Source organism: Oryzias latipes, chromosome 3, assembly GCF_053564925.1.
Source record: "Oryzias latipes strain Hd-rR chromosome 3, Olatipes_Hd-rR_3.1".
Classification (NCBI taxonomy): Eukaryota; Metazoa; Chordata; class Actinopteri; order Beloniformes; family Adrianichthyidae; genus Oryzias; species Oryzias latipes.
The window spans coordinates 42,027,490-42,164,730 of NC_136239.1; the positions used below are offsets into that span (position 1 = coordinate 42,027,490).

The following is a 137,241-nucleotide window of genomic DNA, read 5'->3' on the forward strand; positions in this document are numbered from 1 at the left end:
AACCTGTTTCTAACTATTTCTGTCCAAACTTCAGAGTCCCTGCTGGTCCGGTTTCATAGCAGGACTCCAGAACCAAGAACCCACTCATGCAGATATGTGGCGTGTGATTCTGAGTGCAGCATTCCTGACCAAACACCAGCATATCAAACACTCGGCTCCTCTGGGACTTTTATATAAGCTGCAGTTTGGTTCCTCCCTCAGCTGGAAGATAAGACGTCTTAGCCTGGTGATAAATCTTCACACCGCCTCCTCCTCCTCCTCCTCCTCCTCCTCCTCCTCTTCAGTTTGGTCTCCATGAAAACATCAAGATACACAAACAGACTGACAGGCAAAAACTGTCAAAGCAGGGCGTCAAACTTTTCCTGCCGCCGTAATCCTCGAACCCTGAGGATGACCATGAAGATGAAGAAAACCTTCTTCCTTTGAGATTCCATGAATGAAGAAAAACAAACTAGAAACAGAAGCACACAAACATTTGAATCAAACCTTTTCATCAGTTCTAACAAAGTAGGACCAAGAGTCAACGGCCGCTGAAGCATCACGACTGTTGAGAACTAAACAACACGAACATCAGACATTTCATTTCCATTTTTTTTCTATTTTATTGATGCTCCCATGTGATCATGTTTTTGTGTCAAAATTCATCATGATCTGTAATTAATCAGGTTTTGATCAAACCTGATATTTGCTGTGAAAAACTATAAATTCATAACATTGTGGTGAAGCACAAGATCCAAATACTACCAAGACAGTGAAGTTTTCCTAATGTAACTGACTTCCAACCTTTACTTTTACACCAACGGGGGAACATTTTGGAGAAAAATACAAAATAGTCATCAGGTCCATAAAACCAGTAGAAACGCTTTTCAGAGGAATCCAAAATATAGAGCGAGGAGATCCGTTAGGTTCCTGGTCCAGGTCACCTTGGTCACATCCAGGATTTGGTCCCTGTGGGCTCTCATCATCAGGAGAAGGTGGACCTTCAGGTTTCTGAACGGTTCTGAGTTCTAAAGTCTCATTTCCAGAACCAGAACCTATGTAAAGAATGGACTAACAGACCAGTATAGACACTTGCAGCAGGTGCGTCCCTGTCCTCTGACTGCCAGGTTTTTACAAACAACAGCACCAACGGTCTTTAGGATCGCAGGAGGAACTGTCCTTCCTGCAAAGAACTTCACTAAAAAATCCAGACAGAAACGGAAAAAGACAATAAAAAGAAGAAGAGACAACGTTCAGTGGACAGATGGACAGTGATGGCGGAGGGACCACTGAGGGACCACTGAGGAACCACTGAGGGACCAATGAGGGACCAATGAGGGACCACTGATGGACCACTGAGGGACCAATATAGGACCACTGAGGGACCACTGACGGACCACTGATGGACCAATGAGGGACTAATGAGGGACCAATGAGGGACCAATGTGGGACCACTAAGGGACCAATATAGGACCACTGAGGGACCACTGAGGGACCAATGAGGGACCAATGTGGGACCACTAAGGGACCAATATAGGACCACTGAGGGACCACTGAGGGACCAATGAGGGACCACTGAGGGACCACTGAGGGACCACTGAGGGACCAATGAGGGACCAATGACGGACCACTGAAGGACCAATATAGGACCACTGAGGGACCAATGAGGGACCACTGAGGGCTGACCTCAAAAGCAGCTTCACAGCAGGAATCATCAGTAAGTCTAAAGCTTTCAGAAGCGGGTCAGCACGAACAGAACTCTTCCTCAGATTCTCTTTGAAGAAACCAGCAGCCTTCATCCTGTGGGGATCAGAAACAGAACTAGAACTTCACTGCGGTTCAGTTTCTGGACTAACTGGGCTCTGGAGTGGCTTCAGGTCTGTTTTCTTCCAAACACGTCACGAGGACTTCCTCTGAGTGACGGGCCCCTGATGGAGGCGCAGGGTCCGGTCCGTGTGAGGAGGAAGGAGCACAGTCATCCTCAGACCACGAGGCGTTTCCGGTCTTTCCTCTCCTGTGACTCTCAGTCACCGCCGGATGACTGAGGCTAAATTTAGCGGGACAGACTGATGACAGGCAGAAAGGCGGCGTGGGCGTGGCCCTCTGATGTCACCTGACCCCACTGATGCCGCCGTCGCTCAGACTTCACCTTCGTCTGTAATCATTCTGGATGTTTCAGGAACCCAAAGAGAAGGAGCTGAAAAACCAAACCGTGCTGAGAGTGACGCCCTGATGTGGACCTTCTACTGGGGAGGGGGGTACTGGATGGAGCTCAGAGTCCTGCTCCCCCCTCAGTATTTAGTCCTAGGGGGGCATCAGTCCAGGACTGAAGGACCTGCAGGATCATGGGAACTCCTTTGAGACTCCAGTCAACAATAACCCTCCAACCAGAACCCCCACACCTGAAACCAAACCTCCAGCTCCGGATCCTCAGAGGATCGTCTGCTCTGACGACCCTCTCTGTGGTTCAGGCTCCGCCTCCTTCTGTTCCTTTTCTGAGCCCTCTGCACCCCCACCCCCACCCCACCTACGCTGGGTGTTCCTGGACCAGTTCTGCGGTTTTGGCAGGCCGGTGTGTTTCTGTGGTTTCAGAGGAATGAAGCAAATGAACCTCCAACACTCGGAGTCGTCAATCAACCCCAACTGTCACCTAAATCAGGGACGCCTCGTCGTGGGTGAGGGGGAGGGGCCGATGTCATCACACGCAGACAAAAACAATCCTGTAGGGCGAGGACGCTGACGTTTCCTGATGTCTTCAAAGGTCGCGCAGGTCAAACGTCCTCAGGGTTTTTTCACGACTGAGGTCAGAACCGGTAAAGCAGCAGTCACACTGCAGCAGAACCGGTCCACCCGGGTTCTGTGGGCGGGAATGCGGCGCCACTTAAAGTCACCCAAAAAAAAACACTGGCCTTAAACCTCAACGCTGGTCATCCCGTGATCATGACATCACCTGATTCTAAAAAACAGGAAAGCTTACAGAAAATAAAAGTTCTGTAAATTTTTTGTCCAGAGTTTGATTAAACCCGTCAGAAACATTCCTGACATTCCTGAGTCCCCCGTCTCATTAGCGTGACCCAAACGTTCCTTGGACAGAACGTCTTGCCCTGCAGTTCACCGTCACTCCACCAGGGGCAGTGGAAGGACTTTTCCTGATCGTTTCAAAATGGCCACTTCCGTGAAATATCCAAACAGTTTGGGCGGGAAGTGTTTTGCTAATTTTCTAAACTTTAATTTGAGTAAATGAGGTCGTTCTTATCCTATTTTTGCATCTTTAACATTTCTGGAGCAAAAACGTAACAAACAGAACAGATCTGTGTCTCATTGAAAAAAGAATTTTCTGTCTGGATTTCTTCATCTCATTTCTTGGGTGGGGGGGGCTTTACAGGGTTAATAAGCTGCCTGTGTGTGTGCTGGGGTGGGGGTGGGGGGTGAACTGAGGACATTTTTATGTCCTCTGAACAAAAATAACCAAACATCTTAATCCAAGCGTTCCTGGCCGTTTCCCTGAGAGCGGTTCCAGCAGAACCAGCCGCCCTTTGGAGCTTTAAGTCCTGAAACGTCACAGAGGGCCCCCCCCCCACCGGCCCACAGAGGCCCCGCCTCGGTTGGCGCTCGGAACAGAGCGGTAAGAGTATTAAGATCTTTGGGAATTCCTCTGCAGAATAACCCCTCTGAAGTAGACTTGGCGTGTGTGTTACACAAACACGACCTTTTCCTGGAGCCTAAAGCAGAACCCAACGCTCACGTCAGCCCGCCGGGGCCCACCGGGGCCCACCGGAGCCCAGGCTCACGGCTCGCTGGCGTCCGGTTGGAGTAAGACACCACGAGGAGCTGGACGTTACACCAAAGGAACACCACAAATGCTGTTTCTGACAAACACGAAGAATCAGGGACTCCATTTTGCCGCCGTTGGGAAACCGTTTCAGTGTGCGGCGAACAGAGCGAATGAACGCGCTGCAACTTCCTGTTTGTGGAGCTGTGAGCCAATGGCTTCAGGCTCGGACGGTAAACGGCGAGCAGGTTTTGCAGAACTACCTGACCACAGGACGCCCGTGAAGAAGAACTGTCTTCGTGTTTGGCGGGTTTCAAAATCTCCTGATCTGAAGCAACAACGGCGCTTTCAACAGCAGATCACACTAGCAAGCAAACACGGGGGGGTCCGGCTCAGACTCTGGACCGACCCGAAGACCAGAGCCCAGACGTTCTGCGCTGGTCTGGGGAAAACCTCCTGAAGGACAAACTCCGGCCTGTCTGTCCCACAAAGACGGCAAACACAACAAAGACACAACCAGAGGGGTGATGGGAGCGGCGCTCTACTTTTCTACGCTCCAACCATTAGCGAGCAGATAGACGGGTCACGCTTGACTGGCGGACAAGAAGCAAAAACACAAAACCGCTAGAATCCTGACTTCACATGCAGACCAAAACAAACACACAAAACGTCTGACGCCAAAGCTGCAGGTCCAGAAAACAACGCCACGTGAGGTGCAGCAGCAAAAAGGCAGTTTTGACACAAACTAACGACAAAAAAACCACACAACCAGAGGAAACGCTGTGACTCTGAACGACGTTACCATGGAGACGTGTCAACATCACGTCAGTCAACCTTTCTGCAGCTTCAGAATCCTGCAGGGTAACTGTGTCCAAATCCTCCTGCAGGACGACCTGTTCAGACTGGATCTGATCCTGGATCTGAATCTCAGGAACAGGGGGGGGGGGGGGGGTCCTCCCAGATCTCGGGCCTCCAGCTCTGCCGGTTTTCTCTGAACTCAGTGATTTAACTCAGAGAGACTCGTCTTCCTCCCGTCACCTCAGAGCTTCTCCTCCGGACTGACGGACGTCTGATCCGACCGTCTAACTGCCCCCGCGGGTCTCCGGCTGGGGTCTTCAGCCCCCGGCCTCCAGCACAGAGGAGCTCCGGACCTGGAAGCAGACCCCCCCCCCCCCCCCCCCCCCCCCCCCCCGAGGAAGCTCCTTAATCTGCTGGCTGATTGAATCGATGATGATGCTCAGCCCCATAATTAGGCCGTCGCCCCGCAGAGCCAGGTTTGATGGATGGGGGGTGGGGGGTGTTTGGGGGCCGGGCTGGCAGCCAATCAAAAGGAAGACGAGAGCAGCATCCGCCTGCTCCGACCTGCCATTGGACGCGTGGGAGGAGTGATGTCAGCGCTCAGGTGTGCTCCGGCAGGGCTGGGTGGCGGGGCGTTTCCGTGGCAACAGATTAGCGGCACCATTATGGGCTCAGTCTGCTGTGCTGTCAGACGGCGAGACGGCTTGATTCAACAACATGTTTACCTGGAGGGCTTTGGTCGTTTGCTTTGGATCGCTCAGAGAGTTAACCGCTTTAAAGGTGATCCTGCATAAGACCTGAACCAACACCAAGACGGTTCTGCAGCTGATCCGACTGCAGCTCAGAACCCGGAAACCTGGCGGTTCAGGAAGGAGGAGTGGAAGTCTGAGATCCAATTAAAAACAAGAGAAAATGAGGAAGAAAACAAACAACTGAAAGTCACATTTCTGCTGAAACTGCTTAAAGACTCTGGTCAGAAACGGCGTTTTTGGTGTTTGTAACCTGTTTGGATAGATCCTGTAGATCTAGATCTAGATTCTATCCTGTTTTGGATTCATCTGTTCTCACGATGAAGGACAAAGAAAACCAGGACTGAGTTTCTGAGTATTTCTTTATTCATTCAAACCAGGATGGATCAGAACCAGACAAAGATGCGCCGTTTGAAAAATATCCCATTTTTATGAGAAAACACCATGAAGTCTGCATACAACAGGACCGTAACCTTTGAACTCCAGCTAAAGCTAGCATTAGCGGTGCAACAAAACCAGCAGCCACCTCAGGTCCATCCATCCGTCCAGGTCTGATCCAGACTCCAGCTCAGACCAGGAAAAGAAAGACGCTCATGCAGGTGGATGATCAGAATGGATCAGAGCAGAGAGACTTTGGCCCCGCCCATTTCAGTCACTACGTCACAAATGCAGACCTCTGAATGTTTGGAACCTGGCAGCGTGTTAGCTAACACAGAAACCGGCTGCATCACAGAAACTGGTTCATTTCCTGTTCCAACCAAATGAAGTCAATTCAGTCGCCATTCAGACGCCGCCATGTTGGAGCCAACCATTGTCAGTAAGCAGTGATTGGTCTGAGTCATCGTTTCCATAGCAACCCCTTTCACCAATCAGGACTGAGTTTGTGCCTAATCTGTCAAACATTTTAAACGTTGGACATGGGGGCCACCAGGCTCCGCCCACTTTAATTGATGCATCTGATTGGTCAGTTTACAACAGAAAAACTAGTCTTTTCTTTGTTTTGGGAATGACTGTATTATTTAGGTGTGAGCAGATGGCCTTCCTTCAGGATTAATAAAGTCTGTTAGGATTATGAAGAATGTGTTTTTAAAAAATGGATCTACTGACCAATAGAATGAGGAACAGCTGTTTGTTTCTCTCTTTTTGACTTCTTGGAGCCACTTCCTGTTTGGAACCCCGGGGGGGCACCAAGTCCAGTTTGTTAATACAGTCAATGGCTTTCAGCCTTCACTCATTCGTTGAGCAGCTCAGCTGCAGGTTTTGGAGAAGCGCTGCTCCTGCAGAAAACGGCGGTGAAGACGAGGATGAAGCTGCGTTTTCCGGACGGGTGTGAAGAATGACGCTCCCGCTGGATCCTGGACGTCTGTTTTCAGGGATGTTACAGATATCGCTGCGAGGTGATATGATGACATCGCCGAGGCGCTTTAGCCTCCCGCTCTGTTTTGTGTCTGCGGGGAATTAGAGCCTCAGATAAGGCGGGACAGGAATGAATGTTGTTTCACTTTGGCTCATCTGTTATGGTGACCTTTGACCTGTGGAGGCCTCCCTGCTGCGTGCTGCTGCTGACAGACTGTAGGTCGACGATAACACGAGCCGTCGATCCTGTCGATGCACCTGAAGCCGGTAAGACGTTCCACCTTTAAGTTCCAGCTTCTCTTTGCCTCATTTCAGTTTCACTTTGATTTTTCTAAATCTTTTGGGGGGGGGGGGGTACGACTCTCTGTCTCAGTTCTGCTTCTCTTTGGTCACATATGTGAACCTTTTAAAGCAAAATACAGAAGAAGCGTGTCTGAAGATGATGAGGTACCTTTTTAAGGCCGTTCTGCTCCTCTGATCAATAAAAATCCAGACAGACTGATTTAAAAAACTACGACTTTATTCCTCCCAAGACAAAGAGAGTGGGTTAATTACACACACACACACACATGCACACACGCACACAAGCGGGGTCATCGCTTCACTAAATATGTAAAGAAATGTTGGTTTTTGGGCGTTTTCCGTCTTTTCAGAAGCTGGAGCGTCACATGACGGCGGCGGACACGGCCTCGCCTTCTGCAGACGGTAACCGGTGTGGCGTGTTGCTGTCCTGCGGCGATGCAGCAGCGACCAGAGAAACGGAGCGAGCCGCCTCCCACTGTCATCGTCTGCGTGGACCAGCAGTCAAGGCGTCACGCAGACGCTCCTGCAGAGGCTGCAGCCGCAGAACTAAGATTCATGGATCTGTTTGTCTGCATCAGAAAGGGGCGGAGCTGGGGGTTTGTGGCCCCCCCAGCGTATTTTGTACGTATTACTTACAATCTTTTTCCAGCTGCCTTTTCTTTTCTCAGAGTGGGTCTTTAAGGCAGCAAATGTCTTTGGTGGAAGGTTCTAACGCTGTTCTCCACCCAGAACCACAATCACTCCTGAAGACTTCAGCACCAACAGAACCGACACCAGCAGAACACGGTCTGTTAAAGTCCAGACCAACAGCATGCTGGGTAAACAGAACACCACCACCGCCCCGGTCATCCGTCTGTGACGTACACGTCAATTCAAATACAACGATCACTTAAACCCATAGAAACCCTTTTCTGGAGTCATGCAGCAGAAATGAAGACAGTTTCTCTGCTGTGACTCTGGAAAAGGAACTATTTGATGATGAAATGTGACTTAAAAACACTTAAAGAACAGCAGAGGAACAGATGTGAGGAACGAAGAACCTAAGAAGAGGAGCACCAGGCTCAGAGGAAGAGGTGGAGGAGAGGACCAGGAACCGGGCCCAACAGAACTGCAGGGACGGGAACATTTCAAATCCTCCCCGTTTGCTCATGGGCTACAGGAAAGGCATCGATACGCGACCAACTGTTATTTGACATGAGGCGCTTTAAGGATCAAAGGCTCCTTTTCCAGTTTTCTGTCTTACAGACGGTTTTCTGGGTGTGACGTGATCAGGAAAATGCCACAGCAGAGAAACTGCAGAGCCCACTTCCCCATCTGTCACTCATCAGGCTGGGATTCATCTGCAGCAGATGGGAAGAATCCTCACGTCACACGACATCAGATGAATCCAGAAACAGCAGAGAGGAATTGCTCTGATGTCTGATCAGCCAATCACAGCCCTGCTGTGGTTTGGCGGGATGATCAGCCTGCTTGGTTGAACTATTCATCTGGTCATTTCAATCAGATGTGATGTCATCAAACTACTGAAAAAGTGGGCGGGGCATGTGTTTCTGTCAGCTGACAGGATTTCGTGAACTGCTCCCTTTTTGTTTGCAGGTGAGAAACTTTAGTGCCCCCTAGTGGCTAACTGCTGATCTGATCTGGCTCCAGTTTGGTTTTCCCAGCATCATTCAGGAGGAGGTGTTCACTTTGATTTGCTCTTCTTTGTTTTCAAATGTTTTGTCTCCATTGGTTCCTCCTCATCTTAGGACCGCCAGGCCCCGGACCATCAGATTCCAGACCGCCAGGCTCCAGACCGCCAGGTTCCAGACCATCAGGTTCCAGACCGCCAGGCCCCAGACCGCCAGGCCCCAGACCGCCAGGCTCCAGACCGCCAGGCTCCAGACCGCCAGGTTCCAGACCATCAGGTTCCAGACCGCCAGGCCCCAGACCGCCAGGCCCCAGACCGCCAGGCCCCAGACCGCCAGGCTCCAGACCATCAGGTTTCAGACCGCCAGGCCCCAGACCGCCAGGCCCCAGACCGCCAGGCCCCAGACCATCAGGTTCCAGACCGCCAGGCCTCAGACCACCAGACCCCAGACCGCCAGGCCCCAGACCGCCAGGCCCCAGACCGCCAGGCTCCAGACCAGCAGGTTCCAGACCGCCAGGCTCCAGACCGCCAGGCCCCAGACCGCCAGGCCCCAGACTGCCAGGCTCCAGACCATCAGGTTTCAGACCGCCAGGCCCCAGACCGCCAGGCCCCAGACTGCCAGGCTCCAGACCATCAGGTTTCAGACCGCCAGGCTCCAGACCATCAGGTTCCAGACCATCAGGTTCCAGACCGCCAGGCCCCAGACCGCCAGGCCCCAGACCGCCAGGCTCCAGACCGCCAGGCTCCAGACCGCCAGGCTCCAGACCGCCAGGCTCCAGACCGCCAGGTTCCAGACCATCAGGTTCCAGACCGCCAGGCCCCAGACCGCCAGGCCCCAGACCGCCAGGCCCCAGACTGCCAGGCTCCAGACCATCAGGTTTCAGACCGCCAGGCCCCAGACCGCCAGGCCCCAGACCGCCAGGCCCCAGACCATCAGGTTCCAGACCGCCAGGCCTCAGACCGCCAGACCCCAGACCGCCAGGCCCCAGACCGCCAGGCCCCAGACCGCCAGGCTCCAGACCAGCAGGTTCCAGACCGCCAGGCCCCAGACCGCCAGGCCCCAGACCGCCAGGCCCCAGACTGCCAGGCTCCAGACCATCAGGTTTCAGACCGCCAGGCCCCAGACCGCCAGGCCCCAGACCGCCAGGCCCCAGACCATCAGGTTCCAGACCGCCAGGCCTCAGACCGCCAGACCCCAGACCGCCAGGCCCCAGACCGCCAGGCCCCAGACCGCCAGGCTCCAGACCAGCAGGTTCCAGACCGCCAGGCTCCAGACCGCCAGGCCCCAGACCGCCAGGCCCCAGACTGCCAGGCTCCAGACCATCAGGTTTCAGACCGCCAGGCCCCAGACCGCCAGGCCCCAGACTGCCAGGCTCCAGACCATCAGGTTTCAGACCGCCAGGCTCCAGACCGCCAGGCTCCAGACCGCCAGGCCCCAGACCGCCAGGCCCCAGACCGCCAGGCTCCAGACCGCCAGGCTCCAGACCACCAGGTTCCGGACCACCAAGGTTCCGGACCACCAAGGTTCCGGACCACCAAGGTTCCGGACCACCAGGTTCCGGACCGCCAGGCCCCAGACCGCCAGGTCCCAGACCGCCAGGCCTCAGACCGCCAGGCCCCAGACCGCCAGGCCCCAGACCGCCAGGCCTCAGACCACCAGGCCCCAGACCACCAGGCCCCAGACCGCCAGGCCCCAGACCGCCAGGCCCCAGACCGCCAGGCCCCAGACCGCCAGGCTCCAGACCGCCAGGCTCCAGACCGCCAGGATCCGGACCAAGAACCAATTCCTGGACAAAAATGAGTCCAAACTTCCATGTTGAGCCCCGGGGACTCTGATGCTGCATCCACACATTTCCCATCATGCACTGCAGCGACTGCTCCTAATTAAAGTTTACTTTGTGAATTTGAAAGATGAAAAGCTCAGATCTGTTTCTTCAGAGGAAGACTGCAGGAAACGTCATCGCTGATCTTCATCACTCCTGAGTCCAGCATTCACTGAAGCTCTGGACTGACTGAGCTGCTTCATCGCCGTCCTCCAAGCTCCTCTTCTTCACCATGACACAAAAATCCACACAAACACCCAACTCCAGCAGCAGGAAGCATCTGTTCCTCTTTCATGTCTCAGAAGACAGACTCATGATGGACAGAAGGAGGACGGAGGAACAGAAAGTGAGAACAGAGGCTGCAGAGTCCGGACCCACAATCCTCTTAGGGAGCATGTGGCTGCTCGTCAGCGCTCACGGTTATGTAAGCCGAGCTGCATAAGCTGCCAGCTTCTCACAGCCAGCCGTAAAGAGCTTTACGAAGATCTGAGCAGCTCCACAAAGCCCCCCCAGCACCTGACCTCTGACCCCCCAGCGCCTGATGGAACCAAATCTTGGTTCAGTCCAGAAAGCCTGAGGCCGACAGACACCAAGAAGTGAAGAAGAACAGGACCAAAGGTTCCTAGACGACGGAGAGGGACGATCCTCTGCAGGAGGCTGAACCCTCTCGGTTCCTCTGGGACGTTCTGCAGCTGGAACATCCAGCTCCACCCGGCGGCTCCACCCGGCGGCTCCACCCGGCGGCTCCACCCGGCGGCTCCACCCGACCCTCAGGGCTGCTGTCAAGTCCATTTTATGGCTTTACTGAACCAAACAGCTGATGCTATGCAACTATTACTGAACAACAGAACTATGTAGAACCCTGCAGAACCGTTCCTCTCCCTCTGCCGATGTGGCTGAACTGTAAAAAAATCTCACCTGAGCGACAGGTAACTGCTGGAAGGAGAACAGAACATCATCGAAACAATACAAGCTAAACCCACAGAAAGATGAACGTTGAACAAGAAAGAGTTGAAAAAGAAATTAGGATTTTTATATCTAAAGATCCCAATTTAATTAAATCAGCAGAAGAATTCAACTTTATTTACACAGAAACAAACCTCATTACAACAGGAAGACATGAAAACACGTTTTCAAAGTATGAGTTTTGAAGTTGGAGTATGGATGAAGCCGCTACGCCTTCAGGCAGAAAACAGGAGAAGTTCTCCCGTCCAGACATTCAGAGCTGACTTTACAGATGAGCATTCTCCACATTTACAGATCAATGCTAGTTTACACATGAGAATATTAAAATTAACGTACCAGGAAGCCAGTAAACAAACAAACATCCTTCCTTTTCCCTCAAACGCAGTTAGAGCATCAAGTCCAGCAAAATCTGTAAAATCAGGAACCGACTGAAAAGCTAACAAGGCTAGCAAAGCTGCACAGCTAGCAGGCCCCCATCCAGCCTGTTAGCAACTTAGCTTAGGAAGTGTTTTATTTAAACCCAGAAAATACCCAGAATTCCTCATTTTTCCACTACAGCCCATCAAACCAAACCCACAAAAACACCAAGTCCAGCTCATTTAGCGGCAAACTCACCTGACTCCGCCCACACAGCATCCTTCCTCACTCCCACAGGAACGCATTACAGTCAGCAGCACTGTCGGCCATTTTGTTTCTCACCTGCTTTAGGCTCCTCCCTTTAAATTCCGGCTATCTCAGCAGACAACAAGAGGGTGGAGCTACCAGGAAGGGGCCTAAGGAGGACTGAAGAGGAGGTTCATGGATGTGGAGGAGTGATGGAGCTTCATGAAGCATTGAAGCCTTTCATCCAATCGGGTCACAGTGCAATGCTTCATGAAGCTCCGTCTGCTCCGGCAGGACGTCTGGTGACGGAAAACTCATCAGTAGAATTTGAAGAGCAGCATTTAGAAAAACAGCTTTGAATAAACATGTCAGTGAAATAAAGACGTTTATCAAACACGCCGTGAACTTTCTGTGTTTGTTTGTGTGTCGAGACGAATAAAGACAAACGTTCTGCTTCATAACCACAAAGGAAAATCAGGAAATAATGATTTACAGGGAGGTGAGAGTATGGAAGGTTACATGGTGGGGGCTGGGGGTGGGTCAGATTGATTCAAACGGTTCTGGACGGAACCGCTGCTTCAAAAGGGAAAATCCTGACGAAGAGGAGAGATTTGAGTTTGATTCTTCCTCACAGTCATGCAGCTCCGCATCGCCGTCGTCTCTCAAACTGGAGTAAACACGTATTTGTTTCAGCCATTCGGACTGAAGCTCCATGCACCCTCACCGCTCCACCCGTTCTTAGAAGACCCCGCCCACAATCGCTGGAAAAGTACATAATTGGCTAGAATTGAACAGCAAAAGTGAATAGAAAAGTGACTGACGTGTCTGAAAAAAGCACCAAAATCCTCATTGTTATTGGTGCTGGGTTTCAGTACCCATCCCCATGTGAGGGAAGCCGGGCTTTGGACAATCCTCCTGCTTTTATAATACTGAGATGCTGACATCGGGTCAGAACTTCTGTAGCCCCTGTTCTTTCCTTGGCACTTTAGTATTGGGTGTGGGGTCATCTAAACCAGTGTTTTTCAACCTTTTTTGAGCCACGGCACACTTTAACCTTGACAGAAATCCCGCGGCACACCAGCATCCAAAAGAAAAAAAGCAGAAACTCATGGTCTGTATTGATCTACTGCCCCCCCCCCCCCCCCCAGCAATCTCCCGTGCATTTTTGTGATAATTGTGGCCAAAAAAGCAGGAAGTTGTGGCTTTTTTTTCTAAGAGATGAAATAAAAGTTCAATTAGAAAATTTAGAAACTGTTTGTTTGTTGTGGTTTCAAGACGTTTCACAAGGACAACTCATTGTGCGCTGGGACACTGGCCCTTTAAGCCAATGCATCATGGGAGATGTAGTGTAAAAACTGCAGAAAAAGGACAGACAGACTCTGTTCTCTGAGCTTCATGGTTTTGTTCACTTGTTCCACGGTCTGACACCGGACTCTGTGGAAAGCTACACCGCTAAAGACGAGCTTTAGCCGGTATTTTTGTTGGAACTGAGAGACTTTTTGAGCTAAATTGGAACAAGGAAGTGAAGACTTTAAGCACTAGTGATTGGTCAGACTGATGACATGTGATTAAGCCTTCAAGAATGATTGGCGGAGACAGTTAAAGGGGCGGGACTTTTCCGCAAACAGTTCTAGCTGCAGGTAAATCGCTGTTCCGTCATTCTTATCAAAATGTCTTTAATAGAATTAAATAAACACAAAGAAAAAGTAATTTTAAGATCTTTTATATTCCTAACTCCTCAGTGTTTTATCAGGGCCTGTTTGGATGAACACAGAGCTGAAATCCTGGAGATGGGAAATGTTTTTAGATCAGTGAATGAGGGCAATTTCCCGCGGCACACTTGACCATCTCCCATCGGCACATTGGTTGAAAAACACTGATCTAAACCCACTAGACAGTGCTCTGTAACTTTTTTCTTCAATGATTTGTGACCGGACGGACCCTCCCCTGTCCGGACGGACCCTCACCTGTCAGGAGAACCCTCACCTGTCAGGAGGGACCCTCACCTGGCCGTTCAGTCCACCTTTGAGGTGACAGAAGAACATCGTCCAGGTTTGTTCATGTTCTGCACAAATGAATCACGTTCCTCCTCCTCCGGAGGAGGAGGAGCTGCTCCGGACCATCCAACCTCTACTTGTGAGGTAAAAAAATGCTGGGCGGAGCCACAAGCTCCCTGCTAAACAGAGAGCTCTCAGCAACAGCGAAGGGGGCGGGGTTCCTCAGTCCCGCCCACAATTTAAAGGTGATTTTCTAATGATTCCTGCAGAAACTATGTTCTAGAAAGCGATGCAGGTTTTTGGATGTGACCTCATCATCATCATCATGATGAAAAGAGCGGGAACAGATCAGAAGGTGACCAGAGTGGGACTTTAGCGGTTTTCCTCGTTTAGAAAGTCGTGACGGTCAAATCTAGACCTGGTGCTGTGATTGGTCGGACAGCAGAAGGTCTAAAAATACGTTTTCATCTCCTCCAGGCCTGAAAAGTGTTTGTTTGGGCTCCAGCGCCTTCAGTCGGACATCTCTGACCTTCTTTTTTTCTAGAGATTCTTTCTTGGACAGAATGTCCTGACCCGCCTCCTGGATTCCTCTGACGGAACCAGAATCATCAGTCATCTCTGCAGAGCAGAGGAACATCTTTAAACCTGGAGGGGGAGGGACAACGGCTGCTTTCTGCCGCCGTATTGTTTCATGCATCCCAGAATACTCCAGCTGGAGTATTCTGGGATGTTCAGCGGCTCCTGCTGCAGCCTCTGGTTCTGGCCCTCACACCGGACCGGGCTATGAGGGCCGCTGGACTCCAGAGGAACGTGTTCCTCTCAGAACCGTGACGTGAGACTCAGCTCCAGGCGGCGGGGGGCCGGCTGATTACCGCCTCATTCCTCGTCGGCTTTGGGCGCCGCGTTTTCCCGCTGGAAGCGTGTGCAGAAGAAAAGCTACGATTATCCCCAGCGGCCTAATCTGCGGAGAAGTGAGGGCCGCCAGCATGTGACCGCAGGGGCTGATGGGAACTCACAGAGCTCCGTTTGTTTGGGGTGACATTTCCACAGGTCCGGCCCGGCGTGTGACCGCGGCCGGCTCACGGAGGACCTTCACCTGGACCCCAGGTGACCTCAGAGGGCGGGGCCTCAGCTTTAATCAGGAAGGAGCCTGCTGGCTTCAGCGTGACCCCAAAGGGGAACCAAAGTGAGCCGGCGCAGTCAGACTGAACCAAAACCCCGACTGCGCAGACATTGGATCCTCACCGACCAGAACCTCTTGAGAACTCAGACTCCTCCTTTCCTCCTCTAACCCCCCTCCCTCCATCCATCTCACTCTGGTGGCCTCCTCTTCCTCCTCCTCTTCCTCCTCATCCCGGGCCCAGATCAGTTTGCTGGTTTTTATGCGGGATGTTCTGATGACGGAGAGCCGATGAAAGCTGCTCCCTCAGTAGAATCCAGCCCGGATCCAGATCTGCGGGGTCCAGGTTCTGGTTCTGGTCTGTGTCAGGCAGTTTGCTTTTCTAAGCAGCAGCAGAGGGAGGCGTGAGAACAGAGCGGAACAGCCTGCTCTCCTATCACGGCTTTTCCTCAGGTTCCTCCTCCACCTTTCTCTCCATCTTTCAGTACATATTTGGTTCCTTTAAAGGTTTTTCTTCATCTTTTCATGCGTTTGGAAAATCCTCCTTTCTTTCTATTGGTTTTACATTTCCTCCTCCCTTTTCATGTTTTCCTCCTTCCTTCCCTCTTTCTCCTCTGTTTTTTCCCTCCTTTCCTTCATTTTTGGTTGTTTATGTTTTCTCTGCTCCTCTTCCTCGCTCTCCTGCGGTGGATCTTGGCGTGGTTGCGGCGTGTTGCCTCATGCAGACCTGCAGGCGGATCAGAAGCGCCTCCTAATGCTTTAGTCATGAGCTGTTTAATGTTTGAGGAGTCCTGACGACATCCTCAGCCGAGGAGGTGAAACCCCGCCGAGGAAGACGAGGCCTCTTCGTCTTCAGCTGCTCATCACGCAGCAGACGTTCCGACTTCTGCAGAAACTTTCCTCAAACTTCTCCACTGCAGAAGTCAGAGTCACCAGAAACCGACTGCACTTGAACGCCTCTCCTGTGTGCATGGAGTCGAACCAGCAACCTGCCGTCGGGTTTGGAGGTTCAGAGGCAGCAGATTCCACCGATCTGAGAGTTTGGAACGTTTACCGCCCAAACTGAATGTTTTGGTTCATGGTCAACTGCTGCCACGCCCACATCGTCACCGCCGTCACGTTAAACGCACAAAGTTCTGGAACCTGCATTGGAAATGAGTGTGGCGGCCATGTGAGGAGACGCACCGGCATCACAGAGCCTGAGGGGAGGGGCTTGTATGGAGTCACGCCAAGACTTTAGAGAACAATCGCACATTTGTCCTCCTGGTTCTTCAGGTGTGAAAGCTAAAAAAGAGGAGGAGAACCAAAGAGAGGATGAGAACCAAAGAGGGGAGGAGAACCAAAGAGAGGATGAGAACCAAAGAGGGGAGGAGAACCAAAGAGGGGAGGAGAACCAAAGAGAGGAGGAGAACCAGACAGAGGAGGAGAACCAGACAGAGGAGGAGAACCAGAGATAAAGAGAACCAGAGAGAGGAGGAGAACCACACGGGGGGGGGGGGGGGAACCAGTGAGAGGAGGAGAACCAGAGAGAGGAGGAGAACCAGAAAGAGGAGGAGAACCAAAGAGGGGAGGAAACCAAAGAGAGGAGGAGAACCAGAGAGAGGAGGAGAACCAAAGAGAGGAGGAGAACCAGAGAGAGGAGGAGAACCAAAGAGAGGAGGAGAACCAGACAGAGGAGGAGAACCAGAGAGAACCAGAGAGAGGAGGAGAACCAGACAGAGGAGGAGAACCAGAGATAAAGAGAACCAGAGAGAGGAGGAGAACCACACGGGGGGGGGGGGGGACCAGTGAGAGGAGGAGAACCAGAGAGAGGAGGAGAACCAGAAAGAGGAGGAGAACCAAAGAGGGGAGGAGAACCAAAGAGAGGAGGAGAACCAGACAGAGGAGGAGAACCAGAGAGAGGAGGAGAACCAGAGAGAGGAGGAGAACCAGAGAGAGGAGGAGAACCAGAGAGAGGAGGAGAACCAGAGAGAGGAGGAGAACCAAAGAGAGGAGGAGAACCAAAGAGAGGATGAGAACCAAAGAGGGGAAGAGAACCAAAGAGAGGATGAGAACCAAAGAGGGGAGGAGAACCAAAGAGAGGAGGAGAACCAGACAGAGGAGGAGAACCAGAGAGAGGAGGAGAACCAAAGAGAGGAGGAGAACCAAAGAGAGGAGGAGAACCAGAGAGAGGAGGAGAACCAGAGAGAGGAGGAGAACCAAAGAGAGGAGGAGAACCAGAGAGAGGAGGAGAACCAGAGAGAGGAGGAGAACCAGAGAGAGGAGGAGAACCAAAGAGGGGAGGAGAACCAAAGAGAGGAGGAGAACCAGACAGGGGGGAGAACCAGAGAGAGGAGGAGAACCAGACAGAGGAGGAGAACCAGAGAGAACCAGAGAGAGGAGGAGAACCAGACAGAGGAGGAGAACCAGAGATAAAGAGAACCAGAGAGAGGAGGAGAACCACACGGGGGGGGGGGGGAACCAGTGAGAGGAGGAGAACCAGAGAGAGGAGGAGAACCAGAAAGAGGAGGAGAACCAAAGAGGGGAGGAGAACCAAAGAGAGGAGGAGAACCAGACAGAGGAGGAGAACCAGAGAGAGGAGGAGAACCAAAGAGAGGAGGAGAACCAAAGAGAGGAGGAGAACCAGAGAGAGGAGGAGAACCAAAGAGAGGAGGAGAACCAGAGAGAGGAGGAGAACCAGAGAGAGGAGGAGAACCAGAGAGAGGATGAGAACCAAAGAGGGGAGGAGAACCAAAGAGAGGATGAGAACCAAAGAGGGGAGGAGAACCAAAGAGAGGAGGAGAACCAGACAGAGGAGGAGAACCAGAGAGAGGAGGAGAACCAAAGAGAGGAGGAGAACCAAAGAGAGGAGGAGAACCAGAGAGAGGAGGAGAACCAGAGAGAGGAGGAGAACCAAAGAGAGGAGGAGAACCAGAGAGAGGAGGAGAACCAGAGGGAGGAGGAGAACCAGAGAGAGGAGGAGAACCAAAGAGGGGAGGAGAACCAGACAGGGGGGAGAACCAGAGAGAGGAGGAGAACCAGAAAGAGGAGGAGAACCAAAGAGGGGAGGAGAACCAAAGAGAGGAGGAGAACCAGACAGAGGAGGAGAACCAGAGAGAGGAGGAGAACCAAAGAGAGGAGGAGAACCAAAGAGAGGAGGAGAACCAGAGAGAGGAGGAGAACCAGAGAGAGGAGGAGAACCAAAGAGAGGAGGAGAACCAGAGAGAGGAGGAGAACCAGAGAGAGGAGGAGAACCAGAGAGAGGAGGAGAACCAAAGAGAGGAGGAGAACCAGAGAGAGGAGGAGAACCAGAGAGAGGAGGAGAACCAGAGAGAGGAGGAGAACCAGAGGGAGGAGGAGAACCAGAGAGAGGAGGAGAACCAAAGAGAGGAGGAGAACCAGACAGGGGGGAGAACCAGAGAGAGGAGGAGAACCAGAAAGAGGAGGAGAACCAAAGAGGGGAGGAGAACCAAAGAGAGGAGGAGAACCAGACAGAGGAGGAGAACCAGAGAGAGGAGGAGAACCAAAGAGAGGAGGAGAACCAAAGAGAGGAGGAGAACCAGAGAGAGGAGGAGAACCAGAGAGAGGAGGAGAACCAAAGAGAGGAGGAGAACCAGAGAGAGGAGGAGAACCAGAGAGAGGAGGAGAACCAGAGAGAGGAGGAGAACCAAAGAGAGGAGGAGAACCAGAGAGAGGAGGAGAACCAGAGAGAAAAGGAGAACCAAAGAAAGGAGTAGAACCAGAGAGAGGAGGAGAACCAGAGAGAGGAGGAGAACCAGAGAGAGGAGGAGAACCAAAGAGAGGAGGACAACCAAAGAGAGGAGGAGAACCAGAGAGAGGAGGAGAATCAAAGAGAGGAGAAGAACTAAAGAGAGGAGGAGAACCAGAGGGAGGAGGAGAACCAGACAGAGGAGGAGAACCAAAGAGAGGAGGAGAACCAAAGAGAGAAGGAAACCAGAGGGAGGAGGAGAACTAAAGAGAGGAAGAGAACCAAAGAGAGGAGGAGAACCAGAGAGAGGAGGAGAACCAGAGGGAGGAGGAGAACCAGAGAGAGGAGGAGAGCCAGACGGAGGAGGAGAACCAGACGGAGGAGGAGAACCAGAGAGAGGAGGAGAACCAGAGGGAGGAGGAGAACCAAAGAGAGGAGGAGAACCAGACAGAGGAGGAGAACCAGAGAGAGGAGGAGAACCAGAGATAAAGAGAACCAGAGAGAGGAGGAGAACCACACGGGGGGGGGGGAACCAGTGAGAGGAGGAGAACCAGAGAGAGGAGGAGAACCAAAGAGAGGAGGAGAACCAGACAGAGGAGGAGAACCAGAGAGAGGAGGAGAACCAAAGAGAGGAGGAGAACCAAAGAGAGGAGGAGAACCAGGGAGAGGAGGAGAACCAGACAGAGGAGGAGAACCAGAAAGAACCAGAGAGAGGAGGAGAACCAGACAGAGGAGGAGAACCAGAGATAAAGAGAACCAGAGAGAGGAGGAGAACCACACGGGGGGGGGGGGGAACCAGTGAGAGGAGGAGAACCAGAGAAAGGAAGAGAACCAGAAAGAGGAGGAGAACCAAAGAGGGGAGGAGAACCAAAGAGAGGAGGAGAACCAGACAGAGGAGGAGAACCAGAGAGAGGAGGAGAACCAAAGAGAGGAGGAGAACCAAAGAGAGGAGGAGAACCAGAGAGAGGAGGAGAACCAGAGAGAGGAGGAGAACCAAAGAGAGGAGGAGAACCAGAGAGAGGAGGAGAACCAGAGAGAGGAGGAGAACCAGAGAGAGGAGGAGAACCAAAGAGAGGAGGAGAACCAGAGAGAGGAGGAGAACCAGAGAGAGGAGGAGAACCAGAGAGAAAAGGAGAACCAAAGAAAGGAGTAGAACCAGAGAGAGGAGGAGAACCAGAGAGAGGAGGAGAACCAGAGAGAGGAGGAGAACCAAAGAGAGGAGGAGAACCAGAGAGAGGAGGAGAATCAGAGAGAGGAGAAGAACTAAAGAGAGGAGGAGAACCAGAGGGAGGAGGAGAACCAGACAGAGGAGGAGAACCAAAGAGAGGAGGAGAACCAAAGAGAGAAGGAAACCAGAGGGAGGAGGAGAACCAGAGAGAGGAGGAGAACTAAAGAGAGGAAGAGAACCAAAGAGAGGAGGAGAACCAGAGAGAGGAGGAGAACCAGAGGGAGGAGGAGAACCAAAGAGAGGAGGAGAACCAGAGAGAGGAGGAGAACCAGAGAGAGGAGGAGGACCAGAGAGAGAAACCAGAGAGAGGAGGAGAACCAAAGATAGGAAGAGAACCAAAGAGAGGAGGAGAACCAGAGAGAGGAGGAGAACCAGACAGAGGAGGAGAACCAGAGAGAGGAGGGGAACCAGAGAGAAAACCAGAGAGAGGAGGAGAACCAAACAGAGGAGGAGAACCAGAGAGAGGAGGAGAACCAGAGAGAGGAGGAGAACCAAAGAGAGGAGGAGAACCAGACAGAGGAGGAGAACCAAAGAGAGGAGGAGAACCAAAGAGAGGAGGAGAACCAAAGAGAGGAGGAGAACCAAAGAGAGGAGGAGAACCAGAGAGAGGAGGGGAACCAGAGAGAAAACCAGAGAGAGGAGGAGAACCAGACAGAGGAGGAGAACCAGAGAGAGGAGGAGAACCAAAGAGAGGAGGAGAACCAGACAGAGGAGGAGAACCAAAGAGAGGAGGAGAACCAAAGAGAGGAGGAGAACCAGAGAGAGGAGGGGAACCAGAGAGAAAACCAGAGAGATGAGGAGGACAACCAAAGAGAGGAGGAGAACCAGAGAGAGGAGGAGAACCAGAGAGAGGAGGAGAACCAGGGAGAGGAGGAGAACCAAAGAGAGGAGGAGAACCAAAGAGAGGAGGAGAACCAGAGAGAGGAGGAGAACCAAGGGGAGAAGGAGGAGAACCAGAGAGAGGAGGAGAACCAAAGAGAGGAGGAGAACCAAAGAGAGGAGGAGAACCAGAGGGAGGAAGACAACCAGAGGGAGGAGGAGAACAAGAGGGAGGAGGAGAACCAGAGAGAGGAGGAGAACCAGACAGAGGAGGAGAACCAGAGGGAGGAGGAGAACCAGAGAGAGGAGGAGGAGAACCATAGAGAGGAGGAGGAGAACCAAAGAGAGGAGGAGAACCAGAGGGAGGAGGAAAACCAGAGGGAGGAGGAGAACCAGAGGGAGGAGGAGATCCAGAGGGAAGAGGAGAACCAGAGGGAGGAGGAGAACCAAAAAGAGGAGGAGAACCAGAGAGAGGAGGAGAACCAAAGAGAGGAGGAGAACCAAAGAGAGGAGGAGAACCAGAGGGAGGAGGAGATCCAGAGGGAGGAGGAGAACCACACGGGGGGGGGACCAGTGAGAGGAGGAGAACCAAAGAGAGGAGGAGAACCAAAGAGAGGAGGAGAACCAGAGGGAGGAGGACAACCAGAGAGAGGAGGAGAACCAGAGAGAGGAGGAGAACCAGACGGGGGGGAGAACCAGACGGGGGGGGAGAACCAGACAGAGGAGGAGAACCAAAGAGAGGAGGAGAACCAGACAGAGGAGGACAACCAGAGGGAGGAGGACAACCAAAGGGAGGAGGACAACCAGAGGGAGGAGGACAACCAGAGAGAGGAGGAGAACCAGAGAGAGGAGGAGAACCAGACGAGGGGGAGAACCAGACAGAGGAGGAGAACCAAAGAGAGGAGGAGAACCAGAGAGAGGAGGAGAACCAGAGAGAGGAAGACAACCAGAGAGAGGAGGAGCACCAAAGAGAAGAGGAAAACCAAAGAGAGGAGGAGAACCAAAGAGAGGAGGAAAACCAAAGAGAGGAGGAGAACCAAAGAGAGGAGGAAAACCAAAGAGAGGAGGAGAACCAAAGAGAAGAGGAAAACCAAAGAGAGGAGGAGAACCAAAGAGAGGAGGAAAACCAAAGAGAGGAGGAGAACCAGAGAGAGGAGGAGAACCAGAGAGAGAAACCAGAGAGAGGAAGAGAACCAAAGAGAGGAGGAGAACCAGAGAGAGGAAGAGAACCAGAGAGAGGAGGAGAACCAGACAGAGGAGGAGAACCAGAGGGAGGAGGACAACCAAAGGGAGGAGGACAACAGGAGAGAGGAGGAGAACCAGAGAGATGAGGAGAACCAGACGGGGGGAGAACCAGACAGAGGAGGAGAACCAAAGAGAGGAGGAGAACCAAAGAGAGGAGGAGAACCAGACAGAGGAGGAGAACCAGACAGAGGAGGAGAACCAGAGGGCGGAGGACAACCAGAGGGAGGAGGACAACAGGAGAGAGGAGGAGAACCAGACAGAGGAGGAGAACCAGACAGAGGAGGAGAACCAGAGGGCGGAGGACAACCAGAGGGAGGAGGAGAACCAGACAGAGGACGAAAACCAGACAGAGGAGGAGAACCAGACAGAGGAGGAGAACCAGACAGAGGAGGAGAACCAGAGGGAGGAGGAGAACCAGAGAGAGGAGGAGAACCAGACGGGGAGAGAACCAGAGAGAACCAGAGAGAACCAGACAGAGGAGGAGAACCAGAGGGAGGAGGAAAACCAGAGGGAGGAGGACAACAGGAGAGAGGAGGAGAACCAGAGAGAGGAGGAGAACCAGAGAGAACCAGAGAGAACCAGAGAGAGGAGGAGAACCAGACAGAGGAGGAGAACCAGACAGAGGAGGAGAACCAGAGGGAGGAGGACAACAGGAGAGAGGAGGAGAACCAGAGAGAGGAGGAGAACCAGACGGGGGGAGAACCAGACAGAGGAGGAGAACCAGAGAGAGGAGGAGAACCAGAGAGAGGAAGAGAACCAAAGAGAGGAGGAGAACCAGAGAGAACCAGAGAGAGGAGGAGAACCAGACAGAGGAGGAGAACCAGACAGAGGAGGAAAACCAGAGGGAGGAGGACAACAGGAGAGAGGAGGAGAACCAGAGAGAGGAGGAGAACCAGACGGGGGGACAACCAGAGAGAGGAGGAGAACCAGACGAGGGGGAGAACCAGACGGGGGGGAGAACCATACAGAGGAGGAGAACCAAAGGGAGGAGGAGAACCAAAGAGAGGAGAACCAGAGAGAGGAGGAGAACCAAAGAGAGGAGGAAAACCAAAGAGAGGAGGAGAACCAAAGAGAGGAGGAGAACCAAAGAGAGGAGGAAAACCAAAGAGAGGAGGAGAACCAAAGAGAGGAGGAGAACCAAAGAGAGGAGGAGAACCAAAGAGAGGAGGAGAACCAGAGAGAGGAAGAGAACCAAAGAGAGGAGGAGAACCAGAGAGAGGAGGAGAACCAGAGAGAGGAGGAGAACCAGACGGGGGGAGAACCAGACAGAGGAGGAGAACCAGAGAGAGGAGGAGAACCAGAGAGAGGAGGAGAACCAGAGAGAACCAGAGAGAGGAGGAGAACCAGACAGAGGATGAGAACCAGACAGAGGAGGAGAACCAGAGGGAGGAGGACAACCAGAGGGAGGAGGACAACCAGAGAGAGGAGGAGAACCAGAGAGAGGAGGAGAACCAGACGAGGGGGAGAACCAGACGGGGGAGGAAAACCAAAGAGAGGAGGAGAACCAAAGAGAGGAGGAGAACCAAAGAGAGGAGGAGAACCAGAGAGAGAAACCAGAGAGAGGAGGAGAACCAGAGAGAGGAGGAGAACCAGAGAGAGGAGGAGAACCAGAGAGAGGAGGAGAACCAGAGAGAGAAACCAGAGAGAGGAGGAGAACCAGAGAGAGGAGGAGAACCAGAGAGAGGAGGAGAACCAGAGAGAGGAAGAGAACCAAAGAGAGGAGGAGAACCAGAGAGAGTAGGAGAACCAGAGAGAGAAACAAGAGAGAGGAGGAAAACCAAAGAGAGGAGGAGAACCAAAGAGAGGAGGAGAACCAGAGAGAGGAGGAGAACCAGACGGGGGGGAGAACCAGACAGAGGAGGAGAACCAAAGAGAGGAGGAGAACCAAAGAGAGGAGGAGAACCAGAGAGAGGAAGAGAACCAAAGAGAGGAGGAGAACCAGACGGGGGGAGAACCAGACAGAGGAGGAGAACCAGAGAGAGGAGGAGAACCAAAGAGAGGAGGAGAACCAGACAGAGGAGGAGAACCAGACAGAGGAGGAGAACCAATGGGAGGAGGAGAACCAGAGAGAGGAGGAGAACCAAAGAGAGGAGGAGAACCAGACGGGGGGGAGAACCAGACAGAGGAGGAGAACCAGAGAGAGGAGGATAACCAAAGAGAGGACGAGAACCAGACAGAGGAGGAGAACCAGACAGAGGAGGAGAACCAATGGGAGGAGGAGAACCAGAGAGAGGAGGAGAACCAAAGAGAGGAGGAGAACCAGACGGGGGGGAGAACCAGACAGAGGAGGAGAACCAGAGAGAGGAGGAGAACCAGACGGAGGAGGAGAACCAGACGGAGGAGGAGAACCAGAGGGAGGAGGAGAACCAGAGAGAGGAGGAGAACCAGAAGGAGGAGGAGAACCAGAGAGAGGAGGAGAACCAGAGGGAGAAGGAGAACCAGAGGGAGGAGGAGAACCAGAGGGAGGAGGACAACCAGAGAGAGGAGGAGAACCAGAGAGAGGAGGAGAACCAAAGAGAGGAGGAGAACCAGAGAGAGGAGGAGAACCAGACAGAGGAGGAGAAACAGACAGAGGAGGAGAACCAGACAGAGGAGGAGAACCAGACAGAGGAGGAGAACCAGAGGGAGGGAGAACCAGACAGAGGAGGAGGACCAGAGAGAGGAGGACAACCAGAGAGAGGAAGAGAACCAAAGAGAGGAGGAGAACCAGAGAGAGGAGGAGAACCAGAGAGAACCACAGAGAGGAGGAGAACCAGACAGAGGAGGAGAACCAGAGAGAGGAGGAGAACCAGAGAGAACCAGAGAGAACCAGAGAGAGGAGGAGAACCAGACAGAGGAGGAGAACCAGACAGAGGAGGAGAACCAGAGGGAGGAGGACAACCAGAGGGAGGAGGAGAACCAGACGGGGGGAGAACCAGACAGAGGAGGAGAACCAGAGAGAGGAGGAGAACCAGAGAGAGGAAGAGAACCAAAGAGAGGAGGAGAACCAGAGAGAGGAGGAGAACCAGACAGAGGAGGAGAACCAGACAGAGGAGGAGAACCAGAGGGAGGAGGACAACCAGAGGGAGGAGGACAACAGGAGAGAGGAGGAGAACCAGAGAGAGGAGGAGAACCAGACGAAGGGGAGAACCAGACGGGGGGGAGAACCATACAGAGGAGGAGAACTAAAGAGAGGAGGAGAACCAGAGAGAGGAGGAGAACCAGAGAGAGGAGGAGAACCAGACGGGGGGAGAACCAGACAGAGGAGGAGAACCAGAGAGAGGAGGAGAACCAGAGAGAGGAAGAGAACCAAAGAGAGGAGGAGAACCAGAGAGAGGAGGAGAACCAGACAGAGGAGGAGAACCAGACAGAGGAGGAGAACCAGAGGGAGGAGGACAACCAGAGGGAGGAGGACAACAGGAGAGAGGAGGAGAACCAGAGAGAGGAGGAGAACCAGACGAGGGGGAGAACCAGACGGGGGGGAGAACCATACAGAGGAGGAGAACTAAAGAGAGGAGGAGAACCAGAGAGAGGAGGAGAACCAGAGAGAGGAGGAGAACCAAAGAGAGGAGGAGAACCAAAGAGAGGAGGAGAACCAAAGAGAGGAGGAGAACCAGAGAGAGGAGGAGAACCAGAGAGAACCAGAGAGAGGAGGAGAACCAGACAGAGGAGGAGAACCAGAGAGAGGAGGAGAACCAGACAGAGGAGGAGAACCAGAGGGAGGAGGACAACCAGAGGGAGGAGGACAACAGGAGAGAGGAGGAGAACCAGAGAGAGGAGGAGAACCAGACGGGGGGAGAACCAGACAGAGGAGGAGAACCAGAGAGAGGAGGAGAACCAGAGAGAGGGGGAGAACCAGAGAGAGGAGGAGAACCAGAGAGAACCAGAGAGAGGAGGAGAACCAGACAGAGGAGGAGAACCAGACGGGGGGAGAACCAGACAGAGGAGGAGAACCAGAGAGAGGAGGAGAACCAGAGAGAGGAAGAGAACCAAAGAGAGGAGGAGAACCAGAGAGAGGGGGAGAACCAGAGAGAGGAGGAGAACCAGAGAGAACCAGAGAGAGGAGGAGAACCAGACAGAGGAGGAGAACCAGAGAGAGGAGGAGAACCAGACGGGGGGAGAACCAGACAGAGGAGGAGAACCAGAGAGAGGAGGAGAACCAGAGAGAGGAAGAGAACCAAAGAGAGGAGGAGAACCAGAGAGAGGGGGAGAACCAGAGAGAGGAGGAGAACCAGAGAGAACCAGAGAGAGGAGGAGAACCAGACAGAGGAGGAGAACCAGACAGAGGAGGAGAACCAGAGAGAGGAGGAGAACCAGACGGGGGGAGAACCAGACAGAGGAGGAGAACCAGAGAGAGGAGGAGAACCAGAGAGAGGAAGAGAACCAAAGAGAGGAGGAGAACCAGAGAGAGGGGGAGAACCAGAGAGAGGAGGAGAACCAGAGAGAACCAGAGAGAGGAGGAGAACCAGACAGAGGAGGAGAACCAGACAGAGGAGGACAACCAGAGGGAGGAGGAGAACCAGACGAGGGGGAGAACCAGACGGGGGGGAGAACCAGACAGAGGAGGAGAACCAAAGAGAGGAGGAGAACCAGAGAGAGGAGGAGAACCAATGGGAGGCTTCATCCAATGTCATGGGGGTGTCTATGCTGTAACTAAACATAAGTTGGTGTCATGCAACACATTTGTTGTAATATTCAGACGAAGTCAGCGTCTGTTTTGTAGTTTCCACTTTGATAGAAAATGAAGGAAAATGGATGACGACGTCTCAATGGATCCTCCTCAGAATCTAGACAACAAAGAGAGAAATTCACAGCAAAAGTCCTCAGAGGATGAAAATTCAATCAAGATTGTAGTTTGTGAAACTCGTTAAAGCTGCATAAAAACTCCAGTGTGAAACAACAACAGGTCAAAGTTTCAAAGGGGGGCCGTCTTCACCAACCTGAGGCTCTTTCCACTTCTCAGCTGACTGACCAGAACCTGTGGGGGTTCTGGTTCTGCACTGGATTCTACTCACAACATCAGTACTTTAAGCCACATAAGCAGCAGGGAGGAGGAGCTTCCTGTCAGAAGCCGTCATTTTATTGGAGATGACTTCCTGTCATTCCGTGAATCTAGATCTGATGGGACTGATGGTGAGATTACAAAGACGTGATCTTCTGCTTTAAGGTCAGGAAAAGGTCACGGTCCTGATGTCTCCTCACATCGTAAACAAAGGTTGTTTGTGACGTTTTGGCGCGTTATCAATCGCCAAAACGCCATTGATTGGAGGACGGGTGTTTCCGGAATCAAACCCCGATGGACCTTCACCCGGCTGACCGTCAGTCAGGACTGGAACCAAGAGAAAAGGTGGAGTCATCAAACTTTCTTAACGTGTTTCATGCTGAACTTCGGGACGTGAAGCTCCTCCTCCTCAAACATCTGGGCTGTTCTGCAGGTTTGGACTCAGGAACGGAGGCGTCTGCTGTGGAACATCTGCAGCTTTTGCTGAGGGCCACTCTCAATGCTATGAGGGCATTAAGCTCCTCCCACTGACTGCAGCTGTTTGCTGTGGGACAACGCTGACACCTGCTGGTCACTAACAGAACTGCACCGTGGGGGTCAAAGGTCAGTCACCCCATCCTGCTATGAACTCCGTTTCTTGAACCGTCTTTTAGCAGAAATGTTTTCAGGAATTTCTGGGAACAATCCTGGAGAGTTTGGTGAACTCCAGACCGGAACCGCATTCATGGACAGTTTCCGTTTGGATTCTAAACCCAAGCCGACTTTCAGAGAAATGCGTTTGTTTAAAACCAGATGTAGGGAAAAGAAAGGAGGAAAGAAGGTCCTTGGTTCAATTCCCTGGTATATTTCTGACAGTAAACTCCTTGATGCGTGTTTGAGAACAAGTCCAGAAACAGTCCAAACGGGTCGCTTGGTGTTGGTGGGCTTAACCTGAAAGGAAAAGCCAAGGACTCTCTGGTGTCGGGTTAAATCTGGATAAGCTTAACGTGAATAAAAAACCAGATTGTCAACTTGCAAAAACTGAAAAACAGTTTCAAATAGAAAAATTTGTAGAAAAAAAAAGCCTTTTAAATAAATTAAAAAAGAATAAAAACAGAAAACCCAGTTAAGCAGAACCTGGTGGTTTGATCACAAAGTGCATTCTGAAGTGTTGTTAATTAAATCTTTTTTGATTTAGTTGAAAACACAAAACGAGATTCTTCACTGAAACGTTTTTTTCATTTGCAGCTTTTGTGCCGTTAGAACGTCAAAGGGTTCTTTAACCAAGAACACCAAATTGTCTGTTTACATCCCAGCTCTCATGACGGAAGAACAACAACCAGGACATGGAGAACACTGCTGGATCTGCGGCCAGGAGGTCCTGCGGCCAGGAGGTCGCGCAGAGGAGTGAGGGCAGTGTCGTAAAGTCATGATGAAGGACTCCTCTCCTCCATCTTCCTCCTGAAGGAGACTCCAGAGCGTCCAGACCGAGACTCAGTCATGAACAGCAGAGACGTTCCGTCTGCAGGAACCAGAGGACTGAAGGTTCAACAGGATTTTCTCTTGATTTTATTCTCCGTGGGTTTGAATCCACAGCGTCTCTCCTTCACTTTCTGCTTTCAGTGTTTTATTGGTGTCTTTTATTTGTTTTCCGTGAACTCTGATGCAGAAACGACAGTGTGATGGGGGGGCATCCAGGGTCAAAGGTTCCTCAGCGTCATCATAGATCCATGGGATTATTTTGTTCAGCTTGTGTCTCCTATACTCCCTGAGTCCTCCTGAGCCGATGGCGGAGCTGCTCTTTATGATGAAGCTGGCTGGCAGCATCCAGTCTGTACTCAGTCAGTAGAACTCCCATGATGCTCTTGTCCTCTGGTCAGTCTCCTTTCTTGTCTGGGTTGGTTTAGTTTTGGGGTTTGGGGTTCTGGTTGAGATCCTCAGTGGAGTTCAGTCCATCAGCTCTATTCTCTGCTCCACATCCATCCATGTTCTAAACCAGCTGGTGTTCGGGGTCACAGGGTCGCTACGCAGCTCCTGCCGGGGCAGAGGGGGTTCCCCCTGAAGGCCGGCCCCTCAGAGGGCTGCACGACATTCATTCAGACACTTTTATTCCTTTCAGGTGAATAGAAACCTGCATTTGTCATGTTTTTCTCCCACTGGTTCATGAATGAAAACTTCATGTCACAGAAAGTGACATGAAGGATAAACTAAAGTGACTCCTACTGTTGGATCTGTGCTCCGTTTGCTCTCACAGCTGCAAATTCTGGGTGTAAAACTGTGAAAAATTCAGCCTGAAGGTAAAAAATACATTTTTTAAGGTTTTGGGTTCCTATTCTGAAAAGCAGACGCGGTTTTTACTATGATCTAATTACTGCGTATTGCCGCCAGGTGTCGTGAATCCTCCGTTCTGATATCACTGCGGCGCGGTGTGTCCCTCCGCGGATCCCGTAGGAGAGTAAAAACATGGCGTCTGACGGCGGCGGCGAGGAGGACTTCGTGACTTACGGGACTCCTCTGGAGCCTCTGGAGGAAGGTACGGGCCGGTTCGAGGTTGACCGGAACCGAGACACTGTCTGACGGTGTCATGTGGACGGGGACGCGCTGGGGCGCGTTCACGCGGGGGGGGGGGGGGGGGGCATGCTCATCTAAGGGATCAAACATCAGGCGGGACTTCCGGTTTGAGTCCTGGGGTGTCAGGTGGTAACTGAGGAGAAAGTGGTGAAGTAAGGAGGTGTTTTATCACCTCCTGCTGCTCCTCCTCCTCCGTGTTCAAAGCAGGAATCCACCTGATCTGCTCCTTCATGTCCTCCATGTTTGGTTTCCAACCTCCCAGTTTCAGAGCAGACACTCCACCACTTGCCCTCTGAGTTTTCTTTCTTCCTCGTTAGTCTTTTTCAAGCTTTCATTTCGCAGCTGTTTACATTTATTTTGTTGCTTGTTTCCGAGGATCTCCATTGTTGACTTTCAAAGTAAAAGCCTTTTGTTGACGCTAGTTTTCGCGCGCTCCTAACCCGTTCTCTCAGAGGGACACGCCTCCTTTTCAACATCAAGCTCCGCCTTAAGCCGGTGTTTTTCCTGAACAGAACGCGCTGGGTTCTGTCCACGTTTACCCCGCCGGCTCCAGTTCCGGTCCGGTTTGTTGTTGACCTGGTTTTGATGTTTGCAGACGAGCCGCTGAAGAAGCCCGTCCCGCTGCACGAGCAGACCGTCAAAGATGAGAAGGGGCGGTACCAGAGGTTCCACGGCGCCTTCACCGGCGGCTTCTCCGCCGGATACTTCAACACCGTCGGGTCCAAAGAAGGTGGGTGTCCACACCTGACCCCCAGCGCCAGCTTTATGGCGAGTCTCCTCATCTTCCTCATGCATCCATTCAGGCTGGGCGCCGTCTACGTTTGTGTCGTCACGGCAACAGAAAGCAGAGAAGCCTCATGCCAGGCCGGAGGACTTCATGGATGAGGAGGTACGGGGTAGGGGGGCATCAGGCCAAAGTGTCACCAGGGCGACCAGCTCTGGAGGGGGCGGGGCCTGTGCAGTCCAGGAGAAGCTGGGGATTATTCTTCGATGAAGTGGGAGGAGCTGCTGACGGGGTCACTGTTTTAGGATTTCGGCGAGCACGGCATCGCACCGCGACAGATCACGACCAGCCGCGAGTTCTCGTCGGGACGCAGAGACGAGGCGGCGGACAAGGCGAGAGCGGTCGGCGCTCAGGCCTCCCTGATCCCCGGGGATCTGCTGCTGGAGGAGCTCATCACACCTGCCAGGTAACCGCTGCCCCGCCCATCGCTCGCCATTACCGGGAGAGTTCTGCTGACCGGCGCCGAAACGCCAAAGTCTGCCGAAAACATTCCTGTCAACAAAGTCCAGTTATGTTCAGGTGATGTTCTGCTTCCTGAAAGGCTTTTATTTTGTAGAGCAGATGTGATTCTGCATCCTGTGAGCATTTTCCATCAAGAATCACTTTTTTCATGATCAGTTCTGAGCTTCACTGTTCGGGTTTCATCAAGATCAGCTAGAACCGGATGAAGGTTCAGTTCTGACCCGAATTCTGCTAAAGAACGGAAAACGTTTGAACCCAAACTTCACGTTTAGCGTCGGACTTCACTGACGTTGAAGTTTGCTTCTGTCCGTCAGGTCGTCCATCGGGGTGGAGCTCCTGAGGAGGATGGGCTGGCGGGAAGGCCAGGGCGTCGGGCCGCGTGTGAAGCGGAAAGCGCGTAAACAGCAAGCAGGTATGTGGGCTCGCTTCCCCGGACCCAAACTCTCTCTCTTTGTACGGCTTCAGAACCATGGCGCCGAAAACCGACGACCACGAAAACACGGTTCACCTCGGTGTGAAAGCAGACGCTTATAGAGAGCAAAGACTCTGCTCCTCCTCTTTGGTTCTCCTCCTGTTTAACAATAGGCCACGCCCTCTTTGGGGAGTTATAAACGAGTCTGAGGCCGTTGGTTTGATTCCGATACACCGTGGACGTTGGATTTGGGGTGAATGTGATCGATCCGTTTTGTCCCGACAGACGATGGAGCCAGAGTCTATGGCTGTGCGCTGCCCCCTGCTGGTTCGGAGGAGGTGAGTGCAGCGGTCTGGGCGGCGTGCATGAGGCCGCCGTTCCTCACCCTCTCTCTCTGCTCAGGATGAAGAGGAGGAGGAGGAGTTTGCTCCAGAAAACGTGACGTACGCTCCGAAGGACGTGACGCCAATGGACTTCACTCCGAAGTCTGGGCTCCAGGGTCTGGGGTACCGGGGTCTGGACCCGGGGCTGGCGCTGCAGGGCAGCGGGGCGGCCCAACACATCGAACTGTTTGATCCCCAGGGGGGTCGTTTGTTTGGAGACTCCCAGCGCGGCTCACGAAGACGAGGCGTCGCCGGACAGGTGGGCCGCGGCGGACCGCAGAGCTGGACGACGCACAGCTGTTGGTCCCTGACCGTTTGATGACCTTTGACCTGCAGGCCTTCGGCGTGGGCGCTCTAGAGGACGACGACGAGGACATTTACCACAGAGACTCCATGTCCAGATACGACACGGTTCTGGGGGGGGAGGAGCCTGGAGACGGCCTGTACGGCTGGACGGCGCCTCAGCAGTACAGCGACAAGAAAGGTGAGGAACGAAGCAAATGTTCGCGTGTCTGCCGGGTCAGAACCATCCGGCCCCGGAGAACCCAAGGGTTCTCTGGCGTCTGCCGGGAATTCACGAGACGATGAAGAACGATGAAGAGGAGGCGTCTGGTGGGGAGCAGGTCTCAGCTTCTCCAGACTGAGTGAGGCGTCCAAAGTTCTTCATAGCTTCTGAAGGATCCACAGAAAAGGGGGTTTGTTCCCTGGTGGACTGTAAGATGCGTCCTCAGCTCCTCCACAGAGCCTTCATGGATTCTGGTCTGAACCCCGGTTGGACGCTACACTACGTTCACCTCTTTAGGTGGTTTTTGTGCTGAAACTGCAGCCTGAGGTCCAGTTCCTCTGCAGACCTGATGGTGCTGTTTACTGGATCTCTGCTGGATCAGCACTGGTCTGGTGGAGGGGCGTCCACCCCAAGACTGGAAGGTCATGGGCTCAAACCCATGCTTGGGTCAAACCAAAGATCCGTCTGACACGCAGAGGTTCAGGAGCAAATGGCTAAAAAAAAACACATCATGATTGTCCCACCGCCGTGTCTGACAGTGGGGTTGAAGAGTTCTCCTTTTTAAGACAAATAAATAGATCACTGTGTTAAAATAAAGTGTTTGACCAGACTAAGGAACGTGTCCTCCTCGGTCTGCAGGACCTGGTGGACCTTTTGAGTCCACATTCACAGGGTCTGCTGGGGGTCATGATCCTCCTGGCACACATTTGGTAATTCCAGACTTTAGACCTTCCGGCTGCAGAGATCTGCAGTTTTCCTGCTGGGCTGATCCAGATGAAGCATTTGGATGATCTAGACCCGTGAAGGACGGTCCGGGTGATCCAGACCCGTGTAGGACGGTCCAGGTGATCCAAACCCGTGCGAGACGGTCCGGGTGATCCAATTCAAATTCAAATTAATTTTATTTAAATAGCACCTTTCATGACAGCAAAGACAGCTCAAGGTGCTGTAATGTAATCCAGACCCGTCTGGGACGGTCCGGGTGATCTAGACCCGTGCGAGACGGTCCAGGTGATCCAGACCCGTGCGGGACGGTCCGGGTGATCTAGACCCGTGCGGGACGGTCCGGGTGATCCAGACCCGTGCGGGCCGGTCCGGGTGATCCAGACCCGTGCGGGCCGGTCCGGGTGATCCAGACCCGTGCGGGCCGGTCCGGGTGATCCAGACCCGTGCCCGGGTGATCCAGACCCGTGCGGGACGGTCCGGGTGATCCAGACCCGTGCGGGCCGGTCCGGGTGATCCAGACCCGTGCGGGCCGGTCCGGGTGATCCAGACCCGTGCCCGGGTGATCCAGACCCGTGCGGGACGGTCCGGGTGATCCAGACCCGTGCGGGCCGGTCCGGGTGATCCAGACCCGTGCGGGCCGGTCCGGGTGATCCAGACCCGTGCCCGGGTGATCCAGACCCGTGCGGGACGGTCTGGGTGATCCAGACCCGTGCGGGACGGTCTGGGTGATCCAGACCCATGCGGGACGGTCTGGGTGATCCAGACCCATGCGGGACGGTCCGGGTTATCCAGACCCGTGCCCGGGTGATTTAGACCCGTCTGGGACGATCCGGGTGATCCAGACCCATGCGAGACGATTCGGGTGATCCAGACCCGTGCGAGACGATTCGGGTGATCCAGACCCGTGCAAGATGATCCGGGTGATCCAGACCCGTGCAAGACGGTCCGGGTGATCCAGACCCATGCCCGGGTGATTTAGACCCGTCTGGGACGATGCGGGTGATCCAGACCCATGCGAGAGACGGTCCGGGTGATCCAGACCCGTGCGAGACGGTCCGGGTGATCCAGACCTGTGCGGGACGGTCCGGGTGATCCAGACCTGTGCCCGGGTGATTTAGACCCGTCTGGGACGATCCGGGTGATCCAGACCCATGCGAGACGATTCGGGTGATCCAGACCCGTGCGAGACGATTCGGGTGATCCAGACCCGTGCAAGATGATCCGGGTGATCCAGACCCGTGCAAGACGGTCCGGGTGATCCAGACCCATGCGGGACGGTCCGGGTTATCCAGACCCGTGCCCGGGTGATTTAGACCCGTCTGGGACGATGCGGGTGATCCAGACCCATGCGAGAGACGGTCCGGGTGATCCAGACCCGTGCGAGACGGTCCGGGTGATCCAGACCTGTGCGGGACGGTCTAGTACTTTAGCTTGTCCCACAGACTGACAGTTTGCAAAGGTTTGAGACCTTTGGTCCACATCTCACCTCGGAGACTCGGAGGCACAAATCGTTTGGGGTTTGACTTCATCTCGTCAGTCTGGAGGGGGTTCTGCATCCAGAGACCTCAGACGAACATGTGTGAACGGACTTTGTGTCTGCAGACAGGAGCAGAGACGCCTCCTACCTCGGGAAGATCCTGGAAGGCTTCACTCTGGCCCAAAACCCCCTGGAGGAGAAGCAGGTGAGCAGCTGGACCCCCGGCACTGGTTTTGGTGGGCCTCCCTCACCCCTCCCCATCCCCTCTTTGTGCAGGTGTTCCCGCCCCCCACGCTGCCGCGAGGTTATCGTCCGGTTCATCACTTCCGCCCTAAAGTGGACGTCCTGAGGCTCTCTGGGGTCAGCCCGGCGCTGGCGGAGGCCCTGAAGACCTCCAAGGGTCACATGGTGAAGGAAGAGCCGCAGCAGGGGGGGCGCCACCAGCTGGTCTCCGGTCAGAGGGGGGCACTGCTGGGGGAGGACACCCTTCAAGGTGTGTGTGTGTGGTGGGGGGGGCATCTCTGGAGATCTGATGAAGGCGTGTTGACCCCCGTTTCTGGTCCAGGTCCCAGGTCGGTCATGGATCTGCTGAAACCCGAGGACAAAGAGCGTCTGCTCCGCCTGCGCAGCTCCACCCAGCCCGCCTCCAGCCCCGCCCCCCCCACACAGACTCCACCCACCACAAGCCCAGTTCCATCTGCTTTAACTCCTCTTTGGACGCCGTCCTCCGTGCAGCAGGAGGCGCAGGCGGCATGGAGGGGGACGCAGCCCTCCTCCCAGACCTTCAGGCCCTTCGATAAGAACCCCAGCAAGCAGGCGCGCTACGACCTGTACCTGAGCCGGCTCCGACAGGGGGACAGAGGTGGGAGGGGCTTCAGTGGTTACCATGGCGACGCGTGTTCTGGTGGTTCAGGCTGACTGTGTCTGCAGACGCTGTGGAGCAGAGTCTGGACCCCTGCATGACGGAGTGGGAGCGCAGCAGGGAGCGGGACGAGTTTGTGCGAGCCTCCATCCTGTACCGGCCCGCCTCCACCTCGCTGTCGTCGCGCTTCACCCGCGGCAAAAACCAGGAGGACGAGGACACCGTGGAGGTCGCCCGCGACCAGGAGGTGGGTCAGGTCTGTGGGTGGGGCCTTTGTCCAGCAGGGGCCGTCGGATGACGTCGTCTCGGTGCCGTTTGGGTTCCAGGGCGACGTGGACGACAAGCAGGCCGCCGTCAAGATGAAGATGTTTGGAAAAATGACCAGAGAGACGTTCGAGTGGCATCCCGACAAACTGCTGTGCAAACGGTTCAACGTCCCCGACCCCTACACCGGGTAAGACCTCAGGCCCGCCCCCTCCCAGTCCAGAAGCAAGCGGGTCGGCTCACTGCTACTGCGCTTGGTTCTGTAGGTCCGGTCTGGTCGGCCTGCCGAAGGTGAAGAGAGACAAGTTCTCCGTCTTCAACTTCCTGGCGGTGACGGAGAGCCGAGAGCCGAAAGGTAACGACCCGAGCAGCAGAACCCGGTTTCTGTGGAAACGGCCGATCAGAACCTTTTCAGGTTAACGTCCAAACGTTCTTCTCCTGATCGCTTCCTGCTCATCTTCTCAGTTTCCTTCATCAAACTGTTTTGGGATTTTTCCTCTGGATAAAAACTGTTTTTGTGTCTGACGATGGTTCTGCGGTTGGTTCTGTGTTTGTCTGACGATGGTTCTGCGGTTGGTTCTGTGTTTGTCTGACGATGGTTCTGCAGTTGGTTCTGTGTTTGTCTGACGATGGTTCTGCGGTTGGTTCTGTGTTTGTCTGACGATGGTTCTGCAGTTGGTTCTGTGTTTGTCTGACGATGGTTCTGCAGTTGGTTCTGTGTTTGTCTGACGATGGTTCTGCAGTTGGTTCTGTGTTTGTCTGACGATGGTTCTGCGGTTGGTTCTGTGTTTGTCTGACGATGGTTCTGCAGTTGGTTCTGTGTTTGTCTGACGATGGCTCCTCGGTTCCTCAGCGCCTCCAAAGCCTCCGGATACGGAGAAGAAGTCCAGGTGGGACGTTTCCCAATCGAAGGAGGCGGCGGAGAAGAAGGACGATCTGAGTGATCTGCTCAGCACTGGTAAGAACCACGCGGAGACCGGACCAGAACCAGAACCGAGTGACACGGCCGCCGCCACGAGCAGCAGATCTGAGGTTTGGAAACGCAGCAGCTGAGCGGCTGGAGGAGGAGGAACGGCGCTGACCTTCTCCTTCTCCCCTCGCAGGAACCAACGGATCAAGAAGGATCAGAGAAGGGCGATGAAGAGGAGAGCAGACCTCCCATGGATCTGTTCAAAGCTATCTTTGCTAGTTCCTCTGAGGAGAAATCCTCTTCATCGGAGGCTGAGAGCAACGATGAAGAGGAGGCGGAGGAGCGACAGGAAGAAGAGGTGAAAGTGGAATCTGAACCTCTGAACCTGTTCTCCATCAGCACCGGCGTCTCCTCCTCAGCAGCCACACCAGCCTGCCAACCTCCAGGTGCTCCTACTCTTCATCAGTGTCTCCAGGTCCTCTTCCTCTGAACTCACTCATCTCTGCTCTGATCCTTAGTTCCCTCCCAGACCAAGGAGGACGAGGAGGAGGAGGTGTTCGGGCCGAAGCTGCCGCCTCCTTCAGCCGTCGTCTGTAAGTGCGGCGCTCCACGAAGGCGCGTTCTCGCAGCGTTCCCTTGGAGCGAGCGTTTGCGCGTTAAAGTGCTGCGATAAGCAGGAAGTGAATGTTTGTTTGGTTTCCATGGCAACATCAGGCGTTGGGATTGGGAACGAGCACAGAGTGAAGACGGAGGGGGTAACTCCTTGTTGTTTGCTGTTCAGACACAGGAGGAACCGCAGGTGTCTGCCCCCCCAGCCAGGAGGACAAACGCGTGAGGAAGAGGAGCAAAGAGAAGAAGCCGAAGAAGAGCAAACACAAAAAGGAAAAGAAGGTGAGATGGAAAGAAAAGCAGCAGGACAGGAACCGGTTTGAAACGGACCTTGGTTCTGCGCAGAAAAAGAAGCAGAAGAAGAAGAAAGGGAAGCAGAAGAAGAGCAGGAAGGAGTCCGAGAGCAGCTCCGACGACAGCGACCCAGACGTGTCCCCGGACCTGCTGCTGAAAAGGTCAGAGGTCATCTGGAGGAGCAGCCGTCTCTTCACAACCAAACTTTTGTTAGATTTTCCTAAAAACGACTCAGAACCTCAAACTGAAGACTCACCACGATCCGGGCACGTCTGACCCAGAACCACAGAGGTTCTGTCGGGTTCTCCCAACAAACAGATCTGTCTTCTCCTTCCAGACTGAAGAACATCCGGTCCCAGCAGAGCCGCTGATCCAGCAGAACCATGTCCTCCGTGAGGACCACAGCCAGAACATCCCAGCGTACAAAGCCTCCAATAAAAGCCTTCTGCATCACTTCCTGTTCTCTGCATCACTTCCTGTTCTCTGCATCACTTCCTGTTCTCTGCATCACTTCCTGTTCTCTGCATCTGAGCTAAAGCTGAGCTGTCAATCATCTGCTTCTGCCTGAGAAGAGAAAATCCAAACAGGCTTTTATTCGTCCAAATCAAAGTTTTCCAATATTTCCTTCATTTCACCCGATAACAATGAGATGAAGAACATCCATGTTCTCATTTTCAGAAACACTGGTTTGTCCCAAAGCTCCTGAGGGCAGCGTGTGACCCCACAGTTGCCATGGTTACAGTAAAAAAAAAAGAAAAAAGGCTTGTCGTTTGGTTTTTACCACAATATGGAAGCTGAAGTCTGGATCTGCTGTGGAGTGAAGACCTGACATAAAAATGTCTTTCATGAAGTCAAAGGAGAAAACGGGATCAAACGCCCCGAAGGTTCTGTGGTTCTGGACACATTTGTGCCGTTTGGAGACTCTGGATGTGGGTCAAGCTGTGCCCGAGACAGCTCTGCTACAGAGGAACCCCCTGAGGACTTCCTGGTCCATCTGAGCCCGCTGGGAACCCGAGCCCGTACCCGGAGACGACACACCAACACTGAGAAGATCCACAGGTGGTGAACGCCGGAAACCTTCAGCCGTCTCTCCTCCACCCGTGTTGGGTCTACTAGTCACGGTCCTGTGAGAGGATGGGTTCTCCTGGAACCGTCCAGGTCCTGCAAGGTCCCCGGCTGCGGCTGCTCTCAGAAGGTGCTCTGCAGCAGGCAGTGGCAGCCGCAGCCGGCCGGACACTCGTCCTGCCTGCGGAACCAGTCCATCATGTGGTTGGTGTGGCCTCCGTGACCGCAGCTCAGGCAGAAGTTGGAGGATCCGCGGACGGCCACGTGGCAGACGGCGCACTGGAAGGTGAGGTGCTTGCAGACGGCGCACTGAGTCCCGCGCGCCTGGCTGCGGCAGTGGCAGCAGTAAACGCCGAACTCTGAGGGGGCAGGAGGGGTTCTGGGTTACTTCCACATTCAGCGGGGCGGCTGGGAAGCGGCGGGACAGGAAACATACCGATGCCTTTGTGGGGTTCTGGCGGACAGGAGGCAAACTTCAGGACGTCGGCTCTCTTGTCCCGGAGGCCCCAGCGGTACAGGATCTCCCCGTAACATTTCTTGAAGTCGTCAAACTGTGGCATGTTGGCGGGGTCCAGCAGCCTGCGACACACGGAACGAGCAGGTCAGGGGTGTTTCAAGGCCGGTCCCCTCAGGGCGGAGCGCCACGTCACCTCTTGTTCATGTCGTGCTGGTCTCGCTCGCGTTCCCGGGGGTCCGTGTAGGCCTGGCCGCCGTAGCGATAGTCGTCCGGCGAGGGCTCCCCCCAGGGGCTGATGTGATCGGGATCTCGGACTGAAAAACCAGAAGAAACCGTCAATTTAAGAGCAAAGCACCACGTCCAACGGGACGGCCGGCGAGGGGAGCGGCGGCGTCACCTGCGGTCCAGGTGCTGGCGTTGATGGAGTCGGAGGTGCTGGAGCAGGAGCCGGATGTGACGGAGCTGGACGTGAAGCTGGACTGAAGCAGAAACAGGCATGTGACATCACTTCCTGTGACGATGAAATTCAGCTGCTGCTGTGGTCTCCTCAAACGTAACCGAGGTTAGGGATGGGTACCGCGCCCCGGTACTGAAGGAGCCCCGGTACTGAAGGAGCCCCGGTACTGAAGGAGCCCCGGTACTGAACGAGCCCCGGTACTGAAGGAGCCCCGGTACTGAAGGAGCCCCGGTACTGAACGAGCCCCGGTACTGAACGAGCCCCGGTACTGAACGAGCCCCGGTACTGAAGGAGCCCCCAGGCAACATTCTTCAATACCGCAGTAGCACTAAGATCTGACCTCAACGGTTCTGGTATCGGTTCTGGAGAAGTCGCATTTGTTTGTGTCCCAGGAGGTTATCTGCCATATTTAACTCACCAAGTCAGTCAATTTTCCATTAATGAATGATGATATTAATTTTGCTATTCTGGCTGAAGAGGAGAGGTCTGTCTGGTTATTTGTGTGCACGGGGGGCGGGGCTGTTGTTCAGACAGCACGCAGCGCGCACACAGGAACGCTACCAAAGATAGAACTGCAGATCCGCCTCCTAAAAGCAGAGCGTGGAAATGCTGCTCTCTTCTCCTCAGATAAACTCCCTGAACATTCTTTATTTTGTTAACTATTGGACATTTAGCCATTTTATTTAAGACGTCTTCAAAATATCCACAATGTATTTGTTAGTGTATATTTGTATTTTTATTTTTTGTGACTCAGGTGAGGAGTCATAAAAGAAATTATGAATGGAAGTGGATGTTTGTTATTTTTGTGTTTAACGATACCCATCCCTAGTCCAGGTGAGATCCTCTAGAAAAGTTCAATTCAATTCAATTTTATTTGTATGGCCCAAAATCACAACAACAGTCGTCTCGATGGGCTTCAAAGTAAAACATGAACTCTAAAGGATCACGAATACAAAGAGTTCAATAGGAAAATACAAAAATGAACTAACAAACTGACTAAGCTATACTGGCATCCCTGCCCTTAGACCCCCCTTCTTAGTAAGGAAAAACTCCTGAAAAACTGGATTCCAGAAAAAACGAAGAAACCTCAGGGGGGATCCTCCCCCAGGACGGACAGGCAAGTCCCGCTAGCGTTCTGTCAACAAACATCAAACTAGAATATGAAGACTGACTGTTGGAACCGAAGATATCCTGAATACTTAAAGAAAGACTAAAGCCAGAAACCAGAAAGAACGTTCCAAAACCTGAATGAACCAGGAAAGGAACACGGGCTAAACTGATGCTCTAAGACCTACAACCTGTACAGATCGCATCACTTCCTGTTGGAGAACCCTCTACAGATCACATCACTTCCTGTTGGAGAACCCTCTACAGATCCCATCACTTCCTGTTGGAGAACCCTCTGCAGATCGCATCACTTCCTGTTGGAGAACCCTCTACAGATCCCATCACTTCCTGTTGGAGAACCCTCTACAGATCACATCACTTCCTGTTGGAGAACCCTCTACAGATCCCATCACTTCCTGTTGGAGAACCCTCTGCAGATCGCATCACTTCCTGTTGGAGAACCCTCTACAGATCCCATCACTTCCTGTTGGAGAACCCTCTACAGATCCCATCACTTCCTGTTGGAGAACCCTCTACAGATCACATCACTTCCTGTTGGAGAACCCTCTACAGATCCCATCACTTCCTGTTGGAGAACCCTCTGCAGATCGCATCACTTCCTGTTGGAGAACCCTCTACAGATCCCATCACTTCCTGTTGGAGAACCCTCTACAGATCCCATCACTTCCTGTTGGAGAACCCTCTACAGATCCCATCACTTCCTGTTGGAGACCCCTCTACAGATCCCATCACTTCCTGTTGGAGAACCCTCTACAGATCACATCACTTCCTGTTGGAGAACCCTCTGCAGATCCCATCACTTCCTGTTGGAGAACCCTCTACAGATCGCATCACTTGCTGTTGGAGAACCCTCTACAGATCACATCACTTCCTGTTGGAGAACCCTCTGCAGATCGCATCACTTCCTGTTGGAGAACCCTCTACAGATCCCATCACTTCCTGTTGGAGAACCCTCTACAGATCCCATCACTTCCTGTTGGAGAACCCTCTACAGATCGCATCACTTCCTGTTGGAGAACCCTCTACAGATCCCATCACTTCCTGTTGGAGAACCCTCTGCAGATCGCATCACTTCCTGTTGGAGAACCCTCTACAGATCCCATCACTTCCTGTTGGAGAACCCTCTACAGATCACATCACTTCCTGTTGGAGAACCCTCTACAGATCCCATCACTTCCTGTTGGAGAACCCTCTGCAGATCGCATCACTTCCTGTTGGAGAACCCTCTACAGATCCCATCACTTCCTGTTGGAGAACCCTCTACAGATCCCATCACTTCCTGTTGGAGAACCCTCTGCAGATCGCATCACTTCCTGTTGGAGAACCCTCTACAGATCCCATCACTTCCTGTTGGAGAACCCTCTACAGATCCCATCACTTCCTGTTGGAGAACCCTCTGCAGATCACATCACTTCCTGTTGGAGAACCCTCTACAGATCCCATCACTTCCTGTTGGAGAACCCTCTACAGATCCCATCACTTCCTGTTGGAGAACCCTCTACAGATCCCATCACTTCCTGTTGGGGAACCCTCTACAGATCACATCACTTCCTGTTGGAGAACCCTCTACAGATCCCATCACTTCCTGTTGGAGAACCCTCTGCAGATCGCATCACTTCCTGTTGGAGAACCCTCTACAGATCCCATCACTTCCTGTTGGAGAACCCTCTACAGATCCCATCACTTCCTGTTGGAGAACCCTCTGCAGATCGCATCACTTCCTGTTGGAGAACCCTCTACAGATCCCATCACTTCCTGTTGGAGAACCCTCTACAGATCACATCACTTCCTGTTGGAGAACCCTCTACAGATCCCATCACTTCCTGTTGGAGAACCCTCTGCAGATCGCATCACTTCCTGTTGGAGAACCCTCTACAGATCCCATCACTTCCTGTTGGAGAACCCTCTACAGATCCCATCACTTCCTGTTGGAGAACCCTCTACAGATCCCATCACTTCCTGTTGGAGAACCCTCTGCAGATCGCATCACTTCCTGTTGGAGAACCCTCTACAGATCCCATCACTTCCTGTTGGAGAACCCTCTACAGATCCCATCACTTCCTGTTGGAGAACCCTCTACAGATCGCATCACTTCCTGTTGGAGAACCCTCTACAGATCCCATCACTTCCTGTTGGAGAACCCTCTGCAGATCGCATCACTTCCTGTTGGAGAACCCTCTACAGATCCCATCACTTCCTGTTGGAGAACCCTCTACAGATCACATCACTTCCTGTTGGAGAACCCTCTGCAGATCCCATCACTTCCTGTTGGAGAACCCTCTACAGATCCCATCACTTCCTGTTGGAGAACCCTCTGCAGATCGCATCACTTCCTGTTGGAGAACCCTCTACAGATCGCATCACTTCCTGTTGGAGAACCCTCTACAGATCGCATCACTTCCTGTTGGAGAACCCTCTACAGATCCCATCACTTCCTGTTGGAGAACCCTCTGCAGATCGCATCACTTCCTGTTGGAGAACCCTCTACAGATCCCATCACTTCCTGTTGGAGAACCCTCTACAGATCCCATCACTTCCTGTTGGAGAACCCTCTGCAGATCCCATCACTTCCTGTTGGAGAACCCTCTACAGATCCCATCACTTCCTGTTGGAGAACCCTCTACAGATCCCATCACTTCCTGTTGGAGAACCCTCTACAGATCCCATCACTTCCTGTTGGAGAACCCTCTACAGATCCCATCACTTCCTGTTGGAGAACCCTCTGCAGATCACATCACTTCCTGTTGGAGAACCTCTACAGGATTCAGGATGAAGACCAGAACCAGGTCTGCAGAAGTTCTGCTTCTCTAAGCCACGCCCACATACCGTTCGGGGAGAAAGACAGCCGACGGACTCACGTATCGGGGGTGATGCGAGGGCAAGCGTGGCAGCTGTCCGTACAGCGTGCTGCAGTCTGGGGGCGGAGCTTGGGCCTTGAACACGCTGCACAGCATGGCCAGGGTCTGGACGTCACTCATGTGACTGTAGTGATCCAAACTGAGGGCAGAAACCATCAACCAATCAGAAACCTGCGGCTCAAACGCTTCCAGCCGGGCAGACGACCAAATGAACTCACAGCGTCTCCAGCAGGCGGCGCCCAAACGGGTGTCTGGCCCACGGAGTCTCCGTGTCCGGGTCTGAATCTGGACTCAGGTCCTGACTAGTGGCTGCGGAGGCCAGTGCCCAGACCTGCAGACAGTTGAAGCCGGGTCAGAAATGCCGGAACAACTTGACGGTGGCGCCGTGAACGGGGGGGCAGTCCACCTTTGCCACGTCTCTGCGTTCGACTGCGAGCGCCGCCGCCGCGTTCTTCTGGCAGGTTTCCTGGATGTCGCTCATGTTCAGACTGTGGAGGACAGACAGGACGCAGCCGGGTCAGAGTCCACTCTCAAACCCGGGTCAGAGGTTTTTTTACCCGAGTTTCGACTGCAGGCACACGTCTGGGTTTTAACCCGACAGCCTCCAAAGCTGCACGTGCTGAGCGAGTTACTGCGAGTCAGAGACGGACTTCCTGTTTTAACTTGAGGCACAGAAAGACGGAGACGTTCACCAACATCCACTCAGGAGTTCCATCAACCTGCTGATCACCTGTCCCAGGTGTGTTCAGGAAAGGAGAACCTGGAACCGCCTGATGCAGCTGATCAGCAGAGATGGAAGACGAGCTACGGGTGAGAACTGGACTGAGTGGCCCCGCCCCCTGGCGTTCCAAGCAGGAAGGACCTGCAGGCTCCAAGAAGCCAAAATCCTGCAGACTTCCATTAAGAAGTCAGGGTCACGGTGGCTGGAGCCTATCCAGTTACTGTTGAGCAAAGGGGGTTCACACTGAAACTAAAAGGAGTGAAGGCGTTCTCTGTGTCATCTTATGCCCCTGACTTTAGAGTCCTCCAGGATAGGCTCCAGCAGCCCCGGCGTTTAAGAAACAGGATGGATGGACCTGCGGCTCCAACATCGGCTCTGGTCTTACGGTGGATTTCTTCATTTTCTGTCTCGCCCTGTCCAAATGAAGTCAGGCTGTGGCTTTAAGAGCATCAAATCCTTGTTTCCTCCACAGTAAATGACCTGCAGCTGTTCTCAACCCGCTGAATCCCATCCAGGGTCACGGGGCTGCTGGAGCCTATCCCGACAGCACTGTTGGGGGTCGTGCAGCGTTCCAAATAAGCGGTTATCCTGTTGTCCGAGACAACCAGATTTCACGGAGGACAACCAAAAATGAACCTGATGGTTGTCCGTGTGACAACCTGGTCTTTCATTCAACATTTTGGTATTTTTCCATTATCTTTCAAGTTTCAAGGGTTAGTTTTTGGTAACCTCTGAATTGAGACATATGCAGCACATTCTTTCCACTGACAAACCAAGTGCGTGCATGCTAGCGAATCCTTTCTGTTTGTACATGTGTACTTTTCAATAAAGATTATTCAAATAAATGTGTTGAACAACAGTACCTGGCGCAACCGCTAGAGGTCTCCAGAAACACGTTCAATATAACAGAAGATTTCAAACACTTCCATAAAAATCTATAACTTTCACTCAGAACAGAACAGACTGACATGAGCTGAAAAAAAAACTTTTCCATGGGATTGATATAATATTCTAAATTTTACAACAGTCTTTGTATTTTATATTCTTTAAGCAACAATTATAAAAACCAAAGAAAAAAAAACCCAATATATTTAAATCTGTCTAAAGATACTAGTTATAAAGACATCAGTTTCAATTTTTTGGCAATACTTTGTGTAACCAGATGCCTCAATATTTAGTAAAATGTTTGTTTTTAATATTTAAAGAGTTTTTAAAATGTCCTTCATAAGAGGCAGGTAATATTAGATGTATAGAAGAAATAAAGATGTAAGTTCTGACATCTGAGTTGGTTTCGTTTATGTTGAATATTGGTATCCAAGGACAACCAAATATTACTTGCATTTTATTTCCTTATTTCTAACGCTGTTGTCTTACATGTAGTTCTCCCCCAGGGTTTTATGGACGGGCAGCAGGCAGGAGATGTCCTGGACGATGACTTTTCCCGCCAGTTTGATGGGCCGGTTGCTGTAGTCCGCCCCCTCTCGCTTGGTCTTGAACCGGCGGGATTTCTAACAGACAAACAGAGGGTTCAGACGCTGAGGCACAGCAGCAGGCGGCGCTCCATCCGGCGGATTTCGCGGTCGGACACTAGCAGCAGCTCCCGGTTCAGCACCGCAGCTTCAGCAGCCAAATTACAGCAGGACTGGCCCAGGGGGGTCCCGCTCTGCCGGAGCCGTCTGGACATCTGGGGGGTTAGTGGACGTTAGGATTGGGGGGCAGACGGCAGTTATGGATGCTCTGTTAGAAGAATTAACCCCAAAGAAGACTTCAGAGTGGAGCCTCACTGGATGAAACGCCCCCCCCTTTCCACCAAGATGCTCCGGCGTTGGTTCTGAGGCCTCGGACCACGCCCCCCCTCTGATCTGAACAGTTTCTCCTCAGCGGCGCCGGATGGCACAGTGAGAGAGACTCCCTGTCTGTGGACACCAAGCGGCTCTTTGGAGCAGAACCAGCTAGAACAGGGGTGGGCAATTCCAGGCCTCGAGGGCCGGTGTGTCTGCATGATTTCCAGACATCCTTGCCCTACTCATGGCTGATTACCTGGTTCAGGTGTGTCCAGCCAATCAGAACATGCCAGAGCAGGGTATGCTGGAAAACATGCAGGAATGCGGCCCTCAGTGCCCACCTCTGAGCTAGAACCATGTTTGGGGGAAAGGGGTGGACGTCTGAGCTCCGGCTGAAGCTCCTCCTCTGCTTGGCTTGATGCTCCACCTGAACGTCTGCAGAACCGCCGGAGCCACAGCGCAGAAGTCCTGAAAGATTAGCTTCAGGCTGTTAGTGGAGGGCGGAGTCAGGGGTGGAGCTATCATGCAAAACGATGCAGCCATGACGTGCGTGGATGACGGCGGAGCTCAGCGGGAAAAGCGCGGTGGAGGGATCAGGCTCAGTACCGGCCAATCATAGAGGGTTTGGACAGACCAGCGGCGAGAGGCGGACACTGGGAGCTTCTGATTGGAGGAGGGTGGGAAGGAGGTTTGGCCCACAGCAGCAGGTGAGCGGGTGATTGGTCAGAGAGAAAACGCCAAACAAAAGACAAAGAGACAAAACAAAGCCAATCAGGGGGGCAGCCAGAGGGAGGAAGACCGGAATGGCTGCAGGATCTTCTTCATCCTCAGACTGAGGAAGACTCAGCGGCACACCAGGACCTTCATCACAAACCAGGTCCCAGGTCCAAACATTCATTCACCAAACTCCGCCCTGTCCACCCGCGTCTTCTCTCAGGCTTCAGCTGGGTTATGGTTCAGCGTCCAGCATGGAGGTTTCCAACCCCACACCTTGTTTTCCAGCAGAGGTGGACGGACGGAGACAAACCGCTCCTGGATCTGCAGAACTTACACGCCCGCCCCTCCCTGCAGGAGGTCAGCGCAAAAACAGAAGCTTCCTGAAGGAGTGACATGCTAACCTCTGCTCAACCCCCCCCTGAAGGGCTGGTTGGTTCTGGGGGGGCAGTAAGTTCCCAAAATGCAGACAAACAGCAGAACCATCAACCCACCATGACATGCAGGGAATCAGGAAGCTGCAGGAAGCAGTTAGATGCTGTTTCACCCGCTTTAGTGGTTAAATGATCCTGGAGGGGGGGGGGCTGAAGAGCTCCTCCCACAGGAGCGTTTGGCTCCAGGAGCCAGTGTGCAGCTTCATCAACCCCGGACCCCAGCTCCGTCTGGAGGGGAACCGGCTCCTCCGGCTGTACGTCCGGGGTCGTCTTTCTCCTCTGGTGGTTAGGGACGGTTCCCTCCCCCAGGCTGAGGGGTTCAAAGGTCAAAGGTCAAAGCAGGAGGCCGACAGATGGATGCAGCATCTCCGGCGCTCCCGTCTTTGAGCAGGTATGTTCCTACCCCCCTCCCCCGTGTGCTGAAGTGTCCTTGGGCAGGCACTCCTGGTGGATCTAGGTTGGCGCCGGTCTTTGGCAGCGGGCCGCCAGCGGTGCGTTTATGGGTAAATGGACCGTAAAGCGCTGTCAAATCATCAACGCTGTTTATCATTTTTCAACTAAACGATTTTGATAAACTTCAGTTTGAGCTGGACTGTAAGGTCGACTTCCATTACAATCTAGACACCTGCTTACCCTGTTGCCATAGCAACTGGTCCCTTTGATGTGAATGCAGAAGCCCTTTCCACTGTCTGAGTGTGAACAAACCTTCATGTCATCACGGAGACGCTAAGAAAAGATCAAAAACCAGCAGCAGCGGCCGTCAGGAGGCTGCAGTCATGTGACGCGCGCCTCACCCGTTCTTTATAGTAGAAGGAGGAGATGGAGACGGTGTCTTTGTCGGAGCGGGTGGGGCTGCCGCTGTACAGCCGCAGCGTGCTCTGGGACTCGGAGCGCATCTTCATCGGGGTCAGAACTCCGCTGTGATAGGCCGACAGAGCCGACAGGGACCTGGACGCGAAAACACAATGACTGACAGCTCCTCGTCCCATCATGCACCTGAGCTCGTGGGCTAAACTAACCCTGAACTCAGGAGAAAGGTCAGACTTTAGCGCTAAAAACAGGAAAGTCAACCCCTAGAAACCAGAAGATGCTCCAAAAGAAGGAACACATGTCATGAAGGTCCATGTCCCTCACATATATGATCCCCAGACACCCGTTTAGGCACTTCCTGTACTCACACCTGTGCGAACCGTCTAAACTTTAATCCTGATGCATCAACCAAAACTACACCTTTAAGTTGGGCATCAAACCACCAACCCTGGGAGGTCTCTGCTGACAGCAGCAGGAGCCACCGGTTACTCTTGTGAGTCATCAGACACACTGGTATCTGCTGCCGTGGCGTTTGTACCTGGGGGTGGGCTCTATGGCGGGCGCCGAGCGGTGCATGCTGATTGGTCGCGTGAAGTAAACGAGACAGCCGGTTCCGCAGAAGCGAGCTCCAGACGTACGAGGGAAGGGGATGTTGGCATCCTGAAAACAAAACAACAAGAGGTCGTCAGCTAGAAGCCAGCATCGTCTTCATCGCAGACGAAGGCTCCTCACCTGGTAGGAGCCGTAGGTGTTGGTGACTCGGGGGAAAGCCTGCAGCGATGGCGTGACGGGGTTGGGCAGCACAAAGGGACCCGATGCCGGGCTGTCCTCCTGCGTCTGAGAGAAGACACGAGGAGAACTTGAAAGGTTCCGGATGGGGTCTGGATCGGTCCAAACGTCTCACCATGTCAGACTCCAGGCAGGACACCAGCTGTCGGACACACGGCTCCAGGCAGTTCAAGTTCCTCTTCACCTTCTGGAGAGACGTGTCCCTCAGGATCTGAACGGAAACGGAAAACGGTAAATCTGCAGCTCTGGAGTTCCCTCAGGAAGACGACCTGCTGCACCTTCTGGATCTTGGTCTTCATGGTGGATGAGATGGTCGTGGGGGAAACGAACTGGAAGGTGGGGGCGGCGTTGTTGGGATACTGATCCGGAAACTTGACCACCAGGTGAACCTGATGGCTGCCAAAGTGCGCCGACACCACACAGCTGCGGTTCATGGCGTCCATCTGCACGCCACAAACTCCTGTTACCATTAAGGCTCTCAGACCCCCAGCTTTTATTTTGAAGGGGCACAGAGGATCCTCACCTCCATGTTCACATTTCTGATCTGCTGGTTGACCAGAGAGAACTCCTGCTGCAGAGTCTGAGTCAGACCTGAACCCGGGGCCAAGTCCTGACGAGTCCCGGAGCTCTGCGAGCCCCCCTGGTCTGAGGACCACAGACACGAGTCAGTGCAGGTTCAGAGTCTCCATCAAGGACTTCCATGAAGGAAATGCCTCCTGGTTCCTCCTGAGCTCCACCTGTCTCACCCAGCAGACCATCTCCGGCTCCGCTGAGCTGACCCTCGGGCCCCTGAGAGGACGGAGACTTCTCCGTGTCCACGGTGAGGGACATCCCCTCCATCAGGTCCTCCACCCCGTCACTGACGCACAGCTGCAACACAAACACCACCTAGTCAGAGCCCGCTGGAGCTGCCGGAGCCGGTCTCGGGGGAGCTGACCTTCTGCAGCTGAGGGTCCACCCTCCAGATCCGCAGAGTCTGATCTCTGGACCAGGTGACCAGCTGGAAGTCCTTGGAGCCTGCAGCAGCACCGACAGAACAGAGCAGTAAACGGTCAACTCTCCATGTCATTTTGTGCTGAAAAGACTTGAAATGGTTTCCATGGAAACCACAAGGTCGCATTAGTTCAGTTGGTCACGGCCAAAGATCAGACTCCCATCAAATGAAAAAGTTTTAAACATTTTTGATTAACAATTCCTTTTGTTCTGCCTTTTAAGGCATTCATCGTTTAAAACTAACATTTAGCGTTTAGCAATAACATTTTTGGTTTAGTGTTAAAGTGTTAAAGAAATATCGTTGAATTCTCACAAATATCGTTTAGAAATTTACAAATATCATTTAGTGGTGACAAAATTTGTTTAATGTTTACAAATATCGTTAATCGTGAGCAGATGTCATGTAGCGTTAGCCGTAGTGTTTAGCGTTAGCCGTAGTGTTTAGCGTTAGCCATAGTGTTTAGCGTTAGCAGATAGTGTTTAGCGTTAGCAGATAGTGTTTAGCGTTAACCGTAGTGTTTAGCGTTAGCCGTAGTGTTTAGCGTTAGCCGTAGTGTTTAGCGTTAGCCGTAGTGTTTAGCGTTAGCCGTAGTGTTTAGCGTTAGCCGTAGTGTTTAGCGTTAGCCGTAGTGTTTAGCGTTAGCCGTAGTGTTTAGCGTTAGCAGATAGCGTTTAGCGTTAGCCGTAGTGTTTAGCGTTAGCCGTAGTGTTTAGCGTTAGTAGATAGTGTTTAGCGTTAGCAGATAGTGTTTAGCACTAGCCGTAGTGTTTAGAGTTAGCCATAGTGTTTAGCGTTAGCAGTAGTGTTTAGCGTTAGCCGTAGTGTTTAGCGATAGCCGTAGTGTTTAGCATTAGCAGATAGTGTTTAGAGTTAGCCGTAGTGTTTAACGTTAGCCGTAGTGTTTAACGTTAGCCGTAGTGTTTAGCGTTAGCCGTAGTGTTTAGCGTTAGCCGTAGTGTTTAGCGTTAGCAGATAGTGTTTAGCGTTAGCAGATAGTGTTTAGCGTTAGCAGATAGTGTTTAGCGTTAGCTGTAGTGTTTAGCGTTAGCCGTAGTGTTAAGCGTTAGCATATAGTGTTTAGCGTTAGCCGTAGTGTTAAGCGTTAGCCGTAGTGTTTAGCGTTAGCAGATAGTGTTTAGCGTTAGCCGTAGTATTTAGCGTTAGCCGTAGTGTTTAGCGTTAGCCGTAGTGTTTAGCGTTAGCCGTAGTGTTTAACGATAGCCGTAGTGTTTAGCGTTAGCCGTAGTGTTTAGCGTTAGCATATGGTGTTTAGCGTTAGCAGATAGTGTTTAGCACTAGCCGTAGTGTTTAGCATTAGCAGATAGTGTTTAGCGTTAGCCGTAGTGTTTAGCGTTAGCAGATAGTGTTTAGCGTTAGCAGATAGTGTTTAGCGTTAGCAGATAGTGTTTAGCGTTAGCCGTAGTGTTTAGCGTTAGCCGTAGTGTTTAGCGTTAGCCGATAGTGTTTAGCGTTAGCCGTAGTGTTTAGTATTAGCAGATAGTGTTTAGCGTTAGCAGATAGTGTTTAGCGTTAGCCGTAGTGTTTAGCGTTAGCAGATAGTGTTTAGCGTTAGCAGATAGTGTTTAGCACTAGCCGTAGTGTTTAGCATTAGCAGATAGTGTTTATCGTTAGCTGATAGTGTTTAGCGTTAGCCGTAGTGTTTGGCGTTAGCAGATAGTGTTTAGCGTTAGCCGTAGTGTTTAGCGTTAGCCGTAGTGTTTAGCGTTAGCCGTAGTGTTTAGCGTTAGCCGTAGTGTTTAGCGTTAGCAGATAGTGTTTAGCGTTAGCAGATAGTGTTTAGCGTTAGCAGATAGTGTTTAGCGTTAGCCGTAGTGTTTAGCGTTAGCCGTAGTGTTTAGCGTTAGCCGTAGTGTCTAGCGTTAGCCGTAGTGTTTAGCGTTAGCCGTAGTGTTTAGCGTTAGCCGTGGTGTTTAGCATTAGCAGATAGTGTTTAGCGTTAGCCGTAGTGTTTAGCGTTATCCGTAGTGTTTAGCGTTAGCCGTAGTGTTTAGCGTTAGCAGATAGTGTTTAGCGTTAGCAGATAGTGTTTAGCGTTAGCCGTAGTGTTAAGCGTTAGCCGTAGTGTTTAGCGTTAGCCGTAGTGTTTAGCGTTAGCAGATAGTGTTTAGCATTAGCAGTAGTGTTTAGCGTTAGCAAATAGTTTTTAGCATTAGCAGTAGTGTTTAGCGTTAGCCGTAGTGTTTAGCATTAGCCGTAGTGTTTAGCGTTAGCCGTAGTGTTTAGCATTAGCCGTAGTGTTTAGCGTTAGCAAATAGTTTTTAGCATTAGCAGTAGTGTTTAGCGTTAGCCGTAGTGTTTAGCGTTAGCCGTAGTGTTTAGCGTTAGCCGTAGTGTTTAGCGTTAGCCGTAGTGTTTAGCGTTAGCCGTAGTGTTTAGCGTTAGCCGTAGTGTTTAGCATTAGCCGTAGTGTTAAGCGTTAGCCGTAGTGTTTAGCATTAGCAGTAGTGTTTAGCGTTAGCCGTAGTGTTTAGCATTAGCCGTAGTGTTTAGCGTTAGCCGTAGTGTTAAGCGTTAGCCGTAGTGTTTAGCGTTAGCCGTAGTGTTTAGCGTTAGCAGATAGTGTTTAGCTTTAGCAGTAGTGTTTAGCGTTAGCAAATAGTTTTTAGCATTAGCAGTAGTGTTTAGCGTTAGCCGTAGTGTTTAGCATTAGCTGTAGTGTTTAGCGTTAGCCGTAGTGTTTAGCATTAGCCGTAGTGTTTAGCGTTAGCAAATAGTTTTTAGCATTAGCAGTAGTGTTTAGCGTTAGCCGTAGTGTTTAGCGTTAGCAGATAGTGTTTAGAGTTAGCCGTAGTGTTTAACGTTAGCCGTAGTGTTTAACGTTAGCCGTAGTGTTTAGCGTTAGCCGTAGTGTTTAGCGTTAGCAGATAGTGTTTAGCGTTAGCTGTAGTGTTTAGCGTTAGCCGTAGTGTTAAGCGTTAGCATATAGTGTTTAGCGTTAGCCGTAGTGTTAAGCGTTAGCCGTAGTGTTTAGCGTTAGCAGATAGTGTTTAGCGTTAGCCGTAGTATTTAGCGTTAGCCGTAGTGTTTAGCATTAGCCGTAGTGTTTAGCGTTAGCCGTAGTGTTTAGCGATAGCCGTAGTGTTTAGCGTTAGCCGTAGTGTTTAGCGTTAGCCGTAGTGTTTAGCGTTAGCAGATGGTGTTTAGCGTTAGCAGATAGTGTTTAGCACTAGCCGTAGTGTTTAGCATTAGCATATAGTGTTTAGCGTTAGCCGTAGTGTTTAGCGTTAGCAGATAGTGTTTAGCGTTAGCAGATAGTGTTTAGCGTTAGCAGATAGTGTTTAGCGTTAGCAGATAGTGTTTAGCGTTAGCCGTAGTGTTTAGTATTAGCAGATAGTGTTTAGCGTTAGCAGATAGTGTTTAGAGTTAGCAGATAGTGTTTAGCGTTAGCCGTAGTGTTTAGCGTTAGCAGATAGTGTTTAGCACTAGCCGTAGTGTTTAGCATTAGCAGATAGTGTTTAGCGTTAGCCGTAGTGTTTAGCATTAGCCGTAGTGTTTAGCGTTAGCCGTAGTGTTTAGCGTTAGCCGTAGTGTTTAGAGTTAGCAGATAGTGTTTAGCGTTAGCCGTAGTGTTTAGCGTTAGCAGATAGTGTTTAGCACTAGCCGTAGTGTTTAGCATTAGCAGATAGTGTTTAGCGTTAGCCGTAGTGTTTAGCATTAGCCGTAGTGTTTAGCGTTAGCAGATAGTGTTTAGCGTTAGCAGATAGTGTTTAGCGTTAGCAGATAGTGTTTAGCGTTAGCAGATAGTGTTTAGCGTTAGCAGATAGTGTTTAGCATTAGCAGTAGTGTTTAGCGTTAGCAAATAGTTTTTAGCATTAGCAGTAGTGTTTACCGTTAGCCGTAGTGTTTAGCATTAGCCGTAGTGTTTAGCGTTAGCAGATAGTGTTTAGCGTTAGCAGATAGTGTTTAGCGTTAGCAGATAGTGTTTAGCGTTAGCAGATAGTGTTTAGCGTTAGCAGATAGTGTTTAGCATTAGCAGTAGTGTTTAGCGTTAGCAAATAGTTTTTAGCATTAGCAGTAGTGTTTACCGTTAGCCGTAGTGTTTAGCATTAGCCGTAGTGTTTAGCGTTAGCCGTAGTGTTTAGCGTTAGCAAATAGTTTTTAGCATTAGCAGTAGTGTTTAGCGTTAGCCGTAGTGTTTAGCATTAGCCGTAGTGTTTAGCGTTAGCCGTAGTGTTTAGCTTTAGCCGTAGTGTTAAGCGTTAGCCGTAGTGTTAAGCGTTAGCCGTAGTGTTTAGCGTTAGCCGTAGTGTTTAGCGTTAGCCGTAGTGTTTAGCGTTAGCCGTAGTGTTTAGCGTCAGCCGTAGTGTTTAGCATTAGCCGTAGTGTTAAGCGTTAGCCGTAGTGTTTAGCATTAGCAGTAGTGTTTAGCATTAGCAGATAGTGTTTAGCATTAGCCGTAGTGATGCAGCCCTTCCAGCCTGTCAGAACTAGGGTTCGCTTTGAGGGTTTGCTTTTTTCATTTTATTTCCCAACTAATGACTAATCCGCGATGATCCAGTATAAACTGAGGGAAGTGACTTTAACAAAAAAGTAACAAACAAAATAGAAAAGAAGTAGTCCGCTCCGCGGACTTACAGCTTTGTGTTTGATGGGAAGGGGGGGGGGGGGGGGTACATGAGCGGTATGTGTGGGAGATTTAAGACTGCGATCCGTCCCGCAGCTCTAGGGGTACATGCAACCGAACTCAGAACCGGGTCTAAAAGTGTGTGTCTGAGCACAGCTCGGATCGTCAGCACACACAGCGGTTTGAGCTTCAAAGCAGAAATGTCGCTCAGTCCTTAGAAAACATTCAAAAAATCACGCGGATTTGTGTTTCCAGTCGTGTCCCGACTAAATAAAGGCTGATGTTATTCTTACACGTTTACATGCAGCCAGCAAGCAGCACCACCCAAAGCTAATGTTGTTAGCCCGTGTTAGCATACTGCTAATCCTGGCTACGTTCAGAAAAAGCACTGACCACACGGATTAAAATTCAAATGATGAGCGAACAGGTGTTTCATAATAACCGTAACATTATTAAAAGCAGGTTTAGAAGATCGTCTCGTATATTACCGAGCTGGCATGTCAATGTATATAATAAAGTTTGAAAAAAAAAAAGCCGCTCGGCGGAATTTATATCCTTCCGGTTTTCAAACCCTACTGCGCATGTGCGAATGATTTATTCCGACGGAAAGTGTGACCTTAGTGAACGTTTTTATATTCTGAAAACATTTTTCTGGGCCCATTTACACGGTTGGATTCTAATCTGACCATTGATCCCATCAAGATATTTTGTACATGTAACCGCGGCTTATGGTGTCGACGCGCAACGTGGCGGGGGCGTGGCATCACGATGGTGGTCTCTCCATCGGGATGTCAGTCACCCATCACGATGGACGATGATATCGTCCATCGGCACAACCCTAGTCAGAACCACATTTGGTTGCTGCTCGTCTGCCGCTGGGGGGTCATCAGGGCGTCACCTGCTTTCTGCGGCCTCCACTGGAACTCTAGAACCACGTCGTCATGTCCGACGAAGGCGTGCACGGGGCTGTTCAGGTCGAGCGTGCTCCACAGCAGCAGGCTGTTCTCCCTCCGGAGCTGAGGAACCATCACGGTGACCAGCCCGTTGGAGAACGGCTGCAAACGGAGGGAAGCCGCTCATTCAGCTCGTTCAAACTTTTTTACACCTTTCTCTTTTTCTTAATCGCATTTTTAGATATCTGTCAGAAAAGATGCGTCTTTTTCCTGGACTTCCTGTGTTTGGGTTCCTCTCATGAGGTTCTCTGGACTAACCGTGTAGCGGGCTTTCCACACCGGTACCTGGCAGGACAGGATGTTCAGGTACTTCCTGGGCTGTCGGAAATCCCAGAACTGCACACAAAGTCAGCATTATTGCTCTCTGTGTCCTCAGGAGAACGGGTTCCGGTCTGGACGGGCGGCAGGTCTCACCCTCACGGAGTTGTCCTGACTGGACGTGGCGAAGACAAACTCGCCGTCCGGATGCCAGTCCAGGCCGTGGATCTTGGACAGGTGAGCGGCCACGTACTCCACCGCCGTGTTGGGCTTCTGTTCAGAGGAGACACCAGAAAGAGGAGCCAGCAGGAGTCACGGGGGGAAAAGACGCTAACGAGGTCAAAGGTGAACTAGCTCAAGTTCAGCGATTTCCTTCTGATTTGAATGAGCAGATGAGGGAACATTAGACTCCGCCCCTTTCTTCATCTTTCAGGCTGCAGGAAAACAAAAGGTTTGGACCTTCAGCCAGACTCACTCTTTTATCCCAGATCCGAACATCTCCGTCGTGGCTGGAGGCCAGCAGGTTCTGGTTCTTCCGGTTCCACTTCACCTGAGACGCCCCGGCTGCAGAACACAGACATCCGTTCAGAGACAGACCCGAGACCGACCCGGTTCAGGTCAAGCATCCAGATTCTCTCACCGACAGCAGACAGCGCCACCGTGGGTTTACGGGCGTCTCTGCAGAGAAGCAGGCAGAATTAGGGGGAGGGGGGGTCAGGGTCAGATTAAGGTGTGTGTGTGTGGGGGGGGGGGGGTCCCACTGACCTGGTGTCCCAGATGTAGATGTACGTGTCCACAGAGCTGGTGACCAGGAGCTCCGGGTCGAACCAGGACCAGTCCAGATCACTGAGGACACAAACGGGCCAGAGTGAGACCGACCCGGTTCACCTGCAGACAGGTGCATCTGCGTCACCGCTCTACCTGATGACGCGGGTGTGTCCCTGCAGGGAGGAGTGGGCCTCGCCACAGCCGTCCCTCCAGGAGTACAAGTCCACCCGCTGGTTACTCTGGAGCACAAACACACACAGGGTTCAACAGAGATGGCGTCTGGAGTGGACAGCTTTGTCTGATGAACACAGGAGAACCTGAACGCCTCGTTTATGGTCGACACACAGAATCTCTGCTCTTCCATCAGAACCACTCCGCTCCTTTGTTCTAACAGAACCTGCTGCTTCACATGCGCATCTCCCTCATTTTCAGCTCTCTGGGTTTCTGATCATGTGACCTTGAACAGCAGAACTCACCGAGGCAGCGAAGATGTGGGCCTCCGAGCCGTGGGGGTTCCACTGGACCGTCCCCACGTCCCATTTACTGTGGCGCCCGATTTTACGCGGTGGTTCCGACGGCGCCTCCAGATCCACCAAGTAGAGGAAGCGGCGGCTGCAGGTCAAAACAACAACTCCCATCATGCAACATTCTAGATCAGACCCACTAAACTGAGCTGTGACGGTGCGTTCAGGTTACGATGCGTTCAGGTGACGGCGGCTTACCCGGACAGAACAGCGTGAGAACCCAGGCAGTCCACAGACATGGCTGTGGCCTGAAACAGAGAACAGGCTGCACCGTTACCGCGGCGACGGGGTGCAGACTCTAAACGCACAGCTACACAGCACACACTAACAAACACACACGCATGAGGACAACACTCCTGTCATGTGACGCTGAAACCCCAGCAGGAAAATCAACTATAATATTATCAAAATCAATTTATAATATTATGGGATGTAAACCAATGCATAGATCATAGAGTCTACATTTTTATCATTCTACTATAATATTTTGATTATGAAAAGATGAATTCCAAACAGTTTCAGCCTCATTTTCACAGAAAACAAACATTCAGAATTTCTTTAAGGATAAAACTGGTTCAGTATTTTAAAAGTCACTTCTGTAGATTTATGTAGGACAGGATTTGAGAAAATGGGATTCTCTGATGTCATCATTCTGCAGCACCGTTTTTATTGGAGAAGAAAAAGTTCACAAAATGTCTCAAAAATTGTTTGAATGTTTTTAATCACAAAACTGAATTTCTTCACCGCAAAGCGGAGCTTTATTGTGAAATATGTTTGCTCGTTCAGCCTTTCTTCCTGTAGGAACAGGAACGGTTCCTCCAGTGTTAGTGTGGGAAACTGATGTAGAAACATTTCAGCTCAGCGTTCATCTGAACAGGCCCTGATAAAACACGGAGTACTTAGGAATATGAAAGATCAGAAATACTTTACAGTTTCTGCTTTTTCACTTTTGGATGCTGGTGTGAGATTTTTATCAAGGACAAAGTGTAACTTGACTCAAACAAGGTGGAAAAACACTGAGTTACTCTATTACATTATTTTAAGGGTTACTCCATTACTTACTTTTATGAGTTACTATACTACTTTATTTTATGAGTTACTCTATTACTTTATTTTACGAGTTACTTCATTACTTTTTTAAGAGTTACTCTATTACTTTCTTTTAAGAGTTACTCTATTACTTTTTAAGAGTTACTCTATTACTTTTTAAGAGTTACTCTATTACTTTTTTAAGAGTTACTCTATTACTTTCTTTTAAGAGTTACTCTATTACTTACTTTAAAGAGTTACTCTATTACTTTATTTTAAGAGTTACTCTATTACTTTCTTTCAAGAGTTACTCTATTACTTTCTTTCAAGAGTTACTCTATTACTTTCTTTCAAGAGTTCCTCCCAAACAGTCACATCTCTGCAGCCAAATGCTGTCTGACATCATTCTATCACATCTTTACACATAGTCCATGTTTCCTCTGCAGTAACTAAAGCCTAATATTCGACTTTTTACAACAATCTTACAGCTGTGTGGATATTTATGGGCTGTAGTAAATACTTCATCAGTTTTCCGCTTCGTCCAGAAGCTTCAGAGAATCGATCCATCCACTCTAATACTTTCAGAATTTGGTCTTCATTTTGTTAAGAACAGCGTCTGCTGACTAGTTTATTCCTGATATCGTCTGGAAAACGTGTTTTCCTACTAAAGTTTTGGATCAAGAACAGCTCAGCTGCTGGGATCAGGGGGGTATTCCAGGAAGCATGTTTAAACTAGCCTGACTTTAAGCCTGAACTCTGGCTGAAATCCGCCTGAACTTGCTTACTCTGGGTATGTCGGTTCCAAAAGACCGGATATGAGTTGGCGTAATTACGCTCGACTTGGTAACCCTGGGTTAACGCACGGTACATAAAGACATTCTCAATAGATCGCCGATTTCTGGAGTCACCATGGAAACGCGTGGAGAAAAAAAAAGAAAGCGCGACACTTGAGACGGAGTCTGAGATTTTAATGACGGCGGATAGAAATTATAAGTCCATCAAAAAAGTAACACGGCTGAAAGATAATTTAGTTAAATTTATTCAAACTCAATAATTGTTTATACAACTCAAATTTACGTATTTATCTAACTAAATGTCACATTACTCCATTAATCTTTTTTCCATCTTAATTACTTATATTTCTTGAACTTTCATATGTCTAAGTTTGAGCCGGCAGATATGCTCATTTTTATAACAATAAAAAGAAACGGAAAAAAATGCACCGAGTGCAAAAACTCACTAAAGAATTTCCCGTCACTGTCATAACAGTACTTAGCTGTAGGGGTGCTAAATAAACTCATCATCCTCTCCTTCACTCTCACTCATGGTGCAGAGACGTAAGCATAGTAGGACAAATTGGCTCGGCCAAACACGAAGAAACACAGTAAAACAGCTATACAACTAAAACATTTGGTCAAAAAGCCACACTTTAACCCAAATCCGTCCAGACAGGCAAAGGGAATGATTTCCCACAATCCCTTGCGGTGCCGATCTAACAGCAGCATCAAAGTTACACCTACTTAATTGAATTAATTTGAACGAAAGGAAAATAACTGTCTGAAAACTACGTGTTATTTTTAACAAAAAAATTTCTAACAAAAAAAATGATTTATCTTAACTGAAGCAAATAATGAAGTTAGATCAAAGTATAAAGTTTATCTTTCCAACATCCATTTGTGGTCTTATCACCCTCTCATGGTGGAAAAAGTATTATCTGAGCTTCTTCATCCACTAAATCCTCTTCAAATGGACACGCCATGCTGCTTCACCTCTCTGAAAACAAACTAACCTTCAACTAAACCTGCTCCAGACCAGGTTACGTTCAGAGCATGAGTTGCCATGGTAACTTGACCTACCCTGAAACATACCTCCATTTCTGGAACCAAAAGCTGAGGTTATCAACTTCCTTAGCCTCAAACTTATCGTGGGAGCTAGCATAACCTGCTTTCTGGAATACCCCCCAGCAGTAGAGGAGAGAATAATTACTAAACACAAAAAAGCGGCTTCAAAGAAACCGCCTGCCGTTCAGTCCAGACCACGTGACAAACGTATTTCTACTTTAACAAACGGATAAAATGTGACAAAATTGTCAGCAAATCTGTTCTAAAGTCAGAGAAAAACAAAGAAACGTCAGATAAAGACCAAAGCGACACCTGAGCGTCCCGGAACTCCACCACCACATTCTCGCTGCTCCAGCGCGCCGCCATCTTCCTTCCCTGTCAACAAATGTCACGTGACCCGAAGGAGCCGGATGTAGAAAAAACCAACAACACAAGCATATCAGGTTTAAGGATTCCCCCTAAAAAGATGTGCATGGATTAATAAACACGTGAAAAACCTGAAACAGTAAATGTTTATTTTTTGGTTAAATCAATTAATCTTTATGTTTTCGTTCATTTTGGCTTTTATGTTTTTATTCATTTATTTATTAAATTTGACTTTATTTTGTTAAGCTTTTAATGTACAGAGTTTTATTTAGATTTAATTGTGTTAAACTGCTCTATAAATAAACTTGATGAGGAATCTTTTTCCTGATCAACCTTTTTTAATTTTCTCACTTCAATCTAGAATAATGTTAACGTTCTAATTATACACAATCTCAGAAATAAATTCCTGAAATTTCCTTTTGTTTTTGCTTAGATCTGTGGAAATCTTCACATTTCCACAACTGCAAAACATTTTTATTTCTAAATAAAAATACAGTTTAACTTGAAAAAACATTTTAAAATTTTTCGTCAAAGCTGAACAATATTTGAAATTGCAAAACAATTCGGTGATTTTAAATACTGAATTCTCCGAAGAGGCAGTGAAGGCATCACCATGGTAATCAAAGCCGGTCACGTGGAAGCCAACCTCACTTTCCCAGTGCGCTTGAAAGCTCGAGGCACGTGACAGCCGTCTGCCCTGTGATTGGTCGTTGATGTGGCTGCTCGTTTACCAAGATGGCGCCGACCCTGGTGGAGCATGTTGTCGCTGACGCCGGTGCGTTTCTGAAGAGAGCACCTCTACAGGTGAGAACACGTGATCCGCGGACAGGTGAGAGGGTGTGCAGGTATTTGGGAGATGCCGCGAGACCGGAATGTGGGTGTGGGGGGTGGGGGGGCATCGGCGTGTCCGGATCTGAGGCCCTGATCTGTGATCCAGGAGATCGGAGCGAACATCTACACGCTGCGGGATGTGGTGGACGAGATCCGGGACAAAGAGACCCGGAGGAGCCTGGCTGTGCTGCCGTACCAGCTGCACTTCAGGGAGCCGCATCCGGAGCACGTCAGACACGGTGACACCTGAACGCACCACGCGCGCACCAAAACATGGCACTTTACTCAGCTGTAACCATTACACAGACCGCACCTGAACGCACCACGCGCACCAAAACATGGCACTGACCCCGCCCCTTTCGACCGTTGTCATGGAGATTAATGCTGAGTGTGAAATTTTTGAGGCTTTGAATTTTTTCACCTCCATGATGAAAAATTTTATCAGAGGTCATCTGCCATGAAGGAGGCAGATGACCTCTGACCTCTGGTGTCCTCTCTGACCACGCCCACTGACCGCTCCGTTGGTCAGTGGTGCAGATTGACAGCTGTTGGGCTGCTGCTCAGCTGGGGGACATTTTCTGAGCTGGCTGGGTTTGTTGATTCTTTCCCGTCTGACGTTCTCCAGTGACCGAGTTCTCCAAGAAGACCGGCGACTACCCGAGTCTGTCCGCCACCGACATCCGCGTTCTGGCTCTGACCTACCAGCTGCAGCTGGAGCACGAGGGGGCGGAGCACCTGAGGGAGGAGCCGCTGCTGCAGGTGAACATCCAGAGCACGCCGCGCCACCCCGAGACTCCGGTCAACGTCCCCGGCTTCCACTTTCCCTCCAAGGTAAGGAGCGTTTGGGCCCCCGGCGGCGCCGCAGACGTCTGGATCTCCTCAGGAGCTCGTCTGCTTGTCTCCCCCTCCTCCTCAGAAGGCGACAGAAGCTTCAAACACACAGACTCACGACCACAAAGACGGCGAGAGCTTCAACAGCTTCCAGTTCTGGAGGGAACCCGTGGCGCCGCTCGACAACGACCTGCTGGCGTCACTGGTGAGTGTCAGCAGGTGGCGCCGCCTGGGGGCCTTGTGGGTTTTGTCAGCATGAGGTGTTGCTCCTTCAGGGTCCGGAGGAGGAGTCACATGACGGACGGAGCGAGGCGGCGGACGGAGAGCACTTCAACAGCTTTCAGTTCTGGAGGGAGCCGACGCCCATCATCAGCGACGAGCTGCTGGCCCTACTGGTTAGTGAAGGTTACCACGGGGGGCCACGCCCCCAACTCCTCCTCCAGTAAGGTGTGTCCTCCTCACAGGATGAAGGCGGAGCCTCTCGGTCAGACCCTTCAGCTGAAGACCGGTCGGATGACGAGGATAAAGAGAACGAACCAGAGGAGGAGGAGCCTGACGGCGGGGGCTGGATCACTCCCAGTAACATCAGACAAGTCAAGATGGAGTCTGCTGATTGGACGGCTCCTGCTGATGTCACAGTTGGATGTTTGACCACCGACTTCGCCATGCAGGTGCGTACTGGTTCTGGTGGAGAATTTAAAAAAAGGAGTTCCTGAATGAGCGTTCCGGTTCTGTCTGCGCGGTTCTGCTGGTAAAGTGCAGATGAGGTCTCCAGAACACTGTCCAACCTGTGTTTCCAGAACGTTCTGATCCAGATGGGCCTCCACGTCCTCTCCGTCGGCGGGATGGTGATCAGACAGGCGAGGAACTACATCCTGAGGTGTCACGCCTGCTTCAGGTGAGCGCCCCGCCCACACAAACCCACCGAGGACGGCGGCGCCGGGTACTGAGGCGGGCCTCTGTCTGCAGGACGACCAGCAGCATGGCGAAGGTGTTCTGTCCGCACTGCGGGAACAGAACCATGAAGAAGGTGGCGGTGACGCTGAACGATGACGGAACCACCAAGATGCATTTCTCCAGAAACCCCAAAGTTCTGAACTCCAGAGGACTGCGGGTGAGAGGCGGGGTGGGAGGGGCCTATGTGGTTGGAAGTCATGTGACCTGCTTGTGTTTGCGCCGCAGCACTCTCTGCCGCTGCCTCAGGGGGGGAAACACGGAGACAACCCCCACCTGGTGGAGGACCAGCGCTTCCCCCAGCAGCGCCTCTCCAGGAAGGCCCGGCAGAAGACCGACGTCTTCGACCCGGACTACGTGGCGGGATCCTCCCCCTTTAGCCAGAACGACGTCTACAGCCGCGCTGCCAACCTGCAGATCAGAGACGGTCAGTGCGGTGGCGGCAGGAGGCGGGCCAACCCCAACGCCGCCCGCAAAAAGTTTGTCAAGAAGAAGTGATGGAGGTTCAGTCCGTTTGAGCAGAACCAGAACTTTCCGCAGTCCAGCGGGTTGTGTGTAACGTCGTGTCCTAATAAACTTCAGACATTACAGGCTGTGTGGGTCACAGGGGGCGGGGCTAAAATCTGTAACAGAACCTTCACTTCCTCCTGAGCCGGGTCACAGACCCGGGTCTGTTCAGCGAGTGTCCACCAGGTCCGTCTTTAGCCACCGAGTCGTGACGGTCCAGCGACTCAGCTGGACGTGGTCAGTCATCCGTGTGCCCCGCCCATTTCTGAAGGCATCACATCCTGCCAGGATGGGGACGCCACAGAGATGAGAAATACCTGCAGAGGCGTCACACGACCACGAGCCTCTGCGGTTTACCATCGGAAGGTTTTTCTGAATCCGTCGATGTTTTAGGTTGAGGTTATTCGCACGGCGTCTGAGAAAGATCGCCAACATGAAACAAAGGTTGAAACAGTAAAAGGTAAGAACCCATGAGAACACGAGATCAAAGCAAACCCAGTTGTAGTTCAGAGGAACCCATCACATGACCCGGGAGGGATTCTGGCCCACAATCCTTTCCATCGGTCATTCAGTTCCGCCGACAGAGGCGTGGCTGCCGGGACGTCCAGACGCATCGACACTGGAGGGAGCGGGGTTCGAACGGCTGACCTGCTCAACCACCTGAGCCACTACCGCCTTTGCCAAGTCGCCTGTAGCGAGTTCAGTAAGTCTGAGAACACGCTGCCTGTGGCACAGCGCCCCCCCGTGGCGTTTGGAGGAACTACAAGGTTTGCTTTGCTGGGATCACAAAGGATCAGAGGGCGGGGCTTGTTGTGAACGCAGATGATCCAGTTGGATCTGGGATCTTCACAGCGAAACCATCAAGAATATTTCTAAATCAATTCAAGTCAGCAAAGATTATTTTAATATAGAATTTATTTCAGCTTTTTTTTTTGTTGCCGTGACAACGGCTGCAACAGCCTTCCTTTAGAAAAGGTTTCAACATTTTTATTTTTTTCATTAAGCGGTTTTGGATAAATACATTTCCCATGGAATAGAAAGACTCAAAAGAAAACGGTTCATCTGAAAAGTAGCAGAAAACTCCTGAGCAGAACCAGAACCAGATCCAAACCCACAAGTCCCTTAAACACGTCTCCATCCTGTGACCAGAGCAGGTCATGTGACCACAACACCCTCACTCCTCAGGCTGCAGCTCAGCTGTGGGCTCACAGTCAAACCGGGTCGGTTCTGATTCTGGGAGCCGGGTCTCCATGGCGAGTGAGCTCAGCTCGGCTGGGCTGCCTGGCGGCGCCGGCTCCTCCTTCTGAGAAAGCAGGAAGTCCAGAGGCTGCAGAACTGCGGCGACATCGATGCAGCCAAGGCCGCCGAAGCGGACCAGCTGGGAGGCGGGAACACCTGCACAGAGAAACACCTGAGCCACCGGGAACGCCAAGGAACGCCTTGATAAAGCGGGTCGACCGAGTCCTCACCCAGAACCAACGCCAGCTGCGCCGGAGGGAAGAGCAGCTGCAGGCAGCGGTTCAGGAAGGGCAGCAGGTCGTCCGCGTACGCCGAGCAGAACCGAGAGAAAAGCTCCGCCTCCCTGCTGCTAATCGCCGCCGCCTCGGCCCGGTGGAACCCCAGAATCTGATGGGTCACCTTCAGAAGAACCACAAGCTTCAGACCCGGTTCTGAGCCATAAACCTGAGCTGCTGAGCTCGTTAGTGAAGATTTTACTAACAAGAAAAACCTTAAAAGAAAACTCTGTTCTAAAACACGCGAGCAGAAGAGACAAGCATCGTTAAAATCATTTACACAAAACAGATGGCAGGAGGCAGAGGGGGCGGAGCTTTGGGTGTGGCCGCCAGTTTATTAAAACCTTTACACCGCTGCTCTCTGGCACCCCCTGTGGCCGGAGCTGGGAAGTCCCTGAGAAAAACTGCTTCCGACGTCACCATCGTCTTCATCAACAGGTTCACCTTGTTTGATCTTTTCTTCAACATAAAGACAAATCTGGAAATCTGTGGAACGGTTTCAGGGAAAACGCGGACGGTCATGTGACTGCAGCGCCCCCCGCAGGGCGGGCTCTCACCATGTGGGCGGCGTCCTGCAGACAGAGCGTGACGTCGTGCGCCAGGCCGAGGGGGCAGCAGAGCCGCAGGTCGTTGAAGGCGCTCAGGATGCTGTTGAGGAAGCAGGCGAGGGGGGGGAAGTCCAGCAGGACCATCGGGGGCTGCAGGGTGCCGGGCTGGACGCCGGGGGCGGTGGGGGGGATGGCCCCGCCCAGCACAGAGGGGAGTGCGATGAGCGTGTACATGTTCATGTCCTCCTGAAACTTGTCCACCGCCTCCTGTACAGCGCAGCGGAAGGTGTCCGCCGCCACCCGCTGGAACATGGGCGCCAGCTGCCCCCGGAAGTCCGCCCCCACCCTGCTGAAGGACAGGCCGAAGTACATGCACTGCCCCAGCAGCGAGTCCAGGCGGCCCCCCACGCCTCGCTGCAGGTCCCGCTCCAGCGTCTCCAGGAACTCCGCCACCTTCTGAACCACCCAGCCGTGGAAGATGGCCGCCTCGTTCACCGCCGTCTGGCCGGCGGGGGGCGGGGCCAGTGGATCCTCGTCTGAGAAGATGGCCCGGTACTGCGTGATGATGTCAAACAGGTGGACCCTGCAGGCCTCGATGGTTTTGGTGACGTGGACGTACGGGTCGTCGTCGGGGATCGCTGTGAGCACCGAGCGCAGCCAGGTGCTGCGCGCCTGCAGGAACTTGACCCGAAGCTCCGCCTCCGTGAACACGTCCATCCGCCGCAGGTAGCCAATGACGCGCAGACACACGGGCAGCTGGGCGTTGCTGCGCAGCTGCTGCAGCAGCTGGGAGAGCATCAGCTGGGTGGACTGACGCACCTCACGCACGATTCCCTGCAGGAGGAGAGGAGGAGAAAGGGGGCGGAGCTACAAATGAAGCACGTCATGAAGAAGGCTACAGAACCCGTTTTGTGTTCCTGTTCTTTCCGGTCCTGTGTTCCTGTGTTCAGTGCACAGTCACCACCAAAAGTCTGGAGAATGACACAAATGTTACATTTCTCCAAGTTGCTGCTTTCAGATCAGGGGAAGTGGCGGTTTTAGGCAGGGGCAACACGGGCAATTGCCCAGGGTAAATTAAAGTGGGGCTCCATCCCTGTGCCTGGAAAAACTAAAATTGCGCCACTGTTTTCTGTTATTTCACAGACTTTGGAACGGCCTAAACCCCCTGAAGCTGCTCCTGTCTTAGAAAAGGAGCCGCAAATGTGTGTCGACCTTTTCTATTAAAGCCTCTAAAAAATTGAAAACCGCCTCGCAGGATTTGACCTGCAAGTTTCAGCCAATCAGATCAACCAGAAAGGTTACCGCCCCCATGTGACAAACACGCCCCCTGAACACTGCTGGCAAACCAAGTCACAACTTTACTCTCTCAGCTCCTGAATGCACTCGCTCAGTTTACCTTTGCACTCGTTCAATTAAACGATCAGAGAGGCATCATGGGAGAAAAGGACTCGTCCGTTCACTTTTTTGAGCTTTTAACGCTGCCGCCTGACTCACGCGCCCTCGCGCGCAGACGGCGCTGCAGTTCCCAGCATCTGAGCTTTCCTCCGTGGACGCCCATAATGGAAACGTTGATGAGCTGCTGGACAATTTTAACTCTGTTTGTGTGGGCATTTTACATGTTATTGCTCCATTTAAGGTGAAACGCTGTAAATCGGCCCCGGAGCCTTTCCATTTACGCTCCTGCCGTTGCGCGGAGCGTAAATGGAAAAAAGGAAGGGCTTCATGTTTCATTACAGATTTTTAAAAACTCCTTGACTGAGTTTCAGGCTGCTGTGAAAAGTTCCAAGACCCACTTTATGTCGAATGTTGTGTCTGAGAACATCAGCAAGCCTAAGGTCCTTTTTAATTCTTTAAAGTCTCTTTTAAGTCCATCCTGCCTGACTCCTTCTGTTTTACTCTGTGAACAGTTTTTAACATTTTTTACTGACAAGGTCAGTCCCGTCAGGTTTTTACCCTCTCCTTGGACCCCTGACCCCCCTGTTTTAACGTCACCACCTGCTGTTTTAGATCACTTTGAGTCTGTCACTTCCTCTGAGATTTCTGAGATAGTTCAACACCTGAGGCCTTCCTCCTGCCCAGGTGACTGTGTTCCCCCCAGACTCCTGAAGGAGGTCTTAGATGCCATAGGCCCCTGGATAGTTGGTCTCATCAACTCTTCCCTTGTTTCGGGGGGTGTGCCAGCTGCTTTCAAACATGCTGTTGTACAGCCCCTTTTGAAAAAGCATAACTTGGATCCTAATGTTCTTTCAAACTTTAGGCCAATTTCAAAGTTATCTTTTCTTTCAAAAATTCTAGAGAAGGTGGTTTATTTTCAATTACAGGACCATCTAACAAAACATGATATCTCTGAGAAGTTTCAGTCTGGTTTTAAATCCTGTCACAGCACTGAAACCGCTCTCCTCAGGGTGTGTAATGACCTTTTAGCTGTGGATTCTGGGGCCTCCACTGTTTTAATACTTTTAGATCTCACTGCTGCTTTGGACACAGTGGATCACAGTGTTTTATTATCCAGACTGGAGCACTCTGTTGGTTCAAGTCGTATTTATGTGGCAGGAGTTTCTCTGTCCAAGTTGGACAGTACTCTTCTTCAGAAGCTCCAATCAAGCATGGTGTACCCCAGGGCTCAGTTTTAGGCCCTCTTTAATTCTCGCTCTATCTGCTGCCACTGGGGTCCATTTTTAGGAAACATAATGTTTCCTTCCACTGCTACGCCGATGACATCCAGATCTATGTTCCCTTAAAATCTGGAGGAGCGGAGGGTCTTGGCAATTTACAGAAGTGCTTGGCGGAAATCAAATCCTGGATGGAGCTGAACTTCATCTGTCTGAACAAAAACAAGACAGAGGTGTTCGTTTTTGGAAAAACTGACCTGCTGACAGGCTGCTGTAGGTCTGTTGGCCCCCTGGACCCCTCAGATGCTCCTTTATTAGGAATCTTGGGGTAAACCTCGACAGGCAGGTCAGTGCAGTGGTCCAGTCTAGTTTTTATCACTTGAGGCTAATAAGTAAAGTTAAGCCATATCTTCCTCCGCATGCTGTGGAGCAAGTGATTCATGCCTTGATCTTCTCCAGACTGGACTACTGGAACTCTCTACAGTGGTATTGACCGTCTCTGCTCCGCCGTCTCCAGCTGGTTCAGAATTCGGCGGCCCGCCTGTTAACGGGGACCAGACGGTGTGAGCGTATCACTCCACCGTTACGCTCTCTTCACTGGCTGCCTGTAAGATTTTACTTTTGGTTTTTAAATGTTTGAATGGTCTGGCACCTCTGTATCTTTCTGAGCTGTTACATGTGTATCGTCCATGTCGAGTCCTAAGATCTGAAGATGAAATGCTTTTAGTGGTTCCCAGGACTCGGCTTGTGACTCGGGGAGGCAGAGCCTTTTCAGTTGCAGGTCCTAAACTCTGGAATGCTCTCCCCTTCTCTGTGAGGTCAGCCAGAACCGTCAGTCATTTTAAGACGCTTTTGAAAACTCATCTTTTTAGTCAGGCTTTTAACTCCAGTGAGCGGATTTAGTGGGTCAGCTTGTTAATTTTATTCTGTTACTGTTTTATTGCTTTTATTGATTCTTTATTGTATCATATTGTCTCTGATTTTATGTGATTTTATGTTAAGCACTTTGGTTGCTTCTGCTTAAAAAGTGCTACACAAATAATAAATTGATTGATTGACTTTTAGCAGATCAATCTGTCCCTGATGTTTTTTGGAGAGAATTGGCTTCTCTGTTGCCCTTCTTGACTCCAGGCCCTTTTGCATCTTTAGGTGCAACCTTAGTTGCTACAATATCCTCCCCACTTTAATGCAACGATGGCTGCACGCGTTTCTCTGCAGGTCACCATGGTTACCAATGGATGAACAATGATTTCAAGCATCACCCTCCATTCTACCCCATCAGTCTGCCAACATTCTCACCTCAGCAGCTCCTTTGGTGACAGCAGTGAAGGTTTATTCTGGATTCCTTTTCAGGACAAAGACGGAGAAGCAGTTCATCTGATCACAATAGTCTGGAGTTTATGCAGATGCTGATAGAAAAACTTCTGACATTTATGCCGTTCTCAAAACCTTTGGCCACCACTGTAGAACCAGGTTCCTCAGCAGAAGAACCAGATCCAGGTTCTGCACTGAAAACCAGAGGAAGAAGAACCTGGAGGACCACCAAGCCTTCGATGGAACAGGTGAAACCCCGCCCCTTTTGGGGTCAGCTGACCAATCAGAACCAAAACAGACTGAGACCACCCGATGAGCGAGCGCGCGCCTCACCTGGATGACGTGGAGGCTCGCGTGCTTCCTCTCCAGCCTCTTGACGTAGGCCGCCAGCTCCAGCGCCTCCTCGTAGTAGGCGTTCCGGACGCAGGTGTCCATGAGCTGCGGGATCTCCAGGACCTCCAGGATCTCCGTGTGGCGGTTCAGCGTCAGGCTGTTCATGCGGCGGCTGGCGGCGATCTCCTCCGCCTCCTTCATGAAGCTCCTGCAGAGGGAGAACCCGCTTAGAGCGGCCGGCGTACGCAGGCGCTAGGAGCGTGGGGTCGCGCGCGCGCGCACCTGCAGCGCTCTCCGAAGCGGGGCAGCTTCTCCAGCAGGCTGGACACCCGGGCCTCCACGCGCCCGAAGTCCCGGTAGATGAGCTCGGTGCAGTCCGCGGTCCGGATGAACGTCTGATAGTTGGAGAAGGCGAGCTCGCGCGTCTGCTCCAGGATCTGCGCGCGCTCCTCCGCCAGCCGCTCGGGCTCGCGGCTCAGCTCCTCCACGCCGCACGCGCTCAGCTCGGACAGGTAGGCCGCGAAGTCCGGGTTGTCCCTCCAGGTGTCCGGAAAACTGTCCCGGAACATGGAGGCCAGGAGGCTCTCGTCCTCCACGTCCACCGCCGCCATGCTGCCAGCTGGGTGTGACGTCAGCAGACGCTTTCTGCTTCCGCCTCCACCTTCTCTGCACAGCGCCTCTCGGTGGACGGAACCGGGACTGCAGCGGTGACTCGACCGGACCAGATCAGCTGACGTGTTCCTGCCTATTCCCCCCCATTTTAAAAAAATAAGAGAAGTTTTGTTCTCCATGCTCAAGCCATTGTTTTCTGGATCTAATAAAAGCTCCTTCTGCTTTTCTTTTATAAACTTGATCCAAGTCTTCCTGTAGTTTGATCATTTGTAGTTTCTGCTCATCTGACAGCTGTCTGGAGGTTTTTGTGATAGTACTGAGATGCCTGTGATTAAGTCATGCTCTTGTTGCTTTCTTAGTTTAGCTAAATTGCCACTAAATGTTCTTAAAAACTTGGCTGATTCATATTTAAACAACTCCCAATTAACTGAGAAAGAGTTCTCCAATTTGACTTTATTAAAAAATGTTGAAAGAAGATCTTTAATTTTTGTTTGCACTTCTGTAATTTTGAGCAGCGAGTTGTTTAATTTCCAATAATGAGATTTACTGATATTTTGTGAGGGACACATAACAATATCTATACGGACAGCTTGATGGTCACTAAGTGGACACGGTAAGATATTGACTGAAATATCCTTATCTTGTAAATCACTAGAAATTAACCAAAAGTCTAATGGAGAAAGGGCTGTTCTAGATTTATTACTCCATGTAGAAGATGGTATATTAGGATGTTTGAGTCTTCAGATATCCACCAGTTTAAACTGTTCCATAAAAGATTTGAAAAATATATTTTTGGGATTATGATTCGAGGGGGGCCACCGATCAATCTGAGGGTTTAAAGTCATATTAAAATCTCCCCCCACAATAATTGCAGAGTTTGGAAATTTCTGAAGCCATTTTTTCAATGTACTCTCAATTATAAGAAATAGTTGTTTATTTTCTGTATTCGAGTTGTAGCCGTATATATTGAAAATAATTATATTATTATTGTAATCAATAACTTGCCCAACAAAGTGCCCTTTAGCATCAGATTCTGTAAGCAGAACATTCCCGTTATATTTATGTTTTAGGGTTAAAACTGCTGCTGATTTTTCAGATGATGAGAAAACCATAAACCGTCCCCCCCCCACCCCCCACTGTGTTTTCCAGACATTTACATCAGAACAAACAGAATGAGATTCCTGACAAAAGAAAAGATCTGCATTCAGCTGCTTAAGAAATAAAAATATAGCTTTTCGTTTGATATTACTTCTTAACCCGCTGGCGTTGAGCGAAACAATAGACAATGAAATATTTAGAACAAGAAAAAATACTCTCAAACACTAAGAAAAGAAACGTATCCTCTGAGCTTAACCTGCACAGCAGTAAATGCTCAACAATATTTTGTGAATACTGAAGGTATTCAAAACATTTCCGAAAGAGGAAAAACTGAACTAAGCCCACGTCAAAAGATTCTGGTTTTGTGTTTCCAAGTGGGCCTCAGTAAATTAGAAGTTCAGTCAGATCCATCCTGTTTTAGTTTTAGTGATTCTCAACAATGTCAGAGGATCACATGCCCACCAGTGACCTGATGACCTGACCTCTTGACCGTTGATGAAGGCTCTGAAGCTCGTTTTCCCTCCTCTCTGGCTTTTTGGATGAGGGGCCAGACTTTCAGCCGGGCTTCTCTGACAGCTGTGGAAAGATCCTCGGCAAAGCGGAGCTTCTTCTCTGTTTTTAGCGGCTCTCCAGACGGCATCTCTGTAGGATCTTTGGGAGAACCGGATGATGATCTCTGGGGCGTGTGCTGCTGGGATTGGGTTTCCCAAGGCGATGTGTGACATCAATGGCAGAGAAAGGCTGCTGCAGGTCTTCTACAACGATGCTCTGACAGATCTCAGTGACCTTCACATCTTCATCAGTGACACCAAAGAGTTTCAGGTTCCACCTCCTTGAATATGACTCCAGTTCCAGAACCTGGACCTGAAGAGCTGCCACGGTTTTGTCTTCATTCTTCAAACGTTGGTCAACATCTTTCAAAGACTTTTGTGTGTCTTTTATTTCGTTGCATGTGAATTCTCAGCTTCTCCTTCTCCCTTCAATCTTCAGCGTGTTTTCATCTATCTTCTTTGAGTTTTCATTTATTAGCCTTTCCAATGAGTCGGCTCGCTTGTTTATCAGCTCAGATAAAACAGCAATGACTTCATTTGAATCAGAAGAGCTTTGTCCAGCTGCCAGCAAAGCTTTTTTTGCAGCTGGGGGCCTACTTGGAGTTTTAGGAAGAGGAGGGAAAGCTTCCATGTCTGAAGTTGGTGACGGTTTGGTGTAGTCATGACACATGGTGGTCTTCAGGACTGCAGCTTTTTCGCATTCTCTTTCTTTCTCGACTGAACATCAAGATAAAAAATAAAAAGATCCTTCTCTTCCAGAAAAATTTTGAGCTGTTTTCTTGGTCTTTTGGATGAAATAGATGTTATGTCCGATAACTTTTGCAGGAGCTCAGAAGGTACGTACCTACGCAGACGCCATCTTGGCCGTTCTCGTTCCTGCCTATTTCTGCTGGTTCTAAAGGTTCTGATACAACAGAACTGGGGGGAAAAACCCAAAAGCAGATCTACCTCATGGATTCGCAGATGAACACTGGGGTTTAAAACTGAGGCCGTCCGAATTCCCGCTCTAACCCCTAACTACTAAAACACTAAGCCCTGAATTTTAGAAGCAGTTCTGACACCACGCTCCTTTTTTTATAGCGGATATGACGTAATCGACTTCTCCAAGTTGAAATCTAATGTGAGCATTTTCTGACGATTATGAGTCCACAGTCTCCTGAAAATAAAAATGTTGATGTTTATTAAAAAATATTTACATTTTTTTGGCAAAAATTGTTCAGACGCAATGCATTGTGGTCTATATTCGCAGATCTAGTGAGCATCAAGGCACACTGGTTTTTCAGAGAGACTTCTGGGAAATTTCTTGGATTTGGGAATTGTAGATTTAGACAAACTAGAACATGGATAACACGCTATGTAGAGCACTATGTAGTGAATTTAGACAGAACCTGAATCCAACATGAACTACGGCTGAATGCTCACTACTGACACCTGGTGGTCACCTGGTGAACGGGCCCGATTTTCAGTCCGTTTCCACCTGGAAGTCACGTGGTTCTTCTGAGCTGAAACGTTCGCCGTTTGGTCACAAACAAAGATCCACGTGCACAGCACGGTTACCACGGAAACACTGAAAAGCAGCAGGTTCAGCTTCTGCCAGGAACACACAGAACACATTTGGTTGTAGAAGATATATTTGTGAATTCGCCGGCAGGAAGCAGAAACAATAAATAAGTGCACCCCGCTGTGGTCAAAGGCCATAGACAAAACGCCAAAGCTGATCGGACACGTCGGCACTCCTGATGACATCACATTCATGATACGCAGGACAGGACATGAAGCTCCACCTCCTCTGGGTTTCCTGTCGTCAGTGTGTGAGGAGAGCGTGGACCGACACTGAAGCTGCACGGAAGAATGGTCAGGAGGTCAGGCCCCGCCCTCAGTCCAGGTCCTGAATGCGGCGGCAGATGTCAGCCGTGAACTCGGAGCACTTTGAGTTCCCTCCGAGGTCCTTCGTCAGCACCTGGAACCAAACGACCTCACTGTAACAACGCCGTTTCCATGGAAACAACCTCACTTCCTTCTGCAGGGAGGGCGGAGTCGGCACGCACACGGTAAAATCTTCAGCAAAAGTCTGTTTACCAAGAATATGGAGGTTCAGTGACAGACGGCCAGCGCATCATTAGGTTCCTTCAGCTTTGGTTTCAGAAAGAAGACACAGCCGTGGTGCAGTGGTCGACCTCTGATCGGGGAATTGCAGGTCTGATTCCCGCCTTGCCCCCCATGTGTCAAAGTGTCCTTAAGCCAGACACTGAACCCCCCCTGCCTCTGGTGGGAGGTTGGCGTTTGGCAGCATCAGGGCGTGAACGGGACTGTAAAGTAGGGCTGTGACGATAACCGCATCACCGCACTTTTGTTTTTACGTTTTGGATATGGTGCGTGATTGGAACTATAATTAACAAATTAAACGCATTCATCTTTGCTTATAATTCCCAGACTTTCCTTCTTTCTTTCAGACTGTTGTCTCCTTTTCTCCCACCGCGCGTGCGCTCTCACCGTCTGCCTCTGCGCTGCAGTGGATTTTCGGGCGCCGTTTATGCTGAACGCAGTACAGAAGTCCACGTGTTCTGGCTGGAGGACTCTTCGGATGAACTAAAGCCTTATGGCGCCGCCGTAAATAGCGGCCTAACGTTACCACTGTCAGTGACATCACGCTGCTTCCTGATTGGCTGTCCCACCCACCTTCTTGTCTCGGATGGTGTCGAAGCAGGCCGTCTGGATCTTCTTTCCGTGATCATGGAGGCCCATGTGGTGCAGCATCATGACGGCGCTGAGCAGCAGGGCGGTGGGGTTGGCCATGTCCATCCCGGCGATGTCGGGGGCGGTGCCGTGCACCTGCAACGAAGAGGCCGGTCACGCCAGAGAACGACATGTCTGAGTCTGCATACCGCGGCGCACGAACCGATTCAAAGATGGCGACGCCGTTGGCCCCAATGTTCCCGCTGGGAGTGACGCCGAGTCCCCCAATCAGACCGGCACACAGGTCGCTGAAACACAGTCACATGACCTCAGCACCAACACACCAGCTTCAGTTCTACCACAGCTGTGACCACGCCCACCTCAGGATGTCTCCGTACAGGTTTGGCATGACCAGGACGTCGAACTGCGTGGGGTCCTGAACCATCTGTCGGCAGAGAAAGCAGAATGTCAGGTGTGAGACGCCCTGGTGAGTGACGCGGGTGAGTGACGCAGGTGAGTGACGCAGGTGTGAGACGCCCTGGTGAGTGACGCCCTGGTGAGTGACGCAGGTGTGAGACGCCCTGGTGAGTGACGCCCTGGTGAGTGACGCCCTGGTGAGTGACGCGGGTGTGAGACGCCCTGGTGAGTGACGCGGGTGAGTGACGCAGGTGAGTGACGCAGGTGTGAGACGCCCTGGTGAGTGACGCCCTGGTGAGTGACGCCCTGGTGAGTGACGCGGGTGTGAGACGCCCTGGTGAGTGACGCGGGTGAGTGACGCAGGTGAGTGACGCAGGTGTGAGACGCCCTGGTGAGTGACGCCCTGGTGAGTGACGCCCTGGTGAGTGACGCAGGTGTGAGACGCCCTGGTGAGTGACGCCCTGGTGAGTGACGCCCTGGTGAGTGACGCGGGTGTGAGACGCCCTGGTGAGTGACGCGGGTGAGTGACGCAGGTGAGTGACGCAGGTGTGAGACGCCCTGGTGAGTGACGCCCTGGTGAGTGACGCGGGTGTGAGACGCCCTGGTGAGTGACGCGGGTGAGTGACGCAGGTGAGTGACGCAGGTGTGAGACGCCCTGGTGAGTGACGCCCTGGTGAGTGACGCCCTGGTGAGTGACGCCCTGGTGAGTGACGCCCTGGTGAGTGACGCCCTGGTGAGTGACGCGGGTGTGAGACGGCCAGGTGAGTGACCCGGGTGAGTGACGCGGGTGAGTGACGCGGGTGTGAGACGCCCGGGTGTGAGACGCCCTGGTGAGTGACGCGGGTGTGAGACGCCCTGGTGAGTGACGCGGGTGTGAGACGGCCAGGTGAGTGATGCGGATGAGTGAATCAGGTGTGAGACGGCCAGGTGAGTGACCCGGGTGAGTGACGCGGGTGAGTGACGCGGGTGTGAGACGCCCTGGTGAGTGACGCAGGTGAGTGACGCAGGTGAGTGACGCGGGTGAGTGACGCAGGTGAGTGACGCAGGTGAGTGACGCAGGTGAGTGACGCAGGTGTGAGACGCCCTGGTGAGTGACGCCCTGGTGAGTGACGCCCTGGTGAGTGACGCAGGTGTGAGACGGCCAGGTGAGTGACCCGGGTGAGTGACGCGGGTGTGAGACGCAGGTGAGTGACGCGGGTGTGAGACGCCCTGGTGAGTGACGCCCTGGTGAGTGACGCCCTGGTGAGTGACGCCCTGGTGAGTGACGCCCTGGTGAGTGACGCCCTGGTGAGTGACGCGGGTGTGAGACGCCCTGGTGAGTGACGCGGGTGAGTGACGCAGGTGAGTGACGCAGGTGTGAGACGCCCTGGTGAGTGACGCCCTGGTGAGTGACGCCCTGGTGAGTGACGCAGGTGTGAGACGCCCTGGTGAGTGACGCCCTGGTGAGTGACGCCCTGGTGAGTGACGCGGGTGTGAGACGCCCTGGTGAGTGACGCGGGTGAGTGACGCAGGTGAGTGACGCAGGTGAGTGACGCAGGTGTGAGACGCCCTGGTGAGTGACGCCCTGGTGAGTGACGCGGGTGTGAGACGCCCTGGTGAGTGACGCGGGTGAGTGACGCAGGTGAGTGACGCAGGTGTGAGACGCCCTGGTGAGTGACGCCCTGGTGAGTGACGCCCTGGTGAGTGACGCCCTGGTGAGTGACGCCCTGGTGAGTGACGCCCTGGTGAGTGACGCGGGTGTGAGACGGCCAGGTGAGTGACCCGGGTGAGTGACGCGGGTGAGTGACGCGGGTGTGAGACGCCCGGGTGTGAGACGCCCTGGTGAGTGACGCGGGTGTGAGACGCCCTGGTGAGTGACGCGGGTGTGAGACGGCCAGGTGAGTGATGCGGATGAGTGAATCAGGTGTGAGACGGCCAGGTGAGTGACCCGGGTGAGTGACGCGGGTGAGTGACGCGGGTGTGAGACGCCCTGGTGAGTGACGCAGGTGAGTGACGCAGGTGAGTGACGCGGGTGAGTGACGCAGGTGAGTGACACAGGTGAGTGACGCAGGTGTGAGACGCCCTGGTGAGTGACGCCCTGGTGAGTGACGCCCTGGTGAGTGACGCAGGTGTGAGACGGCCAGGTGAGTGACCCGGGTGAGTGACGCGGGTGTGAGACGCCCTGGTGAGTGACGCCCTGGTGAGTGACGCGGGTGTGAGACGGCCAGGTGAGTGACCCGGGTGTGAGACGCCCTGGTGAGTGACGCGGGTGTGAGACGCCCTGGTGAGTGACGCCCTGGTGAGTGACGCCCTGGTGAGTGACGCCCTGGTGAGTGACGCCCTGGTGAGTGACGCAGGTGTGAGACGGCCAGGTGAGTGATGCGGATGAGTGAATCAGGAGTGAGACGCCCTGGTGAGTGACGCCCTGGTGAGTGACGCGGGTGTGAGACGCCCTGGTGAGTGACGCGGGTGTGAGACCTGGATGAGTGATGCGGATGAGTGAATCAGGTGTGAGACGCCCTGGTGAGTGATGCCCTGGTGAGTGACGTGGGTGTGAGACGCCCTGGTGAGTGACGCGGGTGTGAGACGCCCTGGTGAGTGACGCCCTGGTGAGTGACGCCCTTGTGAGTGACGCAGGTGTGAGACGGCCAGGTGAGTGATGCGGATGAGTGAATCAGGTGTGAGACGCCCTGGTGAGTGACGCCCTGGTGAGTGACGCGGGTGTGAGACGCCCTGGTGAGTGACGCGGGTGTGAGACCTGGATGAGTGATGCGGATGAGTGAATCAGGTGTGAGACGCCCTGGTGAGTGATGCCCTGGTGAGTGACGCGGGTGTGAGACGCCCTGGTGAGTGACGCGGGTGAGTGACCCAGGTGAGTGACTCGGGGGCAGGAGCAGGAGGGGCTCCGCTGCACGGTCTTACATTAAGGCACACGGTGTCCAGGTACATTTCGGCGAACTTGATGTCCTTATAGTTCTCGGCCACTTCCCGACATTTCCTCAGAAACAGCCCGTCGGACATTCGCCTGTAGACAAACACGGTTACTGAGCGATAGGCCACGCCCACAGCCCCGCCTCAAGGCCTGAAGGGGCGGCTCACATGATGTTGGCCTTGTGCACGGCCGTCACGCTGCTCCTCTGGTTGTTCCTGGCGTACTCGAAGGCGTACTCTGCGATCCGTCTGCTGGCGTTCTCTGTGATCAGCTTTATGCTCTGAACGACGCCGTCAACAATCTGCAGAAAGACAGGAGCATAGGGGGCGGAGCCACAGCAGGACAGTACAGGTGAGGCACTGCTCTGTGCGACAGGTGAGACGCTGCAGATCTTCACCCGCTCGACCAGCTACAATCAAAGATTGCAGTTCTGCGCCGCCTCACCACGTGTTCGATGCCGCTGTACTCCCCCTCCGTGTTCTCCCGGATGGTGACCAGGTCCACGTCGGTGTACGGCGTCTTGTAGCCCTCGATGGACACACAGGGCCGCACGTTGGCATAAAGGTCAAAGGTCTTTCTGAGCAGCAGGTTCATGGAGGGGTGTCCCGCGGCGATGGGCGTCTTCAGCGGTCCTAAAGGAGGAAGCGGACCACCGGTCAGCAGCGGCCCCCCAGGATACACATCCACTGGTACTGGTTTGGTTTTCCAGGGCCGATGCTGATTATCAGCAGTCAAGAAGGCCGATGGGCCATATTTGGAGCAGATATTCATTAGCAATATTTAAAACAATACAAACTTTATTTAAACAAATGAATACAAACAGCATCTAAATAGATCCTAGAAGGACTAGGAGGAACAGGCTCAGCAGCATCTTTGTTCTGTTATGGTAAATAAAATGTTTTCTTCCTAAATAAAGTAAAACTTCAACAGAAATTGTCAAAAACAAAAAACTGCAGCAGATCTTATATGAAACATGTAAAGAACTCCCTGAAAGTTTAAATGTGACGGTCAGTCGTCTCAGTTGTTCTTTTGACCCCCCAACCAAGAAAAACAAACAATGTTTTTCCTACTCTGGGGGTCAACGTCCACGTAGGAAGGAAACCAAAGCAAGTGGAAAAAAAACCTGTCAGTCTGTGCACGTGTGTATGTGTAAGGCGCCTGCGTGCGTGCGTGCACGTGTGCCACGCGCCTGCGTGCGTGCACGTGTGCCAGGTGCCTGCGTGCGTGCACGTGTGTATGTGTAAGGCGCCTGCGTGTGTGCACGTGTGTATGTGTAAGGCGCCTGCGTGTGTGCACGTGCCTATGTGCCAGGCGCCTTCGTGCGTGCGTGCACGTGTGCCAGGTGCCTGCGTGCGTGCACGTGTGTATGTGTAAGGCGCCTGCGTGTGTGCACGTGCGTATGTGTAAGGCGCTTGCGTGTGTGCACGTGCCTATGTGCCAGGCGCCTTCGTGCGTGCGTGCACGTGTGCCAGGTGCCTGCGTGCGTGCACGTGCCTATGTGCCAGGCGCCTGTGTGTGTGCACGTGCGTATGTGCCAGGCGCTTGCGTGTGTGCACGTGTGCCAGGTGCCTGCGTGCGTGCACGTGCGTATGTGCCAGGCGCCTGCGTGCGTGCACGTGCGTATGTGCCAGGCGTTGCGTGTCTGCACGTGCGTATGTGTAAGGCGCCTGCGTGTGTGCACGTGTGTATGTGTAAGGCGCCTGCGTGTGTGCACGTGCCTATGTGCCAGGTGCCTGCGTGCGTGCACGTGTGCCAGGCGCCTGCGTGCGTGCACGTGTGCCAGGTGCCTGCGTGCGTGCACGTGCCTATGTGCCAGGTGCCTGCGTGCGTGCACGTGTGCCAGGCGCCTGCGTGCGTGCACGTGTGCCAGGTGCCTGCGTGCGTGCACGTGCCTATGTGCCAGGTGCCTGCGTGCGTGCACGTGCCAGGCGCCTGCGTGTGTGCACGTGCGTATGTGTAAGGCGCCTGCTTGTGTGCACGTGCCTATGTGCCAGGTGCCTGCGTGTGTGCACGTGCCTATGTGTAAGGCGCCTGCGTGTGTGCACGTGCCTATGTGCCAGGTGCCTGCGTGCGTGCACGTGTGCCAGGCGCCTGCGTGCGTGCACGTGTGCCAGGTGCCTGCGTGCGTGCACGTGCCTATGTGCCAGGTGCCTGCGTGCGTGCACGTGCCAGGCGCCTGCGTGCGTGCACGTGCGTATGTGCCAGGTGCCTGCGTGCGTGCACGTGCGTATGTGCCAGGCGCCTGCGTGCGTGCACGTGCGTATGTGCCAGGCACCTGCGTGTCTGCACGTGCGTATGTGCCAGGCGACTGCGTGCGTGCACGTGCGTATGTGCCAGGCGCTTGCGTGTGTGCACGTGTGCCAGGTGCCTGCGTGCGTGCACGTGCGTATATGCCAGGCGCCTGCGTGTGTGCACGTGCGTATGTGCCAGGCGCTTGCGTGTTTGCACGTGCGTATGTGCCAGGCGCCTGCGTGCGTGCACGTGCGTATGTGCCAGGCGCTTGCGTGTGTGCACGTGTGCCAGGTGCCTGCGTGCGTGCACGTGCGTATGTGCCAGGCGCCTGCCTGTGTGCACGTGCGTATATGCCAGGCGCCTGCGTGCGTGCACGTGCGTATGTGCCATGCGCCTGCGTGCGTGCACGTGCGTATGTGTAAGGCGCCTGCGTGCGTGCACGTGCCTATGTGTAAGGCGCCTGCGTGTGTGCACGTGCCTATGTGCCAGGTGCCTGCGTGCGTGCACGTGTGCCAGGCGCCTGCGTGCGTGCACGTGTGCCAGGTGCCTGCGTGCGTGCACGTGCCTATGTGCCAGGTGCCTGCGTGCGTGCACGTGCCTATGTGCCAGGCGCCTGCGTGCGTGCACGTGCGTATGTGCCAGGTGCCTGCGTGCGTGCACGTGCGTATGTGCCAGGCGCCTGCGTGCGTGCACGTGCGTATGTGCCAGGCGCCTGCGTGCGTGCACGTGCATATGTGCCAGGCGCTTGCGTGTCTGCACGTGCGTATGTGCCAGGCGCCTGCGTGCGTGCACGTGCGTATGTGCCAGGCGCTTGCGTGTGTGCACGTGTGCCAGGTGCCTGCGTGCGTATGTGCCAGGCGCCTGCCTGTGTGCACGTGCGTATATGCCAGGCGCCTGCGTGTGTGCACGTGCGTATGTGCCAGGCGCCTGCGTGCGTGCAAGTGCGTATGTGCCAGGCGCTTGCGTGTGTGCATGTGTGCCAGGTGCCTGCGTGCGTGCACGTGCGTATGTGCCAGGTGCCTGCGTGCGTGCACGTGCGTATGTGCCAGGCGCCTGCCTGTGTGCACGTGCGTATATGCCAGGCGCCTGCGTGCGTGCACGTGCGTATGTGCCAGGCGCTTGCGTGTTTGCACGTGCGTATGTGCCAGGCGCCTGCGTGCGTGCACATGCGTATGTGCCAGGCGCCTGCCTGTGTGCACGTGCGTATATGCCAGGTGCCTGCGTGCATGAACGTGCGTATGTGCCAGACGCTTGAGTGTTTGCACGTGCGTATGTGCCAGGCGCCTGCGTGCGTGCACATGCGTATGTGCCAGGCGCCTGCCTGTGTGCACGTGCGTATGTGCCAGGCGCCTGCGTGCGTGCACATGCGTATGTGCCAGGCGCCTGCCTGTGTGCACGTGCGTATGTGCCAGGCGCCTGCGTGCGCCCGCGTCCACGCCGTCACACAGGACTTCGTGGTCCAAAGCTGTTCCTTGGTTCTCCAGCGTCGTCTCTTGGACCGGCGGATCGCTAACGATGCTCTCATCAGGACTGATGAGGGTGGAGCACAAAAACACGTTTGTTTCTGAGTCGGCGTTCATGTTGGCGCGGAGTGGAGGGGGGGGGGGGTTATACTCGCGGGTCCTCAGTGCGGGAGGACCATCCTAGCCTGTTAACGGCATTAGCACCCGTTGATGCGGTGAAGGCAACGGCTCTGGCCGATCGTATGGTGACGTGCAGACGACTGACGTGTGGTTTGCATAATCTTTCCCATCACGCGGGACAACGCTGCAGACCGGGCGGCCCGGCTGCGCCTGAAGCACGTGATCGGCCGACCTGCGTCTGGGACGAGCGCTGACCTTTCAGGCCGATCTTGCTCCGGTCCATGGACTCCTTGGCATCTGGAGGGATCATCCACCTGCCGCCCGGTCCTTTTATCGCCGTGACGTTCCTCTCCTCCCACCTGATCGGCGCCTGCAGGTAAACAGCCATTACTCACGGCGCTCCCGGCTGCGGCCGCTCTCAGGGCAGACGCGCTCACCTTAGCAGCGTCGAAGATCTGCATGACAGCAGTGGAGATCTCTGGGCCGATTCCATCTCCAGGAATCAGAGTGACGGTCTGCAGCTGCACAAACACGCAAAGGACACATCAACCGCGTTCCACCGGGGTCAGGAGCGCCACTCTGACCCGCTCCACTGAACCGTCAACCCTCTACAAGAACCCTGGAGTGTTAGCGTTCACCCCCCCTCCACCGGTCCAATCACATGAACTGGACTGAGTGACGTCATCCAGAGAAAATGGTTTATTCCAGCTCCAGGTCAATTCAAGTCATCTCTATGGCAACCACTCACCAATCAGGAGTGGGCTTGTTGGAAGGCCACACCCCTACCACTGGAAAGGTGCTACATGAAATCTGTCAAACAGTTTTTTTTAATTATTATTATTCTGAAGGTCACCAGGCTCCACCCACTTTTATTGAAGCGTCTGATTGGTCAGTTTATGACTTGAACAAGTTGAGTCTTATCAAGATGTTTAAAAAAACGTATCAGATCCAGAATGGTGGTTCTGACCAATAGAATGACAGCTGTTTATTCCTCCACAGACGTCGAAGGGATCTAGAGGATACTTCCGGTTTGGAACGCCAGGGGGCGGGGCAAATCAGTCCAGTTCTCGTTTACCATCAGTGGTTCTGACAGATTGAGGTAAAGAACATAAATCTGCTCCCACAGGGAGGCAAACCTCCGCGGCGGTTCCTGCCCCTTCCCCACCACTCACCCCTCTGGAGAAGAATGCGCCCCGTGGGGCGGGTCTCCTCGCGGCTCCGCCCACCACATGGCTCACCTGAAGGAAAGAAGAGCAAATCCTTTACCTGGAAATCTGCCGTTGAACAAACATCTTTCATGTGTTCCGACCGTCCTCAAAGTTTCACGGAACCCTCACACCCGTCCCCGCACGTGAGCCCGCCGTCTAAAGATCTTTGTTTAGACCAGAGAACTCACTAGATCCACTTAACACCGACTCTTTCACAGGAAGCTAGCTTTCGCGGGCGGCAGGTGAGCGCGCGGGGCTTCCTCTGACCGGAGCCCGCTGAAGGACGCGGGCTAGCGGCTAACATCCGGGCGCTAGCGCGGCTTTCACGGAGCCCGCGGCGGACAGAGACACGTCGGCACATCCGCTGTCTCGGAACCACCGAAGTTCGGATAACGGACGGTTAGAACCGCTCACGGGGAACCTTCTGCTTACCAGTGACCTCCACGCGCTGCCGGCTGCCATCCTTCAAGAAGAAGAACTCACAGAGATCCTTTAACACGAAGATGTCTCACTACGAAGGGCTGAACACGATTGCTCCAAAGATCGCCTCCTAAAGAGAGGTCTCACTCTGACATCAATCCCATCTCGTTTTTGGGGTGTCCGCGTGACTCTGGGCGCGTTTGTACTGTGTCTATGTGTTGGGGGGGGGGGGGGGGGGGTCCGTCTTTGTCACATTATTGTGGAATTTTCAGACATGTTTGAATTTCACTGGACACGAACGCTGTGAAACACAGGAAAGAAAGTGATGTCACAAATCAATGCATGCTGTTGCAGCGCATGCGCGTGGGATCCTGTCCCGTTCTCTCTTCGCGATGCCTTCATGAGCAGTCTGTAAAAGGCCTTCCAGGGCAGGTTCATTAAACAGACGAAGCTAAAATAAAATACGTTTGTCCAGTTATTTTCTTCAGTTTGATGATAAACAAATAAATCAACTTTAAGCGCATAATGAAGTGAAACATATAATCTTTAACGTTTATTTATTGAATTCTTATTTTCCTTCGTTTTATTTTATAATTTTATTAAATAAAATGAAAAAGGTAAAAAGAATCTCAATAATGATGAGAAATGTTTGGAAAATGCAGATAAAAGCGGACGGTTGTTTAATAAAAACAAACAGTTGATGAGTTGACTACATACATTTAGATTTAGACTCAAGAATAAACTAACAGTTTGTTTTTATACAAACATTACATTTCCTTCAACATATGTAGCATTTCACGTGTGAAATGACAGTCAGTCCAAAAAGCCTAACTTTCATTCCAACAGTCGGGGCTGAACGGCCATACATTCACGCTGAGGGACACTTTATCACATCTAACATATATGATCTATATTTATCCTAAAGAAGCAGAATGTTTGCAACACATTTTGATAAGTAAAAACACGAAATAACCCAAAAGACGTTAAATATTAATAAAAATACTGAGATCCTTTAGCCCCAATACACTTGAAGTCCTATTTCCAGAGCTGCGCCTGAAGGCAGCGGCTGGTCCTCCTCTGATTTTCCTCCGCACCTCCTCCAGCATCGGAAGCATCAGCCTCGGTGGAGACCTGGACCAGGACCTGGATCTGGACTGTGGTGCGGCCGGAATCTGGTTCTGGGGGGCTTTCCAGTGTGATGCCGCCGTGTGATGGGAGCATCCGCCGCGTAGGATGGGCAACAAGCAGACGACCTTCACCGAGGAGCAGCTGGAGGCGTATCAGGTGATGCTGGAGTCGGAGGAGCAGCGGCTCCCGGGTCTGAATGTCCTTTAGGGAGGCATTAAGGTGAAGCCGCTCAGACCTGAGAGGGCTGCTGCGGTTTGGTTGATGTGCAGCCTCCTCTGCATCCAGCGGAGACTCTGACCTTCTGTTTGTTTGTTTGTTTCTTTGTACACAGGACTGCACCTACTTCACCCGAAAGGAAATTCTGAGGTCAGTCTCTTCACCGTCATCACCATGGAAACATATGAAGAAAGGCAGAAATCATGTGATCTGGAAAATCACTTTCTGTTCGCCTGTAGTTTCCGTTCTGACCCTCAGAGGGCGCTGTCAGCCAGTTCAGAAACTTTTTCTTCCAACTTTTAGCGGCGTCACGTGGAGCGTAATAGTGACATCATTGCTTTTAAAGGTTATCATGACGCTGAGCGTGACAATAATGATAAAGTCTGTGGGTTTAACACGACCACTCATAGGTTTAATGCTGGCCTCCAATGACTGTGCAGGAGGCCTGCATGGTGCAAGTTGCTGGTTCAAATCCCAGCAGGGTCCAAAAGTCCAAAGTCCTCCAAAGTCCAAACACCTGCTCGACAGGTCTGAGGGGGAATCTGAAGGCTCTTTCAGACGTGAGTCTGGACCTCAGCGTCTCTGATCACTTTATCCTGCGCTGGGATTGGCTCCAGCAACCCTGCAAAGACCAAAGCAGGAGTAAAAGATGGAGGGCAGGTGGGACAAGCTCCTCACGTAGGTCTGCTTACGGTGGAGGAGATGCTTCCTTCTCTGGTGGTGGTCTGAGGAGGTTTGGTGCTGACAGCTTACGGTCCTCTCTGATCTCTGCAGGCTTCATGGACGATTCCGTGAGTTGGCTCCACATTTGGTGCCGCTGGACTACACCAACAACCCTGACGTCAAAGTCCCTCTGACCCTCATCGTCACCATGCCGGAGCTGAAGGTACTGTGGCTCCAGGAGCTCTGTGGGCAGAGCAGGACCGGAGCTCCAGCGTCTCCGTCAGCCACGACGGTCTTGACTGGTTCTTCTGTTTCTGTGGCGGCAGGAGAACCCGTTCAGGGAAAGAATCGTGGAGACGTTCTCTGAGGACGGACAGGGGAACCTGAGCTTCAACGACTTCGTTGACATGTTCTCTGCTCTCTGTGAGGCTTCGCCGCGGGAGCTGAAGACCATCTACGCCTTCAAGATCTACGGTAACAGTTCACCCGCCCGCGGCAGGAGCTCTACAGCTTTCAGCCTCTGAGACCGACGAGGCCGTCGTCACGGCAACAGCAGATTCAAAAGTTTCTTTCTCTACTGCTTGTTGGGGGAATAAAACACACAAACAATGAGGGTCATGTGACCAAAACCCACAGAGATTGGCTACTACCAGTCATCTTCTGTGGGCCAACCTCCGTGCAGGAAACTGCATTGAAGCTGAAGGTGACAGATGGGTGGACGTTTCGTGTTTAACCATTGTTAGTGTTAGCTCCGCCTACATATTGTGGAATATTAACGCACTAATTAACCAGTCAGTGTTAACTCCGCCCACATACTGGTGAATATTAACACACTAATTAACCACCGTTGGTGTTAGCTCCGCCCACATAATGGAACATGAACAGCCTGATGGATGCGTTCAGCTTGGAACCGGGTTTTTTTTTTTGGGTCAAAAATCTTTAAGTTGCTAAATATCAAACCGTCATCTTTGTGAGGTCACCGTAGTTCAAGTTGAAACCTCTTATTGATTGATTTCTTGATTAGAAAGATCAAAGATCAAAGGATTTTTCTGTTCCTTTGATCTCACAGAATGTGGTTTCCCTGGTGACGCTCTACAGCGAGGAAGTCACTGCTTGAATACATTTTTCATGAGTGTCTTTACAGAACTTCTGGTTCTGGTTCAGACTTTAACAGGGACAACTTCATCTGTAAGGAGGACATGGACAAAACCCTGAACAAGCTGACCAAAGGAGAGCTGACGGCAGAGGAGGTCGCCCTGGTGTGCAACAAAGCCATCGAGGAGGCCGACCTGGACGGAGACAGCAAGCTCTCCTTCGCCGACTTTGAGAACATGATCTCTAAAGCTCCAGACTTCCTCAGGTAAAGTGGCTGCTCCACCTCAGGGCCAGTTTCTCGGGCCAGAACCAAGTCGTCAGCCTCCGTTAGCCTCGTCAGCTTCCGTTAGCGTCCGTTAGCCTCGTCAGCTTCCGTTAGCCTCCGTTAGCCTCCTCGGCTTCCGTTAGCCTCCGTTAGCCTCGTCAGCTTCCATTAGCCTCCGTTAGCCTCCTCGGCTTCCGTTAACGTCCGTTAGCCTCGTCAGCTTCCGTTAGCCTCTGCCAGATTCCGTTAGCCTCGTCAGCTTCCGTTAGCCTCCGTTAGCCTCCTCGGCTTCCGTTAGCCTCCGTTAGCCTCGTCAGCTTCCATTAGCCTCCGTTAGCCTCCTCGGCTTCCGTTAACGTCCGTTAGCCTCGTCAGCTTCCGTTAGCCTCTGCCAGATTCCGTTAGCCTCCGTCAGCTGATGAACCAAAGGCAGATGAAAGCAATTTGATGGAACTCTAAATCCGGCAGAAGAAATTCTGTTATTAAGAAGAATAAATATTGCTTTTCATGACAGTTTGATTCAGACTGAAGAGAGAAATGTCAAAATGATTAAAAAAGGTCAAGTTCAAAAGATTTTTTAAATGATGTTTGCTAAATTATTCAAAAATAAATAAAAATCTGCAGGGAAGAAAAGAGCTAAAAAAGTTAAATAATCTTTAATCTTTTTTAAGGACGTATAATCTTCATACGCCGTCATTTAAATCTCAGACTCCGTCTCACTGAAGTATAGCCTCTCTTTCTTTTTTTCTCCACGCGTTTCCATGGTGACTCCAGAAATCTGTGATCCATTGAGAATGTCTTTATGTACCTGCTGTGCACGTGCATTAACCCAGGGTTACCAAGTGGAGCGTAATTACACTAACTCATATCCGGTCTTTTGGAACCGACATACCCAGAGTAAGCAAGTTCAGATGGATTTCAGCCAGAGTTCAGGCTTAAAGTCAGGGGAGTTTAAACATGCTTCCTGGAATACCCCCCTGGTTATGTTCAGAGCATGAGTTGCTATGGGAACGTGACATACCCTGAAACACACCTCCATTTAGCCTCAAACTTACCATGGGAGCTAGCAGAACCTGCTTTCTGGAATACCCCCCTGGTCTCTGCTGCAGTCCGTTTGTTTACACCTGAACTCAATGTTTCTTCTTCTACGGTGGTTTCTGGTATTTTACAGAGTTCTGCACGTCTCACAATGATTTGTTCTGACTGAAAGTGTGGCGTCTGGAAACGTTTGTTATATTCGGATCAAGTTTTTCTGGATCCATGTACACAGTTCAGGTCTAATCTGATCTTTGATCCAATCAGAGGTATTTTGCACACGTACCTGCAGCTATTGACTCTATCTGCTAAATTAACAGGGAAAATTGCAAACGTGCTAAATAAAAGCTGAATAAAAAGTTTGCCAAATACGCAGGTCTTCATCACGTGTGACGGTGTGTTGACCTCGTTTCAAATCTTTAACTGTGTGAAGCAGAAGATAAAAAATCTCCACAGAGGATGTTTTTTCCCTCGTCTGCCATTTCTTGAATTTTCACTTCTTCTTCTGCATGTTCGATAAACTCGCAAACTTCCATCCATTAGGTTCTGCAGGACTTTGTCAGAATGAGGTCCATTTTGGTTCTGTTGGATAAAAATGAAGCTTCTGGATCTGTGAGCAGAGCAGGACATCTCCATGTCAGTGACCTCAGCATCAGATCAATACGTCCAATGCAGAGCTGGAAGCCTGAGACGCTTTTGGACCGGGTCGGTGCCACCAGCTGCAGAGGTTCTGCTCTGCATGAAGCGGCAGAGATAAAGCCACACAGCCGTTTTATAGCCGACCATCCATCACTGCTTCCCCGGCCGAGCTCACAAATGTTATCCGAGAGAGGAGGCTCTGGGTCTGCTGTTACCATGGCAACACGGTCATATAAGCGGCTGCCGCTCCAGCAGAGCCATTAGGCGTGATCACATGACAGAGATGCTGCTGCTGAGTCACTGATGTTCCTGCCAGAGTCCAGAGGTTCAGTCCTGCTGTTCTTCCCTTCAGCTGGTTTTGGCACAAAGGACTCCTGACGTTCTGGAGAAATGCTGGTTCCACCCCAGAACCCTCCAGACGGCGTGGAAAGAACCAACACGTTAACAGACACAGTGGTACGGTCGGCCTGCTTTTGTTACTGTTTCCGGGTCGCTCCCTGACAAACTCCGATCCCGTCCTCCATTCAGCCGTCATGCTTTTACTTTCAGAAATTCTTGGTAAAATGCTTGAGGAACATCTGTCAGTAGGTAGACCACGCCCACTGAGCTGCTGATTGGAGGGTAAACCACAGTTGCTTCCACTAGAGGGCAGCAGAGGAGCACAACTCTTAAAGCGGCGCTGAATTAAACGGAGCGTTTCGGACCGTTGGTTCCTGTGGTTCTGCTGCCACTTGGCCAACCTGAGCCGCGACTGAAGAACCTCTTAGAACGGTTAATGTAGCGTTGGAACCGGAGGCACAATGGTTCAACGGTGAGCGGAACCGTTATGGACGAGTCGTCCCTGCCGCCCTGTGGACGGCGGACGGTTGATGTGTCCCACTTGTCTGTCTTGTCTCTGCAGTAACTTCCACATCCGAATATGAGCCTGGACCTCGCAGAGATCCTGCAGACAACAGAGGTCTCAGTCGGATCTGTTTCCGCCTGACAGTTGGACTCTCAGCCCGGTCAGGCTGGACCGGACCCAGTTCTCCATGCGCGGTTCTGCAGAGCAGGACTGAAGGGACGTCTGCGTTCTCCAGGACATGGACCGCGTGTTCTCCCGTGTAAAAGCACACCTCCTAAGGGCACACAGTGAGGAGCTATGCAATCTTCTGGGTGATGTGCATGTTGTATAGCTTCCAGCTGGCGCGTTTGTACTTCTGCTGAAGCGAGGCGTTCTCGTGACAATCATCGTAAACTACAGCTCAGCTGATGGAAGGGCTCTCTGTTCTAAGTCTGGCTTTGATACTTTCGCTCTGTTTTCCTTCAGACTTGATGGTTTTTGGCTAAAGTCAAATAAAAGATTTTCCTGCTGCTTGATTTCTGAAGTCGCTTCTTAACAGGAGAATCAGAACCAAGTTCAAAGGGTCAACGGGGAATCATGGGAAGGTGGGCGGGGCTTAACAACTGCAATTGACTTTTTAACCCTTGTGCTATCCTATGGGGTCCAGATGACCCCCCCCCCTTCCATTGAGGTGTTCTCCCTACCATGACAAAGGTGGATAAAGGTGGAAAGATTTCACCCCTACAGCTTCACTTAAAAACATAACTATAAACCAAAAGACTAATCAGAGTGAGCACAGACAAAACTACAAAATACTAAAACACAACACAAAAGTGCAACACACAACTTAACAAGCGGTGAAATCAAAAACAAACTGGAGAAGAGGGCCAAGCTGCAGTGGAGACTTGTTGCAGCAAGGCTCCCTCCCCACTGGCTGGAGGTCCAAGTGGTGGCTTTAAGGGCTGCCTCCGCCAGCTCTGGACCAATTGGAGGCCACACCTTCATGAACCACACCTGCAAATAATCATAGACATACAAACAAAGATCCACAAAACACAGAAGTCCCACTCCGATACAAAAATAAAACACACAGAACAAACAAACAAACCAAAACCAAATACGGCCACAGCCGTAAAACGTACACACAAACACACGCAATTAAAGCCGTATTATTTTCCATAACACTCCTCTCCCTACAACACAACAGCAAGTATTGTACTTGTGTTTATTTCAAGGAAAGTGTCGACCCTCAACACACACATCAATGCAGCTTAGCCAGAGTTAACACAGTTAACCCTGGAGGTCAGACCCCCCCTCCACACACACACACACACACTCTCACTCTTTTTTTCTGCCTCTCTCTGACACACAAAACTACTCAGTGACACACAGTGAGGTTGATGCTGGTGAGGCTCTGACTCCTCTGATGTCAGATTTACGATGATAAAAACTGAATATTTCACTTTTCATCCAACAGTATTGAACTGGTAATTCTTTGTATCTCCTTCATTCATCACATCCATCTTTCAATGACCCTCACACCAACAAATACACAAACATCTGGACAGAGCATCCTCCTGGTGTCTGAGTCATTCAGATTCACATTAAACACATTAAATACATTACATTTCAGATGTGTGCAACTTAAATTAATTTAGAACTTCAGTAAAAAATTTGCTTTGATGACTTGTTTTTATTTAAACTAATGATTGACTTTTAACATGACAAACTGATAATTGATGGAACATTCAAATATTCACACCAGCAGGTTCAGTCAGGTGTGTTTTCCAAACTCCATCTCAGAGTTTCTCACCTTCCTGCAGTGATGGATGATGATCTCAGCGGCATTTCTCTGGTTTCTAGTGATCCTCTGCAGATCAGGTTTAGATTCAGTCGCAGCCTCTCTGATCGGTTCCTTCACGCGAGTGTCGGTCAGAACGGACCGATGCTTTGATTTCACCTGTTTCACTGGAATAAACAGGGACTCACAGACATATACTGAGGAGACCATCACAGCAGCTTAGAGCAGCTCTTTTCCAGACGGGGATTTCTCTGTTCTCCAAAACGTAACAAAGAGATTTCAGTTCAATCATCTCTGGTTCTCTCGCTGCCTCATCAGTGACATGCAGGGATCTCATCAGTCAGTCTCTGCATTAGAGGATCCATGAGAAAAGTGATCTGCGGTCGTTTCTGTCCAGCAGCAGCGTCACGTTCTGCTTTATTCATTGCAGCTTTCTGCTGTGAGCTCCTCAAAGAAGGAAAGTGGGATGATGGACGTTTGGATGTTTGAAAAGCTTCAACTTGTTCATAAAGGAGACGATTTCTGTCAGATCAGGAAGAGTTTTTCATTTTCTCCAGGATCCGTTTTGTTCTTTTCTGCCATAAACAATGTTACTGCATCCAAAAGCTCAGAATAATAAACATAGTGACGCCATTCTGTTCAGTAAAAAAGTAAGAATCTTCCCGTTCTTCCAGAAACGTCCCGTGTTTATCTCTAAACTCTGAATTTCACCATTTTGACCATGAGGGTAACGGTCTGCAGCACATCTAATCTGTGTCTATGTGTTCCGACTTTGGGCGTAACCTGCACAAATGATTGGCGGTCACGTCTGTGTCGGGAGCAGCATCAAACACACACACACTGCCAAATTACTTTCATTATTATATATTATTTATTTTTAATACCCTCTGATGGTTTGAGTGTAGTTTAAGAGGGAAAAAATTATGAAATGAAGCACAAAATAGAAAAAATGGGAACGACCCAGCTGGTTCGTTACTGTAGCGGCAGACAAGAGCCCTGCTAAGTAATTGGCTGCATTGGAGAGCTGTCCGTCTCCCACACACAGTACGACTACGAACAGTCTCAGAGAGAGAGAAGTGAACAGAGGAGCACACAGCACATCCTCCTCTCCACCATCAACACCCAGTAATATGCACACATCCCAAACAGCCAAACAGCATGGACGTCACTTCTGCTCACAGCCCCCTCACTCATAGTGAGGAACTCTACACCCAAGATTCCCCACTTCCCATGAGTCTGAAGGCGGGGCTAACCCCCAGGTCACCACACTGTAATGAGATGCAAAGAGCCGCATGCGGCACGCGAACGGCGTGTTTGCCACCCCTGGTTTAGTTCATTAGCTTCTGCTAGATGCTGGGTTTGGACCTGGAGATGTGGTTGGAACACCAACCTACCCAACACTGAAGAAGGGCTGCAGCTACAGAGATGCACCTGGAGTTAGAGCTAGATCATCAAACCTGTCAGTTCCAGGTAAAAATGAAGTTTGATCCCCGAGAGAAGCACTTCTGTTCCCATCGCAGCCCAGACGTTTCATTCCAAAAGCATCCAGAACCGCTGCAGTGCTTCAAACGGCTCATCGTTCCGTCCGTGTTCCACCAAGAAACGCAAAAACATTTTCCCCTCAGAAACTGTTTGGAACCAACATGCATGAACATGTATTCATGGTTATCTGACCTGACCATTGGTGGAATTACGGTTTCCCCAGTTTGCTGCAGAGTAAAGCCAGAAAAACTAAAACCAAATAAGCGCAGGACTCTCCGACAGGAAAGGAGACCGGTATTTTGAAGAAAATATACCAATCTTTATTTATACAAACTAGAATTAGAAAAGGACAATGGAAAAATGGAAAAGAGACAAGGAGACAGACGCTTTCCCCTCTCTCCAGGACAGCGGTGCCTGAACTACTTCCCTCCACCAACCTGAAAGGCATTCAATGACACACGCTCAAAATAAGCTGGGCGCCAACGCCGCACACACACCGGGGGGCAAAGGGGGTCACTGCCCATCTGCCCCTGAAACGCAAAAAAACAAAGTTCAGGACAAAAACCCAAACACCACCATTACGGTCCCACTAAATCTCACACAAAGTCTGTTTGGCTCAACCGGCCCGACCCAGCACAAGAAGACCCCAGGTCACGCCCCTTGTACAGCGGTGGCGACTGACGCCAAACTGACGTGGGGACACTGAGCTTCGACAGTGTCCAGTGCATCAGGGAGCCGGGAGGGGAGACCCAAACAGACCGTTCTTTATCCAACCCCGTCACCCCGCCGCTCCAGCACGCGGACGGACGTCAGTCCACAGCTGGAGGCACATTCAGGCCCTCAGAGTCCCCGGCAGAGGCCGAGCCCCGGCAGTGGGCAGCGAGAGGTTGGTGGAACGGGCAGAACAGTGGAGCAACAAAACAGCCTGCAGCCCAGGAGGATGGGACAGGAGCAGCAGAAACCAAAAAAAGCCTGTGATCCGGATAGGTTTTGGTCAAATGATGCAGCCAACCAACGCCTGATGCTGCAACCGATGCTCCTCAGCACCACTGCTGAGGAGCGTCGGATGCTCCCCTCAGCAACAAAACCCCGCCGCGCCGGGCAGCCGCCGCCCGGCAGCCTGTGGCGGCGCTCAGCCGGTCCAACCTGGAAGCAGCAGGTTGACACTGAACTCTCAGGCGGATTCTAGCCATGACGGGGGGGGGGGGGCTCTGCTGATGGAGCAGCCGGTGCACACAGCTGAAACTCCTGAGGTGGCCCTCTGCCTGCCACACAGCGGTCCTGTCCGGTCCTGCCCACCTCACAGCGCGTTCTCCATGTTCTAGTTTGTCTGAATCTGTCTGAACAATTTCACAATCCAGAACCCTAAAAATTTCCCAGAAGTCTCTGAGAAACCAGAGTGCATCCATGCTCACTAGATCTGAGACCACAATGCATTGCGTCAGAACAATTTTTAACCAAAAATTGTATTTAAATGTATATTTTAATAAACCATCAAGGTTTCTATCTTCAGAAGACAGTAGACTCATAAATAATCATCCCAAAACCATCATATTAATTCGATTTTAACTCAATGACGTCATGTCTGCCATTTAAGAGAAACAATAGAAGTGAGCGTGGCTCTGAACTGCTGTCAAATATCTACATAGAGCTGCACTATATAGTTTTTAGTAGTTAGGGGTTATGGCGGGAATGGACTTCTTAAACACTACGTTGTGTTCTGCATTCTGATTGGCTGTAGACTTTGTCAGGAGTTCCGTTTCCCAAATCTCCACACCTTTGATGGCGATCAGGTCTTTGTGTTCTCTGATCTGGACGTGTTTTTCTGAGCTCTGAGGTCGAACCGGGTCCGTCTTAAAGAGCAGCAGCCGAACATCCTTAAGGCGGATCGGGTTCACAGCTGTTCTTTGGGCTTAACGGCTTGCCGTACCGTGGCCCACTTCGGTGTCCTGACGGTGACCCTCTGGTCTGGTTCAAGGAGGAGCTGCACGGCGTCATATTTCAGCGGGACTGCGGCTCGGAATAACACGGTTCTGTTCGGTGTTCCGGCTCGGCTGATCTCGTCGTTACCGGGAATAACCGGTGGATGAGGTTCCCGCCCCCGTTCATTGAGGAAACGATGCCGGGATCCTTCACCTCACACTGCAGCCACGATCCGGTCCCGGAGGAGGTCCGAGCCCTGCAGGTTCTGCTGGACCGGCTGTCCCGGTCCGGTTTGGACCCCTGGCGGCTCCGAGGTAGCGGCGTCAACATGACCGCGTGCGTGCTCGTTCCCAGCTCCGAGCACGTGGCGGAGATTGTGGGCAAACAAGGTGGGTCTGAGTTCCGCTTTACCTGGGGCCTGTTGCACAAAAGTAGGATAAGGGATTAAGCCAGGATATCTTGGGGATCCTGGCTCAATTGATCCCCAATCCGGTTGCACTAAAGCTGGATAGGGGGCAGGAGGATATGTTATGGTATAAGTTACCATGGAGATTTATTCTGTGGAGTTAGCCTGCTCCAGACCAGGCTAACTTCCAGGATCTATTTAATCTCATCCCTAACGTCAGTCAGCAGTCGCCACAAATGGAAACCAATAGTTATTTCACTGCTCACTATAGATTGTTATCACATATAACTAGACCCACTGTCATTATTTAAACGTTTGTGATCATTAATGTCAATCATTTTGGATAAATAATGAGTTTTAGATGATGTTGCTATCATTAGATAATTTACAGTTTCCCATAGACTATAAGGCTATATATAAAATGATAGAATATTAGGGCCACAGAGGGAAAAAAAGACAAGTCATAATATTGTAACCAGTTGTTTTAAAGGAGGACAGTTGTTAAAATGACAGATGTGGGGCATTTCGTGAAATTGTCCTTCAGTATGGTTTCATAAACGAAGACATGCTGATGTGCCAGAATATGAAGTATCACATTGTCATAACTATCAGAACTGTAAAAAGAATATGTTGCTTTTCTGCAGAAAGAACCAGCCTCATAAATTTATGACTGTATCCTTTTTTCCTCAGTGGGGCCCTAGTACTCTGTCATATAAACAAATACACATTCCATTAAAATATGAAAACACAATGTGTAACATTATGTTCCTTTATTGAATAAGGACAAAACAAAGCAGGTAAACTACACTCAAAAAACGTTCACTTTGAATGAACATAAAAAAATTATGGAAATGATTTCCACATGATTAGATAGCTTTACTTGAACAAAGATGAATCATATTGGTCCTACTTAATGTACTTAGGTTCAAACTAATAAATTTAAGTTGATTCAATCTAAATACTGCAGTTGGACCCAACTTTAAATTAATATTGTTGCTCACTCTCAAAACATAAAAGTTGATCCAACTAAATTGAATCACTCCAATTGGTCACACGAATGACGTCATGAAGCAAGTCACACGTGCGCGTGTGTGCACGGCTATGTGGGCGCGTGTATTTGTGTGTGCAGGTGTATGCATGTGTGTGTATGTGCATGTGCGCGCACACGTGTATGCATGCGTGTGTGTAAGTGCAGGCATGTGTATGGGTGCATGTGTGTATGTGCACGTGTTTGCGCGCGTGCGTGTGGGTCCGTCTCGTTGACCTCCCTCTTGGCTCCTCCTCTTCCTGTCAGGCTGCAGGATCAAAGCTTTGCGGGCAAAGACCAACACCTACATCAAGACTCCGGTCCGGGGGGAGGAGCCTGTGTTCCTGGTGACTGGACGGGGGGAGGATGTGGCGGCGGCCCGCAGAGAGATCATCTCAGCCGCCGAGCACTTCACCGCCATCCGCACCGGCAGGAACCAGAGCGCCGGCGGCGCCCACGACCAGCCCGGACCGACCACCATGCTGGTCCGGGTGCCGCACAGCTTCGTGGGGCTGGTCGTCGGCCCCAAAGGCGCCACCGTAAAGCGGATCCAGCAGCTGACCCACACCAGCATCACCACACCCAGCCGGGACCAGGAGCCCGTGTTTGAGGTCCGAGGCATGCCGGAGAACGTGGAGCAGGCTCGGGAGGAGATCCAAGCCCACGTCGCCCTGAGGGGCGGCGCTCCTCCAGAACTGCAGCACGGGAACGACTTTGATGCAAATGGAACAGAGACCGGGCTGTGGGCTAGACCCGGTTCTGGAATGAGTCCCGAGTGGGAGCGGAGCCGGAACTGCTCGTCGTTCTCAGTGGGAAGTTCCTCCACAGACTCTCCGGCTCCGTCACCAATGCCCATGGGGTGGTGGTGACCCGGGGTCACTCTGGGGTCTGTAGTGACCCGGGAGGAGATTCTGTAGAACTACTGCTCAGTCCGTCCTCCACTTATGAACCTCTTTGGTTCCTAAAGTCCAAAAGGGGTGGAATGGATTTCTACTGTGTTCCAGAATGACTGTCGGTTCAATTCCTGCAGGTTCCCTCACAGCATGATGCTGCCGCCGCCGTGCATGAACATGGGTCAGAACCAGCAGAACCATCCGTCACCTGCAGTCTCGACAGGCGGAGGATTTTCAACTATTAGGGTCACTAACGTTGCTGTGTGGTCATTATGGGATGTTTCACCATTTTAATTTAAAATAGCAAAAATCAAATAAAAGTTGTAATCCTGAAATTCTGGATACAGAAACTAGTTTTCAGAAATAATCATCTCAAATGTTTTAGACTGAATTTATTAACCCTTCTGCTATCCTAGGCACTTTAACATTGGGAGTGGGGTCATCTAGACCCACTAGACAGAGCTCTGAACCTTTTTTCTTCAATGATTTGTGATCTTCACTGGTGTCCATGGATTACATGAAATCTTTCCACCTTTATCACGGTGGGGGGAACACTTCAATGGAAGGGGGGGGGGGGTCATCTGGACCCCATAGGATAGCACAAAGGTTAACCAATAATGATTTCTACACATTTGTTCCTTTGTATTTGTATACTTTATAAATAAATGATTTATCAATGTGATGATTAGTTTCTCTGATCATATTCTACGTTTGTTCTTCAGCTGAGAGATTCAAGTCTAAATAGAAAAGTTCATCTCTGCTGCTTGAGGATTTATCAAACTGATAAAACTAAAAAATAAAAGTGAATAAAAATAAACTCAAAGGTTTTGGTTATTTACTTTGGATTCAGTATTTCAACCCATCATCCAATCAATCATCCATCCATCCGTCCGTCCATCATCCATCCGTCCGTCCATCATCCATCCATGCATCCGTCCATCATCCATCCGTCCATCATCCATCCATCCTCCCATCCATCCATCATCCATCCGTCCATCATCCGTCCGTCCATCCATCCATCCATCCATCATCCATCCGTCCATCATCCATCCATCCTCCCATCCATCCATCCATCCATCCACCCATCCATCCATCCATCATCCATCCATCATCCATCCATCCATCATCCATCCATCCATCATCCATCCGTCCATCATCCATCCGTCCATCCATCCTCCCATCCATCCATCAATCCATCCATCCATCCTCCCATCCATCCATCATCCATCCATCCATCATCCATCCGTCCATCATCCATCCGTCCATCCATCCTCCCATCCATCCATCATCCATCCATCCATCCATCCATCCATCCTCCCATCCATCCATCATCCATCCATCCATCATCCATCCGTCCATCATCCATCCGTCCATCCATCCTCCCATCCATCCATCATCCATCCATCCATCCATCCATCCATCCATCCATCCTCCCATCCATCCATCATCCATCCGTCCATCATCCATCCGTCCGTCCATCATCCATCCATGCATCCGTCCATCATCCATCCGTCCGTCCATCCATCCATCATCCATCCATCCATCCTCCCATCCATCCATCATCCATCCGTCCATCATCCATCCATCCATCATCCATCCATCCATCATCCATCCGTCCATCATCCATCCGTCCGTCCATCCATCCATCATCCATGCATCCGTCCATCATCCATCCATCCATCCTCCCATCCATCCATCCATCCATCCATCCACCCATCCATCCATCCATCATCCATCCATCATCCATCCATCCATCATCCATCCGTCCATCATCCATCCGTCCGTCCATCCATCCATCATCCATCCATCCATGCATCCGTCCATCATTCATCCATCCATCCATCCTCCCATCCATCCATCATCCATCCGTCCGTCCGTCCATCCGTCCATCATCCATCCATCCATCCGTCCATCATCCATTCATCCATCCATCCATCCATCATCCATCCATCCATCCGTCCATCATCCATCCATCCATCCATCCATCCATCCATCATCCATCCATCCATCCATCCATCATCCATCCATCCATCATCCATCCATCCATCCATCCATCCATCCATCCATCCATCCTCCCATCCATCCATCATCCATCCGTCCGTCCGTCCATCCGTCCATCATCCATCCATCCATCCGTCCATCATCCATTCATCCATCCATCCATCCGTCCATCATCCATCCATCCATCCGTCCATCATCCATCCATCCATCCATCATCCATCCATCCATCCATCATCCATCCATCCATCCATCATCCATCCATCCATCCATCATCCATCCATCCATCCATCCATCATCCATCCATCCATGCATCCGTCCATCATTCATCCATCCATCCATCCTCCCATCCATCCATCATCCATCCGTCCGTCCATCCGTCCATCATCCATCCATCCATCCGTCCATCATCCATTCATCCATCCATCCATCCATCATCCATCCATCCATCCGTCCATCATCCATCCATCCATCCATCATCCATCCATCCATCCATCCATCATCCATCCATCCATCATCCATCCATCCATCCATCCATCCATCCTCTGGGATGGGTTTCAGGTCTCATCTCTCTAATCTTTATTTTTCATCTCACGTTTCAGTCGTTTTTCCAGAATGTAGAAAAAGTTCTCCGATCGTTTCACCTGTGAGTGTTTCAGACTTCTTCCTGATCTTCTCAAACTTGGTGTCGTTTCTTTAGAGGTTAGTTTTCAAATAACTGCGTTTTCTCCAAACCAGACGCCGTTTCTGCCAACAGCTGCTGTTTCTCACAAACGTGGATGTTAATGTTTGTTTTCCTTCTACGCGTTCAGAACCAGAACCGATGTTTTCAATCCAAATTTCTTTCCAAAGGCAGAATTCTGATGTTCTGCACACGAGGTTCTCCACAAACCTGCAGCTTCCTGTCCAACACTTGGTGTCAGTAGAAACCCAAACTCTGATCCTGCAGAACAAATGAGCAGAACCTCCAAGTCTCTACTTGTTCTTTCCCAGAGTCCTCTGCTTCTCGCCGTGCTCCACCAGCTTCTCCTCCACGTAGAGCCCTTTCCGCCGCCGGACGGCGTTCATGTATTTGAGCGCCGGATTGTCGGAGTCGGCTTTCTCTCCGAAGTGCAGGTACTCTTCTTCTGTGGTGGGAACCCAGAACGGATCGCTGCTGATCACCTGGAGAACACAGACAGAAACACGGATGTCATCCAGGGGAGCTGGTTCTGTTCTGATGGGTTCTTGGGTTCCCTCTGGGGGGCGCTGTTGTCCAAACAGGAGATCAGGAAGTTCGGTAAACCTGAACTGGCGTGAGAACGTGACCAGCGTCAGTTTAACCACGGAAGGCGCCACGCCCTCTCACTGACGCTCATCACCAGAAACCTGCTCCTCCTCCTCCTCACAGCCTTCCTCCCTAAACCTCCTCCTCCTCCTCCTCACAGCCTTCCTCCCTAAACCTGCTCCTCCTCCTCCCCCCAGCCTTCCTCCCTGAACCTCCTCCTCCTCCTCCTCACAGCCTTCCTCCCTAAACCTGCTCCTCCTCCTCCCCCCAGCCTTCCTACCTGAACCTCCTCCTCCTTCTCCTCACAGCCTTCCTCCCTAAACCTGCTCCTCCTCCTCCTCACAGTCTTCCTCCCTGCTCCTGCTCCTCCTCCTCAGATGAACTCCTCTCCATCTCCTGCTCCTTCAGACGGTTCCCACCACTAGCCCGTCTGGGTTCTGCTGTGACATCCTCAACAGGAGTCCATGGAGGAACCCAAACATGAGGAGCTTCACCTCCCAGTGGCTGAAGACCAGCTGAGGACTGGCCAGTCCGCTGGTCCGTTTGCGGATCTCATCTGCGAAGCCGAAGCTCTCGGCGACGGGAAGAACCGCTTTGATGATGAAAACGTCCGTCCCCTCCTTCATCTCCTCGTGGAGGACTCGACCCTCCCTCTTCCCCAAAACGCCGTAAACCCGACCTGGAGGAGGAGAAAACCGTCAGCAGAGAGCTGTACTGGTACCGCTGCACACCCCTCCAGCTGGAGGAGTGGAGTTTATCTTGTGGGAGGAGCTTACCAAGCACGTCTGCCGTGGCCACGATCTCGCAGGTGTACATGGCGGCCATCAGCCTCTGCGGCTGCGCCTGAAAGGCCTGGCGGCAGGCCTCCTTCATGACGGCGATCAGCTGTCCAGAAACCGGGCCGTAGCAGTCTGTGGCGGCCTGGGCGTGCCCCGCCGCCCCGCCTCCAGAGACGTCAGGGGAAGCTGCCGCGTCCTCCTTCAGAGGAGCAGACGTCTGGACGTCCCACCTCTCCACGGAGAAGCAGACCCCCATCATGGGCTCCTCACACATGGGCCCCGACAGGGTCGCCAGCTGGAACCCGCTGACGATGCTGTTGTCAAAGTCTCGGAGGGCGGGGGCCGCCTGGGAGCTTCTGCTGGCCCGGTCCAGACTATGCCACAGCGAGGGCCGCTGGTAGTCCTTCAGGCTGTTCAGGAGGATGTTGGGGCCAGACCTGGAACCGAAGAACCCGGACTGTCAGGATCCTTGAAGAACAGAGCCAAGGAACCAATGACTCCACCCCCTGATGTCACCATGGCAACCATGCAAACCCTCTAGAACCGCCTGTTCCGTTGTACACGCTTCATGATATGTTGCTGTGAGTTGGACTCAGACCTGCGAGGCCCAAAAGCCCAGATTTGGTCCACGACATCCCTCCACCTCCTCCCCTGCAGCAGACTCTCCAGCTGGGCCTTCAGCCCTGCAATGGCCTCCAAGGTTCTGGCGCTGACGTCCAGCGTCCTCCCCTCCCTGAGCGACATGCTGACCTGCTCCAGAGTCCGGATGACGTCTGAACTGCTCTCCAGCAGGCAGGTCACCTCTGAGGGAAACAGGAGCAATGTCAGAGTTCAGCCCGCCGTCAGACCCGCCGTCACATCAGAGCCAGCTGTCACCGTGTGGGAGGGCCATGGCCCGCACAGAGACCGTCACCAGTCTGTTGGGGGTGGTGATGGTCACCAGGCCGCCGGGGTCCACGTGCACGCCGTCAGACAGACGTCCTTGAGGAGATTCCTCCTTCACCTGGAAAAATGAAGCATCTGGAAGCTGAAAACAGTTTTGACTTTTGGGAAATTGTACCTGAAGGAGGAGCTCCATGAAGGAGGAGCTCCATGAGGGAGGAGCTCCACGATGGAGGAGCTCCATGAAGGAGGAGCTCCATGAAGGAGGAGCTCCATTAAAGGAGGAGCTCCATGAGGGAGGAGCTCCATGAGGGAGGAGCTCCACGATGGAGGAGCTCCATGAAGGAGGAGCTCCATGAGGGAGGAGCTCCACGAGGGAGGAGCTCCACGATGGAGGAGCTCCACGATGGAGGAGCTCCATGAAGGAGGAGCTCCATTAAAGGAGGAGCTCCACGATGGAGGAGCTCCATGAAGGAGGAGCTCCATGAAGGAGGAGCTCATCAAAGCTCCAGCATCTCAGTTCAGAGACTCACCTGACGGATGACGGCGACCTTCTGCTGCTTTCCCAGCTCCTCGTTCACCATGTCCACTTTAGGAGGACGGACAACCGTTTCTCTGAAGGGGATGATGGGCTTGGACACGCTGATCTCCACCTTAGCAAACCTGTCAAACATTTAAAAGGGTTAGAAAATGGGGGCGTGGCCTCTGTCACTGACATGAAGGCCGGCGTCATCTGCATACACGCGGATCTTGATGTTCCCATGTCTGCTGGGTTTCAGTTCACTTTAATCTGAAGCACTTTGGAGACAATTGTCTGGTTATTTGTTGAATGACGATGACAGGAATGGGCGGAGTTTAGCTGGAAAAACAACATGTCAGCTGAATAAAGTGGAGCGATGCTGAACCACAAAACCAAACAAAACTGACCAGGATGAAAAAAATCAAATGTTTCATCCAATAAAACCTGAAAACTTTGGCTTTTCTCCCAGAGTTCAAACTGTGCAGGAGAACACGTCAAACAAAGATCTGACAGGCGTGAAGGTTTATGCAGAACGGACAAACTGAACCCATTCTGTTCAGCAGACACAGCATACAGGGGATTGACTGACAAAGTCAACAGCCAATCAGGATGCAGACGACAATGCAGTAATCCAGGAGACCACCAAAGGTGAACTGTGGGACAGGTAAGTATTTCCGGAGCTAAACTTCATTTTTGCATGTAAATCATTTTCCAAACGTTCAGATTTCTTCTTTAGCAGATTCAGTTCTCAGCTTAAAAACATTCAAAGGTTCCTTTCCAGAAATCCTGGGGAGTATCTGAGGTTCTTCAGATGCTCTTATTTGATCAAGAGGAACCGGACCAGCTTCCTGGTTCCTGTTTAAAGGTTCCACCTTCGTTTGGTTCTGTCGATCTTCAAACTTTGCTGAATGACTTCAACTTCAGGAACTTTTTCAGCTCTATAGATTGAAATTCCTCTGAGCCAAAGCAGCGTTTGAGTCCGCGGAGGATGACGGCTCCTCCTGCTGTGGTGGAGCGTGCGATGGGGACTGACCGCTCTCTGAGGTCATCCAGGCAGCGCTGCAGGTGCACCTCCCCCGCCGTCACCAGAACATGTTCTCCCGTCTCCTGGATGAGGATTTGGGCGCACGGATCCGCCTGGTTCAGCAGACGCATCCCGCGCACCAGCTTCGGCATCTCGCCTGCAACAAACATGGAGGAAGCAGATCTGAGTGTGCGAGTCAGCTCCAGCTGCAGGGAGGAAACCACGCCGCCCTCTGGTGTCCGTTGACGGTACTGCCGCCTCCCACTTTTCCCTGTCCAATGCTCCTTGGACAGAAACGGGCTCAGAAACACGCGTTCGAGCGACTACTTCCCGCTCCACCATCAGAGCTTTCAAGTCTGTTTTCTGACTAGGTAAAAAACCCACCGCCACTGAATGCACCACAAAAGTGCCACCAGTTGGACTTTGACCAATCAGACGTTAAGATGGTTCCTGGCGGCGGCGATGGCGGCCCTCGCTAAGACCCGACCGTCTCCCAGCCTCTGCTCTGACATCAGCCGGACCTCAACAAAAAACCCAACACCTACTTGGATGTTTGGCTTCAATGGCGACCCGGACGATGGGTGTGGCCTCCATGCTGATGGGGGTGAAGGGGGGGCACGCAGGCGAGACCGACAGCGTCGCCGACTTTAGGACGAAATCCTCCAGACCGCCGATCCCTGAAGAGCGGAGAACAGAAACCCACTTTCACGTCGAACGCTTTCCTTTCTGCTCGGAGCAGAGTACCGGTTCCTCCGGAGGCGTTTACCCAGAACGTTCCCTGCAGGAACCTCCTCCAGCTCCTCCAGCTCTCTGCCCATCAGCAGGTACAGGGTTTGCAGAGAACAGCGGAACAGGTGAGGAACCTCGGAGTCGCTGCTTCCCTCAGAGAGCTGCACCACAGGAAAGGAACGATGGGGAGGAGCTTCACAAGGATGGGGAGGAGCTTCACAACGGGTTCATCACATATAGCTCTGATGTCTTCACACTACAGCAAACTCTGTCATTACATCCATAAAGGTTGCCATGGAAACGTTTCATCTGACAGAACAACCAGAAAAGGACTGTGACGAATAAAGAACTAAACGAGAAACAAAACTACCTGAAAGTCCTAAAAAGATAAATCATGCTAATACTAAAATAGTGAGAAAACTGATGCTAAACTATAAAATGCTTTTATCCAGTAATCCAATCTCAAACATGACATTTCTAAATGATTTTTTTTAGAAAAACAAGTTTTTATTCAATATTAAATGAGTTTATTTGATAAAATCTTATTTTAGAAAGATTTCAGTCTGGTTTCAGACCCCATCACCCCGCAGAGACGGCACCGGTCAAGGTTAGAAACGATCTCAGAGCCAAAGTCTCCGCCAACTTTGAACACAAGCAAAGCTCATCTCATCCCAGATCTCCTCCTCGACCACCATGTGCCTAACAGAGACATGGCAGCAGCCAAATGACTTCAACTCCCTGAATCATGCCACCCCTCCGGGGTTAGTTTACATCACACAACCACGTGGCTCCGGCCCCGGAGGGGGGGCTCGCCATGATCACGAGAGTTGGAGGATAACGCCTGTGACTGTCCCTGCTTATGAGACTTTTGAGTGTATGTTAACTCTCTGGCCCTGCTCCAACTATTGTTGCTGCATTCTACAGACCCCCAAAATCAGTCAAAAATGTTATGGCTGACTTTTCTGCTCTTCACCCAGAATAATAATTTTAGGGGATTTTGACACCAACTCCCTCCCCAAAGACTTTGTTTCCTGTCTGGACAGCTTCGGTCTCACTCAACATGTTAACTTTCCCACCCATGTTCAGGGTCACGTTTGCTGCTCGGGTGTTACACCTGTGGACTGTAAACCAGACCCGTATTCTGATCATATCCTGTTATCGTTTCATGTCAACCTCTCTGTTTCTTCATCCAATCTTCCTCGCACCTTAGGCTTCCGTAAAATTACGGACATCAACCTGCACCATTTATCCTCACTCATTTATAGCCTGCCCAGTCCCGATAGTGCTTCCCCTCCAGAGGAACTGATCTCCCACTACAATTATAACCTCCATCCTTGTCTAGACATTCTCACCCCACTCAAAACAAGGTCTTCCTCATTCAACGTCTCTGCACCCTGGTTCACTCCTAACCTCAGACAACTCAAAGCTAAAGGTCGTCAACTAGAACGACTGTACCAGAAAACTGGGCTCACTATTCACAACACATGTATTGTAACCATTTCCTCCAATACAAAGACTCCATCTCCAAGACCAAGACAAAATATTTCTCCGGTTTGATAAATTCCGCTAACGGCAGCTCAAACTCCAGTCTGGCTTCTGTCAATTTCACAGTACAGAGACAGCCCTCCTTAAAATGACCAACGACCTTCTACTCGCCGCTGACTCTGGTTTAGCTTCCATCCTCCTTCTACTCGATCTGACTGCTGCCTTTGATACAATCTCACACCCCATCCTTCTGGAAAGACTTTCAACCATCAGAATCACTGACTTACCCCTAAGATGGTTCCAGTCCTGTCTCACCGGCCGCACACAATTCATCCAAATAAAGTAAATCGCCTCTCTCACAGTTCCAATTACCACAGGTGTGCCCCAAGGCTCTGTCCTAGGGCCCCTGCTATTAATCATTTACCTTCTCCCCCTTGGTTAAAATCGTCCGTAAACACAACGTCCACTTTCACTGCTATACAGATGATACCCAGCTCTACCTCTCCTCTAAGCCTGCCTCCATTCTGCCACCTGCCTCCCTCTCCAAATGCCTTCTTGAAATAAAGTCCTGGTTCACTGCAAACTTCCTTAAATGAAAAAGCAACAAAACTGAACTACCGTAATTTCCGGATTATAAGATGCTACTTTTATCATACACTTTCATCCCTGCAGCTTATTCAATAATGCGGCAAATTTATGCATTTTTTCTAGCAGCCGCTAGAGGCGCTCGAGCAGAAAAGGTAAGTGAGAGACAAGGGGAATACGGTTAGTGTGAGACGCAGGTTTAATATGAGTTCCCACTCAATTAGCTGCACTGGAGAGCTGTCCAAAACCGCCTCAGAGAGGAGGAGGCAAATTGAGAAGCTGAATGTGTAATCACATTTCCAGCAACAAGCCCCTTTATTTTGCCACACCCACAAGCAGCCAAACAGCATGGTCGTCACTTCTGCTCTTAGACCCCTCAGTCATGGTGCAACAAAAAGAAACACCCATACTCAGCCCTACTTTGGCCGTATCCCACAATCCCTTGCTGCCATTAGACCCAACGTGCACGTGACCGCCACAACAATATGACGCAGCTTTCAAGTTCAAAGCAATCGTTAAAAGCAGAGTGAAAAAATCCACCATCACCAACGGGTTTGGAAAAGCCAGTCTGCTGCTGACGGAGACGACAGCACAAGTTCAGGAGAGAATTTACCTCAGAGGGACACTGAAGACAACGAATGAGAGACTGAGAGAGAGTGGAGAAGAATATCTGACACTATTCCAATCCCACACTGAGGAGGAAGACTTCCATGTTTCAGTGCACAGGAGGAAGATGAAGAAAACTCTCAGTGACTTTTACGTTCATGTTTTATAAACCAGCTGCGCAGAGGCAGGCGCTCCATAAGTTACTGCTGGACACCACTGTACCATCTTTCTTTGTAAATATCATCTGTTCAACTTTTCCTGCATTACTTTTTTCTTTCTTTCCTCTCCACCAAAGGCTGATCTTTCTTCGGTTGTTCACTTCCCCGTTGGGACCCTCAGAGCCTCCAGAGCGGGTTAATAAATAATTATTCATCTTCTTCTGGGGGAAACCTTCTTTTATAACAGTTCTCTTTCACTCTGTATAACAAACAGAAACACACACCCAAACACACTTTCACTGCTCTTGCTCTCCCTCCCTCTCACCCCCACCCACCCTCTCACTCCCTCTTGCGCTGCACCCGTGCTCTCCCCTCCTTCCGCTCCCTCCTCCTCTTTCTTACAGGCGCGTGTGTTTTCAGCACATATACATCCTCATTCTACAACACATGTTTCAATGTGGGCACATGGGGCTTATAGACAGGTATCTACTAAATGGTTTATCCTTTAAAAATGTCATGGGTGTGGTGTATAATCAGGTGCACTCTATAGTCCAGAAATTACGGTTCTCATCGTAGGAACAAGCACCTCCCTAAATAAACTCCCTAACATCTCCATTTTCTTTGATAACTGCTCCATCCTTCCCTCCCCACAGGTTAGTCTGGGTGTCATCCTTACAGCCCTCTCTCCTTTACTGCCTACATCAATAGCATCACCCGAACCGCCTATTTCCACCTTCTAAACATCCGCCGTCTCCGCCCCCTCCCTCAGTCCTCACTCCACAGTCTCATCCCCTCCCATCTGGACGACTGCGACTCCCTCTCATCTGGACCCCCCCTACAAAACTATTCACAAACTATAACTGCTCCAGAACTCTGCTGCCCGGATCAGAACACAAACCCCCTCCACTCTGCACATCACACCCGTCCTACAGAAGCTCCACTGGCTAACAGTGCTTCTTCACATTAATTATAAAATCCTTATTCTGACCTCTAAAGCCCCCCATGACCCCTCCCCTCCATATCTGTCTGACCTTATCCATGTAGCCACTCCCACCCACTGCCTTAGGTCTGCCTCCTCACTCCAGCTTGTTACACCCATTGCTCGGCTCGTCACTATGGGGGGCAGAGCATTCAGCTGCTCTGCCCCCCAGCTCTGGAACTCATTTCCCTCAGGTCTACGGAATATGGACTCACTCCTGCGGTTTGCTTTAAATCTCTAAACCCACCTCTACAGACAAGCATATCCACCCTAATTAATCTATGATTCTATTGTTTTGTTTTGAACTTATGTTTCTTTTAATTGTATTAATTTGTTTTCTGAAAGGCAAACTTGGGTGTCTAGAAAGGCGCCATATAAATAAAATTCACTATTATTATTATTATTATTATTATTATAACACTGAAAAAAGAAAACATCGGTTTTAGTTTTGCTGGACCTCAGCCTCCCACACAGGTCTTCAAACAGACTGCATGACATGGTTGGAATCACTGGAACGGTTCTCAGCTGGTCTTCATCCTACCTCGCAGGAAGAGATTTTATTATCAGAGTAAAAGATGCGTCATCTGGGAGGCACGGACTGACATGAGGTGTGCCACAAGGTTCAGTCCTTAGCCCTACATTTTTTCACCTGCTTCTGCTTGGTGATGTCACCAGGAGACATGGCAGAAACCTTCATCTTTATGCTGATGACACCCAGTTCTATGTGGCTATGAGACCCAAAGATGAGCTTCTAAGTTGTGTTTCAGATCTTGAAACGTGGATGGGAGAGAACTTTCTAAAGCTCAATCAAGACCAAACAGATTTCAATTGCCGGTCCTGAAGCTGAGAGGAACCAGGTCCAATCCTACTGATCAACTTTTAGCCTGAATGTGTGCAGTAAAGTCAGTGCGTGATTTTAGATGAGATCTTTGACCTTTGAAACACACAAACCAAGTTACAAAGACAAGACTGCCTTTTGTCACCTTAGAAACATCACCTGAGTGAGACCTTTTCTCCCCAAAGGTAGTGCTGAAATATTAATCCACACTTTTATAATATCTAGATAGATTATTGTAATGCTCTTCTTTCTGGTATTAAGAAAAATACCATCAACCAGCTGCAGCTTTTTCAAAACTGGGCTGAACGCCTTTTTACCAGAACCAGAAAATAGGGGCACATAACTTTTGAAATCTTTTCACCGACTCCCAGTCAGCTTCAGGATCCATTTTAAGGTTCTTTATTAGTTTACAAAAGTTTAAATGGAACACTCCCCTCATTTAATCAGATTTACTTTAACTTCTATTTTTCGTCTAACTATTCTCTTTTTTATTATGGAAAGCACTTTGAGATCCTTTGTAGCTGGAACAGTGCTATAGAAGTAAAGTTGAATTTGAATTTATCAGCCGGGAGTCTCTGCACACGTGGCTGAAGCATGACCCCGTTTGACCTCTGCTCCACTTTGATCTCAGCTCTTCTGACTGATGATAAATGACTTATTTATTATTCATCTGTTCAGTAAACTAATCCAGTGTGAATTGGAGAAATAACTTAAAAAATCTAGGCTAATGGTAATCTAGTGCAAAACCAGCTAGCTAAGCTTATATCTGCTAGCTAAAGGAGCTAGCCTGCAGTTTAGACTGAGACCTGACTCCAGAACCACCTAAACCAGAGTATAGGAGAGCTGAGGTTCTGTACCAGCTGGAGGCCCTGGGCGGGATCGTACTTCGGTCCGAGAACAAAGACTTTCTGGCCCTTCTTGACTTTCCCGCTGTAGACTCGAGCGAAAGCTACGAAGACCTCCTTCTGCTCCTCCTCCGGCTCCGTCTTAGCTGTAAGGACAGAAAGCGAACAGCGGCAGCTTGAGCCCACAGAACCAGACGTCCTCAACGGCTGGTTTCAGCGGCTATCTCAGCTGCTGAAACTTCACCTGAGTCAGGCTCTGCATCCTGGTCCTCAGGTGTGGACTGGTGGGTTTCTGCTGCTGCCATCCTCTCGGCGTGTCGCTGGCGAGCCAGCTCTCGGCGCCGAGCCATCTCCTCCTGGTTCAACGGCCTCAAAAGACAAAAGTCCACCAACGTTATAGGATCTATTTTTACCCTAAAGCTAATATTCAAAGCAAACTATGTTATACTACATATGTGTGCTAATATGCTATGATAATATGTTATGCTAAACAATTATGATAATATGCTATGCTACATATGTGTGCTAATATACTATGCTAACATGCTATGCTAAATACGTGTGCTAACATGCTATGCTACATTTGTGTGCTAATGTTATGCTAATATGTTATGCTAAACAATTATGCTAATATGCTATGCTACATATGTGTGCTAATGTTATGCTAATATGCTACACTAAACAAGTATGCTAATATGCTATGCTACATATGTGTGCTAATATGCTATGCTAACATGCTATGCTACATATGTGTGCTAATGAGCTATGTTACATGTGTGCTAATATGCTATGCTAAGTACGTGTGCTAACATGCTATGCTACATATGTGTGCTAATATGCTTATGATAAATACGTGTGCTATCATGCTATGCTACATATGTGTCCTAATATGCTATCCTACATGTGTGCTAATATGCTATGCTAAATACGTGTGCTAACATGCTATGCTACATATGTGTGCTAATATGCTATTCTACATATGTGTGCCAATGTTATGCTTATATGCTATACTACATACACATGCTATTTCCTATGCTAAACATGGGTGCTAATAGGGTGTCATACATGTTTTTGCATTAAATGTTTTTGCAGTTCTTATGCGATGCTTTAATGTTATTACTTAGCTCTTTTTCTTGTTGCTGTCTGTTGGGATAAATTAAGCCTTAAGGTCTCATTTTGTCAAATAATTGAATATGAATGTAAATCTTACAGAATTAGACACAGAAGTCAGTTTTTCAACACCAGGTGCTCAGTAGAGGTTCTGCTTGTAGAAAAAGGGAAATGACGGAGTCCCTAGAAAAACAGTGGCGGTAAAATGTTCTAGCCTTACCTCTGCTTATGCTGAGGCAGGGCCTGGGGGTCCACAGCAAACATCTTGGACACGAAGATGATGACCGGAGCGTTTTCTGCGCTCGAACACTGGAGGAATGCTGGGTAACAGAAACAATGGCGAGAGGTCATCCGGGAAACGTAGTGATTCAGAGACAGGAACATTTCTAAGTCATGATCATTGTTTGGATGAAGCCTGTGGTGTAGGTGGACCTGGATGGCCTTGGATGACCCTGATAACCACAGATGACCCTGATAACCCTGGACTACCCCGTATGACCCTGGATGAGAGCATCACGTGGAGATGGCGGTGGCTCCGCCCCTTCCTGTAAGTGCTGGCCCTCCTTGACCCTGTTGCTGTTTGAACATTTGTTCTGCTGCTGACAAGGTTCTGTAGATCCACCATCAACCATCAAGCATGTGGTCTTTAGCTGGAGACGGAGCTCCTGTGATCAAAGGTGCGTCCGTTGGTGCGCCTGCTGTGTGTGAACGCCTGGATGAAGATGAAACCTCTGATTTCACGGGGAAAACCCTGAACCAGATCCAGGAAACGCCTCTGATGAAGGCTGGAGGGAGAACGCTGTGGGACGCATCAAACAGGCGGCTCTTCTGGTACCTGTTTTCAGCTCCTGCGTCTCTTCTGGCAGAGAGTCGAAGCGCCGGGCTCCCACGCTCATCAGCTTCTCCACGCGCTCCTCGCTAATGTCCAGCGGACTCGGGAGCTTCTCACAGACCATGGCTGCAGTTTGTCTTAAGGAAAGCGCGGAAGAACCAGATCCAAACTCCACAAAGGTCAGAGAACCGAGAGGATACAGAGAACCGCCTTGGACACGGGCAGCCACTGGCTGCAGATGGCGCTCAGGAGCACTTTAGGGTCAGAATGTCGCAGGTCCCTCGGCATCAACGTCACCCCGAGAGAACGCACCACCTTCTCCACCCGATCCTTGTCTCTGCTCACAGAAATGGGAAAACTTTTACCGACCGTCACCTCAGGAAAAGACGCTTCCTGTTGGGTCAAGTCCCGTGGGATTCTGGGACCTCCTGGTTCGACCGGATGGATCCTTTCTGAGGAGCTGAAGGTTCTCAACAGATGAAGTTTACAACGTTAGAGACCCCAAGAACGTGGCGTGAAGGACCGTCAGGCGGTTTTTCGTGGTTTTGAATTTGTGTGAAAAAATAGTGTGAATGAGGATGAGGAGGACACTCCACCTCTGGACCACCACGGCGTCGTACAAACTCCAGATGTTGTCCAGGACGAGCTGCACGAACAGAGGCTTCTTCCCTTTGGCCTGCAGAGAGCAGAGGATACGTTTCACTGACGAAGCTCCTGCAGTTCCTTCTTTCTGAAACTCTCCAGTATCAGAAACGGTTTTTAAAAGCTTTTCCTCCATGAAGGTTCAGAAAATGTGTGATAGAAACTAGGGGCAGCGGTTCTGTCCCGGGCTGGGGGGAAGTTTACCTGAGCTCCTTTCATGATCCTCTTTGCTTTGGCGTTCAGGTAGAAATCGCCCCACAGCGTTTTCTGCAGAACGGCGGCCCTCACGCCCATCTTCTGACTGTAGAGGTCAGCAAACTGCTGAGTTCTGATGATCACAAAAGAAAAATGAGGAAGTCTGATTGATGCTGCACCAAAGTATGACGCAGCATATCATACAAAATAACATATATATATATTTAGGAAAAAGTTGTAAAATGACAAGTTGTGGAAATTTGGGAAGATTTTAAGAAAATTTTAAGACAATAATTGTAGAATTACAGAAAAAAAGCAGTAAAACTGTAAGAAATTCCAAATTTTACAATATTAAAATCACAAATTTACTACTTTAAAGTCATAACTTTAATTTCATGGAAATAAAATTGTACTTTTACAATAAATTAAAGCATTGTGATGATGTTCCCATTTCTTTTTGATCTATAAATTAAACAGTTTATGTTCGATTGTTTTTGCTGAAACTTCTGAAAAGCTAAAAGATCAATTTTAATGTAGAAAAGCAAAGCAAACACTTTTTCTTGTCAAAGTTGGATTTTAAATAGAATATAGGATTTATTCTCATCTATTTATTGATATTTTTACCAAATAGACTTCAATGCAGCTCTGCTTGTGTACAAGTCTCTCCATGGCCGAGCACCAAAGTACATCTCTGACATGTTAGTGCCATATGAACCATCTCGTACTCTGAGGACCTCAGGGGCCGGCCTCCTGTTGATTCTCAGAGTCAGAACTAAACAAGGGGAATCAGCGTTTCAATATTCTGCAGCTAAAATCTGGAACAGCCTCCCTGAAGTCGTAAGACAGGCCTCTTCTGTGTTCATGTTCAAATCTAGACTTAAAACATTTCTGTTTAGCCGTGTATATGACTGAAAGGTCCTATCTGCACTTTTCTTTCCTTTCCTTCCTTTATTTTTAAATCAATTTTCAATTTTTTTCTTTTAAAGTAAATTTTACGTTGATTATTTCTATGATGTATTGTGATTTTAATGCATTTTTCTGTTTTGTGAAGCACCTTGAATTACTTTGTGTACGAATTGTGCTCTATAAATAAACTTGTCTTGTCTTGCCACTTTTGTACTCCACTTCATTCTATTCTCTTTTCATACTTGTATTTAACTGTTGTACATATTTTGATAATTTAAAGTTTTTTTTCCACTCCAAGGCTGTTACAATTTCATGGTATAAATATGACAATAAAGAATTCTGATTATGATTTTTCTTTTATGGTGTTCCTATTTCTCACACATAACACTGAATGGATGGTCTCTGGCTCCACCCACTGCATTCTATATGGATGGTCTCTGGCTCCACCCATTGCATTCTATGTGGATGGTCTCTGGCTCCACCCACTGCATTCTATACGAATGGTCTCTGGCTCCACCCACTACATTCTATATGGATGGTCTCTGGCTCCACCCACTTCATTCTATGTGGATGGTCTCTGGCTCCACCCACTCCATTCTATATGAATAGTCTCTGGCTCCACCAACTGCATTCTATATGGATGGTCTCTGGCTCCACCCACTGCATTCTATATGGATGGTCTCTGGCTCCACCCACTGCATTCTATATGGATGGTCTCTGGCTTCACCCACTGCATTCTATATGGATGGTCTCTGGCTCCACCCACTGCATTCTAAAGGGATGGTCTCTAGCTCCACCCACTGCATTCTATATGGATGGTCTCTGGCTCCACCCATTGCATTCTATATGGATGGTCTCTGGCTCCACCCACTGCATTCTATATGGATGGTCTCTGGCTCCACCCACTGCATTCTAAAGGGATGGTCTCTAGCTCCACCCACTGCATTCTATATGGATGGTCTCTGGCTCCACCCATTGCATTCTATATGGATGGTCTCTGGCTCCACCCACTGCATTCTATATGAATGGTCTCTGGCTCCACCCACTGCATTCTATATGGATGGTCTCTGGCTCCACCCACTTCATTCTATGTGGATGGTCTCTGGCTCCACCCACTGCATTCTATATGGATGGTCTCTGGCTCCACCCACTTCATTCTATGTGGATGGTCTCTGGCTCCACCCACTGCATTCTATATGGATGGTCTCTGGCTCCACCCACTGCATTCTATATGGATGGTCTCTGGCTCCACCCATTGCATTCTATGTGGATGGTCTCTGGCTCCACCCACTGCATTCTATACGAATGGTCTCTGGCTCCACCCACTACATTCTATATGGATGGTCTCTGGCTCCACCCACTTCATTCTATGTGGATGGTCTCTGGCTCCACCCACTCCATTCTATATGAATAGTCTCTGGCTCCACCAACTGCATTCTATATGGATGGTCTCTGGCTCCACCCACTGCATTCTATATGGATGGTCTCTGGCTCCACCCACTGCATTCTATATGGATGGTCTCTGGCTTCACCCACTGCATTCTATATGGATGGTCTCTGGCTCCACCCACTGCATTCTAAAGGGATGGTCTCTAGCTCCACCCACTGCATTCTATATGGATGGTCTCTGGCTCCACCCATTGCATTCTATATGGATGGTCTCTGGCTCCACCCACTGCATTCTATATGGATGGTCTCTGGCTCCACCCACTGCATTCTAAAGGGATGGTCTCTAGCTCCACCCACTGCATTCTATATGGATGGTCTCTGGCTCCACCCATTGCATTCTATATGGATGGTCTCTGGCTCCACCCACTGCATTCTATATGAATGGTCTCTGGCTCCACCCACTGCATTCTATATGGATGGTCTCTGGCTCCACCCACTTCATTCTATGTGGATGGTCTCTGGCTCCACCCACTGCATTCTATATGGATGGTCTCTGGCTCCACCCACTTCATTCTATGTGGATGGTCTCTGGCTCCACCCACTGCATTCTATATGGATGGTCTCTGGCTCCACCCACTGCATTCTATATGGATGGTCTTTGGCTCCACCCACTTCATTCTATGTGGATGGTCTCTGGCTCCACCCACTGCATTCTATATGAATGGTCTCTGGCTCCACCCATTGCATTCTAAAGGGATGGTCTCTGGCTTTACCCACTGCATTCTATATGGATGGTCTCTGGCTCCACCCACTGCATTCTACATGGATAGTCTCTGGCTCCACCCACTGCTTTCTAAAGGGATGGTCTCTGGCTCCACCCACTGCATTCTATATGGATGGTCTCTGGCTCCACCCACTGCATTCTAAAGGGATGCTCTCTGGCTCCATCCACTGCATTTTAAAGGGATGGTCTCTGGCTCCACCCACTGCATTCTATATGGATGGTCTCTGGCTCCACCCACTGCATTCTAAAGGGATGGTCTCTGGCTCCACCCACTGCATTCTATATGGATGGTCTCTGGCTCCACCCACTGCATTCTATATGGATGGTCTCTGGCTCCACCCACTGCATTCTATATGGATGGTCTCTGGCTCCACCCACTGCTTTCTAAAGGGATGGTCTCTGGCTCCACCCACTGCATTCTATATGGATGGTCTCTGGCTCCACCCACTGCATTCTATAGGGATGGTCTCTGGCTCCACCCACTGCATTCTATATGGATGGTCTCTGGCTCCATCCACTGCATTTTAAAGGGATAGTCTCTGGCTCCACCCACTGCATTCTATATGGATAGTCTCTGGCTCCACCCACTGCATTCTAAAGGGATGGTCTCTGGCTCCACCCACTGCATTCTATATGGATGGTCTCTGGCTCCATCCACTGCATTTTAAAGGGATAGTCTCTGGCTCCACCCACTGCATTCTATCTGGATAGTCTCTGGCTCCACCCACTGCATTCTAAAGGGATGGTCTCTGGCTCCACCCACTGCATTCTAAAGGGATGGTCTCTGGCTCCACCCACTGCATTCTAAAGGGATGGTCTCTGGCTCCACCCACTGCATTCTAAATGGGTTAGGAAATGGGAAAAAGGCAGTGTCTGGTGTTTGCTCCGCCCACATTAACTACTCTGACAATGGGGATTGGGCGGGACAAAGAGAGTCCAAAGCGGTTTCTGGTTTTGTGACTGAAGTCAAAGAGGAAGAGCGGTTTCACCTGAAGCCCCACCCATCCACGGCGCTGGCAAAGACCACATTTCCCTGCTCTGGAGAGAAGTACAGATGTGAGTCGTCGACCTGGTCCAGCCCGGCGCTCCAGTCGTAGACCTGTTCCCCCGCCATCGTCTCCTCCTCCTCCTCCTTCTTCTCCTTCTCTGCTCGCTCCTCCAGAACTTTGGAGGTGAACAGGCTTCCTGTGACGGCGTTCACCTTCGGAGGTCGCAGACCAAAACCATCAGACCTCGTCTCCAGTGACGCCTCCAGAGGACAGACGGTCTCCTCACCTGCTCCAGGATCTTCTTCAGGTGGTCGTGGGCCTCCATGGAGGTGAGCTTCAGCTCCATGATGAGCCGGTCCATCTTGTTGATGACCAGAACGGGTCTGATGTTCTCCAACCACGCCTGGCGGAGCACCACCTGGGTCTACAAGCACAGACGTTCTCAAACGTTCTCCTCTCATCTAACATTTGGATCCCGTGGTCTTAGAAATGGTGCTGTTTCAAACTTTTCTGGTCTACAGTGTTTTTTGTAACCACGACCCTGTAAGTAAATGCACATCACGCTGGATGATAAAGAAAAAGAAGAAGGAGGGAAAAAAGAAACACCCGCTTCGGTTAGTTTATGACGAGGGCTGAACGTAAGTCGGCCGGGTCTGAGATCTGGGGGGTATTCCAGAAAGCAGGTTATGCTAGTTACCATGGTACGTTTAGGCTAAAGGAGTTGATAACCTCAGCTTTGGGTTCCAAAAACAGAGGTATGTTTCAGGGTAAGAGCTACTTTCTGTCACACACCGAGGTGTGCGACATTTGTTCTCCGCATTTGACCCAGCGGAGCGGTGAGCTGCAGATGAGCCGCGCCCGGGTCTTACCCAAGAACCCCCACTGGGTGATGTGAATTGCTCACCATTGGTTTGGTAATTGCCCCCAGTTTGTTTATTCCCCTTCGGGAATTGAACCCTGGATTCCTGCGTCGTAGCCCTTTACCTGACCAACTGAGCTACCTAGGGTATGCTAGTTGCCATAGCAACTCATGCTCTGAACATAACCTGGTCTGGAGCAGGTTTAGTTGAAGGTTAGTTTATTTTCAGAGAGGTGCAGCAGCATGGCGTGTCCATTTGAAGATGATTTAGTGGATGAAGAAGCTCAGATAATACTTTTTCCACCATGAGAGGGTGATAAGACCACATATGGATCTTGGAAAGAGAAACTTTATACTTTGATCTAACTTCATTATTTGCTTCAGTTAAGATAAATCATTTTTTTGTTAGGTCACCTTAAAAATAACACGTAGTTTCAGACAATTATTTTACTTTCATTCAAATTAATTCAATTAAGTCGGTGTAACTTTGGTGCTGCTGTTAGATCAGCACCGCAAGGAATTGTGGGATACCATTCCCTTTGCCTGTCTGGATGGATTTGGGTTTAAGTGTGGATTTTTGACCAAATGTGTTTAGTTTAGCTGTTTTACCGTGTTTTGTGTAGTTATTTTGTGCTGTTATGTTTAATTTTTTCTGCACCATGAGTGAGAGGGAGGAAGAGGAGGATGAGTTTCTATAGGAACCCTAGTGTGTAGTAATGTAATGATAATTTCAGAGATATGGTAAATGGTTACATGGTTCAAATTGTTTCATTCATTTTATTGTCACAATTGAAATGAGATCAGAAACTCGTGCGTTTACTTTGTTCTTCTACTACAAGCAGAAACTCTTTCTTTTGCTGATGATGCAGCCGTGTTACTTTTTTGATGGACGTATAATCTTCATCCGCCGTCATTAATCTCAGACTCCGTCTCACTGAAGTATAGCTCTCTATTTTTTTCTCCACGCGTTTCCATGGTGACTCCGTAAATCTGCGATCCATTGAGAATGTCTTTATGTACCTGCTGTGCACGTGCATTAACCCAGGGTTACCAAGTGGAGCGTAATTACACTAACTCATATCCGGTCTTTGGAACCGACATACCCAGAGTAAGCAAGTTCAGGTGGATTTCAGCCAGAGTTCAGGATTAAAGTCGGGCTAGTTTAAACATGACTTCTGGAATAACCCCCTGGTGGAGGTACGCACGGCGGTGTGTTTGGTCTCAGCTGCTTTTACATTCATACTAAAGCAGCTGTATGGAGTGACATTTATGCCAAAACGCTGCAAACAAAACTTTCTAAGTTGCAAATGAAAATATTAAATATTAGATTTCACCTTTTTCTTTTTGCTTTCAGTTTTATTTTTTTATTTTGTCTTCAATTGCTTTTTTTTTTTTTGCTTTCAAAAAATATATTTTTTTATTTTTTTAAGCTTGAAGGCAGACAGACTTTGGACAATACGAGACAGAGACACCTGATTGGTTAGAATCTGGACCAGCTTTGTCGCTAAACTGAAACCTATCAGAGCAAAATCAAAGAGAAGAAATCGAAATGAAACACAACGCATAAAAACCTTTGGATGACAAACGCAAAAAGAAATGAAATCAGTTGGCATAAACATCACTCCGTACAGCTGCAGGCTGCTGCCGCTAAAACGGACCCGGCAGAGCTTTCTCCTCATTTCAGCGCCTCTGTGGTTTTAGCATCTTATCGTCGCTACATCGTGTGACCTACGGCCTCTTATCCGCTGATTCTGTCACTCCCTAAACGCTGAGCATCCCCGCGTTACAGCCGGGGTACGTTTGATTAGTCATGCGGGGACATTCCATCCATTCACAGCCAAGGAGGCATTTCTGTGCAAACTGGAGGTTGTTGGTTTGCAGCGGGACGAAAAAAAAATCAATAAATAGGTTTCTGAACACTATTGTGATCAGGATAAAACCAAACGAGATAGGAAAGCTCCACCCACTGCAGAGATAGGAAAAGCTCTTAACATTAACTTGAGTGAACATGGAGGAACGCCATGCATGACTCCGCCCCCAAACAAACTCAAGCTAAAATGATCTGAGGATTGTCTGAGGAGCAGAGCTTGGGCATCCGGCTCACCTGAGGACAGACGCCCTCCACGGCGTCCACCAGCACCAGGGCGCCGTCACACAGGCGGACAGCCGTAGAAACCTCAGAGGAGAAATCCACGTGACCCGGAGAGTCGATCAGGTTGAGCAGGAACTCCTGGCCTCCTGAGTAGAGATGAAGAACGTCAGGATGAGGATCAGCAACGTCTGCGTCTCCGTCAGAGGAAGCCAGCAGGTACCGTTCCTGTGGTGCAGAGAGATGGCGCTGGACTTCATGGTGATTCCTCGGATCTGTTCGTCCTCTCTGCTGTCCAGATACCTCAGCTGCAGGAGCGGCACATTCATGTTAACGTAAGCTGCAGTGGGGGGGCGCCGCACCTGACCCCAAGCGCACGCACGGCTGCCTCACCTTCCCCGCCAGCCGACTCGAGATGATGCCGTTACTCGCCACCAAGCAGTCGGCCAGAGTCGTTTTCCCTGAAAGGAAAACGAGACGGAGAGAAGGAAATGACTTCAGCAACACGCAGGTCGATCATCCCGCTCCGCCTGAAGGGGGCGCCCCCAGTCAGGTTGGGGGGGCTGACCCCCCTTCAGGTCAGCCCCCCCCATCAGGTCAATCATCCCGTTTCGCTTTCAGGTTGGGGGGGGGGGGGGGGGGGTCTAATCTCCAAGTGATGTAAAATGTTAAAGACAAAGAGCTCAGTGCTCCTGTGAGGAAGAAGCAGGAGGATCAGTGAGGAGGTGCTGCTCCATCGCCTCCTGAATCTCTATGAAACATAAAAATACTGCAGAAAATTCACAAACAAAAATACATTTTCAAAAGTAAAAAAATGATTCAAATGTTGAATCACAGAAATAAATTATTGGTATATGTAGAAAATACCTTTAATGGCGTTTGCCAGTAATAAACTAAAACGTGGTTTGTTATTTGACCCTGTCGGCTTTCCATAGCTTTTGACGCTCCAGGTCAAAGGTCAGCCGCTAGGCTGTGCTCACCGTGATCCACGTGGGCCAGGATGCAGAGGTTCCTGATGTTCCTCGGGTTCTTCTGCAGCTCCAAGATCTTCTGGAGGCTCGCGGGTCCCATTCTAAAGCAGGACGGCCGCGCGCGGACCCACTTCCAGCGGAGCTGCCAGCGACCGGTTCCCGCGAGGGACAAACTCCACGCGAGGACCCGCGGGCGCTAGCTCGCTGCGTTCAGTGACGTAACATGTCACGCAGAATCCGTGGAAATTTCGTTCAAAACTGCGGGAAGAGAAGAAGCCGACTCCGTGGTTCCGGAAGTGGACAGGACCGTAAAGCAGGCTCCCTGCATACGCACTCGACGAAAGGCTTCCCTATTGGTCAGGGTTAAGCCCCGCCCACAAAACTTTATTAACAAAGACAGTGCTGCTATTTACAATTCATTAAAACACCAATAAAAAACAAATCAGTTTAGTGAAACAAAAATATGCAATCATGATATTTATATAATTGTTTATTTCAATTATTCCCGATAGTAAATAAGAATAAAGAAACAAAATGGCTGATAAATACCAAAATCACGTCACTTTTTCTCTTTTTACAGTAACTTTCTCTTTTCATAGTCACTTTATGTTTTTACGACGGAGTATTAGGGCCACCAAAAAAAAAAAAAAAAAAGTAAAATTATGAGTTTTATCTCGTAAATTTAGGAGAAAAAAACGTGTAAATTTACGAGATAAAATGTCGTAATTTTACTTTTTTTTTTTTTTGGTGGCCCTAAAACTCCGTCGTATGTTTTTCGTCTTATTGTATTTTGATTTGAAGTTAGATTCCCTGTTTAGACTGGTGCTTGAGAGAAACGGAATTTCAATTTCTATGTTTGTGAAAACATAGATATTGACTATAAAGTTTACTTTGACTTTGAAAATACATGTATTTCAGAATAAACACACTGAATATTTAAACTGAATCAGGTAAAATAATGTGAAATAAAATATAAACTTTTTCAATTTGAGTTCTTGGTGAAAAACTGCATTTTGTTGTTTAATTTTTTTATGTTGAATGTTTTATGTTGAATATTTAAAATACTAAGTTTGTACTTTATTATAATGATTTAGAAAATAATAATTGAGAAACATTGAATTCTGTTGAAAATTCCCTATTTAACGTTTCAAATGAATAAATAATAATGTCTCCCTATTATTGAAGGGAAATCAAATGTGATGAGATTCTGTGTCGATGACGTTTCTGCTCTTAACTGGTTTCACTCCTATCTCACAGATCGACACTTTTTTGTAAGTATGGATACTCGGTCCTCAGGAGTCCATGAAATAGGTTGTGGGGTTCCCCAGGGTTCAATCTTGGGTCCAATACTTTTTAACTTGTATATGTTGCCTCTTGGGGAGGTCATCAGGAGACACGGCGTTGACTTTCACAGCTATGCTGATGATACACAGCTTTACGTCGCCGTGTATCCTGATGACCTTGAACCTGTCAGCACTCTTTTAAACTGCATTTTAGATATAAAGCTGTGGATGGCAGAAAACTTCTTGCAGCTCAACCAGGACAAAACTGAAGTTTTAATCATTGGTCCTGAAGACAAGAGAGAGATGATTTTAGCCAAACTTAGGAATTTTAAATCTTCTCAGTGTGTGAGAAACCTGGGCGTTCTTTTTGACTCTGAGCTGAATTTTATTCCTCACATCAAAAACATTGTGAAAATAGGATTTTATCATCTCAAAAACATTGCCAGAGTCGCCCGTTCCTCTCTCTTGCCAGCACAGAGGTGCTAATGCATGCTTTTATTTTCAGTCGTTTAGATTACTGTAATGCCCTGCTCTCTGGTTTACCCAAAAAGTCGATCTCAAATCTACAACTTCTACAGAACTCAGCGGCCTGACGAGAACCAGAGGGCGGGAACACATTACACCGGTTTTAAAATCGCTGCATTGGCTCCCTGTGCGTTTCAGGATTGATTTTAAAGTTCTTTTAATGGTTTATAAATGTTTTTATGGTCTTGGGCCCTCTTATTTAAATTATATTATTTTAAAATACGAACCCTCGCGGACCCTGAGGTCCTCTGGCACTGGCCTCTTAGTTGTCCCTAAGGTGAGGACCAAGACACATGGTGAGGCTTCATTCTGCCATTATGGCCCTCGCCTGTGGAACAGCCTGCCGGAGAGCCTCAGGGCCGCAGAGACTGTAGAGGTTTTTAAGAAGAGGCTCAAGACCCACCTTTTTAGTCTGGCTTTTATATGACTTTGATCATTCCTTATGTCTTTTATTATTCATCTATTTATTAATTGAGGTATTTTTTTACATATTTAATTATTTATCTATTTATTTATTTTCTTGTAAGGACTATTATTATCTTTGTTTCTAATATGCAATTCTTTTTATTGTTATTTTAACCAATGATACTTAGGTTATGTTTTAATCACTGACGTTTTTATTTTTTAATTACTAACATTCTTATATCTTATTTTATTTTTTATCTTTTTCTATTTTTATTGTTGTTATTTTATGATCATTTTTATTTTTTATTCTGATGTTTTTTACTCCAGTGTTTCCTCTGGGGGATCCATCGTTCTTGGGCACCACCAGCTTGACCTGTAGGGCGTGCCGTTGCTGTGGTGCCCGTTCTGGTTGGGCGGGCTGGGGTCCCACTCTGTGGTCTAATAGCCATGGATGGGGCCCTGGGCTGCCCTGTGTTGGGCGGGCGCTGCGGTAATGGCCCCTGTGGTCCGGCTGGGCCTTGGAATAAATGGATCCCCATGATATCGTTTCCTCGCTGCAGTACCAAGCCAGACCTTCTTCAACTGCAGTTATTTGTTTCTGTTCACTGTTCTACTGGGGTAACTGGGTGGGTGGGGATGGGGGCGGGGGGTGGTGAGGGAGGGGTACCTTCTTTGTGGGATTGTCCTTTGTTTTCTGTTTTGAACAACTTTCATTTTTTATGACTGTTTTATCTGTTTTTATGTTAAGCGCTTTGTGTTTTTAACCAAAATGAAAGGCGCTATATAAATAAATAAAGTTTGAGTTTGAGTTTATTTGAACGTATCACAACACACTAACACACAATTCACCACAGAGGACAATGACACAACATGACATGACGCACAAAAGACACAAGACTCCGTCATTTCTGTGACCAAAGCTACAAAATAAAATTAAAATAAAGAAAGGGACAAAAAAAGAGGTACGGGAACTAAAACAACAACCAAATAGAGATTTATTGAAAGGTCTTCAATTTTTTGAATCCGTTTCTATTCCCAGAGAAAATGAGTCCAGGAGGAAGTGATCAGATGGGCTTTCAGAATAAAAGCGCACAAAGGATATTTTAGTGTAAATTCACGCTGGACCCATTTGGTTCTTAAAGTTTGTTTCCGCCATAATCCAGAACAACTTCTCAGTCTGAATGAACCCAAGTGGACCCTGGTCCGGGACCTGGAACCGCTCCCTGACCCGTCTCTGGAGGTGGTCTCGGTTCATTTACAATCCGGTCTGCTCTGAGTTTCCTCAGTCTAAACACAATCCGTGCTCGGAGCGGAACAACTGAACCAAAATGGCCACCGTAGCCGGGTATTATGGGATGTAAGCAGAACAGCGGAGCAACATTGAGACACAGCAACTCATTGAAATGAATTCCGGCTCATTGGAACAGCTGTTATCGTGATCCACGTCTTCTCACCGTTTTCCCACAGTCAGAACCACCGGCGGTCCTTTACAGCCGTCGTCCCCTCAGTAACCGACCTGGACTGATCAGTCAGAAATAAAGTTTGAATGAAGGGCTGCAGGACTTCCATTAATCTGCCTCTACAGGCCGGGATTCTTCCCCACGTCCTTCAAGACTGCAATGGCCTGAAGAAGAGCGGTTTGGATGATCCACGTTTTTAAACAAAACGTTCAGAAAAACTCGTTTTTCTTCAACTGAAGGATTTTATTTATAACAAAAATCATATTTTAGAAAAACGTCTGTCTGGTTTTAGACCCCATCACTCCACAGAGGTTAGAAATGATCTCAGGTCCAACTCTGACAAAAGAAAACATCCGTTTTCGTTTTGCTGGACCTCAGTGCAGCTGATGTTGGAGCCAAATTCCCTGTTTTCCTTTCAGAGTCATGAAGTGTCATGACGTCACAGAGAGGCTGTTAGATGGATGATGGATGTTAGATGGAAGCCTGAGAACATCCACATGGTTTTTTGGTCTTGTGTTTGTGTACATTTTCCTTTTTGGAACAAAAAGTAGAATGAAGACCGCGTCTCACTCCGTTTAAGAACAACAGTTTCTGGACAGACTGCAAACTCAATACAAAATAAAGATTGTCTAAACACAACTTGAGGAAATGCTTCATTGTCGTTTATTTCTTTTTCCAAAGCATTAGTTCTTGGATCTAAAATCGTTTTCATCTCATGCACTTGTTCATTTGTTGACGGTCCCTAAGAGGCCTCGCAGCAGCTCCGCTGAACGTCTGTCGACGCTAACCTGACACTAACTTCACCGCGGTTCCGCTCTTCTGCGGGTCGCTCGGACGTCCGGAGGATGTGATCTGCCTCCTGCGGGACGTGAGGCGGACAGAGACGCACTTCAGGCTGTCATGCTCTCCGTTTTCCACAGATGAAGGTATTTTTACTCTTTCTTTCTGTGAGTGATAAGATTTTCTGATGCTCAAAGAAAAGCGACGACTTAAAGAGAGGAAGTTCAACCGACCTGCGCCATAAACAGCAACGTCAATTTCCCGCTAACAAGTGGAAGTGGACTGCAACTTGAATTCAGTCAAAGTGGAGTTTTGGCGCTTCTGCAGAAACTGTTTGAAGTCCCTTCAAAAAGAAGCTTCATAGCCCGGTGCTGTCCAGATGTGGACCCCCCATGGGTAAATAAGGCCTTCAGTTTGGGCTTTAACTTTGCATCGTGTTGGAGGCTGATGAGGAGGAAGATCACAGAAACTCACTGAAAAGGCTTTGGAGGAGTTACAGAGAAGAAGAACATTCAGTGCACTGACCAGCAGAACTGCAGAGTAGAGGGCTGCATTGGGATCGGGTCCCGCCGGGTCCCGCGGGACCCAACCCAAATCTCGCGGGATTGGGCGGTTTGGATTGTGCTGCGGGCGGGAGCGGGCGGCAAAAAATAAACCCTGCGGGACCAGTGCTGCCATGAATATCTCATGAATATATATTAGCGGACTACGTTAGGCTGTGCAGCTGTTGGATTCTTATGTACTGAAGCTCCGTGAAGGCACCAGGTAGAGACGCCCAATGGCCTCTGTCATCTAACCTGTTGTTGGGGGTGCGCCCCGCCCCGCCTCTTACTAAGAGCGCGCTTCAGGCCGTCTGTCTGCGCGCGCACACACGGACACTTTTAACCGAACAGGATTTGTGAAAATATATTTAATATTTAAGTTGCACATTACACAAGAGGAATGCATCAAAAGATGAGGCTGGAGGAGGACATGAATCTTTTTAATAATATCAATAAAAATACATGTTTTTTTCCTGCGGGACGGGGGACGATACAAAATCAATGCATCTCTATTACTGTGCGGGACTAAGTTCTCTGAGTTTTGCGGGTGCGGGCGGGAGTGGACATACATATTGCGGGAGCGGGCGGGAGTGTAACGCATACGTTGCGGGAGCGGGCGGGATTGGTCAAAAATTCAGCGGGCGCGGGCGGGAGCGGGATGAAGAAAATAGTCCCGCGCAGGGCTCTACTGCAGAGCTTGAAGTTTGATCCTGCAGACAGCGCCACCTTGTGGCAAGTGGTGCAGCAGACGTACAGGGAACCCAAAGGAGCACGGGGGAGGGAAGATCGGGGAGGAGAGCCTTCAAGAGCCGAGGCCCACCAACTGGGCCGGTGTCTGTACCAAAAGTGTTCTGCCTGCAAAAACTGTTCGGGGTCCTGCGACTAATGATGACATCACACTATTTGATTGGCTGTACGTTGGTCCGATGACGTGTCAGATAGTGATTGGTCTGGACCAGGGGGGTCAAACTCACTGAGGGCCACATTAGCATAGTGTCTGTCCTCAAAGGGCCGGATAGAACTTAAACATGTAACTAAATGTAATGAAAAATAAATGTAACTGCTCCTTAATGTTAAATAACTCATTATTTATTTATTCTAACTTTTTAAAGTGACAATTCCAGCTGCATAGAAAACATATGTTTGCTTTAAGTCCTAATGTTTAGTTGCCCAATCTGATATTTCAAGTCCCATTCCCCCTAAATATGAATAAATACACACCAATTTTTATTTTAAGTCATTAAAAACTTTTATGCTCTCGCGGGTAGAGCTGTGACAGTGTCCAATTTTTGATCACCGCGGTGATGAACCACCAGGGGGCGCCATGTTGCAGTTAACCGTAGCCCCCCCACACAAAAACCCCACAAAATCTCCCAACGGCCGCATCAGAAATAAATACAATTACAGCGTAGTATTCCTTATTAACAAATAATAGTCACAACTAACTACTACCTATCTAACTAATGAACTAACTATATAGGTGTTGTAGATTGACTGTGACTGTGTCCGTGCGCACACACTTGTGTTGGGGGTGCGTGTTGATTCTTCTGCTCTCTAGCTGCACGCGAGTTTTACCTGTCCTCTCTGGTACAGACATCTTCTCAGAATATTATTTATTGCCCAGTAATAAACAGACTGCAGACCCTTTTCACCTTTCTGGTAGCCATGAAGCCAGACACCCATGAAGAACGCGGGGCAGGAGGCTCCACCTTTGTTTATTGCACAAGATAGTTCCCAAACAAATGATGTAGTGATATTCATGGAAATCTAACAGCGTGCGTTCATGTTTGGTGTCAGAGAGTGAAGGAGAACAGTAATCCCCCCCCAACACAAAATCCTCTGTCGTGCACTCAAGAACGCACGCAGCTTGTGGAGGAAATGAATACAAATGGAAATTAATAATTAGAACGCAGTAAACTTGTCGTATTTCCTCGCGAATTTCCTACTTCCTGTTGTAGAATGAGGATGTGTGCTTCTGAAATCGCGCCTGTGTGTGTAAGGGAGCTGCGTGCAGCAGAGGCAGCGAGAGCTCGCCGACGAGAGAGAGTGACAGGCGCGGTGGAGAAAAGGAGAGAACAGTCTGAAAGAAAGAAGGAAAGTCTGAACACAGGACTAGCAGAAAGAGTAAATTATCACCAAAAATGAATGAGTTTAATGTGTTTATTATAGTTCCAATCAAGCACCATGTGCGGAACTTTCGAAAAAAAAAAAAAAAGTGCGGTTATGCGGTGATGAGGTCATCGTCACAGCCCTAATCGTGGGCCACATAAAATGACATGGCGGGCCACATTTCGCCCGCGGGCCTTGGGTTTGACACATGTGGTCTGGACAAATTACAGTTCTACCATAGAAGAAGAAATGATGGGTTCTGTTATAAACAAACAAAGCTCCAACGAGCGAGATGATCCTCTAAACAGGCTTTTATTTTTGTTATGATTATTATTAAGTTCATGTTCGCTTACAGTTTTTTAAATCCAAGCGCCCAGTGCTTTATTATTGGCAGAACTGACCCAGAAGAAGGGCTAAGATAAGGTTAATACGCGCTAAAAAAATGTAGCCACACAAACATCATTTAGCCGTGCTAACATCATTTGGCCGCACTAACAACATTTAGCCGATCTAACATTTAGCCGTACTAACAACATTTAGCCATGCTAACAACATTTAGCCGCACTAACAACATTTAGCCGATATAACATTTAGCCGCGCTAACAACATTTAGCAGCGCTAACAACATTTAGCCGCGCTAACAACATTTAGCCGCGCTAACAACATTTAGCAGCGCTAACATTTAGCCGCGCTAACAACATTTAACCGCGCTAACAACATTTAGCCATGCTAACAACATTTAGCCGCACTAACAACATTTAGCCGATATAACATTTAGCCGCGCTAACAACATTTAGCAGCGCTAACAACATTTAGCCGCGCTAACAACATTTAGCCGCGCTAACGACATTTAGCAGCGCTAACATTTAGCCGCGCTAACAACATTTAGCGGCCTTTACAACATTTAGCCGCGCTAACAACATTTAGCGGCCTTTACAACATTTAGCCGCGCTAACAACATTTAGCGGCCTTTACAACATTTAGCCGCGCTTACAACATTTAGCAGCGCTAACAACATTTAGCAGCCTTTACAACATTTAGCCGCGCTAACAACATTTAGCGGCCTTTACAACATTTAGCCGCGCTTACAACATTTAGCAGCGCTAACAACATTTAGCCGCGCTAACAACATTTAGCAGCGCTAACATTTAGCCGCGCTAACAACATTTAGCCGCGCTAACAACATTTAGCAGCGCTAACATTTAGCCGCGCTAACAACATTTAGCAGCCTTTACAACATTTAGCCGCGCTAACAACATTTAGCGGCCTTTACAACATTTAGCCGCGCTAACAACATTTAGCAGTGCTAACAACATTTAGCCGCGCTAACAACATTTAGCAGCGCTAACATTTAGCCGCGCTAACAACATTTAGCGGCCTTTACAACATTTAGCCGCGCTAACAACATTTAGCGGCCTTTACAACATTTGGCCGCGCTAACAACATTTAGCAGCGCTAACAACATTTAGCCGCGCTAACAACATTTAGCAGCGCTAACATTTAGCCGCGCTAACAACATTTAGCGGCCTTTACAACATTTAGCCGCGCTAACAACATTTAGCGGCCTTTACAACATTTAGCCGCGCTAACAAAATTTAGCCGATCTAACATTTAGCTGCGCTAACAACATTTAGCCATGCTAACAACATTTAGCAGCGCTAACAACATTTAGTATTGGATTTCCTTAAACTGGAATGACATCAGCCTTTATTTTGTCTGGACCCGACTAGAAACACGAATTCACATGATTGTTAGCATGGTTTCTAAGGACTGTACATTCAAAAGCTAGCTAGCGCACACACCGTCCCAAAGCCGCTTCTCTGCTCGGAGACACAAATCTCCCTGGAGACCCGGTTCTCCTGAGTCCAGCAGCTCGCTCATGCAGAACAGCCGGACGGTCGGCGGTCAGAATCCCCCTCCGGACCGCACACCGTAACAAAACACCCTCCCTGCCTGCAAACACGAAGCTACGAGTCGGGCTGCTCTGATCAGAGACATGCTAGCTACCGTGGAGCAGCAGGTTCGTTCTAACAGCCACAGATCTTTTTACAAAGTGGGTCGTGGAAAAATCTCTATAAACACTACAAAGAATAATGTCAGACACGACTTATGAGGTTACAAAAGGAAATGTGACATGAAAACATGTAGAGCCCGAGCAGATCTCCACGCTACGTAGTTTGTCCTTGTGTGGTTACCGTAGTGTGACATCATCAATGGTGTCCGGCCCCCAAACACTTATGCAGGCCGAACAGTTTTGGTACCGACACCGGCCCACGTTGAAGAGACCGCTAACCAAAGATTAAAACCAGAAAACACCCCCCTCTGTGGCACGCACACACATGAAGAAACTAAATCCACACACACGCCCCAAATGAGCCTGCACCGCCGTCGCCCGACACGCTCCGTCCACACACTCTGCCCTAACAGGAAGGGGGGGGGTGTATAAAACAGGAGTGGAGAATTTGGTTTTAGGACGGCTAAAAACAGCAACCAGTGCCCCCCCTGACCACTCACACACCAACACAACATAAAACCACAATCTAAACCAGCACATCTGGGAGGGCGTGGCACCTCTCAGCAGCTCCTAGGTCCACCGAACCTTGAAGGGGGGGGTAAGAGTGTCCAGCTCACCGAGTGCAGCCTGAAGCCCAGGGCGGACAGGTGGAGCTGGTGGCCCACTGGCTGAAGCTGACTGCAGCAACAGCAGCAACCAATTCATAAATATTAAAACCAAAACAGGCAGAGGCTCAGACCAAATAAAGGGATCAGCTGAGCAGTGAGGAAAGTCATCCACGCCTTCAGCTGGCGTGGGCGCAGAGGGGAGATCCGGATGCCAGAGCTCTTTTTCAGGAAGAACTTATTCAGAAATCCACAGCAGGCTCACAGGGAGACGGCATCTCCACATCACCAGGAAGCCCAGAGGGTGAGCCACCAGGAAATGGGCGGGGCTTGAGCACCGCTCTCCAAGTGCTCAGGTGTTGGGCCAAAACATTTTCATATTGCTTCCAGGTAGTCAGGGGTTACCTGCAGCTGTGCAGCTTCATCCTGCTACAAATGATGCAAAACATGTGGAAGACGCATGGAAAAGGGTTTAGGTCTGTGGTCAGTGAGTTTCACAGTTGGAATACTGAAGTCACAAATCCTTTGGAGGAAGATGACGTTAGATCAAGAGACCTGCTTTGAGGCAAAAATCAGAAAATGAGGAGCAGGAAAGCCTGGACAGCAGCGGAGCAGGAGCTCCGATTGCCCCCATAAATGAAGAAGAAGAGGACATCCTAAAACTGTCAGAGGATTTCACAAGCAGGAACTGGTTCTCTCAGTTCCCCTTCAGGTCGGAGAACAGCGTCATGACGCCATTCTTCTACACGAGTGACACAGGAAGCGGAACACGCAGCGCTACTATGAGTAAAGAGAAAGCAGGAGCGAGTTTGAAGCAGCAGAAAAGAAAAGCTGGAGCCGAATACGGCGTTGGCTGAAAGTCAAGCAAAGTTAAAGGTGTTCAGTGAACATGAGAGCCGGGAACGACGGCTGCTTCTTTGATCAGTTATTAAATGTTGTCTGTGAAAATGATCATAAAAATAATTATTTTAGGCCTAAAATTTAGTTTTCAACATTTTCCACTAACTCCCATGTTGTTTTTAAAAAACATGGATTGAAAACCATGTTTGGCCGTTTGAGTCCATGTGCCTTCTCCAGTAACCCTTGTGCTATCCTATGACCCCCCCCCCTTCCATTGAGGTATTCTCCCAACCATGACAAAGGTGGATAAAGGTGGAAAGATTTCATGGAATCCATGGACACCAGTGAAGATCACAAATCATTGAAGAAAAAAGGTTCAGAGCACTGTCTAGTGGGTCTAGATGACCCAGGTTAAAGTGTCCGACAAGAGGCCACCCACTTTCATTGAGGCGTCTGCACGTCTCTGTTAAACTGAGTCCTGCAGTCAGACGCGAGGCGAAGCTCCGGAGCCTCAGCCGGAGTTTCCGCTCCGTCTGTGATCGCAGACATCTTGAGTCAACTGAAAATCTTCAACAAAGATCAGTGGAAAATTCTTTACTTAATGTACGTTTTTACAGCTTTCATGTTAGCTTCAGATCGACGCTCCGCCTTCACTGCTCGTGCCTGCAGCTAGGGCGGGGTGTTCTTCCACGCAGATTATCGGTCTTTACAACAGTGATGTCATCAGGAGACATGGCAGAAACCTTCATCGTTATGCTGATGACACCCAGTTCTATGTGGCTATGAGACCCAAAGATGAGCTTCTAAGTTGTGTTTCAGATCTTGAAACGTGGATGGGAGAGAACTTTCTAAAGCTCAATCAAGACCAAACAGATTTCAATTTCCGGTCCTGAAGCTGAGAGAGACGAGGTCCAATCCTACTGATCAACTTTTAACCTGTTCTGGCACATCGCCTGTCCGTCCTGGGGTAGAATCCCTCCTTTATGTGGAATCCGTTTTTTCAGGACTTTTTCCTTACCGAGGAGGGTTTAAGGCAGGGGTCGGGAACCTATGGCTCTCGAGCCACATCTGGCTCACAGACAAATCTTCAATTATATAAAAACAAGAATGTAACGTATGGTGTCAATTCAGAGCCTAATGTATTGCACATCAAATCCCCAAATCTGTAACGGCCTGAAACCTGTGGATTGGCGTCCCGGCAGATGCGCGCTCCCATCTTTGAAAAGGGGAGGGGTAGTGGGCGCAGCCGGCAAGGTGAGGCGGCGCTCTGATCAGAAGACGCTGCCCGTCACATACCACACTGCAGCGTTTGGGTGTTGCTGTACTGACGTCTGCATGTGAGCAGTCTGTCTCACCTCTACAGAACATTCAGACCTACGATCACGTTAACGGATGGAAGTCCCAACGCCTGCAGGAAGCTGAAACTCACCACATATCAACCAGACTAGACCATCAGCAGAACCACCACGCAGCACCAGAATCACATTAATGCTAAAACTGCTCATCATTTATCAGCAACAGCATATTGTAGTGTCTATTTCCCACCCTGAGGCACGGAGACTTAACCTCCTTTAAGGTTCTTTATTCTGGTCACTGCAGGCCGTAACCAACGCCAGACAACTAATTCAAAAACTCCTGAATCTTTCCTGGTGAGAGCGCCCCCCCCTACTTTATACCCCCCCCCCCTCCCGCTGTCCTATTTTCCTTATTCGGCCCATAGCTGAACCCCATTGGTCCAAACTCCCCAACGACAGGCTGATCGACAGAACTGAGGGCCAATCAGCATCTCTGCTTGATGCATTCAATGAACTCCAGAATTTAGGACGCGATCCAACAGCCGTCCAGTTAAACTCAGTCCACTACAACAACAATGTTATTAAAAAAGAATCCACAGACTTATTGTACTTTAAACGTTTTCAAATGACATCAAATGCACACATTCACTTGTATTTTTAGTTTGAAACATATTGTGAGGCTCTCACCAAATTACATTTCAAAATATGTGGCGATTGTTTATGGTTCCCGACCCCTGGGGGGTATTCCAGGAAGCACGTTTAAACTCCCCTGACTTTAACCCTGAACTCTGGCTGAAATCCACCTGAACTTGCTTACTCTGGGTATGTTGGTTCCAAAGACCGGATATGAGTTGGCGTAATTACGCTCGACTTGGTAACCCTGGGTTAACGCACGTGCACGGCAGGTACATAAAGACATTCTCAATGGATCACAGATTTCTGGAGTCACCATGGAAACGCGTGGAGAAAAAAAGAGAGAGCTATACTTCAGTCAGACGGAGTCTGAGATTTTAATGACGGCGTATGAAGATTATACGTCCATCAAAAAAGTAACACGGCTGCATCATCAGCAAAAGAAAGAGTTTCTGCTTGGAGAAAAAGAACAAAGTAAACGCACGAGTTTCTGATCTTATTTCCATTTTCCTTGTGACGCATATATATATATATAACATATCCAATTTTGCCACCTTAAAAGAATTACTTCTATTGGTAACAAATAATTGAGTTAAACTTATTCAACCTAATTTCTTAGGTCTATAAAACTCAATAATTGTTTACACAACTCTAATTTACATATTTATCTAACTAAATGTCATATTACTACAATTCAATTAAATGTTTTTCCATCTTAATTCATTAAGGGGGGTCTAAGGGCAGGGATGCCAGTATAGCTTAGTCAGTTTGTTAGTTCATTTTAGTATTTTCCTATTGAACTCTTTGTATTCGTGATCCTTTTGAGTTCATGTTTTACTTCGAAGCCCATTGGGACGACTGTTGTTGTGATTTTGGGCTACAAATAAAATTGAATTAAAATGGAATTATAATTCTTGAACTCTCATCTGCGTTTAAGCCGGCATATATGCTTATTTTTATAACAATAAAAAGGACGGGGAAAAAAATATGCAGAGTGCATAAATGGATTAAAGAATTTTCCGTCATTGTCGTTACAGTGATAGATGGTAGGGGTGCTATATAAACTCATCATCCTATCACTCATGGTGCAGAGACATAAGCTTAGTAAGTCAAAATAACTCAGCAAAACACAGTAAAACAGTTAAACAACTAGACACATTTTGTAAAAAACCCACACTTAAACCCAAATCCGTCCAGACAGGCAAAGGGAATGGTATCCCACAATCCCTTGCGGTGCCGATCTAACAGCAGCACCAAAGTTACACCTACTTAATTGAATTAATTTGAATGAAAGTAAAATAACTGTCTGAAAACTACGTGTTATTTTTAAGGTGACTTAACTAAAAAAATGATTTATCTTAACTAAAGCAAATAATGAAGTTAGATCATAGTATAAAGTTTCTCTTTCCAGCATCCATATATGGTCTTATCATCCTCTCATGGTGGAAAAAGTATTATCTGAGCTTCTTCATCCACTAAATCATCTTCAAATGGACACGCCATGCTGCTTCACCTCTCTGAAAACAAACTAACCTTCAACTAAACCTGCTCCAGACCAGGTTATGTTCAGAACATGAGTTGCTATGGCAACTTGACCTACCCTGAAACGTACCTCCATTTCTGGAACAGAAAGCTGAGGTTATCAACTTCCTTAGCCTCAAACTTATCGTGGGAGCTAGCAGAACCTGCTTCCTGGAATACCCCCCAGGACTCGATCCGGACCAACAGAACTTTTCTTTGTCAAAGACCATAATGATTATTTCTTTCATTCACCTTGTCAAACATGTTTCATTAAAGCTTCCTGTGCTTCAGTCTGCTGCAGTCCGAGTCTTAGACCGGTTCGGGCCTGAAGGCCTGGATCACACCGGGACCTTCCAGACCGGGACCCGGTTCTTTTGAAGGTCCGAGCTGTGACGCAGACCTCCACGTGGTGTTTTATTTTCAACGTGCTTGCGTCGCTCGTTGCCGGTGACGTGCACGCGCTCTGTGCGTGACTCATCAGATTTAAGCAGCATCAGCTGTGCGCGTGAACCCGAAAAGAGAGAGGTGGGATTTCCCGCCGCAGCTCACGGTTCGCCACCTGAGCTCTGCCCGTCCCCCCTGATCGCTCCAGCATGGCCTCCGCCACCTCCACCCCCGCCGCGCGCGGCGGCCGCCGAGGCGCCTGCAGCCCCAGCCCGGGCCAGCCGCCCCGCGTCCAGGAGCGGGGGGAACTGCGGCACCTCAACGACCGCCTGGCCAACTACATCCAGCGGGTCCAGGAGCTGGAGCAGGAGAAGGGCGCCATGCTGCTGCGGCTGCAGGAGCAGGAGGAGGCCACCGCCCGGGAGACGCGCGGCGTGCGGCGGCTGTACGAGGAGGAGCTGGCCGACGTCCGCCGCGCGCTGGACGAGCTGGCGGCGGAGCGGGCCCGCCTGCAGATAGAGCAGGGAAACCAGCGCGAGGACATCCTGAAGCTGCAGAGCAGGTGGGCGCGCGCGCGCGAGCCCCGCCCCCCGCGCGGGGGGCTCCTGCGCCTCATTCAATCCACGGAACCAAAACCGTCAGGGAACGACGGTTCCCCTCCACCCCCCACCATTCTGAAATGTTAAACTGAACAACCGGAAGTCCAGTGAAACTTCAGAGCAAACGTTTCAGAATTCCGTTTCAGACTGATCACCTTCACCGGACCTCTGACTCCCCCCTCATGGTTCTGATCACCTTCACTGGACCTCTGACTCCCCCCTCATGGTTCTGATCACCTTCACCGGACCTCTGACTCCCCCCTCATGGTTCTGATCACCTTCACTGGACCTCTGACTCCCCCCTCATGGTTCTGATCACCTTCACCGGACCTCTGACTCCCCCCTCATGGTTCTGATCACCTTCACTGGACCTCTGACTCCCCCCTCATGGTTCTGATCACCTTCACCGGACCTCTGACTCCCCCCTCATGGTTCTGATCACCTTCACCGGACCTCTGACTCCCCCCTCATGGTTCTGATCTCCTTCACCGGACCTCTGACTCCCCCCTCATGGTTCTGATCACCTTCACCGGACCTCTGACTCCCCCCTCATGGTTCTGATCACCTTCACCGGACCTCTGACTCCCCCCTCATGGTTCTGATCAGAAAACACAAACTCACAGGAAACCCCAAATCCTGAACACGAAAGACCAAACTCCCATGATGCACCTTATTCTCAGTGGGCGTGGTTTAGTAGTTTAACGCCCAAGACCCCTGACAGAACCTTCAGTCTGGGTTCGGTGGAGATTCTGGTTCCACAGAAACCGGATTGGTTCAGATGCCCCCTCCCTTCTCGTTACAGTAGCTCAGATGGGGGTCCGTAGACCACCCGGATCAGACCTCTGTCGCTTAAGTTCTGAAAGGTCCGGTTCCTCTGCTCTCTTTCAGGAACCAGAAGAAGGAGAACGATCTGGCGGCCGCCGTGACTCAGAGGAGGAAAGTGGAGGCCGTCCTGAGCTCCAAGGAGGCGGAGAACCGGAAACTGCTGTCGGAGAACGGGAGACTCGGCGGCGAGGTGGCCGACCTGCAGGTCCAGCTGGAAAACGTGAGCTTGAGTGTTCCGTTCTTCATCGCTGCCGCTCCTCCTCCTCCTCTGAGGAGAAACGATTCAGGCTCCTCTCAGCCTGTAGCGGTTCCCTGCTCCGTGAAGGTCCAGAACCGGCTGTTCTAAAGCCCGCTCCATCCTGTGGGGTTCCTCAGGTCCATTCTCAGCAGATCTTTGGCAAGATGGAAAAGTATCCGGAGAAAATCTGGAAACAACAAAGTTGTGGTTGGATGAAGGTGCGGCTGTGGAGATGATTTATGTCAAACGTTAGAGAAGGTCCTTACATGTTTAGACGTTTGGTAATCTGTTAATTTAGAAACAAAAAACCTCTAAAAAACAGTTGGATTCTGGGAAATTGTGTTTAAATCGACTGAATCAGAGAACTGGACTGAGCAGCTGTGACATCATCCATAGGAAATGGTTCAGTCCAGCTACGGGCGTCGCCATCTTGGAGCCAGATGACACTGATGGTCGGCGTCTGTGTGAGTCACGTTTCTATGGCAACCACCAATCAGAGGTGAGCTTGTTGGAAGTCCACTGAAAGCTGCTCGGTAGATTCCGATAAACATTTAACCAGCAGGCTCCGCCTACTTTTACCAAAGCCTCTGATTGGTCAGTTTATGACTTGAAGAAGTTGAACCACAGAGAAAATACAAAGATGTTACTAAAGGTATCAGATCCAGAACGGTTCTTCTGACCAATAGAACGACTGACAGCTCTTCATCTCTCCGTCGTCTGGGAGTTTGGCTTTCTGGAGCCACTTCCTGTTTGGAACCCAGGGGGGCGGAGTTCTCTGATGCAGTCGATGGTTTAAATGAGTGCTGTGGCGAGTTCAGGAGGGAGTATCAGAGCGTGGGGGCGTGTCCACGCCCTGACCTTTGGCTGTGGTTTTGGACTCACGAGTCCGTGACGCTGCAGAGCCCGGTTCTGCTCGCGGACAAACTTCTTGTTTGGAGGGAGAAGGCGGAGTTTGTGTGATTGACAGAAAAGTGACTCCTGTTGGTCTCCAGGCGGAGCGTTTGCTGGCCGAGACGAAGAACCAGCTGAGTTCTGAGATCCTAAGACGGGTGGAAATGGAGAACCAGGTCCAAACGCTGAAGGAACAGCTGGAACTCCAGAAGAACATCAGCAGACAGGTGAGACCAGAACCTCCTCAAAGTTCTGGCCAGCGTCTGAGCAGAGGAACACGGAACGTCTCGCTCTGTTCTCCACAGGAGATCCTGGAGGTCCGGAGCCGGCAGGAGACCCGTCTGGTGGAGGTGGAGTCGGGACGACGGCGAGAGTTCGAGAGCAAACTGGCGGAGACCATGCAGCAGCTGCGAGAAGACCACACCCTCCAACTGCAGCAGTACAAGGAGGCCA

The 137,241-nt window shown here is 50.4% G+C and overlaps 10 protein-coding genes and 1 long non-coding RNA gene across 15 annotated transcripts in view; 6 read left to right on the forward strand and 5 right to left on the reverse strand.

Moving 5' to 3' along the window:
* The first annotated feature begins 27,265 nt into the window (after positions 1 to 27,265).
* LOC111947187 (uncharacterized) lies at positions 27,266 to 27,586 on the forward strand. The gene is made up of 2 exons (XR_002873010.2): positions 27,266 to 27,402; positions 27,491 to 27,586. It is a non-coding gene; the product is annotated as an uncharacterized LOC111947187 (long non-coding RNA).
* A 768-nt stretch (positions 27,587 to 28,354) lies between these two features.
* gpatch1 (G patch domain containing 1) lies at positions 28,355 to 37,748 on the forward strand. The gene is made up of 21 exons (XM_004086089.5): positions 28,355 to 28,581; positions 29,425 to 29,569; positions 30,203 to 30,337; positions 30,411 to 30,496; positions 30,637 to 30,797; positions 31,168 to 31,265; positions 31,551 to 31,603; positions 31,668 to 31,907; positions 31,985 to 32,132; positions 34,482 to 34,561; positions 34,633 to 34,849; positions 34,922 to 35,218; positions 35,287 to 35,465; positions 35,545 to 35,672; positions 35,749 to 35,837; positions 36,336 to 36,514; positions 36,586 to 36,838; positions 36,911 to 36,985; positions 37,174 to 37,283; positions 37,347 to 37,456; positions 37,633 to 37,748. The coding sequence occupies exons 2-21, from the start codon at positions 29,500 to 29,502 to the stop codon at positions 37,664 to 37,666; spliced, it is 2,742 nt and encodes a 913-aa protein (XP_004086137.1). The 5' UTR covers positions 28,355 to 28,581; positions 29,425 to 29,499; the 3' UTR covers positions 37,667 to 37,748.
* A 112-nt stretch (positions 37,749 to 37,860) lies between these two features.
* wdr59 (WD repeat domain 59) lies at positions 37,861 to 59,931 on the reverse strand. 4 transcript variants are annotated; one of them, XM_023953793.2, is made up of 27 exons: positions 59,777 to 59,931; positions 56,793 to 56,842; positions 56,547 to 56,682; positions 56,224 to 56,309; positions 56,068 to 56,148; positions 55,943 to 55,980; positions 55,778 to 55,866; positions 55,459 to 55,575; positions 55,303 to 55,380; positions 54,990 to 55,146; positions 49,450 to 49,529; positions 49,259 to 49,382; positions 49,036 to 49,157; positions 48,791 to 48,955; positions 48,628 to 48,723; positions 48,456 to 48,560; positions 48,262 to 48,383; positions 47,708 to 47,861; positions 46,372 to 46,428; positions 45,356 to 45,489; positions 43,667 to 43,748; positions 43,479 to 43,591; positions 43,261 to 43,399; positions 39,215 to 39,296; positions 39,011 to 39,131; positions 38,797 to 38,939; positions 37,861 to 38,719 (listed from the first exon to the last, which is right to left on the reverse strand). In XM_023953793.2, exons 1-27 carry the CDS (start codon positions 59,828 to 59,830, stop codon positions 38,484 to 38,486), a joined length of 2,961 nt encoding a protein of 986 aa, XP_023809561.1. In that variant the 5' UTR covers positions 59,831 to 59,931; the 3' UTR covers positions 37,861 to 38,483. The 4 variants fall into 4 exon arrangements, with proteins under 4 accessions (XP_023809561.1, XP_023809560.1, XP_078800906.1 ...); XM_023953792.2 differs by having other exon boundaries at positions 49,250 to 49,382; XM_078944780.1 differs by lacking the exon at positions 46,372 to 46,428.
* A 545-nt stretch (positions 59,932 to 60,476) lies between these two features.
* Positions 60,477 to 63,034, forward strand: nob1 (NIN1 (RPN12) binding protein 1 homolog). Its single transcript, XM_004086072.5, has 9 exons — positions 60,477 to 60,634; positions 60,768 to 60,900; positions 61,287 to 61,492; positions 61,578 to 61,697; positions 61,768 to 61,887; positions 61,957 to 62,163; positions 62,293 to 62,390; positions 62,462 to 62,606; positions 62,675 to 63,034. The coding sequence occupies exons 1-9, from the start codon at positions 60,566 to 60,568 to the stop codon at positions 62,942 to 62,944; spliced, it is 1,368 nt and encodes a 455-aa protein (XP_004086120.1). The 5' UTR covers positions 60,477 to 60,565; the 3' UTR covers positions 62,945 to 63,034.
* Positions 63,035 to 63,918: 884 nt separating this feature from the next.
* cog8 (component of oligomeric golgi complex 8) lies at positions 63,919 to 69,975 on the reverse strand. The gene is made up of 5 exons (XM_004086070.5): positions 69,557 to 69,975; positions 69,275 to 69,482; positions 65,025 to 65,849; positions 64,423 to 64,591; positions 63,919 to 64,348 (listed from the first exon to the last, which is right to left on the reverse strand). The coding sequence occupies exons 1-5, from the start codon at positions 69,883 to 69,885 to the stop codon at positions 64,128 to 64,130; spliced, it is 1,752 nt and encodes a 583-aa protein (XP_004086118.3). The 5' UTR covers positions 69,886 to 69,975; the 3' UTR covers positions 63,919 to 64,127.
* Positions 69,976 to 73,148: 3,173 nt separating this feature from the next.
* Positions 73,149 to 83,140, reverse strand: idh3a (isocitrate dehydrogenase (NAD(+)) 3 catalytic subunit alpha). Its single transcript, XM_004086073.4, has 11 exons — positions 82,995 to 83,140; positions 82,527 to 82,592; positions 81,792 to 81,875; positions 81,610 to 81,724; positions 77,984 to 78,171; positions 77,707 to 77,840; positions 77,530 to 77,632; positions 74,592 to 74,656; positions 74,435 to 74,519; positions 74,215 to 74,367; positions 73,149 to 73,495 (listed from the first exon to the last, which is right to left on the reverse strand). Exons 1-11 carry the CDS (start codon positions 83,022 to 83,024, stop codon positions 73,412 to 73,414), a joined length of 1,107 nt encoding a protein of 368 aa, XP_004086121.1. The 5' UTR covers positions 83,025 to 83,140; the 3' UTR covers positions 73,149 to 73,411.
* A 933-nt stretch (positions 83,141 to 84,073) lies between these two features.
* On the forward strand, positions 84,074 to 89,382 carry LOC101164382 (calcium and integrin-binding family member 2). Of its 2 annotated transcripts, none has more exons than XM_023953795.2 (6): positions 84,074 to 84,266; positions 84,442 to 84,476; positions 85,101 to 85,212; positions 85,316 to 85,463; positions 86,183 to 86,349; positions 88,925 to 89,382. In XM_023953795.2, the coding sequence occupies exons 1-5, from the start codon at positions 84,216 to 84,218 to the stop codon at positions 86,314 to 86,316; spliced, it is 480 nt and encodes a 159-aa protein (XP_023809563.1). In that variant the 5' UTR covers positions 84,074 to 84,215; the 3' UTR covers positions 86,317 to 86,349; positions 88,925 to 89,382. The 2 variants fall into 2 exon arrangements, with proteins under 2 accessions (XP_023809563.1, XP_004086122.1); XM_004086074.4 differs by having other exon boundaries at positions 86,154 to 86,349; positions 88,925 to 89,151.
* A 4,508-nt stretch (positions 89,383 to 93,890) lies between these two features.
* On the forward strand, positions 93,891 to 97,195 carry LOC105358857 (RNA-binding protein MEX3B). Its single transcript, XM_011494545.4, has 2 exons — positions 93,891 to 94,441; positions 95,753 to 97,195. Exons 1-2 carry the CDS (start codon positions 94,216 to 94,218, stop codon positions 96,352 to 96,354), a joined length of 828 nt encoding a protein of 275 aa, XP_011492847.1. The 5' UTR covers positions 93,891 to 94,215; the 3' UTR covers positions 96,355 to 97,195.
* A 1,745-nt stretch (positions 97,196 to 98,940) lies between these two features.
* On the reverse strand, positions 98,941 to 120,191 carry efl1 (elongation factor like GTPase 1). Its single transcript, XM_011493660.4, has 22 exons — positions 119,849 to 120,191; positions 119,262 to 119,329; positions 119,092 to 119,176; positions 118,884 to 119,017; positions 116,207 to 116,344; positions 115,921 to 116,132; positions 111,862 to 111,985; positions 111,612 to 111,691; positions 111,216 to 111,352; positions 111,019 to 111,141; positions 110,404 to 110,503; positions 109,318 to 109,442; positions 109,086 to 109,219; positions 103,615 to 103,738; positions 103,394 to 103,525; positions 102,858 to 103,005; positions 101,838 to 101,967; positions 101,299 to 101,425; positions 101,021 to 101,225; positions 100,420 to 100,859; positions 100,138 to 100,322; positions 98,941 to 99,540 (listed from the first exon to the last, which is right to left on the reverse strand). Exons 1-22 carry the CDS (start codon positions 119,937 to 119,939, stop codon positions 99,352 to 99,354), a joined length of 3,231 nt encoding a protein of 1,076 aa, XP_011491962.2. The 5' UTR covers positions 119,940 to 120,191; the 3' UTR covers positions 98,941 to 99,351.
* Positions 120,192 to 134,296: 14,105 nt separating this feature from the next.
* The window catches only part of lmnl3 (lamin L3), a 5,971-nt gene continuing 3,026 nt past the window's right edge, over positions 134,297 to 137,241 (forward strand). Inside the window, exons 1-4 of the mRNA XM_023953797.2 lie at positions 134,297 to 134,797; positions 135,723 to 135,879; positions 136,890 to 137,015; positions 137,094 to 137,241. The exon at positions 137,094 to 137,241 is cut by the window's right edge and continues 23 nt beyond it. Coding sequence (XP_023809565.1) covers positions 134,445 to 134,797; positions 135,723 to 135,879; positions 136,890 to 137,015; positions 137,094 to 137,241 — 784 coding nt within the window. The 5' untranslated portion in view covers positions 134,297 to 134,444. The remainder of the gene's footprint in view (positions 134,798 to 135,722; positions 135,880 to 136,889; positions 137,016 to 137,093) is intronic.
* The window catches only part of sh3gl3a (SH3-domain GRB2-like 3a), a 14,360-nt gene continuing 13,065 nt past the window's right edge, over positions 135,947 to 137,241 (reverse strand). The window contains exon 11 of the mRNA XM_078944783.1: positions 135,947 to 136,084. Within this exon, the coding sequence (XP_078800909.1) occupies position 136,084 (1 nt within the window). The 3' untranslated portion in view covers positions 135,947 to 136,083. The remainder of the gene's footprint in view (positions 136,085 to 137,241) is intronic.

What these genes read in the sequence shown, in the direction of transcription:
- gpatch1 (XM_004086089.5), top strand. Translation starts at nt 29,500, where the DNA reads ATGGCGTCTGACGGCGGCGGCGAGGAGGACTTCGTGACTTACGGGACT. An exon ending in AGGACTTCATGGATGAGGAG is followed by an intron (nt 30,497 to 30,636) that starts GTACGGGGTAGG and finishes TCACTGTTTTAG; the next exon opens with GATTTCGGCGAGCACGGCAT. An exon ending in CCACGAGCAGCAGATCTGAG is followed by an intron (nt 36,515 to 36,585) that starts GTTTGGAAACGC and finishes CTCCCCTCGCAG; the next exon opens with GAACCAACGGATCAAGAAGG.
- wdr59 (XM_023953792.2), bottom strand. Translation starts at nt 59,830, where the DNA reads ATGGCGGCGCGCTGGAGCAGCGAGAATGTGGTGGTGGAGTTCCGGGAC. An exon ending in CGCCAGCACCTGGACCGCAG is followed by an intron (nt 39,132 to 39,214) that starts GTGACGCCGCCG and finishes CTGGTTTTTCAG; the next exon opens with TCCGAGATCCCGATCACATC. An exon ending in AGAACCCCACAAAGGCATCG is followed by an intron (nt 38,720 to 38,796) that starts GTATGTTTCCTG and finishes CTGCCCCCTCAG; the next exon opens with AGTTCGGCGTTTACTGCTGC.
- nob1 (XM_004086072.5), top strand. Translation starts at nt 60,566, where the DNA reads ATGGCGCCGACCCTGGTGGAGCATGTTGTCGCTGACGCCGGTGCGTTT. An exon ending in GCTTCCACTTTCCCTCCAAG is followed by an intron (nt 61,493 to 61,577) that starts GTAAGGAGCGTT and finishes CCTCCTCCTCAG; the next exon opens with AAGGCGACAGAAGCTTCAAA. An exon ending in ACGAGCTGCTGGCCCTACTG is followed by an intron (nt 61,888 to 61,956) that starts GTTAGTGAAGGT and finishes TCCTCCTCACAG; the next exon opens with GATGAAGGCGGAGCCTCTCG.
- cog8 (XM_004086070.5), bottom strand. Translation starts at nt 69,885, where the DNA reads ATGGCGGCGGTGGACGTGGAGGACGAGAGCCTCCTGGCCTCCATGTTC. An exon ending in CGAGCCTCCACGTCATCCAG is followed by an intron (nt 65,850 to 69,274) that starts GTGAGGCGCGCG and finishes CTCCTCCTGCAG; the next exon opens with GGAATCGTGCGTGAGGTGCG. An exon ending in GCAGCTGGCGTTGGTTCTGG is followed by an intron (nt 64,349 to 64,422) that starts GTGAGGACTCGG and finishes TTCTCTGTGCAG; the next exon opens with GTGTTCCCGCCTCCCAGCTG.
- idh3a (XM_004086073.4), bottom strand. Translation starts at nt 83,024, where the DNA reads ATGGCAGCCGGCAGCGCGTGGAGGTCACTG. An exon ending in ACAGCGGCATCGAACACGTG is followed by an intron (nt 77,841 to 77,983) that starts GTGAGGCGGCGC and finishes GTCTTTCTGCAG; the next exon opens with ATTGTTGACGGCGTCGTTCA. An exon ending in TGGACACCGTGTGCCTTAAT is followed by an intron (nt 74,657 to 77,529) that starts GTAAGACCGTGC and finishes CTCTGCCGACAG; the next exon opens with ATGGTTCAGGACCCCACGCA.
- LOC101164382 (XM_004086074.4), top strand. Translation starts at nt 84,216, where the DNA reads ATGGGCAACAAGCAGACGACCTTCACCGAGGAGCAGCTGGAGGCGTAT. An exon ending in ACCCGAAAGGAAATTCTGAG is followed by an intron (nt 84,477 to 85,100) that starts GTCAGTCTCTTC and finishes TGATCTCTGCAG; the next exon opens with GCTTCATGGACGATTCCGTG. An exon ending in CTACGCCTTCAAGATCTACG is followed by an intron (nt 85,464 to 86,153) that starts GTAACAGTTCAC and finishes GTTCTGGTTCAG; the next exon opens with ACTTTAACAGGGACAACTTC.
- LOC105358857 (XM_011494545.4), top strand. Translation starts at nt 94,216, where the DNA reads ATGAGGTTCCCGCCCCCGTTCATTGAGGAAACGATGCCGGGATCCTTC. An exon ending in GGAGATTGTGGGCAAACAAG is followed by an intron (nt 94,442 to 95,752) that starts GTGGGTCTGAGT and finishes TCTTCCTGTCAG; the next exon opens with GCTGCAGGATCAAAGCTTTG.
- efl1 (XM_011493660.4), bottom strand. Translation starts at nt 119,939, where the DNA reads ATGGGACCCGCGAGCCTCCAGAAGATCTTGGAGCTGCAGAAGAACCCG. An exon ending in CCTGGCCCACGTGGATCACG is followed by an intron (nt 119,330 to 119,848) that starts GTGAGCACAGCC and finishes TTTTCCTTTCAG; the next exon opens with GGAAAACGACTCTGGCCGAC. An exon ending in TGAAGAAGATCCTGGAGCAG is followed by an intron (nt 116,133 to 116,206) that starts GTGAGGAGACCG and finishes CGACCTCCGAAG; the next exon opens with GTGAACGCCGTCACAGGAAG.